The sequence below is a fragment of the Somniosus microcephalus genome, chromosome 17 (assembly GCF_052327205.1).
Source record: "Somniosus microcephalus isolate GS21.2 chromosome 17, FLI_Smic_1.0, whole genome shotgun sequence".
Taxonomy (NCBI): Eukaryota; Metazoa; Chordata; class Chondrichthyes; order Squaliformes; family Somniosidae; genus Somniosus; species Somniosus microcephalus.
Genome location: NC_141003.1, coordinates 20,111,217 through 20,255,395, shown reverse-complemented (window position 1 = coordinate 20,255,395; position 144,179 = coordinate 20,111,217). Strand labels below are relative to the sequence as shown.

Below are 144,179 nucleotides of genomic sequence, written 5' to 3'. Positions count from 1 at the left end.
AAGATGTCGCCCTCATCCAGATTTACCTCTACGTTGCAGAAATGGTGCCACCTGGAGCCCGTGCTTACAGTATATAAATATACATTCCTCAACGATGCAGTTCTCTCGCTCTGAGCTCTTGCTAAACTGACTACCTCCTTAAGAACAACAACTTACATTTATATAGCAACTTCAATGTAGAAAAAAGTCCCAAGGCACCTCACAGAAATCCGACAAAGATCGACTCCGATCCCAAGATGGAGATATTGGGAGGGGTGGCTAAAAGCTTGGTGAAAGAGTTGGGCTTTAAGGAGGGTCTTTCAAGGAAGCGAGGGAGGTGGAGAGGTTTAGGGAGGGAATTGCAGCGCTTGAGGCCTAGGTGGCTGAAGGCACGGCCGCCAGTGGTGGAGCAAAGGGTTTTCGGGATGCACAAGAGGCCAAATTAAAATGAATGGTTCAAATTAAATCATTAATTTGGGACCCAGTACATTTCATCATTGCTCAGAATAATCACAGCAGTTGTAGAGGGCACTTGACATGACCTGTCACTCTACACACGGCTGTAAACCTAATCCATTCAGATAGCCTACACCAGTGGTACTGTACTTACCCTCTGTGCAATTTATGCAGTGGTTGATGACAAATTGAAAAAAAGATAGTTTAAGTTTCTGTTTATATTGAGTCACAGAGTTAAATGTTCATTGCAGCTCCCTGACTCACTGGTTGGCAAAAAATCAAGGAGCTTTAAAGAGTCCATGAATTTCAATTTTGACAAGTGTTCTATTATTAAGGCTGTCCATTGTGCACCCTGATCCTTACACTATTTAAATTCATCGCCTATCAGCTTCTGATGCTCACGATTTAGGTTGTAAGGGGAATTTTGTGAGATTTTGCTCCTCAATCAGATGGATCAGATGGGAGGTCATTAGACCTAGCGCTGTAACACTGTAGAGTCAATTCTGTGACCCATGCTAACAAACCTCCATTATAGGAGCCTTGCTTGGCAAAATTACTCCTCGTGTGATACACGGAGGAAAGTCTAGCATGCATGCTGTGTTTAACTTATTAATTGTAGAATCTCTTTTTTTAAAATAACTGTAGAGTTTTGAACCTTGTACTATCTTCCCTGTCTCCAGTCAATTATATTTTGTGGAGTTTTCTTTTCACAATCAATCTATAGTTTAGCATGGTCATTCACCAATATTGGTTGTCCTCTAAATTAAGCAGAATGCAAGCTCTTTATGATATTGTATAAATAGTGTTCCTGCATTCAACCCACCCATCCTCCGCCCTTGCCCAATATAGTGCTACTGTGAACAGAGTGTTGGTCGGTAAGATACGCTACACTCATATTTCTTTCATGCATTTGCCTCGATATTGACAGCAATGTTTCTCATTGTCATTAGGTGCAATGAGCCGGAGCTGAAATCACTGGCAATAGGTATCCACACCTTGGTAGCAAGAACACTTGGTGAGTCAATTCATTTTCCTTTATTGATAAATTTAAAAAAAAGTTTGTCCCAATAACTGGGGGAAGGGGAAGATCTGGTTGAGGCAATTTCCTCTCTCATCTTGTTTCCAGAAAAATCTTTAATGCCTTCTTAACGATTTTGCTAAAAATGGCAACTGGGGAAATAGGAACATGGGAACGGGAGTGGGCCATTCAGCCCCTCAAGCCTGCTCCACCATTCAATTAAATCACGGCTGATCTGTACCTCAACCCCATTTACCAGCTTTAGCGCCATACCCCTTGATAACGTTACCCAACAAAAATGTATCGATCTCAGTCTTGAAAGCTTCAATTGTCCCAGCACCCACAGCCTTTTGGGGTCCTCGCCATTTACGATGCCACGAATGCAGTACAACCAGTGGAGATACATAGAAACATAGAAGATAGGAGCAGGAGTAGGCCATTCAGTCCCTCGAGCCTGCTCTGCCATTCAATGAGATCATCAAAATCAAATCAAATCAAATCAACTTTTATTGTCATTGTTAGTGCACAAGTGCAGTACAACGAAATGTAGGCTTGCGGCTCCCGAGAGTGTACATTTAGATTAAGACATTTAAACATTCAACATACATTTGGCTTGTAATACATTAACATAAACATAACAGGCCAGAAATTCCAGGCCAGAGGCGTGAGTACGGTCGGCTTACTCACGCTTCTGGCCGTTGGAAATGCCGGCGTTCAGCATGAACAGCGCATGCGGGGAACGCCGGCATTTCCAGACCTCGAGCGCGTGCGACTGCACAGGCAGCGCTTGCGCAGTGAACTTCGTGGATTTCATTCATGAAATCCGTGAGGTTAAGTCCTTAGAAGTTACACTGAAAAAAAGCAAGTGTAAAGTGGTTCATTGGCTGCGGAGGAAGATATATTTTATCGTGGAGCTTTTGAAATGCAATATTTTTGTTTGGGAAAGGGAGGGAAGTTATTTTAAGAAATTTTAAGTAAGTTTTAAAGTTAAAATTTTTTTTTTTTTTTAAAGGGTTTTCAGAACGGTAGGTAGAAGGAGCAATTGTGGCTGTGTGAATGGAATGTGAGAATGAGCTATGTATGTATGTCCACATATATTCCTTTACGTATATGTATGTATGTTTTATATTCCTTTACTATGAATGTATGTTTTTAATTATGATTTTCCAATAAGTTACTTTCTCTGAAATTCATAATTAAATAATACATTCATACACATAAGTAAAGGAATATATACATAACACGCAAAGGAATATATACAGACATACATACTTTCAGAAGCTCCACGATAAGAAATATCTTCCTCCGCAGCCTCTGTAGCAACTGTACCCATGCTTTTTTCATGTGTAAGTTGTAATGACTGGTCCTCACTGAAAGCATTAATGAAAGCAGCGAATTATACTGCGCACGCGCTGCATGTGCAGTCGCACGCGTTCTGCCTCTGAACCCCTTCGTTCAGAGGACAGGAAATGCCGGTTTTCCCCACATGCACTGTGCATGCTGAAAACCGGCATTTCATCCGGCCAGATGCGTAAGTACCCCGACCGTACTAGCGCATTTGGAAGGGAATTATTGGGCCAACATTTTACATGTCAATAAAATAAAAAATTTAACACTTGCACGACTTGCCCCCTCGCATCTGCGACTGAGGGTCCAAGGAGGTGCATTGCGCAAGAGGTCATCATCGGACGTATCCTCACACTGTTCCCTTTGGGGAACTGTATGAAGTGGTGGAAGGATTTATGGCCGTGATTAACGCTCATTCCGTGACCGTAACCATCTTTGAACCAGCCATTACGGTGGTTAGTCCTATGGCGGGAGGGTTTTACGGGCTCCCACAACCCATCTGAGGGGGGGGGGGCCACCAACACCCACGGACGCAAGTATCCCGCTGGATGTCCACCCAGAATTTAAAGTTGGAGCTCCGACTCCACTTGCCGGGACTGTCTGGAGTGGGGTTCAAAACCCTACTCCTTCTGGCCCAGCGGAGGGGATGCTTACTGCTACGCAAAAGGCCCACTCCGCACAAAAGGTGACACCCATACGTTTCCTGCGCCTTTTCCCTCCCCATGACTGGAGCCCTATGCTGCCATTTCACGTTGCTAATCGGATTGGGCGTTTGTCATAGCGGTAGGATCCCCGCCGCTGGGCCAGATCAGGGTAGGGTTTCGAACCCCGCTCCAGACAGTCCCGGCAAGTGGAGTCGGAGCTCCGGCTCTAAATTCTGGGTTGACATCCAGTGGGATATTTGCGTCCGTGGGTGTGGGTGGCCCCCCCTCCTTGTATAGCTTGTGGGAGCCCGTAAAACCCTCCTGCCATAGGACTAACCGCCCTAATGGCTGGTTCAAAGATGGTTACGGTCACGGAATGAGCGTTAATCACGGCCATAAATCCTTCCACCACTTCATACAGTTCCCCAAAGGGAACAGTGTGAAGACACGTATGACGACGACATTGCTAAATAAATAAATGGAATTAAAAAAATTCTTTTAGGGCTTTTAAAAGTCTTTAAATTGCTTTAATTCTCTTTAAAACTACTTCAGATTACTCAAAATAATGTAAACATTTTAAAAATGTTATAAAAGTTACCAAAATCTTGAAAAAACTTCCAAAAACCTATTTAAACTGCTGCTTTGCATGTAAAAAAGCAAAGCAGCTTGACAGAAACATTGGGGGCGTGTCCAGTGAAACTGAGACCTCAAGGGGCGTGTCTCACTTACACTGCACGCTCCTGGGTCCGCGCTGGCTGCACTCCTGGGCGGCGTGACATCATACGCTGCCCGGGATTCTTGTTTCAGTTTCTGGAAGTGCAGGCGTCCCTGGAGCTGATCGGCAGGAGCGCGGGGTAAGTGCAAATACGGGGCTTGCACGCGCTGCAAGCCCCGTTCTGGAATTTCTGGCCCAAGCTTAATAAAGTGCATTGGCAGATGTGCAGGCTTTAGAGTTTATTTGTGGAGTTCAGTAGGATGACAGCCCTGGGAAAGAAGCTGTTCCTAAATCTGGTCGTACGGGTGCGAATGCATCTGTAGCGTCTCCCAGATGGCAGGAGGGCAAACAGACTGTGGCTGGGGTGGGTAGGGTCTTTGATGATGGACCGTGACCTCCGTAAACAGCGTTTCTGGTATATGTGCTCTATGGTCGGTAGCTGGGTGCTGGTAATGCGTTGGGCAGTTTTGACTACCCGCTGCAGGGCTTTCCGGTCATAGTAGCTACAGCTGCCATACCATACTGTGATACAGTTTGTCAGGATGCTCTCTATTGTGCAGCGGTAAAAGTTAGAGAGGATCAGGGGTGACAGGTTACATCCCTTCAGTCTCCTTAGGAAATATAGGCGCTGCTGGGCCTTCTTCACCAGAGAGGAGGTATTGAGGGACCAGGAGAGGCCTTCCGTGATGTGGACTCCGAGGAACTTAAAGCTGTCCACCCTTTCCACCACAGCCCCATTGATGTGGATGTGGGTGTGACTTCCGCCTTTAGACTTCCTGAAGTCCACAATGATTTCTTTGGTTTTCTTGATGTTAAGAGCCAGGTTGTTATCGGCGCACCACTTCACGAGATGCTGGACCTCCTCCCTGTAGGCTGACTCATCATTGTTGGTGACCTGGCCTACTACCGTGGTATCATCCGCAAACTTGATGATGGTGTTGGAACCATGAACAGAACCATGATCATCCAAATTCAGTACCCTGTCCCTGCCTTCTCCCCATATCCCTTGATCCCTTTAGCCTTAAGAAATATATCCAACTCCTTCTTGAATATATTTAATGAACTGGCCTCCACCGCCCTCTGTGGCAGAGAATTCCACAGGTTCACCACTCTGGGTGAAGAAATTCCTCCTCATCTCAGTCCTAAATGGCTTACCCCTTATCCTTAGACTGTGACCCCTGGTTCTGGATTCCCCGGCCATCAGGAACATCCTTCCTGCATCTAGTCTGTCCAGGCCTGACAGAATTTTATAGGTTTCAATGAGATCCCCTCTCAATCTTCTAAACTCCAGTGAGTATAAGCCAATCTCTCCTCATACGTCATTCCTGCCATCCCAGGTATCAGCCTGGTGAATCTTCGCTGCACTCCTTCCATGGCAAGAACATCTTTCCTCAGATAAGGTGACCAAAACTGCACACAATACTCAAGGTGCGGTCTCACCAAGGCCCTGTACAACTGCAGCAAGACATCCTTGTTCCTGTACTCGAACCCTCTTGCTACGAAGGCCAACATACCATTTGCCTTCATCCCAGGATAGCCTAAAGGATACTGCAGCCTAGTTTTCCCAGTTAAACAAACTAATTTAATATAGGTCAAGAATAACTTGCATTTATATAGCATCTTTAACATAGTAAAACATCCCAAGCCATTTCACAGGAGTGTTACCAGACAAAAATTGACACCGAGCCACATAAGGAGATAATAGGAGCTTAGCCAAAGAGGTAGGTTTTAAGGATTGTCCTAAAGGAGGAGGGAGAGGCAGAGAGGTATAGGGAGGGAATTCAAGAGCTTGGAGCCTAGACAGCTGAAGGCACGACCGCCAATGGTGGGGCGAAGGAAATTGGGGATGTACAAAAGACCAAAGTCAGAGGAGTGCAGATTTCTCGGAGGGTTGTAGGGCAGGAGGAGGTTACAGAGATAGAGAGGGGCAAGGCCATGGAGGGATTTAAACACAAGAATGATGATTTAAAATTTGAAGTTAGCTTAGAAGCTATGAGGTAAGGGTGTTGTAAATTTGAAATGTAGCGGCTTGCAAAAGTAATGCTGGATACAGCAAGAGCTAGTTTTTAAAAAAACATCCAAAATGTAATTTAAAGCTGTATTGTTTGAAGGTTGTTGATCACGGTCAGATCCACAGAGCTTCTTGTTAACAGGGAATGAGCAGGAAAGTCCTAAGCCATGCTGTGCCTTGGTGCTATTATTTATTCTTCTCAAAATGGTGACTCTTCAATGCTGTAGAGCCAGTCAACCTTTTGGTCCTGGAAGATCCAAGCTTCAGGGATAGAGGGAGGAGAGACACCAAGCCAAGGACGGACGAAAACAAAGCAAAAGAAAGGTCAAAGACAGAAATAATAGAAAGAGAAGATAAACAAAGAGAGGTAAAAGACCGAGTGAGGGGCCTAAGATGGAAAGGAACAATGAATAGGAAGCGAAACAACTTAATAAAACATTCAGCAAAAAAAGCAGGAAACATGCAGTGGGAGTTTTTCCAGTATCCAAACTAAAACCAAAGTTAAAAGAGAAGGCGAAGATGAAGGTTAAGCGGTTAGACAGGCAGTGTACTGATGTATGTACTCTGCTTCATGCAGTGGACAGATACTGGTTTAAGCTGCTTCCTTACTTCACTGACCATTCAATATCAGCCACAGTACACAGGATGTCCTAGGCACCTGCGAACAGGCAATGAAGAGTGGCATTAGGGGAGGCCCCTTACACCCACCTTTACTGCCCTGGTTGGTCTGTGGCTCCATGAGATCAGAACGAGTGTTACACGCAGTCAATATACCTTGCAATGCCCATGAATGAATTGGTGTGCGAGGTTTATGAACCAGTAATAGTGCAGATTTTTGCAATGGTTCAACCTGAATCTGTAAGGAATCATCAGGGCAACTTGAGAGAATGCAACCCGATTCCATTTGAGAGATGGTGTAAAATCACTCCGAGGTAATCGTGCAATGCACACTTCTGCTTCGTGTTGACCTCAGTACAATTAGATCCAATGCAAGCAACTTTTAAAATGTTCCCAGTGGCCCTTCGGGACCTTTTTTTATCATCTATTTTGTAACTTTAGCAAACTACCGACTCTCCAGTTTGAAAATTGAATGCTGTTGAGCAGAGCTCTGCATACTTGAGTTTACAGGCAGGGGCTGAGCTCTGCCCCCTTTTAATCAGAGTGGTGCGGAGCCAACAGTGTAACTCTGTGCTGCTGCGTAGAAATTACAACACGGAAAGAAGGAGGTCGTTGGGCCCAATCAGCCCGTGTTGGTCTTTATGCTCAGCACAAGCAGTAGTCCTAATCCCATGTGCCCATCCTTTCCCCATGTATAGATTTTAAGACGCTAAAGTCCTGAAGTTTAGCTAACGTTATCTGTAAACAAAATAACGTGCAAGCAGCAAAGGGGATGATTCAATTTGTGGTCTGTACTTTTCAAGATCGTCGGAGTGGGAGGAAAAAAGAGACATTGACTGAAATTGACATGGCTGAATGTTCCCTTTTCCCTCGAGGTGAAAAATAAATCATGTTTAACGGCAAGATATTCTGTTTACATTTTAAATGTGCTTCTAAAAATAACCAATGACTGGACTGAACAGAGCTGTGCACTGGGATAATATGATTCTGTGATTATGAAAATGAAGCAGTTTAACATAATTGTGTAAATGGTTGTAGGATAAGGCTGGAATAACTATTGACAAGAGCTTTCTCTTCCAGCTGGAATTCCCGCTCCTGTTTACTTTGGAGCTTTGATAGACACAACGTGTCTGAAATGGGGAACCAAAAAATGTGGGGGGCGAGGGGCCTGCAGGATGTACGACTCGGGTGCTTTCAGGTAAGATGTGTTTGTTGACTCCGTGCAATGGTTGATGCAAGGAGTGAAATGAACTAGAAGTTTTAAAGTAAGGAATTGAGAGCATGGGGCATGAATTCAATAAGGTGAAATCAGAAGGTATAACCTGCCCTCCAACTGGGTATATTAGATAGAAAGAGAGACTTGTATTTATATATTGTAGGAACGTGGGTCCCTAACAAAAAGACTGAGTTCTACTCAGGCGGTCAAACAAAACAAACTTTAATGAAACAAACAGGTTTTAACAAGAAACTGCAGGATAACATTGAATGTAGGTCTGCTCTCTCCAGAGGCTCCACGAGGACTGCTAGGGTGGTCCCGTGGCTGACGTCATGATGTCATCACATTTTTCCCGCCAGTGGGGGATCATGTGATGAACGGCGTGACGTCATCACGTTTTATCCGCGCTGTTAAAGTAACCACGCTCTGTACAGTTAAACAGTATAAATAAAGATACAGACTCAGGCTGTAGCTAACATGTTGTTAAAGGAATTATATACAAACGATCTGAGTCCTTTGGTGGCTCCGCCACAATATCGCCTTTCATGACCTCAGGACGTCCCAAAGCACTTTACAGCCAATTAAGTACTTTTGGCGTGTAGACACTGTTGTAATGTAGGGAAACACGGCTGCCAATTTGCACACAGCAAGCTCCCACAAACAGCAATGAAATAAAAAATCAGATAATCTGTTTTTTAGTGATGTTGGTTGAGGGATAAATATTGGCCTGGATATCGGGAATAACTCCCCCGCTCTTCAAAATAGTGCCATGGGATCTTTTGCATCCACCTGAGAGGGCAGACGGGGCCTCGGTTACACATCTCTTCTGAAAGACAGTGCGGCACTCCCTCAGCACTGCACTGGAGTGGTGGCCTGGATTATATGCTCAAGTCTCTGGAGTGGGACTTGAACCCAGAGCCTTCTGACTCAGGTGCTACCAACTGAGCCAAGGCTGACACCTAAATTAGCAACTCTTTACCCTCCTCTACAAATAAAGAAATGGCACTTTATTAATACAAAACCTGTCCTATGAAAGTTGGTCCAGTAGCAGATAACTGTATGCAAAACACAGCTGCCTTTCTATCCATTGCAGCGACTTTGACTCATTAGGGTCCATACCACGATCCTGTGCTCCCAGCATGGGTCAACTGGAGTGTGGGGCAGAGAAGTGGTGCTACAGTGTTGTGACCCTCTCTGTGACCTGTGCTTGTCATCTAATGAGGCTCTACACCAGAAGCAGGAGATCTACCCAATCGTATCTGCTCCATTTGCCACAATGGAGATCTTTGGCAATACCCCATGAAGGATAGGTCCTGAAATAAGTGTTGCCCAGGTGCCATTAAATAACATCCTTTATGCCGGGCCTTCTTGCTGTGCGAGACCTTCCATAAACATATGTTAGAAATGATCCAAAGACCTTGCCCTCAATGAGGGGTGACTCCAACGATATGTCCAAATGGCATTCAGCAGAGTTGGGTTTGCAACCCATCTGTTTGGCTGATGCAGCATAGGTCCTTCCTGTCTAAGTAATTAGACATCCCACCTCTTTACCATATTTTTAGTGTTTTTTTAACCCATTAACATTTGCAAACAGCAAAATTGCAACTTTATTTTTTCCCTCCACCAATATTCTTTCCCCAGGACGTTGGTTCCTGTTGGGTTCTGGTTTCAAAAAGCACGGGTTAGCCTTCCGGTGCCTCATCTGAGTGGCCATTCGCCACGTAGACGCCCAGGCGGTGAGCGTTGATGGGCTATGCGACCACGAGGGAGCATCGCGGCTGCATCCATTCCTTTGTTCACTTGGGTGCCTGTAAATGCGTAAACTTCCAGCAGGGGCTGATTGGAGAGCAAGCAGGAGTGGGGAATCTGGGGGACAATTTCTCCCTTCCTAGCTCGCTTGGCGCATGCTAACCCAACTGAGACCAGTTACCTTGGGGCAGTCCGAAGCAGCGAGCTTATTTTCATGGCACGCTGCCCTAACCAGCTGAGCCACTCTAAATGAGAGAGAGAAAGCTAGAGTTTTAATGCATTGTTTTTCTCATTCCATGCAGGCATATCTTCCTGGGATTACAAGCAGGATTGCGTGGAATGGGCTTGCTTCTGTTTCTTGGTGTCGTGATGCTAGTAAAGAAACATTTCCCAGCCAAGGACCACTGCACGGCATCCAATTGTGGTTCTGAAATGATGCCTCATCAGGACAAGGATCATAGGTCTGACAATGGAGACCTTCCGGTCAAAACAACCACCAGTGACCCAGACAGAGAATCGCATGTTTGAAAAAAGGACTTCATTCCCAAGTGTAAAAAAAAATGTAATAATGTCGTCTGTTTTCGAGTCAAACATTTTAGGAAAAGAAACCAAAACGTTTGTTAGAAAGGTTTTATTTTTGTTAATTATAAAATCTAAGTAATCTATATTAATAAAATTCCAAGAATTATATTAAGTATCAAACTAACTGCTTTTAAATAAATGTGTGGGGACAGAGTAAAGTCATCTATTAGATTGATTTTTCATAATGAATTGTTGTGTCTGTGGAACGACAACTGTGAACTGAAAACGATACTTTAATCTGATGCCTGAATGCAGTGGGGGTGAAATTTGGGATCTTCCCTTCGCCAGTAGCGCAAATCGGGCTCTTAGCCAATCAGCTGCCACTTTTACACCGTGCACGATTTTATTTTCCATAGAAAATGGGGCGTGGCGTAAAACGGGCGGCAAATTCACCACAAACCCGTTTTGTGCAACTGCCGAAGATCCCCAATATTTGCCCCGTTGTTTCCCAACCACTGGGTACAGGCTCTTGGGCGGCTCTAAAATGTGCCATTTTAATGCTTTTGCTCACCAATCTTGGACCAATGTAGCATTGTGAAGCCGAGAGATGCCTGTCAAGCAGTCTTGATAATTTGACATATTTTGGGTCAGAACATTTCTGTAGATTGGCTTATTCACTGATCTTATTCATCCAGCTAAAAATGTTTATGATCAATCGGATCGTCGCAGGTTCTCATCGCAGATTATCATTTTACGCCGCCTTATAAATCCAAATTCGTGGTTCACCTAATTGGATAGCCCTACTTCTGACATGTGGCTGCTCTGCAGCCTAATTCCACCCTTCTAACAGCTCTTAGTGGCAGAGCCCAGTAACCGTTTGCCAGACAGAATGAAGAGGGAGGAATGGTGAAGCTGCTTTAGATCTGTTGTTTTAAATATTTATCTTTGCACTGCTCTTAATTCCTAAATAAAAATATTTTCCCTGCAATGGTTTCTGTGCCACCATTTTCAAAAACCGTGGAAGAAAATAAAAGTTATTTTCAGTTTAAAACATGTTTAAAGCATCTCTCCTAAATCGGCTCCTGTAGTTTAGAAACATGGGGCTAAAATTCAGCCCCATAGCGCCCAATTTTTTTTTTTTTGGCGCTACGGGTGCCATCTTGTGCCGTAAATAGTGTCCGTGCGCGCACTTGCAGTGTGGGCCACGCCGGACGCCATTTTGGGGAGGGCGATAGGCCGGGGTTAGGAGCGTGCGCCACAAGTATGTTGAGTGGCCAGATCGTAATGCCAACACTGCCATTTTCATTCTCAATGCTGGCGCTAACACCCTGTCTTAACTTCGCACAGCTGAACATGCTTTCAGCAGCAAGGACCCCCACCAGCAATATTTAAAGGGACCAGCAACCACTCTCGGGTTATTAATAGAAGTTAATAAGGCACCAAACACCTCGAGTCTCTTTGCCGGGAGCAAGCAGAAGCCAAGCGCAAACAGCAGAAGGAGCGCACGTCAACCCAAGCGCCCCACTCACCTGCCCCTTCAACCACCGTCTGCCCCACCTGTGACAGAGACTGTAGGTCCCGCATTGGACTCATCAGTCACCTGAGAACTAATTTTTAGTGTGGAAGCAAGTCATCCTCGGTTCCGAGGGACTGCCTAAGAATTTCTACTGGCTCTGTGTAAGTTTGGAGCTTTCTAGAGCTGTTTAAAGTTGGTGAGGTGACCGAGAGTGGTGCTGCAAGTGGAGAAGGCCTTGGTTCTGACTTCAAGGGTTCCGGTCAGGCCACTTGCTCCCAGTCATCCCCCTTGGCCTGCAGCATGACAGGGAGATGGAGCAGAGGCAACAAAGAAGAGGACAAGCTGCTGGCAGGGGGAAGAGGGGGAGAAGGGCTCTCAGCACGAGGCCTTGCGATCTTCCGAGAGCAATTCTCTTACCTCTGCTTGAGCCAGGAGCATTATGTGAGGTGTCTGCGTTTTATGAAGGAGGTGCTCACAGAACTCTGCCACGTCTTGCAGGCAGACCTGCAGCCTCACACCAGGGCAAGGACAACGCTGCATGCTGAGCTCCTTCCAGACTGGAGCAGGGGACATCTGTAACATCTCACAGTTTGCTGTCCACTGCTGCATAAGAGAGGTGACAGATGCTTTTTATACCAGGAGAGTGGAGTACATCGCCTGCTTCTCTCTGGTTAGAGAGAAGACAGAGTGTACATGTGGCTTTTCCAGGCTTCCCCCATGGTGCAGGACGCCATCGACTGCATGCCTGTGGCTCTGCGGGCGCCGTATATAAATGCTGAGATGTACCGCACTCGCAAAGGTTTCCACTCACTGAATGTGCAGCTGGTGTGTGTCCATGCTCGACACATCATGATGGTGAATGCCTGCTATCCTAGTAGCAGTCATGATGCTTTTCTTTTGTGCCAGTCCGCCGTTCCCTCAGTCTTTGAGGCACCACGACAAACCAGAGAGTGCCTACTGGGCGACAACGGCTGCAAGGCCATCTACAGTCTCCCCACTGAAAGTCAGCAGCCACTGGGGTAGTACTTCGTAGGAGCACTAGGACAGGCAAAGGCACATGAAAGACAGGCACTAAGGGCATATGCAGCTTATAAATCAGAAGCAATTGCGGGATGAGGAAGAAGTGGGATGTGAGAAGGAGGATTGCATATGAGAATACCATCATCTTGTATTCTTTCAACCCTGCCACTGGCCACGGGTTCAACAATGGCCCTCCCAATAATGGCCAGCACCGTCTCCTCCATTGGGGTCAGGTTATGCAGGCGCGCCTGTCCCCTGCTGGTTAGGTCCTGCTGGCGCCAGTTGTGAGCCACCTTGGCCTGCAAGAGAAAGGGAAGTGCGTCAGTGAGTGTGGTGCAATGTGTTTGGGTGATATGCCGGTCATGGTTGAATAGCTGACTGTGTGCAAGCTGTGGTAAGTGTGTGAGGGTGAGGTGAACCTATGAATGGGAGATATGAGTCATGTTTGGTAGAGATTGTTGGTAGGTAAGTGATGGGGATACGGTGCGTTGAGCAGTGTATGAGGCTAGTGGTACAGATGGTGGGCTATGGCATTTGAAGATTAATTCACTGACCTTGACCACTTGTGTGAGGTCATTAAACTTCTTGCTGCACTGCATCCATGTCCTCAGGGCTATACTGCTGGCATTCACCACGACGGCTATCTGCTCCCATTGCCTTTTTTGCATTTGCCTGGATGGTCTCCTGGCACCTGTCAAAAGAGAACCACTCTCCTCCTATTAACCTCCTGCACCAGGGTCTCAAGTGCTGCATCGGAGGACCTTGGAGCATGCTCTTTCCCCTGTTGTGACATCGTTAGTTATTTTTTGTTGCTCTGATTCTCTTCCCCAGCCAGTTGAATGACCTGCTGTAGGCAGAATGCACCTCCCCTTTAAGAGTTGCAGACTGCCTTTAAGTTGTGCAGGCTAGTTTTAAGTGGTGCTAGCCTCACATGAACTTGGGCCCCTGCTGCGTGTTCAGCCACTCAGCAGCGCATTCATAGCTGGGCTGAACGCCGCAATCATGTTAAACAGCAGGCAGCACAAAGTTAGCATGCTGCCTGCATTACTTTGAACGGGCGCAGGTTGATCCCCGTGCTCGTTTTCAGGGGCAAACAAATTTATAGCCCATAGTAATTGGTGTAGGCCATTCAGCCATCAAGCCTGTTCTGCCTTTCAATTAGATTATAGCTGATTTTTACTTAACTCCATTTACCCACCTTTGATCCATATCCCTTGATACCCTTACCTAACAAAAAAATCTATTAATCTCAGTCTTGAAAATTACAATTGACGCAGCATCCTTAGCCTTCTGGGGAAAGTTCTGCATTTCTACTGCACTTTGCATGGAAAATTGCTTCCCGATTTCACTCCTGAATGAACTAACCCTAATTTTAAGTTTGTGCCCCCTTGTTCTGAATTACCCCACCAGAGGAAATAGTTCCTTTGTATCTACCCCATCGAATTCGTATATCACTTTAAACATCTCGATTAGATCACCCTCAACCGATTAAAATCCGTGTTTCCCTTATCGTCTCATCCAAAAGATGGCACCCCTGACAGTGCAGCACTCCCTCAGTACTGCACTGGCGTGTCGGCCTGGATTATGTACTCAGGTCTCTGGAGTGGGACTTGAACCCACGACCTTCTGGCTGAAACAGTGAGAGTGCTGCAATAATTTCTGGTACACCTAAAGCTTTTTATATAGTGAGGCTGATCACCAGATGAAATGGTGGAAATTAAGGTCTCGAGGCAGGTATTCCTCCAGTTGGAAAATATGGGTAATGACCATGTTTTTCAAACATTTTAATGAGATGCTCATGAAATTGTTACATATTACATTGCATAAAATTTACAGCACAGAAACAGGCCATTCGGCCCAACTGGTCTGTGCCGGTGTTTATGCTCCACATGAGCTTCCTCCCACCTTACTTCACCTCACCCTAGCAACGTAACAACAGCAACAACAACTTGCATTTATATAGCGCCTTTAACATAATGAACCATCCCAAGGTGCTTCACAAGAGCCTGGCACTGGTTCAGATCCCTCGAGATGAGTTGCAAATACTAAGTTAATGGGATTTCTGTGTCTTCTGCAGCTCTGTGCTTGGCTATATAGTCATCCTGCTACAAGTTTCCAGTAGTGCGGGGCACTTACTAGTAGGGAACCTGTGCAACTGGCACAGAAAAAGTTCACTGAACAGAAGTTCACCAAAACACAGTAAATACACACATCAATGTGCAATTTGCTTTCTCTTTTGCATTTTGTGCTTTTTTCATTGGGTAACTGATACTTCGCTTTCTGCACAAAGGTTAAATAAACAAAATGTATGCAGTTACTGGCAAACGCTAAACTGGGCCAGCAAATAGCAGGGATGTGATTATAAATATATCCAAAATACAATAATACTGGCTAATTTCAGAGATCAGTTGCAGAGTTGGACGATATTTTTCTATCTCTCGATTATTGCCCATTTGTGTCCTTACCTTTCCCTCTCTACTGACAAATGCCCTAATCTCGGCCTTCACCATGTCAAGGATTGATTTCCTTGCTCATATCCCCTTCTTCACCCTCCAGTTAATTCAACATTCTGTGTCTAAATCCTCTAACACCCGCCCATTCCATTTTACGTGTCCAAGACCGTCACATATCTGGAATACTGTCCCTTTGCCACTGAAGATCTTTTGCCAATCACCTTAAATCTCTGTCCTTTGTTTACTGACCCTTCTGCCATTGGAATCAGTTTCTCCTTATTTACTTTGTCAAAACCCCTCATGATTTTGAACACCTCTATCAAATCCCCCCTTAACCTTCTCTGCTCCAAGGAGAACAACCCCTGCTTCTCCAGTCTCTCCACATAACTGAAGTTCTGCATCCTTGGTACCATTCTAGTAAATCTCTCCTGCACCTTCTCTAACGCCTTGACATCCTTCTAAAGTGTGGTGCCCAGAACTGGACACAATACTTAGACTGGGTATTATGTAATGAGAAAGGATTAATTAGCAATCTTGTTGTACGAGGCCCCTTGGGTCAGAGCGATCATAATATGATAGAATTCTTCATTAAGATGGAGAGTGAAATAGTTGACTCAGCGACTAGGGTCCTGAATTAAATAAAAGAAACTACGATGGTATGAGGCGCGAGTTGGGTAGGATTGATTGGGGAATGTCACTCAAAGGGTTGACGGTGGATAGGCAATGGCAAACATTCAAAGATTGCATGGATGAACTACAGAATTTGTTCATCCCAGTTTGGCATAAAAATAAAACAAAAAAGGTGACTCAACCGTGGCTAACAAGGGAAATTAGGGATAGCATATAAATTGGCCAGAAAAAGCAGTAAACCTGAGGATTGGGAGCAGTTTAGGATTCAACAAAGGAGGACAAAAGGATTAATTAAGAAGGGGAAAATAGAATATGAGAGTAAGCTTGCCGGGAACATGAAAACTGATTGTAAAAGCTTTTATAGATATGTGAAAAGAAAAAGATTGGTGAAGTCAAGCGTAGATCCCTTGCAGTCAGAATCAGGGGATTTTATAATGGGGAACAAAGAAATGGCAGACCAATTAAATACATATTTTGGTTCTGTCTTCACAAAGGAGGACACAAATAGCCTCCTAGAGATGTCGGGGAACATAGGGTCTGATGAAAGGGAGGAACTGAAAGAAATCAGTATTTGTAGGGAAATGGTGTTAGGGAAATTGACGGGATTGAAGGCCGATAAATCCCCAGGGCCTGATAATCTACATCTTAGGGTACTTAAGGAAGTGGCCCTAGAAATAGTAGATGCATTGCTGATCATCTTCCAACATTCGATAGAATCTGGAACAGTGCCCATGGATTGGAGGGTAGCTAATGTAACCCCACTATTCAAAAAAGGTGGTAGAGAGAAAATGGGGAATTACAGACTGGTAAGCCTGACATCGGTAGTGGGGAAAATGCTAGAGTCCATTATAAAAGATGTAATAGCAGAGCACTTGGAAAACAGTGACAGGATCGGACAAAGTCAACATGGATTTACAAAAGGTAAATCGTGCTTGACTAATCTACTGGAATTTTTTGAGGATGTAACTTGTAAAATAGATAAGGGAGAACCAGTGGATGTGGTGTATTTGGACTTTCAAAAGGCTTTCGATAAGGTCCCGCATAAGAGATTAGCATGTAAAGTTAAGGCACATGGGATTGGGGGCAAGGTATTGACTTGGATAGAGAACTGGTTGGCAGACAGAAAGCAAAGAGTTGGAATAAATGGCTCTTTTTCCGAGTGGCAGGCAGTGACTAGTGGGGTACCGCAGGGATCGGTCCTTGGACCCCAGCTATTCACAATATACATTAATGATCTAGACAATGAAGATTCACCAGGCTGATACCTGGGATGGCAGGAATGACATATGAGGAGAGATTGGGTCAATTGGGCTTATACTCGCTGGAGTTTAGAAGAATGAGAGGGGATCTCATTGAAACTTATAAAATTCTGACTGGACTGGACAGACTAGATGCAGGAAGGATGTTCCCGATAGTCGGGGAGTCCAGAACCAGGGGTCACAGTCTAAGGATAAGGAGTAAGCCATTTAGGACAGAAATGAGGAGGAATTTCTTCACCCAGAGAGTGGTGAACCTGTGGAATTCTCTACCACAGAAGGCAGTTGAGGCCAATTCATTAAATATATTCAAGAAGGAGTTGGATATATTTCTTAAGGCTAAAGGGATCAAGGGATATGGGGAGAAAGCAGGGACATGGTACTGAATTTGGATGATCAGCCATGATCGCATTGAATGGCGGAGCAGGCTCGAGGGGCCTAATGGCCTACTCCTGCTCCTATCTTCTAAGTTTCTATGTAACTGTGGCCTAACCAGAGATTTATAAAGATTTAGTATAACTTCCTTGCTTTTGTACTCTATGCCTCTGTCTATAAAGCCAAGGATCCCGTTTGTCTTTTTAACAGTCTTCTCAACTTGTCCTTTCACCTTCAGAGATTTGTGTATGCATACCCCCAGGTCTTTCAGTTCCTGCACCCTCGTTATAATTGTACCCTTTAGTTTATATTGCCTCTCCTCAGTCTTCCTACCAATGTCACGTCACACTTCTCGTGTTAAATTGCTTCTGCCATGTGTCTGCCCATTTCACCAGTTTGTCTATGTCCTCCTGAAGTCTGTTACTATCCCCCTCACTGTTTACTACATTTCCAAGTTTCATATCATTTGCAAACTTTAAAATTATGCCCTGTATACCCAAGTCTAGGTCATTAATATATATCAAAAAGAGCAGTGGTCTTAATACCAACCCCAAGGGACACCACTGTATACTTCCCTCCAATTTGTAAAACAACCATTTACCACTACTCTCTGCTTTCTGACTCTCAGCCAATTCTGTTTCCAAGCAGCCACTGCCCCTTTAATCCAATGGGCTTCAACTTTGCTAAAAAGTCTATTATGTGGTACTTTATCAAACAACTTTTGAAAGTCCATATACACATCAACTATCTCCGTTATTTCATCAAAGAACTCAATCAAGTTTAGCCAAACACAATTTAACTTTAACAAATCCTGGCTGTCATTTATTAACCCATATCATATTTTTCAAAGTGGCAATTAATTTTGCCTCGGATTATTGTCTCTAAAAGTGTCCCCACCACCGCCGTTAGACTAACTGGCCTGGAGTTGTCGGCTTTATCCCTCTTCCCCTATTTTGAGCAGGGTTGTAACATTTGCAGTCCTGCGGTCCTCTGGCACCACTCCCATATCTAAGGAGGATTGGAACATTGTAGCCAGAGCCTTCTGTCTCTCCACCTTTACTTCCCTCAGTAACCTAAGATGTATCCCATCCAGACCGGGTGACTTTTCTACTTTGAGGACTGCCAACCTTTTAAGTGCCTCCTCTTTATCTATTTTTATCCTGTCCAATTTCTCTACTCCCTTTAGTGCTACATTGGCAGCATCCCCCTTCAGTGAAGACAGATGCAAAATACTCATTTAGTACCTCAGACATGCCCTCTGCCTCCACAAGAAGATTTCCTTTTTGGTCCCTACTCAGCCCCACCCTTCCTTTGTGTTGTGTATGTACCTTTAAGGGAATAACTGGTCTTAGACTGCAGTACCGGCAGTGACCACCCCTGTATAAAAGGCCCTAGCAGGCTTCAGTATTTTCAGTCTGACGCTGCCTCCTGTTCAGTAAAGTACCTGTTAAACAGTTCTCCCGAAGTCCGTGTATTATTGAGGCGCGGACTTTACACTTTGACTACCCTTTTATTGAGATAATAAAGTAGTAAGATAGAATACTAATGGAGAGATATGGTAATTATGGGGTTAATCAGGCTCTCTTTCAGCTCCAGTCAGCAAAACCTGTGAAGCTAAGAGATGCTGTTGGTAAAAAACGAGAAAGGAATGTTAAGCGGTGGATGGACACCAAACAATCCGTGGAGAAGTAATAAATGTCGGAGATGAGTGGAGCTTTGAACGTGAAAAATGTCTAGAGAGATAAGAAGGTACAGACTTGCAAGGTTGAAGATTGTGAAATGTCCAGAGGACAATCAACAGAGAAAGTTGCAATGCGCATGTGCGAGGGGGGGGTGGCGGAGAGGTGGTCTGTGTGATCCCATGCGGACTCGTACTAACCCTACATACAGCTAATGTGCACACGTGCTAGGCCTACATGCAGCTAACGTACTTACGTACTAACCACACATAGAGCTAACATACTCACATACTAACCCTATGTACAGCTAACATACTCCACTAATAACCCCGCATATGGCTAATGTACGAATGTACTTACATGCTAAATCTACATACAGCTCACGTACTAACCCCATGTACAGCAAACCTGCTTATGTACTAACCTCAGATACTACAGGCATACTTATATATCAACTGTACATTAACCTTGCATATTGTACAGTATTAGCAAAAGAACCAGAGGCGACATGAGGGAAAAAAATTTAGGCAACGAGTTGTTATGATCTGGAATGCACTGCCTGAAACAATTCAATAATAATTTTCAAACGGGATTTGGATAAATACATGGAGGGGAAAAATTTGCAGGGCTATGGGGAAAGGGCAGGGGAGTGGGACTAATTGGAGAGCTCTTTCAAAGAGCCGGCACAGGCATGATGGGCCGAATGGTCTCCTTCTGTGCTGTATCATTCTATGATTCTATAAAGGTGCGACACTCTAGTCTTGTATAGGGCTACCGTGAGCAGTCAGAGGAATGAGTTCATGAATCCCTGATGAGTTCTTTAACTGTGAGTATTGGTTCCGACCTCCTAACTACTGTGTATGTTGGGTTTGTAGTGTTTGATAAATAAAGGTTATCGATCAAACGTCTCTTTGAGTCTACGAGATTACATTCAAGTAAGAAGAATAAGGATTGTCCTAACAGTCAGACCAATCCAACTTTGGTGAGCTCAAAACTCGCGTCTGGCCGGTTTTCAGCATGCACAGCGCATGCGCTGAAAACCGGCATTTCCTCTCCTCTAACCCAAGAGGTGAAGAGGCTAGTGCGTGCGCTGTGGGGGGCAGCGCGTGCGTCTTGGATTTCCTCTGTTTTGGGGGATTTGCGCATGTGTAAAGGCCTCCGGTGTTTACGCTTGTAAAAAGCACACGTAAGTATTTATTTTCACAGGTAAGTGGTGTTTTAGTGTAATTTAGAATTTGTTTTCCACAGGTTTATTATTTTAAAGAATCTACAATAAGATAAGTTTAGTTTTAGACCCTTTTTATTAAAAAAAAAAATTCAAAAAACAATTGTTTAAATTATTTTTTTAAACTTATTTATACTTAATTTAATGATTGGGATGTTTTTAAATTTTTATTTAAAGTTTAAATAGTGTTTTGGGCCCCCGTAGTTTTCATGAGTTTGACAGTTCTTACTGTCAAACTCATGAATGAGCCTTCCCCTCCCCTGATTGGTTGTACAGTGCTCACCTGATCCCAGCCGGCACATCGCACTAACTACGCCGCTGGATCAGGTAAGCACTGCGCGCTGACATCTGAACCGGGCCTGTGACAGGAAATGCAAGCAGGCCCGGGCTTCAGATGTCAGCGCGCAGGGTGAGTGCAGATCGGGGGCTTGCACGCGCGGCAAGCCCCCGACACCAAGTTCTGGGCTATTAGCAACTCACTCCATGGAGGACCACAGGACGGCTGGAGTGGGAAATGGGAAGTATCGCACTGTAGTAGGAGATTGCAGTCGAAGCTCATCGTTGAAGCAGATAAAGAAAAAAAGAAAGACTTGCATTTATATAACGCCTTTCACAACCTCAATATGCCCCAAAGCGCTTTACAGCCAATGAAGTGCTTGGATGCTCTGCTGTACCTGACCTGGAAATGCAGATGCTGGAAATCTGAAATATAACCAGAAAATGCTGGAAACACTCAGCAGGTCAGGCAGCATCTGTGGAGACAGAATCAGAGTTAATGCTTCAGGTCGATGACCCTTCATAGGAACAGGAACTACTTTGGGCTGGATTTTCCAAGCATCGAGGAGGCGGGACAGCCAGTATACTCGGAGAAAGTGGGGGCAGATGGCAAACCCGCCCCCATCCCGCCTCCGTGACCTTTTGCCAGGAGGCGGGAGGATGTGCAGCTTTGGGTCCCGTCTCCTGGAGGCGGGAAACGCATTTAATAATTTTAACTGCCTGTTAACAGGTAGTTAACAGGCAGAAAAAAGGATTAGTGCCATTTTACCTTCACAGGTGAAGGCTTCCCGACCTCGGAGAACCCCGCCGGGTTGGAGGAGACATGGAGGAGGTCTGCGGTGGTTGGAGGCACCTGGAAGTAAGGTGTAGAGGTGAGTGATGGGTGCAAGTGTGGAGTGGTAAGTATGCAAGGTGAGTGATAAGTTTTAAAAAGTGTTCACTTATCTTGTTTTCTTCCTACAGCCTTAAGCCGCGCTGGATCGGGAGAGCCGACATCCTCCTTGTCAATTTCACAGAATGGCTGTTGGAACCTCCGTTCCTACAGACATGTGAAATTTACAAATTTGAAAGGTTTGTTGAGTCCTCAACACAAGGGCTCATCAAACTAAAGTGAATGTTAGTGTTCGACAGCTTCACAGAACTGTCAAACGCTGTCATTTCTTCTTTCAAGAAGTCTTGACAGATAGCACGTCTGACGTTGACGTGATCTGTCAGTGACTTCCTCCCTAATTGCCTGCTGAGCCCGCAGGGCGGGCTTAACAAGCTCAATCAGGGGAAAATCCCTCTGGTTGGTCAGGCGATGATGGAGGCGGGACATTGACACCACAAGCAGCTGTCCTGCCTCCAACTCGCCTCCATTCACAGAATCCAGCCCTATAGGTTTTAAGCAAGTACACAGGCAGGGAAAGGGGGAAGGGAGGTGTTATATCCGTGTATCTTAATGTTGTGTCCTTCAATAATCAGACAACAGACTGCAGGGAACGATCAACAGGTGTTTACTCAACGTGGTTCAAACTGCAACTGACTGTACAGATCACTACTCAGGGTTTATATACAGGTGTGGTCACTGCCGGTACTACAGGATACAGGAGCTGTAAAAAGTAGTTCTCCCCCTTAAAGGTACATACATTACAGGAGGAAAGATCAAAAGGGTAGGTCTGTGATAGGATGGAAGGCAGGGGAGATTAAAAGACAAAGGGGATGACGGTGCGAGGCGAAAGGAGATGGTAATGGGACAAGTAAAGAAACAAAAGATGGGTCTAGAGGAGGTGTAAATGGCAACAGCAGAATCATTACCAACAGCTGTTGTCTGAAGAAATAGGAGCAGTGGTTATGATCTGAAATGATTAAACTCAGTGTTGAGTCCAGAAGGCTGCAAAGTGCCTAATTGAAAGACAAGGTGCTGTTCCTCAAGCTTCCGTTGAACTTCATTAGAACAGGTTAGGAGGCCAAGGACAGAGAGGTCAGAGAGGGAGTGGGGCATAGAATTAAAATGGCAGCTGACTGGAAGCTCAGAGTCATGCTTGCGGACTGAACAGAGGTGTTCCGCAAAGCGACCAACCAATCTGTGTTTGGTCTCCCCAATGTAGAGGAGACCACATCGTGAGCAGCGAACACAGTATATTAAATTGAAAGAAGTACAAGTAAATCGCTGTTTCACCTGGAAGGTGTGATTGGGGCCCTGGACAGTGGGAAGGGAGGAGGTAAAAGGGCATGTGTTGCGCAATTCGAGGAACAGCACTTCATCTTTCGATTAGAAAAAAACTTGCATTTATATAGCGCCTTTCAAGACCACCAGACGTCCTAAAGTGTTTTACAGCCAATGAAGTACTTTTGAAGTGTAGTCACTGTTGTAATGTAGGAAACACGGCAGCCAATTTGCGCACAGCAAGTTCCCACAAACAGCATAGTGATAAATGACCAGATAATCTGTTTTAGTGATGTTGATTGAGGGATAAATATTGGCCAGGACACCGGGGATAACTCTCTTGCTCTTCTTCGAAATATTGCCGGGGATCTTTTACGTCCACCTGAGAGAGCAGAGGTGGCCTCGGTTTAACATCTCATCTGAAAGACGGCTCCTTCGACAGTGCAGCACTCTCTCAGCACTGCACTGGAGGGTCAGCCTAGTTTTTTGTGCTCAAGTCTCATGAAGCGGGACTATGAACCCACAACCTTCTGACTCAGAGGCGAGTGTGCTACCAACTGAGTCACAGCTGGCACTGTAAATTAGGGACTTTACAGACTTCTGGACTTAACATTGAGTTCAACAATTTCAGATCATAATCACCGCCCCCATTTTTTCAGACAGCAGCTGTTGATAATGATTCTGCTGTTGCCATTTACACCTCCTCTAGACCCATCTTTTGTTTCTTTACTTGTCCCATTACCATCCCCTTTTCGCCTCACACCATCATCACCTCTGTCATTTAATCTCTCCTGCCTTCCACCCTATCACAGACCTCCCCTTTTGTTCTTCCCTCCCCTCCCCTCCTTTCCCTGCCTCTGTACTTGCTTAAAACCTGTTACATCTCTAACTTTTTCTAGTTCTGATGAAAGGCCATCGACCTGAAACATTAACTCTGTTTCTCTCTCCACAGATGCTGCTTGACCTGCTGAGTAGCTCCAGCATTTTCTGTTTTTATATCTGGGAATGCTTGATCCTGACACTGGCTGTCTGAATTGGGAATACGTCCTATTTTCGTTGCATGTCTCTGTGACATTTCCCAATGCAATGGAGTGAAATTTCAGTGTATTTGCTTTTCATTTTCTCCCCTCCCTTCCGGATGTTCTTGCCATGGAGGGAGTGCAGCGAAGATTCACCAGACTGATACCTGGGATGGCAGGAATGACGTATGAGGAGAGATTGGGTCGATTGGGCTTATATTCGCTGGAGTTTAGAAGAATGAGAGGGGATCTCATTGAAACTTATAAAATTCTAACAGGACTAGACAGACTAGATGCAGGAAGGATGTTCCCGATGGCGGGGGAGTCCAGAACCAGGGGTCACAGTCTAAAGATAAGGGGTAAGCCATTTAGGACAGAGATGAGGAGGAATTTCTTCACCCAGAGAGTGGTGAACCTATGGAATTCTCTACCACAAAAGGCAGTTGAGGCCAATTCATTAAATATATTCAAGAAGGAGTTGGATATATTTCTTAAGGCTAAAGGGATCAAGGGATATGGGGAGAAAGCAGGGACAGGGTACTGAATTTGAATGATCAGCAATGATCTCATTAAATGGCGGAGCATGCTTGAAGGGCCGAATGGCCTACTCCTGCTCCTATCTTCTATGTTTCTATGTTTCTAGTCAAGGAGTCTCGCTGGGGAGGGGTTTCACGGGCACCAGCAGTCCTCTGGTATCTCACCCAAGTGGATACTCTCCCTGTGTGACCCTCAACCGTGAAGTCCGGTAGCTTATTCAACCCAACGCTGCTCTCGCTCAGCACCCACATACACTTTTTAGCTGGGACTACTGGATTGTAACCTCCTCACCCTGGGGCTTAGTATCCTTAGCTTAATTTCATTTTCTGGCACATATCCAAACTTGCCAACCATTAAGCTTCAGTATGAATCAAAAACCATTGTCATATTCTCAAACAGTAAGAAGTTTGGCCACTAAAGGTTGGAATTTTTACGATCGCGCAGTAGCTACAATTTGTGCTGAATATTCGTAGGAAACTATGAGGCTTTCCTACGAAGTAAATGTGACATTGTTTAACTTTTATCTTGAGGGGATTACTTTCATGTTTCATGTGGTCTGTGTCCTCACATAGCAAATGATTGCTCTTTGCCCCTGATCTCATGATACTTTAGTGAACTGGAACCCAAGGACAATGGTCATGAGTATGAGTCTGTAAACCAAATATTACTGACATTAATCTGACCTAGAGAGAAAAATAACATTATTCCTGGAAACGTACCTCCTGGTAAATGTTAGGAGAAGCAATTTATTTTTTTGATAAGTCAAAACTGGCAAATAAAATGTATTCCCAATGCAGACTGCCAGTGTCAGGATCCAACATTCCCAGATATAAAAACAGAAAATGCTGGAAACACTCAGCAGGTCAGGCAGCATATGTGGAGAGAGAAACAGAGTTAAAGTTTCAGACAGAGGCTTCCCTCGGCTCCTCCACTGTCTCTAAGTTGTCAGACTGCTTGTCCGACATCCAATACTGGACGAGCAGAAATGTCTTCCAACTAAATTTTGGGAAGACCGAAGCCATTGGCCGGAATTTTCTGGGGTCCGTGCGGGCACGATTGGAGGCGGGTCCGGTGGGAAATTTGAAAAATCTTGCAGTGGGTCGGGAAACCCGCCATCATCCTGCCCTCCACGCGCCTTTCCGTCGGGCAGGTTTGCTGGTATGGCAGCGACCCGACCGGCAGAGGCGGGCGAGCTAATGTAAACCATCATTGTCAGACCCTTAAGCATCTTTTACACCCTACCTTTCAAATTTCCCTGGATGAGCTTGGGAACCACGTCTGTGAACCTGAGGCGGAAATTGAGTGACCATTGAACCACCTTATTAGTGCACAACATGAAAAGTACAATAAAAACTCCAACCTGACAGCTGGTCACTTTCCTAAGGCAGAGGCTGTTGCTGACTGCATTGTCTGCACAGATTTGGGTTTCTAGAGGTTGCAAGTGTTTCCAGCAACATCGTCATCCAGTGTCACCTCATTGGTGGAACCTATCACACCATTGACAGATTGCTTCTGTCATCTCTACTTGACATGCTATCTATTCCATCAGCATGGGTGCCCTTTATACTGTCTCGCCTTGGTCCTCAGAATCTGACCATTATGAGCCCCAACACCAGCAGCACCAGGCACACCAGCAGCACCAACTCCACCACCAACCTTCTCCTCAACCACCTGATGCTGCACAGGACAGAGGGCATCAGTGCAGGGCTGTATCGCGCTGGAGGCGATACCCCCAACACAGGGTATCTTCTTCTTAGGCAGTATACAGACAGAGGATGAGTTTCCTTAACATGACTGAGCAGCAGTGCCAAAGGAGGCTTGGCTATCGTAGCAGGTCATCGCAGACATTTGCAGATTGCTAGAGGAAGACCTGTAGCCCAGAGGAGCGGGTGGACATGCTTTATCAGTGGCTGTCAAAGTCACCAGCACTCTCAACTTCTTTGCCTCAGGCTCCTTCCAGGGATCTGCAGCAGACATTTTCAGCATCTCGCAGTTGGCCGCCCACAAATACATCACACAGGTCACAGATGCCCTCTTTGACAAGTCAGCCAATTATATCAACTTTGCCACTGATGAAACCAGTGTTACTGAGCGGGCGCTCGGCTTTGCCATCTGGCTAGCTTTCCATGGGTGTAGGGGATCATCGACTGTGCACATGTGGCCATCAGGGCACTCCATCATCACCCAGGAGCCTTTGTCAACCACAAGGGCTTCAACTTCCTCAATGTGCAGCTCGTCTGCAACCATAGGAAGATCATCATGCATGTGTGCACAAAAATCCCTGGCAGCTGTCATGACTCTTTCATCCTGTGCCAGCCCACCCTCCCTCAGCTCTTCGGTCATCCAAACAGACTTTCCGGCTGGCTGCTTGGAGACAAGGGCTATCCACTGAAGACGTGGCTCCTGACACCCTTGAGGAGGCCAAGTACTGAGGCCCAGGAGAGATATAATGAAAGCCACATTTCCATCAGATGTGTCATAGAGCAGACAATAGGCATGCTGAAAATGCGCTTCAGATGCCTTGACAGATCTGGAGGAACCCTCCAGTAGGCACCAGCCAGGGGCTCCAGAATCATCTTGGTCTGCTGCGCCCTGCACAACATCAAATCAAAATCAAATCAAATCAACTTTTATTGCCATTGTTAGTGCACAAGTGCAGTACAACGAAATGTAGGCTTGCGGCTCCTGAGAGTGTACATTTAGATTAAGACATTTAAACATTCAACATACATTTGGCTTGTAATACATTAACATAAACATAACCATAATAAAGTGCATTGGCAGATGTGCAGGCTTTAGAGTATATTTGTGGAGTTCAGTAGGATGACAGCCCTGGGAAAGAAGCTGTTCCTAAATCTGGTCGTACGGGTGCGAATGCATCTGTAGCGTCTCCCAGATGGCAGGAGGGCGAACAGACTGTGGCTGGGGTGGGTAGGGTCTTTGATGATGGACCGTGACCTCCGTAAACAGCGTTTCTGGTATATGTGCTCTATGGTCGGTAGCCGGGTGCCGGTAATGCGTTGGGCAGTTTTGACTACCCGCTGCAGGGCTTTCCGGTCATAGTAGCTACAGCTGCCACACCATTCTGTGATACAGTTTGTCAGGATGCTCTCTATTGTGCAGCGGTAAAAGTTAGAGAGGATCAGGGGTGACAAGTTACATCCCTTCAGCCTCCTTAGGAAATATAGGCGCTGCTGGGCCTTCTTCACCAGAGAGGAGGTATTGAGGGACCAGGAGAGGTCTTCCGTGATGTGGACTCCGAGGAACTTAAAGCTGTCCACCCTTTCCACCACAGCCCCATTGATGTGGATGGGGGTGTGACTTCCGCCTTTAGACTTCCTGAAGTCCACAATGATTTCTAGCACAGCATAGCACAGCAGCGAGGATTAGCACTGCAAGAGGAGCAAGGCACTGAGCGCACAGCCTCTTCAGAGGAGGAGGAGCAGGATGAGGAGCAGGAGGATCAATAGCTGGAAGACGAGGAGGAGGAGGAGCAGCAGAAGGAACCTGCGGTCTAGATGCCATGAGCACCCAAGCACATTGTTCCCTGGAAGGCCAGGGATGGGTCATCATGGCCAGATTTACTTAACTTTATGCTGTACACCCATATGGCTGCCACATGATGTGCCAGGTTGGCACCACCCCACAGCAACACCATGAAGCATTCCTACAATGACCAAGCCATTCCTTTCACACTGACCACCATTGCTGGAGGTAACGTTCTGTCTCACCATTCACTTCAACTCACTAAGCCACTACCAAAGGTGCACACAACTTTGTCCATGACCGCAAAGTGGTGAAAAAAAAGATTTTTATCTGTGACATCACAGTAACGGAAACTTTACAGAAACATTTAATAAAACACCCAAGTGGCTACCGTTGTGAATCTACTTGTGTTTCATCTTTCTCTTACACGTGCTTCTACGAGGTGCGATCCCTGTGGCATCAGCAGAGGTAGAGGCTGTTATGTCCGTGTATCTTAATGTTGTGTCCTTCAATAATCAGACAACAGACTGCAGGGAACGATTCAACAGGTGTTTACTGAATGAGGGTTACTCTAGAACTAACTGTACAGATCACTACTCAGGGTTTATATACAGGTGTGGTCACTGCCGGTACTACAGTATACAGGAGCTGTAAAAAGTAGTTCCCCCCCTTAAGGTATATATACATTACATACATTACAATTCCTCCCCTTTTAGATTAACAGTACCATAATACTCATTTAACAATTAACATTTTTAATATACAATGTTATATGAAAATAGTCCATTCATATATTCAGTCTCTGGGGAGGCTTCCTGATTCTTTCTGGATAACGCCTTTCCCGAGTGTCTCGCCCTTGGTGCGGAGGCGATTCTAGCACCCTGTCGTCAGTTGATTCATCAGCTTCCAATGCTATTGTTTCTGAGGTAGATGCGACCTGTACGTCGGGTTCCTCACCAGGTACGTATGGCCGAGACATGGGGTTGACTCATTCCTGTGACTCTAGGATCTGGTCAGCATGGCGTCTCACAATGTTCTCCCCAACATCCACTGTGTACATTAGTGGGCCCTGCCGTGTGCATATCGTTCCTGGTTGCCATTTCTCTGTTCGGTAGTCGCGGGCCAAGACTGGTTGCCCTACATTGAAGCTCCTTGTCGGCTTCTCATTGATGTGCTGGAATTGCTTACTCTCAACATCTCTTCGTACATTTGGTCTGAGCAAATCCAGACGAGATCTCAACCTTCGGTTAAAGAACATCATGGCCGGGGCCTGGTTGGTGACTACATGTGTCACATTTCTGTAGGCTAACAGGAAATTGTCCACCTTATGCTGCAGTGGAATGTCGTCATCGCACATAGCCTTTACTGCTTTTTTAAAGGTTTGTACGAACCTCTCAGCCAATCCATTTGTGGCTGGATGATACGGGGCGGATGTGTAATGCCTTACCCCATTCCTTTTCATAAATCTTCGAAACTCTTCGGACACAAACTGTGGTCCGTTATCAGAGCAAATCTGCTCTGGCAAGCCGTTCCTGGCAAAAATGGTCCGTAGGACTGCAATAGTTTTCTCCGTGGTGGTGGAGGACATTTTGATCACCTCAGGCCGTTTCGAGTGCGCATCCACGGCTATTAAAAACATTGAGTCCATGAATGGACCAGCAAAATCAATATGCACCCGTTGCCATGGAGATGAGGGCCACTCCCATGGGTGTAGAGGGGCATGTGGTGGTGCATTTTGGACCTTCTGGCATCCTGAGCAGCTCTTTGTCAGGTCCTCGATTTGCTGATCGATCCCCGGCCACCACACATAAGCCCTAGCAAGGCTTTTCATTTTCACCCCTCCCAGATGACCTTCGTGAAGCTCATTGAGCACTCTCTCCCTTAACTTGGGCGGAATTACCACTCGGGATCCACACATCAAGGTCCCCTGGCATACTGACAGCTGTTCTCTTCTGGATGAGAATGCTGGCAACAGTGAGTCGCCATGTGCTGGCCATCCCTTCACCGTCAAATCATATACCCGAGACAGTGTCGGGTCATTTCGGGTCTCCTTCTCTATACCAGTGTTAGTTACTGGCAAACATTAAATTATAGTCGAATGAAATATTTCGACAGGATCCACTGCTGGTGCTTCCTCCACAGTAGGCAGTGGCAGGCGTGATAGCCCATCAGAGTTTCCATGCTGTTTCGTGCCCTTATACTCGATTTCATATTGGTGCGCCCCTAGAAAAAGGGACCATCTTTGTAGCCGTTGCGCAGTCATCACCGGAACCCCCTTCTTTGGATTAAAGATGGAGACAAGTGGTTGGTGGTCAGTCAGCAAGGTGAACTTCTGCCCGTGCAGATAGTGATTGAACTTTTTCACTCCCCACACTAGGCTGAGGGCCTCCCTGTCAATCTGGGCGTAGTTACGCTCGGCTGAGGTTAGTGACCGAGACGCAAAGGCTACTGGCCTCTCCGAGCCGTCCGGGAATTTGTGCGACAGCACCACTCCAATGCCATAGGGTGATGCATCACACGCCAACCGAATTGGTAGTGCTGGGTTGAAATGAGCCAACACCTCTTTTGATGTGATCAATGCTTTGCTCTTCTGGAAAGCTCGTTTACATTCGTCACTCCACTTCCATGGTACCCCCGTTTGAAGTAGGATGTTCAGTGGGTGTAGTACGGTAGACAAATTCGGCAAGAACTTATGGTAGAAGTTCACCAGCCCGAGGAACGACCTCAGTTGTGACACATTTTCCGGTGCTGGAGCCTTGACTACTGCCTCAATCTTTTCAGGGGACTTATGTAACCCCTCTTTATCAATAACGTGGCCACAATACGAGATCTGCTTCTGGAAAAACTCGCATTTGTGGCGATTAGCTCGGAACCCATATTCCTTCAATCTAGTGAGCACCTGCTCCAGGTTGGCGAGGTGATCACTGTTATTTTCGCCCGTGACCAGGATGTCGGCCAAATAACACTGGGTCCCTGGAATCCCTTGCAGGACTTGTTCCATTGCCCTTTGCCAAATAGCCGGAGCTGATGCTACCCCGAACACCAGCTGGTTGTATTGGTAGAGACCTTTATGAGTGTTGCTCGTGAGGTACTGTTTCAAGGCTTCTTCTACCTCCATTTGCAGGTACGCCTGGGCCAGATCAATCTTAGTGAAGCGTTTCCCTCCAGATAGCGAGGCGAAAATATCTTCAATCCGCGGAAGCGGATATTGTACAGTATGAAGGACTGGGTTCACTGTCACCTTAAAGTCCCCACAGATGCGAACCTTCTTTGGTTCCCCAGGCGTATTACTCAACGACCTCTTCATTACAGGAACGATGGGTGTAGCCCACTCGCTCCAGTCCACTTTGGACAGTACTCCTGAACGTTCCAAACCTTCCAGCTCTGCTTCGACGGCTGGGCGGATCGCATAAGGTACCGGTCTGGCCTTAAAAAACTTTGGGCTTGCATTTTCCTCTATTTTGATCATCGCTGTTATGCCTTTTAGTGTTCCGAGTCCCTGCTGGAACACTTCTTGTGCATCAGTTAGCATTTTTGACAGTCGTCCAGGTGTGACGTCGTCATCCTTTTTGGCATCTACAGTCAGTGCTTGTATGGAATGCCAATCTAGCTGTATCTTCCAGATCCATTCACGTCCTAGTAGTGGTGGTCCTCCATCTGGCAATACATATAGGTCCATTTTTGGTGTTTCCTTGCCGTTATATATAACGTTCACCCTTATTTTTCCTTTGGGGTAGATGTTTTGCCCCGTGTACATCTTCAAGACAATCTTTGTATCTCTCAAGGGTATATGTGAGAATAGCCGCTTGCAGTCCCTTCGGTTTATGACTGTTAGAGCTGATCCTGTGTCCAATTCCATTTTCACTTGGACTCCTGCTATCTTGAGCGTGACCCAGTTAGTTTGGTGATCCTCCGTTTTGATCACATTATGTAGTTTCAGACAACCTAGCTCCTTGCTTCCGGAGTCTGTATCACTCTTCTGTTCGTCTGAACTACTCTCCGTCACCTTATGTACCTTCTTGTACTTCTCCTGTGGAGATTTCTTGCTGCTGGTTTTCTTTCCCAACCTGCAGACTCTTGCTATGTGTCCTACTTTTCCACATGGTCTGCACACTTTGTCCTTGAACCAGCAATCATGTGTTGTTCTGCCGCAGCGATAGCACTTCACTGTTCCGTATGACATTTCATTTGTGCCATATTCTTGCGGTCTCCGTTGTATCTCTGCAGCGCCCCGTGCTGCTGCTTCGTGTGACACTGCAATGCTGAAAGCCTTGTCCAGCATAAGATCCTTTTCTGATAGAAGCCATTTCTGGGTTCCTTCACTTTGAAGCCCACACACAAACTTGTCCCTTAAAGTATCTGCTAGTCCCGTTCGAAACTGGCAGTGTTTCGATAGCTTGCACAGTTCCGTTAAATACTCAGCATTACTTTCATCTCTATGCTGGTTCCTTTTGTGAAACTTAAATCTTTCTGCTATCAGCAGCGGTGTGGGGTTTAAGTGGTCCTGTAGGATTGACACTATGTTTTCAAAATCCTTTTCTACTGGCTTCTCTGGGGTTACTAGGTTTCGTAGTAAGCCATATGTTTTTGCACCCATTGAATTCAACAATACCAGCGCTTTCTTGTCATCTGGCACTTCATTCGCCTTGCAGTATACTTCTATGCGTTCGACATATGTCGTCCAATCTTCGACTTCATTGTCGAACGCTGTGATACTGCCACTCTTCGGCATTTTTGGGTGTGGTTAGACTGGCTTAAAATGGCATCTCCCACGCTTTCCTTTCTTCCCCGCTGCGGCTTAAAATGGCGTCTCCCGCGCTGCTGCCAACGCCACTCTCTGCGGTCCTCGTGGCAATGGCAGTGCCTCGCGTTTTCCTGCGCGCCTTTCTCCCCCGTTGACGCTGCTCAGCCCTTGACCACCGGCTGTGCTCTGCTCTCTCTCGTCTCTCTCCCCCATTGACGCCGCTCGGTCCTGAACACCGGCTGCACCCTGTGCGCTCTGCCCTCTCTCTCTCCCCCGTCGACGTTGCTCGGCCTTTTTCTGTGCCGCTCGGTCGGGCTCTAGCCCGCCGTTGTCCGGGAAGGGTCTGCGCAGTACCTGTTGCCAGCCCGTTTTGCTGGACCACCATGACTGGAAAGCCAAGCCTGGCTCTCGACAGCCTCCCCTGCGATGCTCAAATCTCTGCTGGATGACTGGGCGGTTGCCCGTGGTCGACGCCCGTGCTTCTTGACTCGACCTTCTTCCACTGTTCTCCAGGAGCGAATCCCTGGGAGGTGATGCAGAGTTGCAGGTAGGTTCGAATCTGCATCATCGCCAATGTATCTTAATGTTGTGTCCTTCAATAATCAGACAACAGACTGCAGGGAACGATTCAACAGGTGTTTACTGAATGAGGGTTACTCTAGAACTAAATGTACAGATCACTACTCAGGGTTTATATACAGGTGTGGTCACTGCCGGTACTACAGTATACAGGAGCTGTAAAAAGTAGTTCTCTCCCTTAAGGTATATATACATTACATACATTACAGAGGCAGCCTGCTCACTTCCTTGCTGCGACTGCACAGACCCTTTTGGCGGACATCCTCTGGGTTTTGGAGACTGTGATGGCCCCACCAAAGTCTGCTACTTCTGCGACTGTGCAGGGGCAGACTCAGCCAGAGTCCCCATATGAGTGACTGCTGTATGCCATGAGGCTGTATGATATGTAATTATGTCACCAGGTTGCTGAGATGTCCCCCTCTCTCTGTCTCCCACCTCCAGCTACTCAACGGCTCTGGAAGACTTCCAAGGCAGCCTCCTCTGCTGATGGTAGGGTGGCCAATGATGGATGCCACCTCCGGTTCTCTCCCACTCCTTCTTATTGTGGGGTCTCTTTTCCTGCAAGGAGGGAAAGAATTGAAGGTTGAGTGTAAGGAATGAATGGGTTGCATCTGTAGAGGGTGACTATGATGGAGTGGGCTGGCAATGCCAAGTGGCCTCCTTGTGTGTTGTTAGTTGGTATGATTGCATTAGGATGAGGGTGATTGTGAGGGATGGCTAGTCTGATGGGGGGTGTGATAATGTAGATAGAGAGAGAGGGATGGGTGGGCGTGCAAGGTATGTTGGTGTGAGTAAGGATGTGCAGGAGCAGGTTTGGGGAGGCAGAGTGATGGGGATGTGATGATAGGTGCAGCAGGCTTTGCACTCACCTTCCCTGATCTAATGAAATAATTGAAACGTTTGCGGCACTGCACCCAGGTCCTCCTCACCACATCCTTGCTGTTCACCTCCTCTGCTATTTGGAGTCGGGCTCGTTTTGCCTACTGGGGAGGTCTCTCCTGCCCATTAGAAGGGAAGAGGACCTCCCTGCGTGCTCCCACTCCCTCCGCAAGCATACGGAGAGAGTCATCGGAGAGCCTGGGTGCAGCCCTCTGTCTCAGTGTAGTCCTGTTTGGCACTCTTTGTAGCAGTTCAATTGTGCAGTGTGTTGCCTGCACACTCCTAGATGAACCTTCAAATGCAATTTGGCCATAGCCCCTTTAAATATCCCAGCTGAAAACGCGTCATCGCTGTCGTCATCGGACCCGTACCATTTAATTGGGCCGGGTAGCGTGCAGGGTGGCCTTAATAGGCCCCATTAACAGAAAGTCGATCTCAGAAGCGGCATGGGATGAAGAACAGGGTCGAGACCCACCGCCTCGACCGCCCGCACCCAACCCGCCAAGGTACAGAAATTCCGGCCATTGTCTTCAGAACCCGCCACAAACTCCGTTCCCTAGCAACTGACTCCATCCCGCTCCCTAACAACTGCCTAAGGCTGAACCAGACTGTTCACAACCTTGGTGTCATATTTGATCCTGAAATGATCTTCAGACCACATATCCGCGCCATATCTACAACCGCCTATTTCTACCTCTGGAACACCGCCCGACTCCGCCCTCTAGACTTGACTATTCCACCGCACTCCTGGCCGGCCTCCCATGTTCTACCCTACATAAACTTGAGGCCATCCAAAACTCTGCTGCCCATGTCCTAACTCGCACCAAGTCCCATTCACCCATCACCCCTGTGCTCACTGACCTACATTGGCTCCTGTTTAAGCAATGCCTCAATTTTAAAATTCTCATCCTTGTTTTCAAATCCCTCCACGGCCTCGCCCCTGTAATCTCCTCCAGCCCTACAACCACCAACCCTCCTCACTCCCAAGATATCTGCGGTCCTCTAATTCTACCCTCTTGGCTCAACCATCGCTCAACCATTGGTAGCCATGCTTTCAGCTGCCAAGGCCCTAAGCTCTGGAATTCCCTTCCTAAACCTCTCCACAGTGATGCAAGAAGAAAAGGAGCCAATTTTCTGGGGTCAGTTTTATGTTCTATCACAGAAGAAGTCTTTTTTTTGACATTTTGCAGAGATTAATAAAATTTGTAATTACTGTAAATTGTAAGGAATTAGCACACGCTAGCGGGGTTGGGGTTATTTGTCTCTGGCCAGTCAGAAGCCTCTGAGCTGCTCCAGGGACCCCCTTGCGGTTTTGAAGCGCTCCCCTATTCCTGAGTTCTGACCGCCAGACTTATTCGGTAGCGATGTAGACAGAAAACAACATGACTCGTGGTTTGGGTGCAAAACAGACCAGTATTTATTGAAAACAAAAGAAAGAAAAATTGAAATGGCTCTTATGCCTGGTACAACACTTTTGCTTAAACGCAGTACACTTAGTGTCCACTAGAGGGCTTCCTGCCCAGTGCAACACTACCTCATTTTAAATACAGTACTTTAATATAGACTTAAAAAAAATAGCTACACAGCGTTCACTACAGCTTGATGCAACACCCCTTTTAATACAGTTTTACATACAGTACTTCAAAACAGCTACTCCTTTTTAATACAGTTTTAAATACCGAATTCAATGTTCACTATAGCACTTCTCTGCTAGGTGCAACACTGTCTTGCTTAAGTAGGGGAGGAGAAACGGACACAACGAAGGAAATCGACAAAATCACAATTCTAATGAAATTCCCACTTTACTCCCACCCCTATACTTATCCTAAGTTGCCTTGTGGAAGGCCAGAAAAATATATGCTCACCACTGGAAATGCCTGCTCCATGTCCTGTGAACTTAGATCTTCACTGCCCCGAAGTGAAAAACACCCCAGTGTTTTAAAAGTAAACTGCTGGTGTTTCGCTTCTACAGACAGACTCCCACGCTGTAGAGGGACACAGAGGCGAGGCCAGAGAGAGAGAGATGCTTCTGGGAAGCTATCTTTTATACCCCCTTTTGGGGCCCGCCCAGATCTGGATGTTTCTGGGCTAAAACAAAAGGGATCCAACTGCCCCATTGTCCAGTAATGGGTTTGAATGTGTTCTCCCATTCATTTAAATGGTTTCTCCTCAGTTTGGATGTGTCCACTTGATATACAAACAAATGCTAATAGCATTCAATTTCTTTGTAAACAAAGCATTGTCCTGTGTTCATCTGGAACCGCAATTGATTGACAGTCTTGAGTGCTTAGCAAACAAAGTTCCTTTGTTCATGCTGGCAGTTTCAAGCACTTGATCTTAGAGTTAACATTGTATAACGTTCTGTAAACAGGCATCGATTGTCCTGCTGCAGGGTGGGGAGGGAAACTCCCCTTTGATTGACAGATTTGACTGCCATTGAACCTTTCTTCACAGACACAGAAAGCTGTTTTCCAAGTCCTTTGTCTTCAGCCATGCAGTCTGATGGCCATTTTTGATCCCTGAAATTTTTAAAGGTGTATCACCCAGGGATTCTTTAACCAAATAAATTAATCTTCGGAGCTGTAAATTATTGCGAATTCTTACAAAATAACAGTTTGTACTATGTAGTGCCCAGGAGTGTGCACTCTTGCCAAATTCTTTGTTAAACACACTAAGGACGCTTGTAGGAAACTCACCTGCTGAGTTCAACTACCGTGGCTACCAGAGCAGGTCAGAGGCTGGGTATTCTGTGGCGAGTGACTCACCTCCTGACTCCGCAAAGCCTTTCCACCATCTACAAGGCACAAATCAGGAATGTGATGAAACACTTGCCTGGATGAGTGCAGCTCCAACAACACTTAAGAAGCTCAACAGCATCCAGGACAAAGCAGCCCACTTGATCAGCACCCCATCCGCCACCTTAAACATTCACTCCCTCCACCACCAGCGGACCGTGGCTGCAGTGTGTACCATCTACAAGATGCACTGCTGCAACTCGCCAAGGCTTCTTCGGCAGCACCTCCCAAACCCGTGGCCTCCACCACCTAGAAGGACAGGGAAGCAGGGGCATGGAAGCACCATCACCTCCAAGCTCCCTTCCGACTCACACACCACCCTGACTTGGACATATATCACCATTTCTTCATCGTTGCTGGGTCAAAACCCTGGAACTCACTCCCTAACAGCACTGCGCAAGTACCTTCACCACAAGGACTGCAGCGGTTCAAGAAGAGTAACTGGGGACGGGCAATAAAATGCTGGTCTTGCCAGTGATACCCACATCCAGAGAATAGTGAAAGAAATAAAAAGAAGAAATCAGGTAAGAAGTTCACACTGTTACTAGATGATACTCGAATAAGTTAGCGCAATTGTACAGGCAGTGGTGGAAATGATTATATAAATGTGCATTGTGCAGCTACATTGATAGGGAAGGAAAGTAGAGTGCAAGGTTATAAGAAAATGCAGAATTGTAGGCAGCTACTGAGGGGTTATAGGAACTTAGGAACATAGGAACAGGAGGAGGCCTTTCAGCCCCTCGAGCCTGTTCTGCCATTCAATTAGATCATGGCTGATCTGTATCTTAACTCCATCTACCTGCCTTGGTTCCATAACCCTTAATACCCTTACCTAACAAAAATCTATCAATCTCAGTTTTGACATTTTCAATTGACCGAGCCTCAACAGCTTTTTGGGGGAGAGAGTTCTCGATTCGATTACCCATCATGTGAAGAAGTGCTTCCTGACATCCCCCCTGAACGGTTGCTAACTCTGCCCATATCTCGAGAGTGTATAACACATAAATGATCAAACCCAGGACCTTCCTGATTGCAATGAGTCAGTAGCACACTTTACCAATGGGCAGAAGCTTAGTCGGACATGTCATTCCCCATAAGTTCAGGAGAAAAGAACAAATCCATGGAAATGCCATCACCTGTAGCTTGCTGGAGTCCAGTAAGATTTTTGACTGTTTCTGCCATTCAGGTGGTCATGTTTTCAAAGGTATGCTCAGCACAAAGCCTCACCCATCAGGAGCCTATATTGGGAAATCATGGTCGCTCTTACTAAACTTAACAGGGCCGAGTTTCCGCAAGTTATATCAGCGCAATCTGGGTGGAATCAGCCGAACCAGCGCAAAAGATCGGGGCATTTTAAACGCAAATGAGTGACGCCCAAATCCACTTGCACATCGTGTTTTCCACGATCTTTTCCGCTGGTTCAAGATTCAGTTCACCCGAACAAGGCCCCACCCACAAAACAATCCATGGCCCCCGGGTCAAAATTGTGCCATTTGTGCTGGTTCGGGGGAAGGCTCTTCAAATTTCGCTCATTTCCGTAGACACGTTTTAAAAGTTCTTACATATCAAAATTTTTTTAATTTACCAAGAAACTGACGCGTGTACCCCAATGAAACTACAGTATGAAATGGTTCAGTATCATTCTATTAAGTCATTCTCAGTCGTTTTTAATCAAGTCACTCACAGGTGGAGGACGGCTTATTTTGTGTGATAAAAAACCCATTTTCAGCTGTACTGATAAAACTGCACCAGGCCCCCGCTCTTAAATACATCAAGAAATACTTTTTAATGGGAAGAAAAAAAGAAGAAACGATTACGATCTATTACGCTGCCCGATTGCGCTGGTTCATGGAAGATTCTACCTTTGTGATTATGCAAATTAATTTCAGCGGCAACTTGAAAAATAACCCAACCAGCGGAATTTCAAGCGCATTTTGGGCACACCATCAGGTAATTGCACCCATAATGCGCTTCAAATTGCACAAATTTCAAGTTTCCACTAAAATTAATTTGCATAATCACAAACGTAAAGCAGAAACTCCACCCTAATGGTTGCAAAATCATACGGTGAGCGCCCTTGGTTTCCCGATGCGCACTCCCAGCAGGCAAGGTCAATAGCGCACATTCATAAAATTCAGCTCCTCTGGTGTTGAAAGGTTGGCGTCACACTGAACAAAGGAGATAACTTCAGGATTGAATAGGCCCCGGCAATCAACACTTGCTGCTGGACAAGCAACTAAATATCCTGGAAGTACACAGTGGGTCCGTCAGTATCTGTAAAGAGAAACAACAGGGCAAGTTTCAGAAGTAAATCCTTTCTCTGAGCTTCCTCCGCTCTAATGTTGAAACAATAACCAGCCTTCTTTTTTCTCTCTGGGTGCTGGGCATTTCCAGCATTTTCTGTTGTGTTTCAGATTTCCGGCATTTGCAGGTTTTGTTTTTTCTCTTTCTTATTTCATTTTGCTACTGTTGTATTTTTGGGATTCAGTCCAAGTATACATGTAGTCCCAAGGAAGCAAATACTGGACTCATTGTTTGTTGTTCGTTAATCAGTAATAATGAAAAAAAAAGAGCAAAGTCTCTACAGACTTTTGCAGTTTTGTGCCTTATAGTGAGAGGTCATCATTCTCTCTCAGGATCACGCAAATTGAGCTGAGGTAGGAGGTCCAGTTTATCTCCTTTTTGAGGTTTCTTACTGTAACACTTTTCTTTTCCAGGACGTACTGTTTTCTATCATTTTGATGTGATATAGTTGTTTTGTTGAGATTTTTTCATTGCAGAGAATGGAAAATGCTCAAAACGAACCATTGGTCACATCACATCATCCTGAACCTTCACTGATGGAGGAGACACCACATCATCCTAAACCTTCACTGATAGAGGAGACACCACATCATCCAGAAATTTCATTGATAGTGGAGACACCACATCATCCTGAACCTTCCCTGATGGAGGAGACACCACATCATCCTGAGCCTTCACTGATAGAGGAGACACCACATCATCCTGAGCCTTCACTGATAGAGGAGACACCACATCATCCTGAGCCTTCACTGATGGAGGAGACACCACATCATCCTGAGCCTTCACTGATAGAGGAGACACCACATCATCCTGAGCCTTCACTGATAGAGGAGACACCACATCATCCTGAGCCTTCACTGATAGAGGAGACACCACATCATCCTGAGCCTTCACTGATGGAGGAGACACCACATCATCCTGAGCCTTCACTGATAGAGGAGACACCACATCATCCTGAGCCTTCACTGATAGAGGAGACACCACATCATCCTGAGCCTTCACTGATGGAGGAGACACCACATCATCCTGAGCCTTCACTGATAGAGGAGACACCACATCATCCTGAAACTTCACTGATAGAGGAGACACCAAATCATCCAGAAGCTTCATTGATGGTGGAGACACCACATCATCCTAATCCTTCACTGATGGTGGAAAGACATTCTTGTTTTAATAATTTAAAGGTAATCGGACATTGATCTAGTGCATCTCTAATTGTGTACAGTCGGGGGTATTTGTTTCAGCTTCTAAATGTCACGGGATAAATGTGAGTGAGACCCATTTTAGTTCAGCCATCCAGAAAGGCCCTGCAGTCCTTCAATTATGATATCCTACTGTTTCTTAAATAACTCCAGGGCTTCTGCCTCTAATACACCAGGTGTTGATCACTGTTTGTGTGAAGAACTTTCTGTTATCAGTCGTAAATTTGCCTTTTACTAGTTTGAATCTGAGTCCCATTGTTCTAATTTCACTCTTTAGTTGAAGTAATGTTCTGAATTTATCTTTTGCATACTGCATTCTACCTTATATCAGATGGCCTCTCAGATCCCCTGTCTTTAGGTTGTGGAAGCCCAAGTCTCCCCAGGCTTTCCTCATACTTGAAGAATGGTAATTAGACATGTTGCGTGTCAAGTCAAGTCTACTAGGACCCCATGATCTTTCTGAAACTAGGGATCAGCCTTGTGAATCTTTTTTGAATTACTCCAGTGTTTGAATATCTCCCTTGTATCTCAGTGACCAGAATGGGATAGAGCAATCAACGTTTGGTTCGACTAAAGGATCACACAGTTTGAGCATAACTTTCTCTGACTTGTACTCTACTGTTTTGGCTATCTAGTTAACCATTCTATTGGCTGTGTGATTGGAGCATCGAGGCCACTGGGATCTGTAGATCTGTTTGAACTTCAGTGGTTCTACAATTCAGATATTCCTGAAGCTGAAGGTACAGATGAAGGCAGACTTTGATCTGAGATCACTAAACATAGCAAGACATTCCCTCCAACTGCTTAGTCCAGAATAAATTAAATGGGCATTCCCTGTTAAACCACCTTCACACATATACCTCCCATTGGATTAAGATAACCCTGTTACATTGAATTGAGGTAAAAAATGTTAATATACTGTATATGCAGGTACATAATGGCATTTAAAGCAATAGGCCCCATTTGTACATGTTATTTTGTTGCCCACTGCTCTATAATGCCAATTCAAGGCTTGTTATTGGCTTCTAATGCCGATTAGTTGGAGTTTTCCATTGGGTGCAATATATGCTCAGATGGCACCTGGTGCTTCTGACCTGAATTGGAGTTAATGAGGGTTTTTTGTTCTGTTTGGAGCACTATTTGGAAAGACGGTGGTTGGGGCTTTTGTGGCAAGTGTCCAGAAGAGGCAGGACCTGATTCATTTCAGTTTGGGGTCCTCATTATAATGTGGCCAGCAAGCTGCCAGTATGAAACATGCTCCCCCAATAGGCAGCTCGCCGATCTGGAGGCGGGCGATCGGCCAGGACGGCTGAATGTTAAAGGGCCTGCAGCAGCAGCACCTTAAAGGGGAGGCGTATAGAATCATCCAGACAGAAAACACACAGCACTTCAGGGCGGCAGGCAGCTTTTTTGCAGAACCTGCAAGAATGTTAAATTTGGAGGCCTTTAAGGCTCAAAACCCACAAGTGACTGCCACGAAAGTGTGTCTCAAACCTCCACCCAGCATTCCCTGATTGCCGGTGAGGATCCCTTTAATTTACGGCAACAATGGCTGCCTCCTGACTTGTACCGCCCATGGTTGGTGGGCAGGAGCAGGAAGTGGCAGTAGCAATGTTGGCAGAGAGGAAAATGGCATTGGTAGTCCAAAGCAGGTTACTAACGTGTGCCATCTACTGAATGATGAGCTCCAGAAGCAGTCTTCAGTCAGCAGTGCCTTTCCTGTGACAGACCAGGCAATGACTACACTCAAGTTTCATATCTAAATTGCAGGCCATTACAGGGATGAGCGCTATTATCTCCACAAAGCCATACAACAGTGGACAGATCTATCAGTGAATCTCAAAAGCAACAGGGCTTCTACCAACACATGGGGCTCCCTCAGGTTTGTTGATTCTATCCATGTGGCTGTTTGGACACCACACAGCAATATCACATGATACAGATGATACTTAACCATTGACTCAAGATTATGTACATCAATGCCCACTTCCTTCGGCCACGTTTCATCCATCTTGTGTCAGTCTGATTTGACTGATTTCCTCCCAGTGGTGGGAAGGCGCTTCATGTACTTAGACCACTCTGGCAGATGCCTCATGTCCCATAAGATGGTTGCCAAAATAATGATGGTGTGCCGCATGCTACATGGCATTACAACTTACAGGGACTTACAGTTCACCAGTTCAAGAGTAGGATGAGAGGGCGCATAGGAACAAGAGTAGGCCATTCAGTTCCTTGAGCCTGCAATTAGATCACAGATGATCTGCACCTCAACTCCATTTACCTGCCTTTGCTCCATATCCTTTGATACCCTTACTTACCAAAGGGTGCCAGAATTTCTCCCCTGCATGAGAACAGCAGTAACAATCTGATTCTGTCCCCTATTGTATACCTTTCTCCCCCCGCATAACTTACGTCAAACCCCTCCACAGTACACCTGTCCTAGGTCACCCCTACTATGTCTCCCACCAAGTCTCCTTGTCCATTCCTTTCCTCCTCTGTGGTGTGTCTGGGGACGTTTCCTTACATTAAAGATGAATACAAGTTGTTGCTGTTAATAATTGTTACCTTCTTCTCCTGATCTAATGCATTGGACATTTGCATTTTAATGGCTGCACCAGTGTCAACCCTGTCTGCCTGTTGGCTGATGCCCTGCATCTAAAGAGTAACTCATCAACATGAGCATGTGCTAATCCCTCTTGGTGTATTTGCAGACATATTTTAACACAATTATCTTCCATAAGCACTGAGTGACTCAGCATGACATTTATTTGAGCTGAACCAGACAGAGCATTGATATAGCCTCAAATCATACATGTCATATATGCATGAAAGAAATTCATTGTTTTTGACGATATAATGCAAAATGTATTTGTGGTTAGTGAACCGATGACCACTTCCTGGTGCAGTTGTCCTCTGGTAACATCCATTTCTAAATGTGTTTTATTTTCAAAGCTATTTCTAGCTGCCTTGTCCTTCGCTTTCTTTGCCAAAGCATTATCTGGGAGTTATATGAAGAGTACAATCACACAGATAGAGAGACGCTTTGATATACCGAGTTCGCTAATTGGTATTATTGATGGAAGCTTCGAAATTGGTAAGTGTTGAATTCTGAAACATAACAGCCTAAGTCCAGGATTAGAAGTCAGTTATGATTAACGTTTGCATTTGTTGCTTTTGGTTAAAGGGAATCTGATGGTGATTGCCTTTGTGAGTTACTTTGGAGCAAAGTTTCATCGACCAAAACTAATTGGAGCTGGTATGATACTCATGGCCATTGGGACATTTATAATAGCTTTGCCCCATTTCATCATGGGACAGTGAGTTTCCAAAACCAAATGTTTATAATTACTCTAGGTTCTATTAAAAAAACATTAAGCATATTACTGAAAGTTCCATTTGATATATCAGCATTAATAAAACTGTTGACATTTGCACAGCTATGAATATGAATCAGCAATTAAACCTTCACATAACTCTACGTCGAATGTGTCCTTGTGCTCAATACATGCTTACGACCGATTGAAGTCAGAATTCATGGATGTGCCGTCACTAATACCTAAACTGGGTAAGTAAAGTTGTCAGATTTTGAAGAGCTTATTGTTGTATTCTACGTTGTTACTTCTTATATCTGTTTTACCTGGATGAAGTATGTATGTTGTTGTCACAGGTTGTAAAAACACAGCCAAATCCTCCCTGTGGATATATGTATTCCTTGGAAATCTCTTGCGTGGAATTGGTGAAACACCAATCGTACCTTTGGGTGTCTCTTATCTTGATGATCATGCCAAACAGGAAAACTTTGCCTTCTATCTGGGTAAGTATGGATTTTCCGAATGAATCGATACAAACAATACATTTAGAAGCAAGGTATAGTAGTGCATTGATTGGCTTCTAACTGAAGAATCCCATTCTATTTTAGGATGTATGTACACAGTCGGACTTTTGGGACCAATATTCGGCTTTGTGCTGGGATCATTTTGTGCCAGGCTGTTTGTGGATATTGGATTTGTTAGCTCAGGTAAGGACTGGGAGACTTTTCTAATGTTTGGTAGCTGACTTGGTTTCTAAATCTAAAAGAGGGACAATTTTCTACATTTAAGGGGAGGCTTGATGCATGCACAAATGAGAGGGGAACAGAGCAATATGGAGGCAGGTTGAGAAGAAGTAATTAAAATGGGAGGAGGCTCGTGTGGAGTATAAACACCAGCACTGACCAGTTGAGTTGAATGGCCTGTTTCTGTGCTGTAGATTCCTGACCATGAAGTCTGGGCCAGCAGCGGTCAGGAAATTGTGCAACAAGGTCGTTCCGTTCCTCATCCAATGCACGACAAGCACAATTTTCTGACTGGACAAGACGTCTGTGCAGCAAAGCTCTTGCACAAAGGCTGGAGTCCTCACAGATTGACTGAATGGCTAAAAACAAAATCTAGCCTGAAATCGGTGAAAGCTTCGGTAAGGGCCACAAAAATACACAAATGTGTTTAAATGACCTGAAGGTGTGAAGCCCCAGGAATGTGCTGTGTGATGCCTCATCACGTATAAAATGGGTGTTGCTGAGCAAGCGTATAATACATGTGTTGGAGTGTTTCTTGCTGGCATTTTGCTTCTTGGAGTTGTGATTCCTGCACTGATATTTCTGCATTTTTATCGCATTCGTTTTTTTTTGGACTTTAGTGTCTTTTCTCTTCATTTTCCATATCTGGATTCCTGGGAGCTTTGTGGGCACAAGCTTACAGATGTAACTGCAACCATGTTTCCAGGTTTCCATGGCAACTACAAAGATTGCCTCACCTCAAGCGTGGCTTGTGTGTGCATTCAGTGCTTTGCATGCAACCTCAGATGAGCTGTGCAAGCCTGAGAGGGAACTCTTTGTGACAGGCATACCTTACTCCTTTATTCCGTGCAGGTAAACGCTGAATTGTCATATCTTGGGAGTTTTCCTGTGGCTACCAAGCTTTTTTCTTCATTTGCTTCCATCTCCTCCTTTGCGCTGTGGGAAGCTCTCTCTCTTAAAGGCCCAGTGCAGCCATTTAAAGGGCAGGTGGTCATCATGTGGGCAGACACAAAATCAGCTGGTACAAATCTTACCCCTTCATTCAACTATATGGAGGAAAGGAAGGGGGTGGAGGAGAGAGGAACTGAACTGCTGTACACCTTCTGCAAACGTCCTTTCCTGCTCCAGCAGTTCAGTTCTCCTGCCATAGAATCATAGAATCATACAACACAGAAGGAGGCCATTCGCCCCATCGCTCCTGCTCTTTCCCATAGCCCATGCAAATTTTTACTATATATCCAATTCTCTTATTGAATCTGCTTCCACCAACCCTTTCCAGTGCATTCCAGGTCATAACAACTCACTGCATAAAAAAAAATCTCCTCTCCACTCTAGTTCTTTTGCTTCCTCTTCCTTTCCTCCATACGGCTGAATGGAATTGCAAGATTTACAGCAACAGATTTTGTGGCTATCTGGCATCATTGGGTCAAAACCCTGGAACTCCCTACCTGACAGCACTGCAGCACCTTCACCACACGGACTGCAACAGTTCAAGAAGGCGGCTCACCTCCACCTTCTCAAGGACAACTAGGGATAGGCAATCAATGCCAGCCTTGCTTGCGATGCCCATACCCCGAGAATATATATTAAAAAAAATGAAGATCATCTGACCCACTAAATGGCAGCAGCAGCCATTTAACAACTGCTGCTGAGGCAGGCAGTGGCGCTCATCCTACATAAGAACATAAGACGTAGGAGCAGGAATGGGTCATTTGGCCCCTCGAGCCTGCTCCGCCATTCAATAAGATCATGGCTGATCTGATCTTGGCCTCAACTCCACTTCCCTGCCCTTCACTCCTTTACCATTCAAAAATCTGTCTATCTCCACTTTAAATATATTCAATGACCCAGCTTCTCTGGGGAAGAGAATTCCAAAGATTCACGACCCTCTGAGAGAAATTCCTCCTCATTTCCATTTTAAATGGGTGCCCCCTTATTCTGAAATTATGCCCCCGAGTTCTAGATTCCCCCATGAGGGGAAACATCCTCTCTGCATCTACCCTGTCAAGCCCCTTCAGAATCTTATATGTTTCAATAAGATCCCCTCTCATTCTTCTAAACTCCAATGAGTATAGGCCCAACCTGCTCAACCTACAGTAGGTGAGCTCCCAGCGCCAGTCCCAACATGGGTCAGAACCTTGCGACTAATAGGCTGGCCTCAGAAGGTTGCAGGAGGTCATCCTTTCTGAAACCCTGTGAACACAATACTTGCTGCAGCAAACTAGAGGTGCCAACCCTACGCAGTTGGATCCAGCCCGTCTGAGGTTCCTCCGAAGCCTGACAGACTGATGGTTTCACAGCCGGCAGCAATGTATGTTTAAGAGCGTTCATTGGCGAGCACATTCTGCTTGAAATTTACCTAAATTCTATATGGTACAACACAAACAAACAAAAGTGGCATCAGAGCTGACCTCTTGGTATAACTGGCCATCGTTTTGCATGGTGCCGTGCCACAGGATAGTAAGAGATAGGCATATGCTTCAAGTGCCCTACCAGTCTCCCATCTCAACTGTGCCATTTGATAAGGCGTTGAGCACAGGCCAAGTTCAACCTCGGACGGAGCAAGAGGAAAATTATGGAACTGAGTCAGCGGTGGGGGGAGGTGGTGGCGGTGGGGGGGAGGGGGGTGGTCCATTCTCTAGTGCCCCAAGTCCAGGCCTCTCTCTGATGCCCAATCATTAGAGGAGGCCTAAGAACAAGTCAAGCACCCATCCTCCAAGCCAGGAATGAGGCAGATCATGGTGGGGGAGGGGGGAAATAATCAAACGGAGATGATGAAAAGCAACCTGCTCTAAGCTCACAAGAGCCCTCAGTTGGGCTCTCCGCGTTTATTTGCTCTGTGGTTGTCTGGCAGGAATATGAAGAGGTGCATTGTACCGAGATTCTAAAGGGTGCTTGCCAACGATAAAATTACTATTTTCAGCATGATTTTTAGCATTTATAAAAATAAGTAAAAGTACGCTACCCCCCCTCCCCCCCCCACCAAATAAAAACAGCAAACTGCGGACAGTATCTGTACACAGAACGATCTTTATAAACGGGAATATGTGGCCAGTTTAAAATATTTGACAGTGGCACACAGAGTGCTTGATGCTGCTGTCAGACAAAGAAAAATGACATGAGTGACTGCAAAATGATTCTATTAATGTGTGTGTAGCGCGTATTCAAATGCCAGCTATTGATGTAATGCTCAAACAAAACAAAGCTAAACCACAACCTTAAATGGCATTTGACATTGGCCCAAGGATGCAGACAAATAACCCAAACGATTTAATTCGAAAGTCCGCTGGATTTAAAGCTGCTGGTGTTCAGAAATAAAAATATGTATTTGTGATTCAAAACCTTGCAGCATGGTGGGGAGCAGAAATTTCTGTGGGAGGCAAGGGACATTGAATAATTTTATTCTTTCTTTGTCTGAGGAAGCTGGCACCTTACCAGAGAGGAACGTTACTGCTTTCTGTGCTTCTGAGCAGAATCTCACCATAAACATGCCTCTGTTTTCCCAGACAGTCTAACAATTACTCCAAAGGATGCTCGATGGGTCGGTGCCTGGTGGCTTGGCTTTTTACTAGCCGGAGTGATATCCATTCTTGCTGCAATACCAATATGCTTCTTTCCAAAAACCATGCCTATAGAGGGAGGAGGAAAGAAAAGACTAAGCGTGTCCAGTAAACAGGCCAGGGAGGAGGATTATGTTGGGTCTGGCCATACATCTCCTCGGTCATCCAATTTTTCAACAATGGCAAAAGGCAAGTCGCTGTTTGTTCATGAAAGGAAACAGCAGGATTAATTACTTGCTCAGGTAATATGTATCTGACGTCTATTGTTGATGAGATAAACTGGTGAACTGCTCTGGCTAATATTGTAAGATAATAATGTCCATTCCTACCATTGAAGTCCAATCACTGTTGTTACGTTTGTCTATATAACAACAGTAACTGTGGTTCAAAAGTAGGCTGTTGATTGTCAAGGACTTTGTGATGTCCTTAAAATGTAACAAGGGGCTTTGTAAATGCAAATCCTTTCTTTCTTCTCCCTACCACCTATCAGATCTCCCATGGCATTGCTCACAGTGAGGCAGAAGATACACTAAAATATGCTTCTAAAGTGTAACGGTTGAAGTGTGACTCGAAATGTGACGCTTGCAGGAAATGCACGAAATATGCAAGATTTTTAATATATTCTAGATGATATGCTAGTTAGGATCCCAGTGAGTGTTAAGGCCATTATTATAATCATAAACTAAAAGAAACTTTATGATAGCTGGAGTTAATAGGGAAGAAGACAGCAAATGATTATTTTGCACTGATGTGATTCAAGTTCTTCCACATTCTGCCAATGAACATGTCTATTTATTTATGTCTTGATGCTAACAATCTACTGTCCTCAGCGATGCAGCCTACTGCCTTGTTCTAGTCAGTGGACAGAATTTAATGCTCTCTAGTTGAGGCCAAGCATAACAGCAATCTTTCTGTTTTAGTGAAAGGTTAATGCTTTAATTTATATTCGTTCATGGGATGTTGGCATTGCTGGCAAAGCCAGCATTTATTGCCCATCCCTAGCTGCCCTTGAGAAGGTGGTGGTGAACCACCTTCTTGAACCGCTGCAGTCTGTGTGGTGAAGATACTCCCACAGTGCTGTTAAGGAGGGAGTTCCAGGATTTTGACCCAGTGACGATGAAGGAACGGCGATATACTTCCAGGTCAGGATGGTGTGTGACTTGGAGGGGAACTTGGAGATGGTGGTGTTCCCATGTGCCTGCTGCCCTTGTCCTTCTAGGTGGTAGAGGTTGCGCGTTTGGGAGGTGCTGATGAAGAAACCTTAGTGAGTTGCTGCAGTGCATCTTGTAGATGGTGCACATTGCAGCCATGGTACGCCAGTGGTGGAGGGAGTGAATGTTTAAGGTGGTGGATGGGGTGCCAATCAAGTGGGCTGCTTTGTCTTGGATGGTGTCGAGCTTCTTGAGTGTTGCTGGAGCTACACTCATCCCGGCAAGTGCAGAGTATTCCATCACACTCCTGACTTGTGCCTTGTAGATGGTAGAAAGGCGTTGGCAAGTCAGGACGCGAGACACTCGCCACAGAATACCTAGCCTCTGAACTGCTCTTGTCGCCACAGTATGTGGCTGGTCCAGTTAAGTTTCTAGTCAATGGTGACCCCCAGGATATTGATGGTGGGGGATTCGGTGATGGTAATGCCGTTGAATGTCAAGGGGGCGGTGGTTAGACGCTCGTTTGATGAAGATAATCATTGCCTGGCACTTGTGTGGCACGAATGTTACCTGCCACTTAACAGCCCAAGCCTGAATGTCGTCCAGGTCTTGCTGCATGCGGACATGGACTGCTTCATTATCTGAGGAGTTGTGAATGGCACTGAACACTGTGCAGTCATCAGCAAACTTCCCCACTTCTGACCTTATGATGGAGGGAAGGTCATTGATGAAGCAGCTGAAGATGGTTGGGTCTAGGACACTGCCCTGAGGAACTCCTGCAGTGAGTGCGAGTCATCAGAGAGTGCTGTGAGTTTGGGTACGTGTGAGAGTTCTTTAATTGTTATTTCTCTTTAAATCATTCTTGATAAGATTACTTAAGCAGTTTATTAAAGGGGAAAAGTTAAATATTTGGGATTCTGTTGGTTTAAAAGAGTAAAACAAGGTTACACTGCAGTAGGAGTAAATTGGCACAGCAGGCAGTGGAAACCAGTTTTCTAACCAATCAGCAGGAGTGACTCATTTGGCTGTAAACAAACAAACAGTATAAAAAGACCAGTCCTAGTGCAAGCAAGCACTGAGTGTGAGTCATCAGAGAGTGCTGTGAGTTTGGGTAAGTGTGAGTTAGGGTAAGTGGGGTGTTAGGTGCTCTTTTCAAACTTTAACTCTGTGGGTTGTCGTTAATAAGGCCTTTCTGGTGCAGAGTGACTGTTGGTAAACCATTTAACTGGTGTAATTAGAGGGATTGATTTAATTTAAATCCAATTAATTAAAGGGGATACGAGCATCTAAAATCAGGCAGAGGGTGTCCATAACTAACAATAAAAAATTTAATTAATTACATAGAATGGAGCAGGTGATGTGTTACTGTTGCGAGATGTGGGAGCCAGTGGACCCCATTGAGGCTCACGGTGATTACATCTGTGACAAGTGTCTGCTGCTACAGGAACTCCAGCTCCATGTTGATGAGCTGGAGTCTGAGCTTCAGACACTGCAACACATCAGGGAGGGGGAGAAGTACCTGGACTCTGTGTATCAGGAGGTGGTCACACCTATGAAGTTAATTAATTCAGATGTAGCCCATGGTCAGGGACAGGACGGTGTGACTACGAGTGAGGAAGGTACGGGGATCCAGGAGGTAGAGCTGGAGGAGCCGCAGCCCTTGCTCTTGTCCAACAGGTTCGAGGTTCTTACTCCCTGTGGGGACAGGAGCAGGGACTGCAGGGAGGATGAGCAACCTGGCCACAGCAACATGGAACGGGGGGCCATTCAAGAGGGGGGAGTAAATAGAAATGTTGTAGTGGTAGGGGATAGTATTATTAGGGGGATAGATAGAGTTCTCTGCAGCCGAGAGCGAGAGTCCCAAAGGCTGTGTTGCCTACCCGGTGCCAGGGTTAAGGACATCTCCTCTGGGCTGGAAAGAAACTTGCAGTGGGAGGGGGTGGATCCAGTTGTCGTGGTCCATGTTGGTCCAAACGACGTACATAGGACTAGGAAGCCGGTTCTGTTAAAGGAGTATGAGCAGCTAGGGGTCAAATTAAAAAACAGAACCTCAAAGGTAAAAATCTCTGGATTATTACCTGAGCCACAAGCGAATTTGGCTAGGACAAATAAAATTAGAGAGTTAAATGCGTGGCTCAAAGACTGGTGTGGGAGAAATGGGTTTTGCTTCCTGGGACACTGGCACCAGTACTGGGGCAGGAGGGAGCTGTTCCGTTGGGACGGGCTTCACTTGGCCAGTGCTGGGACTAGAGTCCTGGCGAATCATATAATTGGGCTGTAGAGAGGGCTTTAAACTAACTAGTGGGGGGGGGGAGGTTCCTACAGAGCAAATAATAAAAATGACAACAGAGAAGGTCATAGACTTAGGTAGCAGTGGGGAAATTAAAAACCAGAGCGTGTCAGGAAGGTGCAGAAGGTATGGAGTAAAAGGTAAAGTAATAAAAAGGGCAAAAGCAGGAACTAAGTGTCACAAAACATATTTGAAAGTTCTCTATCTGAATGCACGTAGCATTCGTAACAAAATAGACAAGTTAACGGCACAAATAACTACATATGGGTATGATCTTGTGGCCATTACAGAAACATGGCTGCAGGGTGACAATGCCTGGGAATTAAACATACCAGGTTATTTAATGATCAGGAAGGACAGGCAGGAAGGAAGGGGAGGTGGGGTGGCTATGTTAATAAAGGAAGGAATCACTGTAATACAGAGAAATGATATTGGGTCAAAAGATCAGGATAATGAAACAGTTTGGGTGGAGATAAGGAATAATAAGGGGAAAAAACACTAGTGGGCGTAGTCTATAGGCCCCCGAACAGTTGCAACTCTGTTGGACGGAGTATCAATCAGGAAATAGTTGAGGCTAGTAATAACGGAACATCTATAATTATGGGGGATTTTAACTATCATATTAATTGGACAAATCAAATTGGGCAGGGCTGCCTTGAGGATGAGTTCATTGAGTGTATTAGGGATGGGTTTCTTGAGCAGTATGTAACTGAATTGACCAGAGGGCAAGCAACCTTAGATCTGGTCCTGTGTAACGAGACAGGATTAATTAAAAATGTCCTAGTAAAGGATCCCCTTGGAATGAGTGACCATAACATGGTTGAATTCCATATTCAATTAGAGGGTGAGAAGGTTGGATCTCAAACAAGCGTGCTAAGCTTGAATAAAGGAGACTATGAAGGTATGAGAGCGGAATTGAGTAGAGTGGTTTGGGAAAATAGATTAAAGGGTAAGACGATCCATGATCAGTGGTGTACATTTAAGGAGTTATTTTACAACTTCCAAAAAATATATATTCCACTGAGAAGAAAAGGGTGTAAAAGAAAAGACAGCCATCCGTGGCTAAGTAAAGAAATTAAGGATAGTATTCGACTAAAAACAAGGGCATATAAGGAATCCAAATCTAGTGGGAGGATAGAGGATTGGGAAAACTTTAAAAGACAGCAAAAAATAACAAAAAGATTGATTAAGAAAGGGAAGATAGAATATGAAAGTAAATTAGCAAAAAATATAAAAACAGATAGTAAGAGTTTTTATAGTTATATAAAAAGAAAAAGGGTGGCTAAAGTAAATGTTGGTCCCTTAGAGGATGAGACCGGGAAATTAATGGTGGGAAATATGGAGATGGCAAAAACACTGAATGAATATTTTATATCAGTCTTTACAGTAGAAGACACTAAGAATATCCCAACACTGGACAAATAGGGGGCTAAAGGGGGGGAGGAGCTAAACACGATCAAAATCACTAAGGCAGTGGTACTCGGTAAAATAATGGGACTCAAGGCGGATAAATCACCTGGACCTGAAGGCTTACATCCTAGGGTCTTGAGGGAAGTGGCGGTAGGGATTGTGGATGCATTGGTAATAATTTTCCAAAACTCCCTGGACTCAGCAAAGGTCCCGGCAGACTGGAAAACTGCTAATGTAACACCCTTATTTAAAAAGGGCAGTAGACAGAAGGCTGGAAACTATAGACCGGTTAGCCTAACATCTGTGGTAGGTAAAATTTTGGAGTCCATTATTAAGGAGACAGTAACAGGACATTTGGATAATCATAATTTAACAGGACAAAGTCAGCATGGTTTTATGAAGGGGAAGTCATGTTTGACAAATTTGCTGGCGTTCTTTGAGGAAATAACATATAGGGTGGATAAAGGGGAACCAGTGGACGTAGTGTATTTAGACTTCCAAAAGGCATTTGACAAGGTGCCACACAAAAGATTATTGCTTAAGATAAAAAATCACGGGATTGGGGGTAATATTCTGGCATGGATAGAGGATTGGCTATCTAACAGAAGGCAGAGAGTTGGGATAAATGGTTCATTCTCAGACTGGCAATCAGTTACTAGTGGTGTTCCGCAGGGGTCAGTGCTGGGTCCCCAACTCTTTACAATCTATATTAACGATTTGGAGGAGGGGACCGAGTGTAACATATCAAAGTTTGCAGATGATACTAAGATGGGAGGGAAAGTAATGAGTGAGGAGGACATAAAAAACCTGCAAGGGGACATAGACAGGCTAAGTAAGTGGGAGATTTGGCAGATGGAATACAATACTGGAAAGTGTGAGGTTATGCACTTTGGCAGGAAAAATCATAGAGCAAGTTATTATCTTAATGGCAAGAAACTGGAAAGTACTGAAGTACAAAGGGATCTGGGGGTCCTGGTGCACGAAACTCAAAAGGTTAGTATGCAGGTGCAGCAAGTGATTAAGAAGGCCAATGGAATGTTGGCTTTCATTGCTAGGGGGATAGAATATAAAAATAGGGAGGTATTGCTTCAGTTGTACAAGGTATTGGTGAGACCACACCTGGAATACTGCATACAGTTTTGGTGTCCATACTTAAGAAAAGACATACTTGCTCTTGAGTCAGTACAAAGAAGGTTCACTCGGTTAATCCCGGGATGAGGGGATGGACATATGAGGAGAGGTTGAGTAGATTGGGACTCTACTCATTGGAGTTCAGAAGAATGAGAGGCGATCTTATTGAAACATATAAGATTGTTAAGGGATTGGATCGGGTGGATGCGGGGAGGATGTTCCCGATGATGGGTGAAACTAGAACTAGGGGGCATAGTCTTAGAATAAGGGGCTGCTCTTTCAAAACTGAGATGAGGAGGAACTACTTAACTCAGAGGGTGGTAGGTCCATGGAATATGCTGCCCCAAAAAGCTGTAGAAGCTCCATCATTACATAAATTTAAAACAGAAATAGACAGTTTCCTAGAAATAAAGGGAATTAAGGGTTACGGGGAGCGGGCAGGAATTTGGACATGAGTCTAGGTTCGGATCGGACATGGCCCTGTGGGTAGCGGAGCGGGCCCAGGGGTCGTGTAGCCTGATCCTGCTCCTATTTCGTGTGTCTAATTCTGTTAGATTCAGGAGATGGTTCTGTGATAGTAGATTGGCGGTTACGATCAGATCAGCCATGATCTTATTCACAGAAATCACGGAAATCACAGAAACCCCACAGTGCAGATAGAGGCCATTTCGGCCCATCGAGCCTGCACCGACACATATCCCACCCGATCCCCGTAACCCCTACACCAACACATATCATACCCTATCCCCGTAACCCCACATATTTAATCCCCCTAATTATTGAATGGCGGAGCAGGCTCGAGGGGCCGATTGGCCTACTCCTGCTCCTATTTCTTATGTTCTTATGTCCTGGGGCTGTGATGATTGACCTCCAACCACCACAACCACCTTCCTTTGTGCTAGGTATGACTCCAGCCAGTGGAGCGTTTTCCCCCCGATTCCCATTGACTTCAGTTTTACTAGGGCTCCTTGATGCCACACTTGGTCAAATGCTGCCTTGATGTTAAGGGCAGTCACTCTCACCTGACCTCTGGAATTCAGCTCTTTTGGCCATGATTGGACCAAGGCTGTAATGAGGTCTGGAGCCGAGTGGTCCTGGCAGAACCCAAACTGGGCATCAGTGAGCAGATTATTGGTGAGTAAGTACTGCTTGATAGCACTGTCGACGACATCTTCCATCACTTTGCTGATGATTGAGAGTAGATTGATGGGGTGGTAATTGGTCGGATTGGTTTTGTCCTGCTTTTTGTGGACAGGACAAATCTGGGCAGTTTTCCACATTGTGAGATACAGGTACAACTCCGGTAATCCAGCAGCATGGTGGCATAGTGGTTAGCACTGTTGCCTCACAGCGCCAGGGACCCGGGTTCGAATCCGGCCTCGGGTGACTGTCTGTGTGGAGTTTGCACATTCTACCCGTGTTTGCGTGGGTTTCCTCCGGGTGCTCCGGTTTCCTCCCACAGTCCAAAGATGTGTGGGTTAGGTTGATTGGCTATGATAAATTGACCCTTAGTATTAGGGGGATTAAATACGTGGGGTTACGGGGATAGGGTGGGATATGTGTTGGTGTAGGGGTTACGGGGATCGGGTGGGATATGTGTCGGTGCAGGCTCGATGGGCCGAAATGGCCTCTATCTGCACTGTGGGTGTTCTGTGATTTCTGTGATTCTGTGAATCCGGCACCCTCAGGACCAGGCCGGTGCCGGACCACTGAAAATTCCGAACCACTGAAGGTGTCGAACCAACACCGCCACCACCTGCTCCTCCTCTTCCTGCTGCTGCCCTCCCTGTGCCGCCGCCGACCCCGCCGCCCACGGGCAGCTCGGGCTCGGGCTCCATCGCTCCGCCGAGCCATCGGTGATGCTGCGTGGTCCAGGCGCTGATCCTGACCCGGCAGCGGTCCCGGGACCCGAGCCGGACCCATCCCAGGGAGGGAATGTGACAGCAGGACCTTCCTCGTGCCGGACCACTGAAGGTGCCGGACCATTGGGTGCCGGATTACCGGTGCACTACCTGTAGATGCCAGTGCTGTAGCTGTACTGGAACAGCTTGGCTAGAGGTGCGGCTGGTTCTGGAGCACAAGTCTTCAACACGACAGCCGGGATGTTGCCTTTGTTGTATTCAGTGTGCTGAGCCATTTCTTGATATGACACTGTCATTCGGGATTCCACAAAAGATCTGAAATGTTCCACAGTTAAAAATTTATCAAGTGGCATTTGACATCATTACAGGGGCACGATTTGATAATCCAAACAGTTTAATTAAAAAATCAGCTGGATTGAAGCATGTTGGAGGCTAATCAATTAGAGTCACTCTGTGTTTATTTTATGAAATTAAGGATCAAAACCTCTTTAAAGGGAGCAACTAACAGAATAATCTCCAAAGGAGATGAATTGCAGCAACAATTTCCCAATATACATACATTTTGGCCTTGAATGTAGACTAGGTAAAAGTGATTTCCAACTTTTCTTCCCACTCACAAACTAAACCCAACAGTAGTGATGACTGTTGGGTATACTGTATATTGGCTTCAATACACTGTAGTGACTGTGGGATATACCTGTGTAACACATACCTTTTGTACAGTGTAGTGACTGTGGGTTATACCTGTGTAACACACACCTTCTAGAGAGAATAGTGACTGTAGGACATAACTGTGTAAAACACACTTTGAATACAATGTAGTGACTGTGGGATATACCAGTGTAACACACACCTTCTACAGAGTGTAGTGACTGTGGTATATACCTGTGTGACACTCACCTTATGTACAGTGTAGTGACTGTGGGATCTACCTTTGTAACACACGAGTTTCCGCACATGTTTTTGTGGCCTTTTCATTCACTTCCAGTACTTTCAAAATCAAAATACTTGAGTTTTCTGTACATTAACTTATGCCTGCTCTCCTGTATTTGATAGGTTTTTTAACAATATTTATATATGCCAATATATTAATAAAAAATAATAAGTGAGGTCTAATGCTTAAGGCTGCCTGTGCAACCTCTCCTGTCGTTGTTTCAGCTTTGCCCTATTCCCTCGACCTCCCTTCCTAAACCCATTTGCCTCATTTACTTTTTCCTGCTTTGCAATGCTTCCTCAAAATCTATTTATTCAACCATGCATTTGGGCATCTCTTCCAACTTCCCCATTTAGAAACATAGAAGATAGGAGTAGGTGTAGGCCATTCGGTCCCTCGAGCCTGCTCCGCCATTCAATGAGATCATGGCTGATCATCCAAATTCAGTACCCTGTCCCTGCTTTCTCCCCATATCCCTTGATCCCTTTAGCCTTAAGAAATATATCTAACTCCTTCTTGAATATATTTAATGAATTGGCCTCTACTGCTTTCTGTGGTAGAGAATTCCACAGGTTCACCACTCTCTGGGTGAAGAAATTCCTCCTCATCTCTGTCCTAAATGGCTTACCCCTTATCCTTAGACTGTGACCCTTGGTTCTGGACTCCCCGACCATCGGGAAAATCCTTCCTGCATCTAGTCTGTCTAGTCCTGTTAGAATTTTATAAGTTTCAATGAGGTCCCCTCTCATTCTTCTAAACTCCAGCGAATATAAGCCCAATCGACCCACTCTCTCCTCATACGTCATTCCTGCCATCCCAGGTATCAGCCTGGTGAATCTTCGCTGCACTCCCTCAATGGCAAGAACATCCTTCCTCAGATAAGGCGACCAAAACTGCACACAATACTCAAGATGTGGTCTCACCAAGGCCCTGTACAACTGCAGCAAGACATCCTTGTTCCTGTACTCGAACCCTCTCTCTACGAAGGCCAACATACCATTTGCCTTCTTAACCGCCTGCTGCACCTGCATGCTTACCTTCAGCAACTGGTGCACAAGGACACCCAGGTCTCGTTGCACTTCCCCTTCTCCCAATCTATTGCCATTCAGATAATAATCTGCCTTCCTGTTTTTGACACCAAAGTAGATAACCTCGCATTTATCCACGTTATATTGCATCTGCCATGATTCTGCCTAATCACCCAACCTGTCCAAATCATACTGGAGTTTCTCAGCATCCTCCTCACAGCACACACGCCCACCCAGCTTTATGTCATCTGCAAACTTAGAGATATTACATCTAGTTCCCTTGTCTAGATCATTAATATATATTGTGAATAGCTGGGGTCCTAGGACCGATCCCTGCGGTACCCCACTAGTCACTGCCTGTCACTCGGAAAAAGAGCCGTTTATTCCAACTCTTTGCTTTCTGTCTGCCAACCCCAAGTCAATACCTTGCCCCCAATCCCATGTGCCTTAACTTTACATGCTAATCTCTTATGCGGGACCTTATCGAAAGCCTTCTGAAAGTCCAAATCCACCACATCCACTGGTTCTCCCTTATCTATTTTACCAGTTACATCCTCAAAAAATTCCAGTAGATTAGTCAAGCACGATTTACCTTTTGTAAATCCATGTTGACTTTGTCCGATCCTGTCACTGTTTTCCAAGTGCTCTGCTATTACATCTTTTATAATGGACTCTAGCATTTTCCCCACTATCGATGTCAGGCTTACCGGTCTATAATTCCCCATTTTCTCTCTACCACCTTTTTTGAATAGTGGGGTAACATTAGCTACCCTCCAATCCATGGGTACTGTTCCAGAATCTATCGAATTTTGGAAGATGACCAGCAATGCATCTACTATTTCTAGGGTCACTTCCTTAAGTACCCTATGATGTAGATTATCAGGCCCTGGGGATTTATCGGCCTTCAATCCCATCAATTTCCCCAACACCATTTCCCTACAAATACTGATTTCTTTCAGTTCCTCCCTCCCATTAGACCCTATGTTCCCCGACATCTCTGGGAGGTTATTTGTGTCCTCCTTGGTGAAGACAGAACCAAAGTATGTATTTAATTGGACTGCCATTTCTTTGTTCCCCATTATAAATTCCCCTGATTCTGACTGGAAGGGACCTACGCTTGACTTCACCAATCTTTTTCTCTTCACTTATCTATAAAAGTTTTTACAGTCAGGTTTTATGTTCCCTGCAAGCTTACTCTCATACTGTATTTTCCCCTTCTTAATTAATCCCTTTGTCCTCCTTTGTTGAATCCTAAACAGCTCCCAATCCTCAGGTTTACTGCTTTTTCTGGCCAATTTATATGTCCTCTCCTTGGAGCTTATGTTATCCCTAATTTCCCTTGTTAGCCATGGTTGAGTCAGCTTTTTTGTTTTATTTTTATGCCAAACTGGGATGAACAAATTCTGTAGTTCATCCATGCAATCTTTGAATGTTTGCCATTGCCTATCCACTGTCAACCCTTTGAGTGACATTCCCCAATCAATCCTACCCAACTCGCGCCTCATACCATCGTAGTTTCCTTTATTTAAATTCAGGACCCTTGGTATTCATTTGACATTCATTTTGCTCCTTTGTAAAGTGCCTTATGATGTTTTTCTACATGACAGATGTGAGTTAATTCTGGTAATCAACGTCAAACATTGTAAACTACGGGGGGGGGGGGCGGGGGTTGGAATTAGGTGGCGCTACTTTTGGGGTTCGAATGTCGCCAACACCCCAAATAAGTTAGTGACCCCCCACCCGAAATTCAGTATTAGCACCCCAAGCCGGAGGTTGATCACTACTGGAAGCTCTCCACTTCCTTGGGGCACTACAACTGAAGATCGTGGTACGACGTGCCACGCGTGGCGGCTCATCGCGCCGCATCATTACAGGCCTCCTCCCCTGATTAACGGGGGCGCTAATGAGAGGCGCAAAGCAACCCAATTTTTCCCCTACACTAGTACTGCTATTACTACCGCTACTCTTTTTACTACTGCGACTAAATCCCCATCCATCAGCCCAGCAGCGATGAAGGGGCCAAATGAATTTACTCCACTGTTGTCGGTTCTGAACTAGCCTGGCCGTCTCAGTCATCTGTATCCCTTCCTGTGACCAGTCACTCTTGACGTTGTCTATCCGGTGCTTCCTTGCTCTTCATCAGATTCTTGCTCCACGTACCTCTGTGTGCAGGGCCATGAAAGGTATTCCAGCTGTTTCCATTCTTGTAACATGCCCAAACCATCACACTTGTCTTTCTTGGATCTTCTGTGTAAGTTGTTTCTTGTCCAAGCCACATTCTTATTTTAAATTATATTAAATTAAACTTTGTATAAAAATTATGAATAAAATAGAGGGAACATTTATATTATTGTTCAAACTTACTGCAGCTCATCAACCACTTACTTCAAAAGATACAAAACATTTAATTTTCCTTAGTTGCTAATATGTCTTTAGCGCAGTCAAGACCATCTACGGCCCAAGCACCCAAGGCCCTTCCCCACTGCGGGCCAAGAACGGAGAGGTACTCATCAAGGACAGAGAGGGAGTCAGTGACCGCTGGAAGGAGCACTTCGAAGATCTCCTTAACCACGACTCTGTCTTCGACGCGAATGTCCTCAACTCCATCCCGCAGCATGCTACCCGCCACCATCTCAGCACAACCCCAGCCTGGCAAGAGGTTGAAAAGGCCATCAGACAACTGAAGAGCAACAAGGCCTCAGGGGCAGATGGAATCCCCGCTGAGGCACTAAAGCATGGCGGAGAAGCAGAATTGGCGTGAATTCATGAACTCATTTCTCTTATCTGGAAGGAGGAGAGCATACCAGGGGATCTCAGAGACGCCGTAATTGTGACCATCTTCAAGAAAGGTGACAAGTCCGATTGCGGTAATTACAGAGGAGTTTCCCTGCTGTCTGCCAGAGGAAAAGTCATCGCAAGAATCCTCCTCAATCGCCTTCTCCCAGTGGCCGAAGAGCTCCTCACAGAGTCGCAATGCGGATTCCGCCCACTAAGGGGCACAATGGACATGATCTTCACTGTACGTCAATTACAAGAGAAATGCAGGGAACAGCACCAACTGCTGTACATGACCTTCTTTGATCTCACAAAGGCCTTCAACACTGTCAACCGTGAGGGATTATGGAGTGTCTTCCTCAAATTCGGCTGCCCTCAAATGTTTGTCACCATCCTCCGCCTGCTTCACGACGACATGCATGCCGTGATCCTGACCAATGGTTCCACCACAGACCCAATTCACGTATGAACCGGGGTCAAGCAAGGCTGTGTCATCGCACCAACACTCTTCTCGATCGTCCTTGCTGCAATGCTCCATCTCACCCTCAGTAAGCTCCCTGCTGGAGTGGAGCTAATTTACAGAACAAACGGGAAACTGTTCAACCTCCGTCACCTCCAGTCCAGGTCCAAGGTCGTCCCATCCTCTGTCATCGAATTACAGTATGCAGATGACGCTTGCATCTGCGCTCACTCGGAGATTGAACTCCAAACCATCGTCAACACCTTCACCGAAGCGTACGGCAGCATGGGCCTTACACTAAACATCCGTAAGACAAAGGTCCTCTACCAACCTGCCCTCGCCACACTGTACTGCCCCCGATTATCAAAATCCACAACAAGGTCTTGGACAACGTGGACCACTTTCCATACCTCGGGAGCCTACTGTCAACAAGGGCAGACGTCGACGACGAAGTCCAACACCGCCTTCATTGTGCCAGTGCAGCCTTCGGTCGCCTGAGGAAGAGAGTGTTTGAAGACCAGGACCTCAAACCCGGCACTAAGCTCATGGTCTACAGAGCTGCAGTGATACACGCCCTGCTGTATGCCTCAGAGACATGGACCATGTACAGCAGGCACCTCCAAGCACTGGAGAGGTACCACCAACGCTGCCTCCGCAAGATCCTGCAAATCCACTGGCAGGATAGACGCACCAACGTCAGTGTTCTTGCTCAGGCCAACATCCCCAGCATCAAAGCTTTGACCACGCTCAATCAGCTCCGATGGACGGGTCACATTGTCCGCATGCCCAATACGAGACTCCCAAAACAAGCGCTCTACTCGGAGCTCCGGCACGGCAAGAGAGCCCCGGGTGGGCAGAGGAAACGCTTCAAGGACACCCTCAAAGCCTCCTTGAAGAAATGTAACATCCCCACCGACACCTGGGAATCCCTGGCCCAAGGCCGCACAAAGTGGAGGAGAAGCATCTGGGAAGGCACCGAACACCTCGAGTCTCTTCGCCGGGAGCAAGCGGAAGCTAAGTACAGGCAGCGCAAGGAGTGCATGTCAACCCAAGCACCCCACCCACCCACCCCTTCAACCACTGTCTGCCCCACCTGTGACAGAGACTGTAGGTTCCGCATTGGACTTATCAGTCACCTGCGAACTCATTATTAATGTGGAAGCAAGTCATCCTCGGTTCCGAGGGACTGCCTAAGAAGAGAAGACTTGGGTAGTAATGAAAATCTAAATTTCAAATACAGCTTTCCAGTTTGACAGGAAACAGAGAGTAGTGGTGAATGGTTGTTTTTCAGACTGGAGGAAGGTATGCAGTGGTGTTCCCCAGGGGTCGGTTCTAGGACCACTGCTTTTCTTGATATACATTAATGACTTGGACTTGGGTGTACAGGGCATAATTTCAAAATTTACAGATGATACAAAACTTGGAAGTATAGTGAACAGTGAGGAGGATAGTGATAGACTTCAAGACAGACAGACAGGCTGGTGGAATGGTCGGACATGTGGCAGATGAAATTTAATGCTGAAAAGTGTGAAGTGATACATTTTGGTAGGAAGAATGAGGAGAGGCAATATAAACTAAAGGGTACAATTCTAAAGGGGGTGCATGAACAGCGAGACCCGGGGGTATATGTGCACAAATCGCTGAAGGTGGCAGGGCAGGTTGAGAAAGCAGCTAAAAAAGCATATGGGATCCTGGGCTTCATAAATAGAGATATAGGCCTAGAAATTCAGTGTAGCCACTTTTGGGGCGGTAAAGTCGGGCGGGCGCTAAAGTTAGCGCCCGCCGGAAAGTGGAGGCCACTTCGCCGATATTCAGTAGCTTTGGCCAAGGAGTTTGGGCGAGCACTGAAACTGGCATTGCACTCCTATCTTTAGGCGCTAAGCCAGCGGTGCAGACTGATAACGCCGAGGCCGGGCGCAGCGCAGGTGTGGTCATGTTTTGATTGACAGCAGACATCTGACGCCGGCCAGCTCTTAAAGGGGGAAGGGTCGACTTTGTCTGCTGCCACGCCCTGGATAGTGGAGCCCTGCAGCTAGGCCTGAACACTGCTGGTGGACCCAAATAGCGCCTGAAGCCATGCAGAAGGCCCGTGAACGAGCGCAGCGCTTCTCAGAGCATGCTTTGAGGGTGCTGCTTAGGGGTTTGGAAAAGAAAAGCGAGATCTTGTGCCCGGACAGTGGCAAGAAGGCTCCCAGGAGGCAGTACAGGAGAGCCTGGAGGGAAATCGCCCAGAGGGTCTCAGCCAACAGCGATGTCCCCAGGACTGGTGACCAATGCCGCAAGAAGTACAACGACCTCACTCGGTTGGTCAGGGTGAGTACCCTTTCCAGTGTCCTCCTCATCCTTGCATGTGCATCTCACATTATGGGCAAAGGGACCTCAAAGGCCTAATGGCCAGCCCTCCTCCCGCAGCTATGGCACTGGCATGATCATCAATAGCACTTTCTGCACTTTACACACTGGCCAAGCTATTCGACCATGGGAGGCAGTGCACACAACAACAGGGCACCACACTGGCCAAGCTATTCGACCATGGGAGGCAGTGCACACAACAACAGGGCACCACACTGTACTTAGAGGCCGTCCTTTCTCTTGCAGGCCAAGCTGGCACAGAATCTGAAGAGCCGGACTGTCACCGGGGGAGGCCGTGTCCAGTTCCAGGAGCTCAGTGACCTGGAGGAGCGCATGGCTCGACTCATGCGTGCCCGGGTGGTTGGCCCCATAGCTATTGGAGATGCCGACCCTGTGCTGGGCCCCAATGGTAAGGACATGACCGTTTGGACCTCTCTCGTTCCCCTTGCGCTTCAGATCTACATCCTTTGCCACTGTCCCACCAATGCGCATAATGCCAACACTCATGCCTCCCTCGCTGACGCCCTGTCCTCACTCTAAAGCTACTCTTGTGCCTTCCTGCTTTCAGCTGGTGAGGAGGAGGTCCCTGAAGCTGAGAGTGCCAGTCCCTTGGAAGAGGAGGACGACGAGGACCAAGAGGAAGGCGGCACATCGGGGGAACCCTCATCCGCGCCAGGGGATGGCAATGGAGGGGACACGTCTTGCCTGGAGGAGAGCCAGGGGGAAGTGTTGCAGGGGGGTGTAGCTCCTGGGCCCAGTGGCGTCCAGGCACGCGGGAAGGGTCGGGCAGCACGGCTGCCTTCTCCCCAGAGGGGGGAAGTGTTGCAGGGGAGGGCAGTTGCTGGGCCCAGTGGCGTCCAGGCACGCGGGAAGGGTCGGGCAGCACGGCTGCCTTCTCCCCAGAGGGGGGAAGTGTTGCAGGGGAGGGCAGTTGCTGGGCCCAGTGGCGTCCAGGCACGCGGGAAGGGTCGGGCAGCTCGGCGGCCTTCTCCCCAGAGGGAGAGTCCGGCCTCCAGTCCGGAGACGGTCCTCGCCCAGGAGGTGCGCCTCCTTGATGAAATGTCCGCGGACTCGGAGCGGCGCCACACCGAGTTCATGGGGGTTGTGGGACAGTTGCCTCAGGCCATTGAGTCCCTGGCTCATAGTGTGGCCGATTACGGGGACTCACAGGCCAGGGGTGTCGACCAACTCGCGGCAGCACAGGACGCGAGTCGAGAGTTCCTGAGTGGTGCCGTGCAGACACTGGCTGGTCTGATGCGGGCACAGACCAGGGCAGTTCGGGCACTCACTTCTGCCACATTCGCTGTGTCACGGACGCATCGCCAGGGCACCCGCCGCCCTGCTGCAGCACAGCGGTCTGGCCTTCACCAGATTGCTGCGCTTGCTGCAGTGCCAGCCCGGCCGAGTGCCAATGTCTCTGGCGACCAGCGAGCGCCTGGCATCAGCCAGCTTGCCCCCATTGCTGCAGCCGCCACTGCCACTCCCCCAGCCAAGCTGCGACGAGCTGCTGGTGAGACTGATGCTGCCCAGCCACAGCTGCAGCAGTCAGCAGCCGGCCCGTCCAGGGCCGGACCTCGTCTAGGCCGACCCCGAAGGGCATCTGCCGTCACATATTGTGCCCCTCAGGAGCCTTCCCCCAGCCTTGCAACACCCACAGGGCCCAGGTTGAGGCGGAGCAACAGGTCGGGCAGGGGCCGGAGAAGCCTGCACAAGGACTCGCCCTCTCGGCACACCAAGTAGAGTGTGTTGCCAACTGTTTTTTTATATGGGGGTGTTTGTGTTCTGTATGGGGGGTTTGTCTTGGTTAGGCCGAGGATGAAGGCCAATTGGATGGACCAGTTTTGTTATTCCTCCCCAGGTTGTGGGAGTGAGATATGTTTTTGACTGTTTTTTGGGGGTCTTGTCTGTTTTTCTGTTTCATGTGGGAAGGGCCCTGAGTTTGTTAAATAAAGCTTTTTATTTATTCAGCTTGTCCAGGTGTCATGTTTCAAGTGGTTGTTGCGTTAACCGGCTGAGGGCTTGCGGAGCGGCTGCATTCAGGTGCGTTCATTGCCACAAGCCATTCCCTGACAGGGGGCCTAGAAGTGTCGTTCAATAAGCCGCCGGTGGACGGCCCTTGGACCTTGTGGCTCCCTCCTGGGCTGGTACTCCTCCTCCTCCTCCTCCTCCTCATGGTCCTCCTGCTCGTCCTCCTGAGGTGGTGGTCCAACATGAGGTGGCAGTGCCTGAGTCCTGCGGATAGCCAGGTTGTGCAGCATGCAGCAAACGACGACGAACTGGGAGACTCTATCTGGCGAATACTGTAGAGATCCGCCGGAACGATCCAGGCAGCGGAACCGTTGCTTGAGGACGCCAATCGTTTGCTCTATGATGTTCCTTGTGGCTTGATGGCTTTCGTTGTATGCCTCCTCAGCAGGGGTCCTGGGCGCGCGGAGCGGGGTCATGAGCCATGTACACAAAGGGTAGCCCTTGTCCCCAATAAGCCATCCCCTTGGTGGAGGCTGTGCCTCGAACATGTCAGCCACAGTAGTCTGGCGCAGGATAAATGCATCGTGGCTGCTTCCTGGAAAGCGGGCATTGACAGCTAGGATGCGCTGCCTATGGTCACACACCAGCTGTACATTGAGGGAATGGTAGCCCTTCCGGTTGCGGTAATCCTCGGCATTGTCGATAGGTGCCCGCATAGCCACATGCGTGCAGTCAATGGCGCCCTGCACCATGGGGAAGTCGGCGATCCTGGCAAATCCGACTGCACGCTGCTCCTGCCTCTCTAGGGTCATGGGGAAGGAGATGAATTGGTGTCTCCTTGCGAAAAGGGCATCGGTGACCTGCCGGATGCAGCGATGCACGGCGAACTGGGAGATGTTCGCTATGTCCCCAGCAGCAGCTTGGAAGGATCCGCTTGCATAAAAGTTCAGAGCCACCGTGACCTTCACTTCCACCGACAGAGACGTCCTGCACATCAGCTGTGGACGCAGATCTCTGTGAAGCAGCTGGCAGATCTCTGCAACCACCTCCCTTCTGAAGCGCATCCTCTTAACACAATGCGCGGCAGTCATGGTGAGATAGGACACCTGCTGCCGGTATTCCCTGAGTGGGTAAGGCCTACGTTGCCGATGCCTGATGGCCCCTCTGCGTCTAGGCATGGCTGGCCCTCTCACACGGCGTCTGCGAGCCCTTCGCACATAATGCTGGAACTGAGGGTTGGAACCCTATGCAGCCCCCATAATAAACTTGCAAACAGTGAAATCACAATGAGTCAAATTTCCAAGCTCTGGCCAGAAGCCAAAAATACCTCTCCTATGTTGTCCCAAATCAGTAAGGTCTGTTCCTTGGTCTCTGTCCAGAAATCCAAAGCACTAAAGTCATTGCAGCAAAATGGCTGGCCTTTATAGTTCAGTCTAAGTGCCCTTTAATTAGCGCTCCCCGAGGCCCGCGGGACCTCTGCTGCATTCCACTTCACAGTTCTTAACAGCGCCACGCCCACATTGGGCGGGCGCCACTGAATTTCCGGTTTGGGGCGCACAAGCAGCGTTGCACGACGAAATGACGTCACAAGCTGCGCGCGCAGCTGAGCGGGCGCAAACACTTTGCGCCGGCGCTAAATGTCAACTGAAGTTGGGCGTAGGCGCAGATCGGCCTGCGCCCGGGCGCTAAGTGCCTAGCTCTCGAAATCTACCCCTCTTATGGCGCTAACGGCTGGCGAACGCAACTGAATTTCTAGGCCATTGAGTACAAAAGCGAGGAAGTAATGATGAATCTTTATAAAACACTGGTTCGGCCTCAACTGGATATTGTGTCCAATTCTGGGCACTGCACTTTAGGAAGAATGTGAAGGCCATTAGAGAGGGTGCAGAAAAGATTTACGAGAATGGTTCCAGGGATGAGGGACTTCAGTTACTTGGATAGACTGGAGAAGCTGGGGTTGTTCTCCTTAAGCAGAGCAGATTGAGAGGAGATTTGATAGAGGTGTTAAAAATCATGAGGGGTCTAGACAGAGTACAGGAAACTTTGGTTTATCTGGAGGTTGTATGTCCGGAATACTCGATCTAACGGCAAAAATCAGGAGCCGTTTTCTGTAAGTTTTTTTAGATCTCGTTCTTTTTTTTTCCCAGTCAGCCACTGCAAGGTCTGTAGCTATAGCAACAGCTTCAGCTACAGACGCTTGCAGCTGCAGCCGACTCTTTAGAAGCTGTTGCTAAGCAACAGTGTTTGTTGTCAGATACAGAGATGAAAACCTCCGTATGCTTCAACATTAACTTTGTATGTCCGGCAGTTTTGATAGATTGGCAACACGCCGGTCCCGTCGGTGCCGGATATCACAAAGTTTCCTGTAGATCGAGAGAAACTGTTCCTATTGGTGGAAGAGTCGAGAACTAGAGGACACAGATTTAAGGTGATTGGCAGAAGAACCACAGGCGACATGAGGAAAAACTTTTTTATGCAGCGAGTGGTTAGGATCTGGAATGCACTGCCTGAAAGGTCAGTGGAGGCAGACACAATCATGGCTTTCAAAAGGGAATTGGGTAAGTACCTGAAGGAAAAAAAATTTGCAGGGCTACGGGGAAAGGGCAGGGGAGTGGGACTAGCTGAAGTGCTCTTGCAGAGAGCCGGCACGGGCTCGACGGGCTGAATGGTCTCCTTCTGTGCTGTAACCATTCTATGATTCTGATTCTATTCCAGTCCTTGACATGCTGTGTTTAAAGTCCTTACTGACTTGTTTTGTCCTGGCCAATATTTATCCCTCAACCAACATTTAAAAAAAACCCAGATTATCTGGTCATTATCACATTGCTGTTTGTGGGACCTTGCTGTGCACAAATTGGCTGCCGCATTTCCCACATGACAACAGTGACTCCACTTCAAAAATACTTCATTGGCTGTAAAGCGCTTTGAGACGTCCGGTGGTCGTGAAAGGCGCTATATAAATGCAAGTCTCTCTTTTGTTTCTTTTTTTTATCTTTCAGCTTCTAATATACAATTTTTTTCCATAAAAAGAGGTATTTTGTTTCCATGATAACTGCACAGAAATAAAAAATATACTGCAATTTTTAAAAAAAGGTGTAAAACTTTTCTTTTTATCTTTCAGATTTCTTGCCATCTGTGAAAAGCCTGATTTGCAACCCAATCTATTTTTTGCTTCTGCTGCAAAGTGCCCTACAAATTAACGGTATGATCGGGATATTAACTTTCAAACCCAAGTTTATTGAGCAGCAGTACGGCCAGACAACGTCAAGGGCCAATCTTTCAGTAGGTTTGTACTTTGTTTTCATTGATTTATTTAGTTCTTTTGAGCTTCACTTGTTAGGAAGCTTGGCATTTGAGAGTGCTGATTAAAAAATGTTCCTTTAAAAAAATGTCATTAGCTTCAAAATCACAAGGGTCAGCTACCGAGGTCTAAGTGTTAAATTTACATCTTTATGACCTCGGTGTTGAGCATCACCAGGGCAGAGAGGAAAATCTGGCATGGAGGATCTAATTGAATGGCGGAACAGGCTGATTGACGTACTCCTGCTCCTAATGTTCCTAACAGAATCCACTGATTTCAATGGAGAGGAAATAGAGGATAGGAGCAGGAGTAGGCCATTCGGCCCTTCGAGCCCACTCCGCCATTTAATGAGATCATGGCTTGTCATCCAAATTCAGTACCCTGTCCCTGATTTCTCCCCATATCCCTTGATCCCTTTAGCCTCAAGAAATATATCCAACTCCTTCTTGAATATATTTAATGAATTGGCCTCAACTGCCTTCTGTGGTAGAGAATTCCACAGGTTCACCACTCTCTGGGTGAAGAAATTCCTCTTCATCTCAGTCCTAAATGGCTTACCCCTTATCCTTAGACTGTGACCCCCTGGTTCTGGACTCCCCCGCCATCGGGAACATCCTTCCTGCATCTAGTCTGTCTAGTCTTGTTAGAATTTTATAAGTTTCAATGAGATCCCCTCTCATTCTTTTAAACTCTAGCGAATATAAGCCCAATCAACCCAATCTCTCCTCATACGTCATTCGAAATCAGGTGGGTTCTGTTTCTGGTACGCCATCCTGCCCAGCAGATGTTCTTTTCTGCGCTCTGTCCAAGCGATGCTTAATGCCCAAGGCCATAAAGACGAAAATCTACTCTTTGCAATCGGCTCGGGGGATTGGGAACAAGACGTCAGTGAACCCGATTTGCGACACTCCTGCTTGAAAACGTTGACGGTCAGGAAATCGGGTTTCACAATGAATAGAAAGATGTATTTATATAGAACCTTCCCTCAGGATGTTCCAAGGCGCTTTGCAGCCAATTAAGTACTTTTGACGTGTAGGTACTGTTGTAAAGTAGGAAACCCAATTTGCGCACGGCAAGGTCCCACAAACAGCAATGTGATAATGACCAGATAATCTGTTTGAGTGATGTTGGTTGAGGGATAAATATTGGCCAAGACCCCGGTGAGAACTTCCCCACTCTTAGATGGTTTAACGTATCATCCAAAAGACGGCACCTCTGACAATGCAACACTCCTTCAGTACTGCACTGAAATGCCAGCCTAGATTATGTGCTAAATTTCCTGGAGTGGGATTGGAACCCACAACCTGCTGACTCAGAGACAAGAGTGCTACCACTGAAAAGCGGCTAACACTGATCCCCACACCCGGTTCTCCAATCTGCTTTCCTGCTGCGCGAGACTCCATGCCAGTTTTTCAAGTAACCACGGTGGCATAGTGGTTAGCACTGTTGCCTCACAGCGCCAGGGACCCGGGTTCGAATCCAGCCTCGGGCGACTGTCTGTGTGGAGTTTGCACATTCTCCCCGTGTTTGCGTGGGTTTCCTCCGGGTGCTCCGGTTTCCTCCCACAGTCCAAAGATGTGCGGGTTAGGTTGATTGACTATGATAAATTGACCCTTAGTGTTAGGGGGATTAAATACGTGGGGTTATGGGGATAGGGTGGGATATGTGTTGGTGTAGGGGTTACGGGGATCGGGTGGGATATGTGTCGGTGCAGGCTCGATGGGCCGAAATGGCCTCTATCTGCACTGTGGGGTTTCTGTGAGTTCTGTGAGTTCTGTGAGGAGTGGAGACTCGCAATTTCAGGATTCTTTGTCCATCGATGAGTGAGGCTTTATCCACATTCCTTATTAAACTGTCGAGTAGTTCAGTATGACTCACAGCAGTGCAATCAGAGAGTGTAAAAAGATTGCTGGCATTGCTATCAGTTGTAATGGCCTGGAGTACGTATGTTCTATGAAGCTGTTAGGCAATCGATAAAAGATTGCCCTCTGATGTTGAATGCGCATTCATATATACATGCAACACGGTGCCACCAGCACTATCTTGTTCTTGTACAGTTGAGTGGTCCTTAAGCAGAAAGTTTAATGAGTGAAGAGTTTTCTTTTTGGAGAGAGGGATTCTCTGATAAGTTCTTCTACACAATCATGGATTAGGTCTGAGGGTTTAAAATTGATGGTGAATTCGCACCACTCTGAATTTTGAATCCTTGGAATTTGAGAGTTTTCAGTCGAGGCAGAACCCCTGTCCGACACCTGCCCTTTTCATCGACAACAGATTTCTTGATGGGGTTCTTCAACAGCTGTTAGGGCCCTGATTTACATATTTAAGGGGCCAAATGCCTGTTTGAGCTGTTCTCCCGGGACACTTAAAAATAGGGCCCCATGAATTTAGCAGTGGGGCCAACGCCTGCGCAGGTTGGGTGTAAACAGGAGTCCCACTGCTAAATTGGTATGCTTTGCACCCATTTTACATCTGAAAACAACATTTCCAGTGGAAACAAAATGCACAAGATTTCTCTCACATGACCTTTCACCACCCCCGCCCCCATCATTTGTTGCTGTTCCATGGCCCTTTCCAACTAACACTGATACTTAAATCAATGAAGTGCCCTAATTCCTACACCAGGCTTCCCTCGCTGACCATTTATGGCACTGTGCACTGTAAATGTGAAAGCCCAACTGGTTTACTATTGTCCTTCAGGGAGGGAAACCTGCCCCGTCTGGCCTATATGAGACTTCAGTCCCACACCAACGTGGTTGACTCTTAACTGCCCTGTGAAGTGGCCTAGCAAGCCACTCAGTTGGATCAAAAACTGTTTTTCAAGAAGGCGGCCCACCACCACCTTCTCAGGGCAACTAGGGATGGGCAATAAATACCGGCCTTGCCAGCGACGTCCACATCCCAAGAATGATTTTTTCTTAAACTCTATTCTGAATGCACACCCAATCCCTTCCCCATTCAGCAGAGAAACAGTTTGGCTTTCAGCTTGGCCTGCTCTTTCCTGTTCCTCTCTTGCCACCTCTCCTAGCTCCTCTTCATTTGTGAGTGGTGCATCACCTAATATTCCTTCTCCAACCTCACTACCTAGATTCCATGGGCTGCAAGGATCTGACGCTGGTGACGGGTGTCATTTTGACACAAGATGCAGTAATTGTTCTACTTTGTCTTCTATCTTTGTGTTGAGAAGAACCTATAGGAAAAGCGAGAAGAATTAAAATAGATCCCTGCAGTAGTCCCTGCAAAGACAAGTTTACAATACATAACAGCAATAACAACAACAACTTGCATTTACATATCAACTTTAATCTTGCGTATTGTGTGCAGTTTTGGTCGCCTTATCTGAGGAAGGATGTTCTTGCCATGGAAGGATTGCAGCGAAGATTCACTAGGCTGATGCCTGGGATGGCAGGAATGACGTATGAGGAGAGATTGGGTCGATTGGGCTTCTACTCACTGGAGTTTAGAAGAATGAGAGGGGATCTCATTGAAACTTATAAAATTCTAACAGGACTGGACAGACTAGATGCAGGAAGGATGTTCCCGATGGTCGGGGAGTCCAGAACCAGGGGTCACAGTCTAAGGATAAGGGGTACGCCATTTAGGACAGAGATGAGGAGGAATTTCTTCACCCAGAAAGTGGTGAACCTGTGGAATTCTCTACCACAGAAGGCAGTAGAGGCCAATTCATTAAATATATTCAAGAAGGAGTTAGATATATTTCTTAAGGCTAAAGGGATCAAGGGATATGGGGAGAAATCAGGGACAGGGTACTGAATATGGATGATCAGCCATGATCACATTGAATGGCGGAGCAGGCTCGAGGGGCCGAATGGCCTACTCCTGCTCCTATCTTCTATGTTTCTATGGGGTCGATTTACAGTGTGCCGTGAGGCAGGCTTTTAGGCGTGCGGGGGGCAAAAATCCCGAATTCGGGGGTCCCGACACCATCCCGCCCAAAACCCGCCTCCACGTAAGTTTCAAAGGAGGCAGGTACCCGCCCCGCACTGGGACCCGCCGACCCGAGGCGAGAAGGAATTAGTGCCAATTAACTGCCTGTTAACACGTAGTTAAGACTGTGACCCCTGGTTCTGGACTCCCCGACCATCGGGAGCATCCTTCCTGCATCTAGTATGTCCAGTCCTGTTAGAATTTTATAAGTTTCAATGAGATCCCGTCTCATTCTTCTAAACTCCAGCGAGTACAAGCCCAATCGACCCAAACCACGCCAGGTTAGAGCAGGCAGGCCGTCGGGTTGAAGGACTTGGAGGGGTCGAGATGTCAGTGTTCAGGTGAGTGATGGGTGCATGAGTGCAAAGGTAAGTGTGTTTGGTGTGTCTAAAGTGTGTAAAGAAGTTTAAATTACCTGTACTTACCTTAACAGCCTTTCTTCCTCGAGGTTTCGGGAGTCCATCACTCAGCCAGCACTGAAAGCAAAATGGCTGCGATCTGTCAAAAGTGACAGCCTTCAGCTTTTATTGCCGGTGAGAGTTCTAACTGAGTCTGTGTAGAAGGACTCAGGTTAGAAGTCGGACTGTCAGTGTTTGACAGCTTCAAACAGCTGTGAAACACTGATATCTCATCTGTCAAGACCTCTTGACAGATGAAATTTCAGTCTGTGATGTCATCTGTTGCCGGGTGGCCCTTAATTGGCCTGCTGAGCCCGCTGGGCGGGCTCAACAAGGTCAATCAAGGGAAAATCGCGTGGATTGGCTGGACGTCGATGTAGGCGGGACTACAACCCGAAAGTTGTAGTCCCGCCTCCGTCCCGACTGCTGAATGAAATTCGACCCCTTTGTTTCTAAATGTAAAGTACTCTCAAAGTGTTTCACCATTAGGCATAAGGATGCTGAGCCAGGTAGGAGGAGGCAAAGCCATTAGTTTTGTGAATGTTTTTAAAGAAGGATAGAGAGGTGAAGAGGCAGTAAGCTTTAGGAAGTGAATTCCACCATTGGTGGGAAAAAGGGATCTAAACCTCCGAACAAAAAAATTACTCCTTGGAGCATAGCATCTAAAATAACACAGCTTTCACTTGAAAATGCAAATTATCAAAATGGGGCGTGCAACTTTAAGAGAAGTTGGCACCACTTTGGAAGCACATATGTGCAAGCGCTGGTTCAGTGGTAGTGCTTTCGTCACTGAGTCAGACGTTTGTGGGTTTAAGCCCCATCCAGAGACTTCAATACATAATCTAGGCTGACGTTTCAGTGCAGAACTCGGGGAGTGCTGCACTGTCGCAGGTGCCATCTTTTGGATGAGATGTTAAATCGAGGCCCCGTCTGCTCTCTCAGGAGAACGTAAAAGATCTCACGGCACTATTCGAAGAAGAGCGTTCTCCTGGTATCCTGGCCAATATTTATCCCTCAACCAACAGCACTAAATCGGATTATCTGGTCCTGTATCTCATTGTTGTCTGTGGGACCTTGCTGTGCGTACATTGGATGCCATTCCTTCCATAGATTATGTACTTTGTAGCTTTCTGTGGATCTATCCTGGGTATTTAATCTCACAAGGACAAGTTCTGCGTAAATACTTCTGTGATGTGTGGGGAGTGAAAAGAAAGGTCAATGTATGATGACTCTTAAAACTTGCTTGAGTCGGCTGGCTGTTGCCTTTGCAGTGGCGAAAATATTAACCTTTCACCTCTGGGGCCTGTGTCTGATATCTAGTAGAAAAAACTCAGAATCATTTGGAAGTTATTGAAAAATAACTTGGCCGGAATTTTCCCATGGCTGTGCGTGTGGGGTTGGAGGTGGGCCAGGAGCAAAAGTTGAAAAAAAGCGAGTGCGTCGGGACCCCGCCATCATACCGCCTCCTCGCGCCTTTTACTCAGGCGCGTTTGCCAGCGGGGCCGCAACCGAAACGGCAGAGGCAGCTGAGCTAATTTAGATCCTTATTAGGAAGTTGACAGACCTTTAATCATCTTTTTAATCCTACCTTTCCAATTTCACTGCATGGGCACAGGAATCACGCAGCTCGGGAACCACGTCTGTGAACCTGAAGCGGAAGTTCAGTGGCCACTGGTGGAACTCATTACTGCACAGCATGGAAAGCACAATAAATACTACCACCTGATACCTGATAACTTTACTAAGGCAGATGCTGTTGCTGAGTGCATTGTCAGCACAGATTTCGCTTTCTCGAGGTCGCAAGTGTTTCCAGCAAATTCTGGAACCACTGTCACCTCATTGGTGTAACCTATCACACCATTGACAGATTGGTCCTCTGATGTCTACTTGACCTGTCATCTATTACCTCAGCATGGGTGCCATTTATACTGTCTCACCTTGGTCCTGACAATCTGACCATGATGAGCCCCAACACCAGCAGCACCAGGCACACCAGCAGCACCAACAACAACACCATCAACCTTCTCCTCAACACCCTCATGCTGCACAGGACAGAGGGTATCAGCGCAGGGCTGCCCGGTGCCAGAGGCAATACCCCCAACACAGGGTTTACAGGCAGAGGGTGAGCTTCCTCAACATGACGGAGCAGCAGGAGGCTCAGGCTATCGTGCCAGGTTGTCGCAGACATTTGCAGCTTGCTGGAACAAGACCTACAGCCCAGAGGACCTGGTGGGCACGTCTTACCATTGGCTGTCAAAGTCACCAGCACCCTCAACTTCTTTGCCTCAGGCTCCTTCCAGGGATCTGCAGCAGTCATTTGCAGCATCTCACAGTTGGCCGCCCACAGATGCATCACACACGTCACAGATGCCCTGTTTGACAAGTCAGCCAATTATATCAACTTTGCCACTGATGACACCAGTGTTACTGAGCGGGCGCTCGGCTTTGCCGCTCTGGCTGCCTTCCCATGGGTGTAGAGCATCATCGACTGCACACATGTGGCCATCAGGGCACCCCATCATCACCCAGGAGTCTGTGTCAACCGCAAGGGTTTCCATTCCCTCAATGGGCAGCTCATCTGCAACCATAGGAAGATCATCATGCATGTGTGCACCAGATTCCCTGGCAGCTGCCATGACTCTTTCATCCTGCGCCAGCCCATCCTCTCTCAGCTCTTCGCTCCTCCAAATACACTTTCCGGCTGACTCCTTGGAGACAAGGGCTATCCACTGAAGACGTGGCTCATGACACCCTTGAGGAGGCCAAGTACTGAGGCCGGGGAGAGATATAATGAAAGCCACATTTCCACCAGATGTGCCATAGAGCAAACAATATACATACTGAAAATGCGCTTCAGATGCCTTGACAGATCTGGAGGAGCCCTTCAGTGGGCACCAGCCAGGGTCTCCAGAATCGTCGTGGTCTGCTGCGCCCTGCACAACATAGCACAGCAGCGAGGATTAGCGCTGCATGAGGAGCAAGGCACTGAGCGCATAGCCTCTTCAGAGGGGGAGGAGGAGCATCAGTTGGAAGACAAGGAAGAGAAGCAGGAGGTACCTGCGGTCCACATCACACCAGCACCTGAGCACATTGCTGCCCGGGAGGCCAGGGATGGGCTCATCATGGCCAGGTTTGCTTAACTTCAGGCATTACACCCATATGGCTGCCACATGCTGTGCCAGATTCCCACCACCCCACAGCAACACCATAAAACATCCCTACAATGACCAATCCATTCATTTCACACTGACCACCATTGCAGGAGGTAACTTTATTGCTCACCATTCACTCCAACTCACTAAGCCACTTCCAACATTGCAGACAAAATTGGCCATGAACGGAAAGTAAAGAAAATAAGACTTTTATATGTGACATCAGAGTAACGGAAGCTTAACACAAATAGTTATTAAAACACCCAAGTGCTTACCCTTGTGCATCTACTTCTGTGTCATCTTTCCCTTATGCATCCTTCTATGAGGTGCAACCCCTGTAGTTTCAACAGAGGTAGTTGCAGGCTGCTCACTTCCTTGCTGCAACTGCATAGACATTTTTTGGCGGACGTTCTCTGGGTCTTTGAGCCTGTGATGGCCCTGCCAAAGTCTGCTCCTCCTGCGTCTGTGCAGGAGCAGACTCGGCCATTGCAATCTCAGAATACATGTGGGGCTCTGACTGAGGGGGATGCAATGGGGGAGAAGTGGGAGCGCTTTGAATGAGCCCCCACTTCCATGTCCCCTCTCACCATCATTCCCCTCATGGGCCACCCGCACTTTCCTGCTAGCAAGAGCTGGAGCGCACCTTGCTGCGCAGCAGCGGGGCCATGAGGACCCAAGTCTACATTGACATCCCTCCTAGACAGGAGGACTCTGAGCCTCAGCCATCTATTCTCCATGGATAGCATGTGCTCCTGTGAGTGGCGCATTAGCTGCTCCATGCAGGTGGCCATCCTATCCATAGAAGTGCCTACAGTCACCATCGCCTGCGACACGGTGGTGCTCATGTTGTTGATGATGGACTTCTCCATTCTCTGCACATTTGCAGACATCGTGGTCGCAAAACCTGTCAGAGCCTCCTGCACTTCTTGCTGCACCTCCAGGATCGCCCTCTTTCAGGATGGCCCCTGAGGCTCAGCGTCTGCATGCAGCTGAGCAAAGCTGGGAGTGTCCTGCGCCCTCTGGCGAGGAGTCTCCACTGCTGTCCCTGTCTCCGCCATCTCCTCTTGCTCACTTGTGACTTGCGAGACACCAGGTGACAACATTACTCTATCTCGCGTGGGACCCACCGAGGTGATACATATCTGCGCTGGTGCTGGGTGCGCTTCTGTCTACTGATGGTGTACTCTCAGAGGCTGGAGGCTCCCCTGAGGAGTCATCTTCCTCTTCCTCTTGGACAGTCGGGGGGGGGGGGGGCGGCTCTTAATGCACCTGTGGGAGAGTAAAGAGTTGAGTTAGAAATGTTAATCAAGAATGGGTAACAATACCATTAAGCACATGATGAACATTCACAAGCTGCTGACATCAGTCCCCATATGAGTGACTGCTGTATGCCATGAGGCTGTATGAGATGTAATTCTGTCACCAGGTTGCTGAGATGTCCCCCTCTCTCCGTCTCCCACCGCCAGCTGCTCGGCAACTCCTAACACTTCCAAGGCAACCTCCTCTGCTGCAGTTAAAGTCTCCAATGATGGAGGGCCACCTGCGGTCCTCTCCCTCTCCCTCTTATTGTGGGCTCTCTTCTCCTGCAAGGAGGGAAAGAAGAGAAATTTGAGTGAGAGTGATGGAATGATTGTACGGAATGGATGGGCTACATCTTTAGATTCTGCGGTTTATATTTTCTTGGGTCTCTGTGGTGTAGTGGGGACAGTTGGTAAATAAGCGCCCTAGAGTATATCTTTAACTGGTGGTATTGAATTAATTTAAATTAATTAAAGGGGTAAGTCATGCCAGGAGAGCCCAGCCCCGTGTTATGCTCCTCTTGCTCTATGTGGGAATTCAGGGACGCTGCCAGTGTCCCTGATGACCACGTGTGCCAGAAATGCATCCAGCTGCAGCTACTAACGGGCCGTATTGAGGCGCTGGAGCTGCGGATGGATGGGTTGTGGAACATTCACGATGCTGAGAGGGTCGTGGATTACACGTTTGATGAGTTGGTCATGCCGCAGGGTAGGGCTGCACAGGCAGGAGGGAAATGGGTGACCACCAGGCGGAGCAGTAGAAGCAGGCAGGTAGTGCAGGAGACCCCTGTGGCCGTCCCCCTTTCAAACAGGTATACCAATTTGGATACTGTTGAGGGGGATGACTCACCAGAGGAAGGCAGCAGCAGCCAACTTCCTGGCACCGGGGGTGTTGCTGCTGCTCAGGAAGGGAGGAAAAAGAGTGGGAGAGCAATAGTGGTTGGGGATTCTATCATAAGTGGAACAGATAGATGGTTCTGTGGCCGTAGACGTGACTCCAGGATGGTTTGTTGCCTCCCTGGTGCCAGGGTCAAGGATGTCACTGAATGGCTGCAGGGCATTCTGAAGGGGGAGGGGGAACAGGCAGAGGTCATGGTTCACATTGGGACCAACGACATAGGTAGGAAGAGGGATGAGGTCCTGCAACAAGAATTTAGGGAGCTAGGTAGCAGATTAAAGAGCAGGACCTCAAAGGCTGTAATCTCTGGATTACTCCCGGTGCCACGTGCTAGTGAGTATAGGAATAGGAGGATAGAACAGATGAATGCGTGGCTAAAGAGTTGGTGCAGGAGGGAGGGCTTTAGTTTCCTGGATCACTGGGCCTGCTTCTGGGAAAGGTGGGACTTGTACAAGTCGGACGGGTTGCACCTGAACCAGAGGGGGACAAAAATCCTTGCGGGGAGGTTTGCTGGCACTGTTCGGGGGGGTTTAAACTAAAATGGCAGGGGGTTGGAAACCTGAGCAGGGAGACAGAGGAAAGGAAAACAGGGATAAAAGCAAAAGATAGGAAGGAGAAAAACAAATGTGGCAGTCAGAGAAATCAACGGTTTAAATCAAACGTGGCCACAGTAAATAATAATTCTAATAGGTCTAAGAGCGTTAAAAAAACAAGCCTGAAGGCTTTGTGTCTTAATGCGAGGAGCATTTGTAATAAGGTGGATGAATTGGCTGCGCAAATAGAGGTAAACGAATACGATTTGGTTGGGATTACAGAAACGTGGCTCAAGGATGGCCAAGACTGGGAACTCAACATCCAGGGGAATTCGATATTCAGGAAAGATAGGCAAAAAGGAAAGGGAGCTGGGGTAGCATTACTGGTTAAAGAAGGGATTAATACAATTGTAATGAAGGATATTAGCTCTGATGATGTGGAATCTGTATGGGTAGAATTGAGAAATACTAAGGGGAAAAAAACATTAGTGGGAGTGGTATATAGACCTCCAAACAGTAAGGTGGAGGTTGGGGATGGCATTAAAAGGGAAATTAAAGAAGCGTGCAATAAGGGCACAGCAGTCATCATGGGTGACTTTAACATAAGAACATAAGAACATAAGAAATAGGAGCAGGAGTAGGCCAATCGGCCCCTCGAGCCTGCTCCGCTATTCAATAAGATCATGGCTGATCTGATCCTAACTGCCAATCCACTATCACAGAACCATCTCCTGCATCTAACAGAATTAGACACACGAAATAGGAGCAGGATCAGGCTACACGGCCCCTGGGCCCGCTCCGCTACCCACAGGGCCATGACCGATCCGAACCTAGTCTCATGTCCAAATTCCTGCCCGCTCCCCGTAACCCTTAGTTCCCTTTACTTCTAGGAAACTGTCTATTTCTGTTTTAAATTTATGTAATGATGTAGCTTCTACAGTTTTTTGGGGCAGCATATTCCATGGACCTACCACCCTCTGAGTGAAGTAGTTTCTCCTCATCTCAGTTTTGAAAGAGCAGCCCCTTATTCTAAGACTATGCCCCCTAGTTCTAGTTTCACCCATCATCGGGAACATCTTCCCTGCATCCACCCGATCCAACCCCTTCACAATCTTATATATCTTATAACATACATATAGATTGGGCCAACCAAATTAGTAACAATACTGTGGAGGAGGAATTCCTGGAGTGTTTACGGGATGGTTTCCTGGACCAATATGTCGAGGAACCAACCAGAGATCAGGCCATCTTAGACTGGGTATTATGCAATGAGAAAGGATTAATTAGCAATCTTGTTGTACGAGGCCCCTTGGGTCGGAGCGATCATAATATGATCGAATTCTTCATTAAGATGGAGAATGAAGTAGTTGACTCAGAGGCAAGGGTCCTCAATTTAAATAAAGGAAACTACGATGGTCTGAGGAGTGAGTTGGGTAGGATTGAGTGGGGAATGGCGCTCAAAGGGTTGACGGTGGATAGGCAATGGCAAACATTCAAAGACTGAATGGATGAGCTACAGAATTTGTTCATCCCAGTTTGGCATAAAAATAAAACAAAAAAGGTGACTCAACCGTGGCTAACAAAGGAAATTAGGGATAGCATAAGATCCAAGGAGAGGACATATAAATTGGCTAGAAAAAGCAATAATCCTGAGGATTGGGAGCAGTTTAGGAGTCAACAAAGGAGGACAAAGGGATTAATTAAGAAAGGGAAAATAGAATATGAGAGTAAGCTAGCAGTGAACATAAAAACTGACTGTAAAAGCTTTTATAGATATGTGAAGAGAAAAAGATTAGTGAAGTCAAGCGTAGGTCCCTTACAGTCAGAATCGGGGGAATTTATAATGGGAAACAAGGAAATGGCAGACCAACTAAATGCATACTTTGGTTCTGTCTTCACAAAGGAGGACACAAATAACCTCCCAGAGATGCCGGGGAACATAGGGTCTGATGATAGCGAGGAACTGAAAGAAATCAGTATTTGTAGGAAAATGGTGTTAAGAAAATTGATGGGACTGAAGGCCGATAAATCCCCAGGGCCTGATGGTCTACATCCCAGGGTACTTAAGGAAGTGGCCCTAGAGATAGTAGATGCACTACTGATCATCTTCCAGAACTTGATAGACTCTGGAACGGTACCCATGGATTGGAGGGTAGCTAATGTTACCCCACTATTCAAAAAAGGTGGTAGAGAAAAAGCGGTAGTGGGGAAAATGCTAGAGTCTATTATAAAAGATGTAATAGCAGAGCACTTGGAAAGCAGTGACAGGATCGGACAAAGTCAACATGGATTTACAAAAGGTAAATCATGCTTGACTAATCTACTGGAATTTTTTGAGGATGTAACTGGTAAAATAGATAAGGGAGAACCAGTGGATGTGGTGTATTTGGACTTTCAGAAGGCTCTCGATAAGGTCCCACACAAGAGATTAGCGTGCAAAATTAAGGCACATGGGATTGGGGGCAAGGTATTGACTTGGATAGAGAACTGGTTGGCGGACAGAAAGCAAAGAGTTGGAATAAACAGGTCGTTTTCCGAGTGGCAGGCAGTGACTAGTGGGGTACCGCAAGGATCGGTCCTAGGACCCCAGCTGTTCACAATATATATTAATGATCTGGACGAGGGAATTGGATGTAATATCTCCAAATTTGCAGACGACACAAAGCTGGGCGGGAGGGTACGCTGCGAGGAGGATGTCGGGAAACTCCAGTACAATTTGGACAGGTTGGGTGATTGGGCAGAAACATGGCAAATGCACTATAATGTGGATAAATGTGAGGTTATCCACTTTGGTGGCAAAAACAGGAAGGCAGATTATTATTTGAATGGCAATAGATTGGGAGAAGGGGAAGTGCAAAGAGACCTGGGTGTCGCTGAAGGTAAGCATGCAGGTGCAGCAGGTGGTTAAGAAGGCAAATGGTATGTTGGCCTTCGTAGCAAGAGGGTTCGAGTACAGGAACAAGGATGTCTTGCTACAGTTGTACAGGGCCTTGGTGAGACCGCACCTTGAGTATTGTGTGCAGTTTTGGTCACCATACCTGAGGAAGGACGTTCTTGCCATGGAGGGAGTGCAGCGAAGATTCACCAGGCTGATACCTGGGATGGCAGGAATGACGTATGAGGAGAGATTGTGTCGATTGGGCTTCTACTCACTGGAGTTTAGAAGATTGAGAGGGGATCTCATCGAAACCTATAAAATTCTGTCAGGTCTGGACAGACTAGATGCAGGAAGGATGTTTCTGATGGCTAGGGAGTCCAGAACCAGGGGTCATAGTCTAAGGATAAGGGGTAAGCCATTTAGGACTGAAATGAGGAGGAATTTCTTCACCCAGAGAGTGGTGAACCTGTGGAATTCTCTGCCACAGAGGGCAGTGGAGGCCAGTTCATTAAATATATTCAAGAAAGAGTTGGATATGTTTCTTGAGGCTGAAGGGATCAAGGGATATGGGGAAAAGGCGGGGACAGGGTACTGAGTTTGGATGATCAGCCATGATCACATTGAATGGCGGAGCAGGCTCGAAGGGCCAAATGGCCTACTCCTACTCCTATCTTCTATGTTTCTATGTGACTATGATGAAGTGAAGTTCCAATGCCAAGTGGCCTCCTTGTGTTAGTAGTTGGTATGATTGTATCAGGATGAGGATCAGTGTGAGGGGCAGTTAGTCAGATGAGAGGGAGGGATGGGTGGAGGTGCCAGGTATGTTGGTGTGAGTAAGGATGTGCAGGAGTAGGCAGAGTGATGGGAATGTGATGAGAGGCGCAGCAGGATGAGGTTGAGTGTGGCTTTGCACTCAACTTTCCTGATCTAATGAGATAATTGAAATGTTTCCGGCACTGCACCCAGGTCCTCCTGACAACATCTCTGCTGTTGACCTCCTCTGCTATTTGGAGCCAGGCTTGTTTTGTCTCCTGGGGAGGTCTCTTCCACCCATCAGAAGGGAAGAGGACCTCCCTGCGGGCTCTCACTCCCTCCACAATCATATGGAGGGAGTCATCTGATAACCTGGGTGCAGCCCTCTGCCTCTGTGCAGTCATGTTTCCAAGGCTTAGCACCACTCAAGTGCTCCAATACAGTGCCTGCACACTCCGAGATAAACCTTCAAATGAAATGTGGCCAAAGCTGCTTTAAATATCCCGGCTGGAAATGAGTCATTGATGATGTCATCAGACCCGCACCATTTAATAGGGCCAGGAAATGCACAGGCCTGCCTTAATAGGTGCCATTAAGGGAAAGTCACTCTGAGGAGCGGCATGAAATGGGGAACGGAGTCACGACCCGCCATGCCAACCGCCCGCAGCCAACCCGGCCAGGTAAACGAAATTCCAGCCTTCGTGTTTTTATTTATTTAATTCCTAATCGTAAGGCAAATTTCTACTGAAACTGAATCATGTGGAGTATAAACACTAGCATGGACCAGTTGGGCTGAATGGTCTGTTTCAGTGCTGTACATTCAATGTACGATATGCTAGCAATGTAACATTTTCGACGTGCTAACACAAGTATTGTATTTCTATATAATCGTTTTTGGGTTCCTCACAAAAGCATGGATAATTGGCCCTGAAATCCTGTGGCGCTTTCGCCACCCACCCCCCAACCCTGTCTCCTCCTGTAGTCCCTGTGGATTCCCCAGAAAAGGGTTGGAGTCCCAGCCTAACGGGTTAACGTAATGTCTCCACCATGTTTAGAGTCCATGTTTGGACCAGGGCTGTAATGAGGTCTGGAGCCGAGTGGTCCTGGCAGAACCCAATTCAGAACTAGGGTTGAAGTTTGCATTGGTGATGTTAACTCGGCATTGCACGCCGATTGACGTCACCATGCCGCCATTTTCTTTCTACGGCGCCGCCAGTTACTGGCAGCACAAAGTGCGAGAGGAATATGGGAGCCGCCACGGGACCTGCCACCAGCTGCCATTTTATTGCCATTTCATGGCGCTACGGAGTGGCAGTAAGTACATGAATTTCTAGCCCCAAATTTTTCAAGGAGTAGTGTAAGGAAGCAAAACTGTGGGAAAGAAAGAATAATGATTGGTAAAATTCGGTACTAACATTGAGCATCTTTTCCCAGGAATTGTCAATGTTCCTCCCATGGCGATTGGGATTTTCTGCGGAGGGTTTGTGATGAAGAAGTTCAAGTTAAGTGTGATTGGGGCTGCTAAGTTGTGCATCGGGACTGCTGTTGCTGCATGGATGTTCCTCGTCTTATTTTTTGCACTGGGTTGCAAGAGAACCCCAGTGGCGGGTTTGACAGTCTCCTATGAAGGGTATGTATTGTTCCAGGAAAGACTTAAAACAACAGCAAGACAATCCCAGTGTGTGTGTGCGTGTACGCATGTGTGTGTGCATGTGTGTGTGTGTGCTGTCTGTGCCACTTGGCACGTCATGTGCATGTGTCTGTATTCAGTGTTCATCGTCCATCTACATCATCATTTATTTAAATTATTCAGTAACCATGCTGAAGGGCCCACCGAGGTCAAATAAAGTAGTAAGAATTCGTAGTAAGATGATCCAAAGCTTGCTTTAAGAAAAATAAGAAAAACTTGCATTTATATAGCGCCTTACATGACCTCAGGGTGTCCCAAAGTGCTTTACAGCCAATGAAGTACATCTGAAGTGTAGTCATTGTTGTAATGTAGGAAACGCGGCAGCCAATTGCATGCAGTAAGTTCCCACAAACATCAATAATCTGTTTCAGTGATGTTGGTTGAGGGATAAATGGTGGCCAGGACACCAAGGAGACGCCCCTGCTCTTCTTCAAAATAGTGCCACGGGATCTTTTACGCCACCTGAAAGGGCAAACGGGGCCTCGGTTTAACTCGGTGGCATAGTGGTTAGCACTGTTGCCTCACAGCGCCAGAGACCCGGGTTCGAATCCGGCCTCGGGCGACTGTCTGTGTGGAGTTTGCACATTCTCCCCGTGTTTGCGTGGGTTTTCTCCGGGAGCTCCGGTTTCCTCCCACAGTCCAAAGATGTGCGGGTTAGGTTGATTGGCTATGATAAATTGACCCTTAGTGTTAGGGGGATTAAATACGTGGGGTTACAAGGATAGGGTGGGATATGTGTTGGTGTAGGGGTTACGGGGATCGGGTGGGATATGTGTCGGTGCAGGCTCGATGGGCCGAAATGGTCTCTATCTGCACTGTGGGGTTTCTGTGATTCTGTGATCTCAGCCAAAAGACGGCACCTCCAACAGTGCAGCATTCGCACAGTACTGCACTGGAGTGTCAGCCTAGATTTTGTGCTCAAGTCTCTGGAATGGGACTTAAACCCACAACCATCAGACTCAGAGCCAAGAGTGCTACCGAATGGCCTCCTTCTGTGCCGTAAGTTTCTATACCACTGAGCCAAGGCTGACACAGAAGAAGGCTGTAGGTTGCAGGAGGAAGTAAGAATGGGAGAAGAAAAGTGTTTTGAAGAGCTGGGAAAGAATGAGGTAGAGTGCAAGACAGTGCAATGGGCTTGATGATAACACTGTGGGGATGCAGGGAAGAAGAAGAGTGTGTTGGGCAGTTGTTTGCAGCTTAGGAGAAACAAGGGAACATATTTACAGATGGATTGGCCAGAGTTAATAAAAAAAGGGTGAACAAGACAGGTTTGACAATCGGAGGAAGAGTGCGGTTGAAGGTTAAAGGTGAAAGAACGATTGCTTATAGGTCACAAGCTTCTTCTTGTATCCTGTACAGGAATACAATAGACATGCATGCATAGTGTGCTCAGATGAATAAGCAATATTGAAGTCATAGAGTCATAGTCATAGAGTTATACAGCACTGAAAGAGGCCCTTCGGCCCATCGTGTCCGCTCCGGCCATCAAGCCCTGTCTATTCAAATCCCATTTTCCAGCACTTGGTCCGTAGCCTTGTATGCTATGGCATTTCAAGTGCTCATCTAAATGCTTCTTGAATGTTGTGAAGGTTCCTGCCTCTACCACCCTTTCAGGCAGTGAGTTCCAGATTCCAACCACCCTCTGGGTGAAAAAGATTTTCCTCAAATCCCCTCTAAACCTCCTTCCCCTTACCTTGAAACTATGCCCCCTGGTTATTGACCCCTCCACCAAGGGAAAAAGTTCCCCTCTATCTACCCTATCTATGCTCCTCATAATTTTGTACACCTCAATCAGGTCCCCCCTCAGCCTTCTCTGCTCTAAGGAAAACAACCCCAGCCTGTCCAGTCTCTCTTCATAGCTGAAGTGCTCCAGCCCAGGTAACATCCTGGTGAATCTCCTCTGCACCCTCTCCAATGCAATCACATCCTTCCTATAGTGTGGCGACCAGAACTGCACACAGTATTCCAGCTGTGGCCTAACTAGCATTTTGTACAGCTCCATCATAACCTCCGTGCTCTTATATTCTATACCTCGGCTAATGAAGGCAAGTATCCCATATGCCTTTTAACCACCTTATCTACCTGTCCTGCTGCCTTCAGGGATCTATGTACATGCACACCAAGGTCCCTCTGATCCTCTGTCATTCTTAGGGTCCTACCATTCATTGTGTATTCCCTTGCCTTGTTAGTCCTCCCAAAATGCATCACCTCGCACTTTTCAGGGTTAAATTCCATTTGCCACTGTTCTGCCCATCTAACCAACCCATCTATATCGTCCTGTAGCCTGAGGCTTCCCTCCTCGCTATTTATCACTCCACCAATTTTCGTGTCATCTGCGAACTTACTGATCATACCTGCTACATTCATATCTAAATTATTAATGTACACTACAAACAGCGAAGGACCCAGCACCGATCCCTGTGGTACACCACTGGACACAGGCTTCCAGTCACAAAAACAACCTTTGACCATCACCCTCTGCCTCCTGCCACTAAGCCAATTTTGGATCCAATGTGCCAAATTGCCCTGTATCCCATGGGCTCTTACCTTCTTGACCAGTCTCCCATGAGGGACTTTGTCAAAAGCCTTACTGAAGTCCATGTAGACTACATCAACTGCACTACCCTCATCCACACATCTAGTCACCCCCTCGAAAAATTCAATCAAACTGGTTAGACATGATCTCCCCCTGACAAAGCCATGCTGACTATCCTTGATTAATCCTTGCCTCTCCAAGTGGGGACTAATTCTGTCCCTCAGAATTTTTTCCAATAATTTCCCTACCACTGATGTTAGGTTCACTGGCTGGATTTGAGCTTTATAGAGAGTAAAGAGATGGTCCTTTCCCACTTTCCGAACATTCCTTTTATATAATCTCTGTGCTTTTCATGGAGTAGGTATCTTTTGTAAGGCTTTGTCATGCTGTTATTATTTACCATTACTCTCAATCTTTTTCATTTTTATTACTAAGCATATTTCACTTTCATACTTTACAACTGACAATATCAGTGATTTAGGTACGTTTTGTGGAAACAACATAAATTGCTGGAAACACTCAGCAGGTTACACAACAACAACAACAACTTCACACAACACAATAGCAAAATACTGCGGATGCTGGAAATCTGAAATAGCAACAGAAAGTGCTGGAAACACTCAGCATGTCAGGCAGCACCCGTGGAGAGAGAAACAGAGTCAACGTTTTGGGTCGAACCCTTCATCAGAACTGGAAAAGGTCAGGGAGGAGAGACTTTTAAGCAGGGGCAGGGAGGAGGGGAGGAAAGAACAAAGGGAAGGTCTGTGATAGGCTGGAAGGCAGGAGAGATGACTGACAAAAGGGATGATGGTGCGAGGCAAAAGGAGAGGTAACGGGACAAGTTAAGAAACAAAAGGTGGCTCTAGATGAAGTGTGGATGATGATGGCAGCAACATTAACAGCTACCATGTGAGGAAACAAGAGAAAAAAGAAGAAAGAAATACAGGGGCCAATTTATAGTCTGAAATTGTTGAACTGAGTGTTGAGTCCAGAAGGCTGTAAAGTGCCTAATAGAAAGATGAGGTGCTGTTCCTCGAGCTTACGTTGAGCTTCGTTGGAACAACTTGTGTCTTTCAGCGCCTTTAATGTAGGAAAACATCCCAAGGAGCTTCACAGGAGCGTAATCAGCCAAACACTGAAGCTGAGCCAAATAAGGAGACATTACGGCAGGCGACCAAAACTTGGTCAAAGAGGTAGGGTTTAAGGAGCATCTTAAATGAGGAGAGAGGTAGAAGAGGCAAAGAGGTTTAGGAAGGGAAGTCCATAACTTAGGGCCTAGACAGCTGAAGGCCAATAGGTCAGAGTTGGAGAATGCCGAGTTCTCGGAGGTTTGTAGGGCTGGAGGAAGTTACAGAGATAGGGAGGTAGGGTGGGATGATGCCATGGAGGGGTTTGAACACAAGAATGAGAATTTTAAAATCGAGACGTTGCCGGACCGGGTGCCAATGTAGGTCAGCGAGCACAGGGGTGTTAGGCGAATGGGACTTGGTGCAAGTTAGGATACGGGCAGCAGAGTTTTGAGCTTAAGTTTATCAGGGGTGGAAGATGGGAAGCTGGCCATAGTCGAGTGTGTGGAGAGAACAAACAAGTTAACATTTCAGGTTGATTTCTATCTTCAGATCGTATTTCATATCATGACTAATGTTCTTCAATTTCTGTGCACTTCTGGCATGCAACAAGGCAACATTACCTCTAAGATCTGCATCATCTGCAAATCGTCAACTGCTTAATGATCCACCCACTCTGACATTTAAACATGTGCCACCATTACATTCTTTAGTAACATATTGAATAATTATGGAGAAGTTTTTCACTATATTTAAAAATGACTTAGAAGTAGAAATAGAGAGCCGTATATCTAAGTTTGCTGATGACACCAAGTTAAGTGCACAGTAAATAGTGTGGATGAAAGCATAAAGTTACAAAGGGACATTGATAGATTAAGTGAGTGGGCAAAACTGGGGCAGGTGGGGTTCAACATGGGGAAGAGTTAGGTCACTTTGGGCCTAAGAAAGATAGATCAGAGTATTTTCCAAATGGTGAGAAGCTAGAAACTGTGGAGGAGCAGAGAGATATAGGGGACCAGGTACAGAAATCACTAAAAGCTTATGGACAGGTACAAAAAATAATTTTAAAATCATTTACAGGAAACTCTTTTTTATCCGGCACCGACGGGACCGGCGTGGTGCCGGTTTATCAAAAAGTCCGGATTACAGAGAGGTATAGTTAAAAGGTACGAGAGCTCCGTACGCAGCAACAAATCCAGGCTTCCCTGTTGATTAGCAACAGCTGCAACAACCCCGGCCACAGACCAAGCGTCCCTGTTGCTTAGCAACAAGTGCAGGAACCCCCGATTACACAGCCAAGAATCAAGAAACGGCTACTAATATGAAGAAAAACTTAACTGAACCTACTCCTGAATTTTGCCGGTTAACCGAGATTTCTGGTTGTTTGGGTGTCGGTAAATCGAGTTTCCTGTAAAATGTTGGCCTTTATTCCAAGGGGGCTGGAATACAAAGGGGTGGAAGTTATGCTACAGTTATATAAAGCTCTGTTTATACCCCAGTTAGAGAACTGTGTTCAGTCCTGGGCACCGCACCACAGGAAGGATATATTAGCCTTGGAGGGGGTGCAGTGTCGATTCACCAGAATAATACCGGGTCTAAAAGGGTTAAATTATGAAGGCAGGTTGCATAGACTAGTCTTGTATTCCCTTGAGTATAGAAGATTAAGGGGTGATCTAAAGTGGTTAATATGATTAAAGGATTTGATAGGGTACATAAGATTGCAAAGGATATACAGCACAGAAACAGACTATGTGGCCCAACCAGTCCATGCCGGCGTCTATGCTCCACTCGAGCCTCCTTCCGTCTTTTTTCATCTAACTCTATCAGCATAACCCTTCTCCCTCATAGGCTTATCTAGCCTCCCCTTAAATGCATCTATACTATTCACTTCAACCACTTCCTGTGGTAGCGAGTTCCACATTCTCACCACTCTCTGGGTAAAGAAGTTTCTTCTGAATTCTCTATTGGATTTCACAGAATCACAGAAACCACACAATGCAGATAGAGGCCATTTCGGCCCATCGAGCCTGCACCGACACATATCCCACCCGATCCCCGTAACCCCTACACCAACACATATCCCACCCTATCCCCGTAACCCCATGTATTTAATCCCGCTAACACTAAGGGTCAATTTATCATAGCCAATCAACCTAACCCGCACATCTTTGGACTGTGGGAGGAAACCGGAGCACCCGGAGTAAACCCACGCAAACACGGGGAGAATGTGCAAACTCCACACAGACAGTCGCCCGAGGCCGGATTCGAACCCGGGTCCCTGGCGCTGTGAGGCAACAGTGCTATCTTGGTGACTATCTTATATTGATGGCCTCTAGTTATGCTCTTCCCCACAAGTGGAAACACTCTCTCTGTATCCACTCTATCAAAACTGTGGTGCATGTAACCGTTCCACCTTTAAGAGAACTATTTTAAGAGTTGCACTACTTTATCTTGGCTGCTGTATACTGTAATACCGGTGGTGACCACACCGATATATAAGTGCTGTGTAATGATTTATTGGGCAGTTCAGCCCGGACCTTCGTATAGTAAAGACCTGTTAAAATTTACTCTTGTGGTCTGTGTAGTAATTCTCATTATAACACACAGACTTAACAGTGGCGACGAGTACGATCTTACCCTGCGGCAGAGATACATCCAAGGCAGTTTGACGGACGTTGAGAGGGGGCATCCGCCCTCATCATCCTGCTGAGAGAAGACGCGGGTTTGAAGAGCAAAGGAAGAATTCTGACACGAAGCCTTCCATCAGCAACAGGCAGTGATCATCCCTTCTATCACGGTGGTGGGTAAGCCGATCAGCGACGAGCAGCAAGTTGGCCACGTTGGCTGTGAAGTAAGGGAGGGAAAAACGGAGGATATAAGGGCGGAGAACTCGACCACGGCCGGGGAAAAGAGCCGGACAGAAGTCGGGGCCAGAGGCGCAGCGACCGGGTCAGCGTAAGGCGCGGGAGAATTTTTTTTTAAAAACCACGGAGAACTCAGCCGCAGCCGGGGGAAAGGACCGGACTGCAAGAGGGGCTGGGAGGCACGATTTGAAAACCGCTGGGGAGGGTGAACGCAGCAATACGGCAATCGCCATTACAGCCAGCGGGGGAGAAAGGCAAACACGGGAAGCCGCCATTTTCGTAGGCGGGGGAAGAAGACAAGCGCGGGAAACCGCCATTTTGAAAAAAAAATAAAAGAAAAATTTCTTTTTGTTTCTCAAGAAGATTGCGAGGATGCCTAAGCGTGGTAACATCAACGATTTCGATCCCGATGTTGAAGATTGGGCCACGTATGTAGAACGCATAGAGATATATTGTAAGGCAAATAAAATATCAGATGAAGACAAAGCACTAACCTTACTAAACTCAATGGGTGCGAAGACATACGGGCTAGTGAAGCATCTTCTATCACCAGCTAAACCGGCGGATCAGACTTTCGCTAAAATTGTTGCTGTCCTGAAAAATCATTTGAACCCCACACCGCTGATGTTAGCGGAACGATTTAAATTTTATGCGAGAACGCAACTGAAAGAGGAAAGCAACGCGGAGTATTTAATTGAACTGCGTAAGCTAGCGAAATACTGTCAGTTTGGGGAAAGTCTGACAGAGGCACTGAGAGACAAATTCGTGTGTGGATTGTCGAAAGAAGGAACACAAAAGCGGCTGCTTGAAGAGAATGATCTTACACTTGATAAGGCTGTCACTATTGCAGCATCGCACGAAGCCGCAGCGAGAGGCACTGCGGAAATGCAGCTGAAGGCAGCGGTACTCAGCGTAGATCAAATGGCTTTGGGTACAACGAAATGTTATCGTTGTGGAAAGACAACACACGATCAGAACCAATGCTGGTTTAAAAACCAGGAATGTAGAAAATGTGGCAAGCTTGGTCACATAGCTAAAGTATGCCGGTCAGGAAAGAAGACCAGCAACAAAAAGTCACCGCAGGAAAAGTGCAGAAAGGTACATAAGGTGGCTGAGAAGAGTTCGGATGAACAGAATTCGGATTCAGACTCCAACAGCAAGGAACTGGGTAGTCTGAGAATTCACAATGTGACTAAGGAAGCTGACCGACAAACTATCTGGGTCACACTGCAGATAGCAGGAGTCCAAGTGAAGATGGAATTGGACACCGGATCGGCGTTGACGGTCATGAATAAGCAAGATTACAAAAGGTTATTCACACATATTCCCCTACGGGATACGGAGATAGTATTGCAGACATACACGGGGCAAAAAGTATACCCCATCGGAAAGATAAAAGTCAAGGTGATACACAAGGGCAAAGAACACCAAGGAATGGACTTATATGTACTACCTGAGGGAGGTCCGCCACTTCTGGGATGGGAGTGGATCAGGAAAATAAATATGGACTGGCACTCCCTAAAAGCAATAACGGTAGATTCCGGAAAGAAAGATGTCAAACCTGAACGATTGTCCAGAATATTGGATGAGGCTAAAGAGGTGTTCCAACAGGGACTGGGAACACTGAGAGGAATTAAGGCAAAAATCAAGATTGCAGAACATGCAAACCCAAAATTTTTCAAAGCCAGACCGGTACCTTATGCGATACGACCTGCTGTGGAAGCTGAGCTGGAAGGGCTTGAACGTTCAGGAGTACTGTCTAAGGTGGACTGGAGTGAGTGGGCCACGCCCATTGTTCCCGTCATGAAGCGTTCATCGAGTAACAAGCCAGGGGAACCGGGGAAGGTCCGCATCTGTGGAGACTTCAAGATCACAGTTAATCCGGTGCTTCACACGGTGCAATATCCGCTTCCACGGATTGAGGATATCTTTGCTTCATTGTCTGGCGGGAAACACTTCACCAAGATAGACCTGGCGCAAGCGTACTTACAGATGGAAGTTGAGGAAGAGTCGCGCCAGTATCTCACAATCAACACGCACAGAGGCTTGTATCAATATAATAGACTGGTTTTTGGAGTGGCTTCGGCTCCAGCAATTTGGCAGAGGGCCATGGAGCAGGTATTACAGGGAATTCCAAGCACTCAATGTTACTTGGACGATATCCTGATTACAGGAGATGACGATGAGGAACACCTTGCAAATTTGAAACTGGTGCTCACCAGGTTGAAGGAATATGGCCTTCGAGTTAATCGCCAGAAATGTGAGTTCTTTCAGAAACGGATCTCGTACTGTGGTCATGTCATTGACCAGGAGGGGCTGCACAAGTCACCTGACAAGATCGAAGCTGTTGTGAAGGCTCCCGCTCCGGAAAATGTATCCCAGTTGAGGTCGTTCCTAGGGTTGATCAACTATTACCATATGTTTCTGCCAAATCTATCCACGGTGCTGCACCCACTGAATGCTCTGTTGCAGAAAGAAGTACCATGGAAGTGGAGCGAGGACTGTAAGAAGGTCTTTCGCAAAAGCAAGGCATTGATCACCTCAGAGGAAGTGTTGGCTCACTTCAACCCAACGCTACCTATTCGTCTAGCTTGTGATGCTTCTCCTTATGGTATTGGAGCAGTACTCTCACACAAGTTGCCAAATGGCTCGGAAAGGCCAGTCGCATTTGCATCCAGATCATTGACCTCCGCTGAGCGCAACTATGCTCAGATAGATAGGGAGGCTCTCAGCCTTGTGTGGGGAGTAAAGAAGTTTAATCATTACCTGCAGGGCAAGAAGTTTACACTGCTAACAGACCACCAGCCGTTGGTATCCATATTCAACCCTAAAAAGGGCGTTTCCATTATGACAGTGCAAAGGCTACAGAGGTGGTCCCTTTTCCTAGGGGCACACCAATATGACATAGAATACAAAGGATCAAAACAGCATGGGAATGCTGACGGTTTATCGCGCCTACCGTTGCCAACGGTAGAAGAGGCGCCTACAGTGGACCCAGTGGAGATGTTCCACTCAACCATAGTGGAATGTCTACCAGTAACAAATTCTACCATCGAAAAGGAAACGAGAAATGACCCGACTCTCTCACGAGTCTACGATTTAACGGTGAAGGGATGGCCAGCACATGGCGAACCACTGTTGCCAGCATTCTCGCAAAGAAGAGAACAGCTGTCAGTGTGCCGAGGAACTTTGATGTGTGGATCCAGAGTGGTGATTCCACCCAAACTCCAGCATAAAGTGCTAAAGGAGCTTCACGAGGGGCATCTGGGTGGAGTGAAAATGAAGAACTTAGCCAGAGCGTTTGTGTGGTGGCCAGGTATCGATGGAGACATCGAAGAAATGACCAAGAGCTGTCTAGGATGTCAGAAGGTCCAAAACGCCCCACCACAAGCCCCTCTACATCCATGGGAGTGGCCCTCATTTCCATGGCAAAGGGTACATATCAACTTTGCTGGTCCATTTATGGACTCAATGTTCTTAATCGCGGTGGATGCACACTCCAAGTGGCCGGAGGTAATAAAGATGTCCTCCACCACCACGGAAAAAACCATCACAGTATTAAGGACCATATTTGCCAGGAATGGGCTGCCTGAAGAGATCTGTTCTGATAATGGACCGCAATTTGTGTCCGAAGAATTCAGGAAGTTCTTAAAAAACAATGGGGTTAAGCACTACACGTCCGCCCCATACCATCCCGCCACCAATGGATTAGCTGAAAGGTTTGTCCAGACCTTCAAGAAGGCCATAAAGGCCATGGGTAATGAAGACATAAATCTACAACATAAGGTAGATAACTTCTTGTTGGCGTACAGGAATGCAACACATGTGGTTACAAACCAAACTCCCGCCATGATGTTTTTCAATAGAAGACTAAGATGCCGGCTGGATTTGATCAAGCCAAACATCAGAAGGGACGTAGAGAACTGGCAATTTCAAGGCATGAATGAAAGGCCAACTAGAACCTTCCAGATAGGTCAACAAGTTTTGGCCCGGGACTACCGTACCGAGAAATGGCAGCCTGGAACTATTTGCACACGACTAGGACCGCTGATGTATACCGTGGACATTGGTGAAAGCATAATAAGGCGCCATGTTGACCAGATCATAGAGTCATCCGAAAAGGGACAACCTACTCCACAACTCTATACGCCTAATGATGAAGCAGAGATACCCATAGTATCTACCTCCGATCCGGTGATACTGGAATCAGATGAACCCGACACTGGCATTCAAGCCCAATCGACCTTGCCAAAAGAACCTACTACACCACCGAAAACTACTACACCACCGAGGCGTTATCCGGACCGAGTCAGGAAGCCTCCAGAGAGACTGAATCTGTGAACTGTTTTTACATGAAGTTGTGTATATATTTTATTATGTTATGTTAATGGGGAATATATACTGTTAAGCTAAAAAGGGAGGATTGTGGTGTATGTAACCGTTCCACCTTTAAGAGAACTATTTTAAGAGTTGCACTACTTTATTTTGGCTGCTCTATACTGTAATACCGGTGGTGACCACACCGATATATAAGTGCTGTGTAATGATTTATTGGGCAGTTCAGCCCGGACCTTCGTATAGTAAAGACCTGTTAAAATTTACTCTTGTGGTCTGTGTAGTAATTCTCATTATAACACACAGACTTAACAAAAACCTTTCATAATTTTAAAGACCTCTATTCGGTCACCCCTCAGCCTTCTTCTTTCAAGAGAAAAGAGACCCAGCCTGTTCATCCTTTCCTGATTGGTATAACCTCGCATTTCTGGTATCATGCTTGTAAATGAAGCTGGGCAGGTGGAAGGGGTATCAGTGGGAGAGCATGTTGGTGGTAGTGACCATAATTCAGTTAGATTTAGCGTAGTTATGGAAAAGGACAAAGGTGGATCAGGAGTAAAAGTTCTCGATTGGGGAAAGGCCAATTTTACTAAGCTGAGATGTGATTTAGCAAAAGTGGACTGGAAGCAGCTACTTGAAGGTAAATCAGTGTCAGAGCAGTGGGAGGCATTCAAAGAGGAGATAGTGAGGGTTCAGGGCAAATATGTTCCCACAAAGAAAAAGGGTGGGACTCCCAAATCTAGAGCCCCCTGGATGTCAAGGGGGGAATACAGGATAGGATAAGGCAAAAAAGGGAAGCTTATGTCAGATACCGAGGGCTAAATACTGCAGAAAGCCTAGAGGAGTATAGAAAGTGCAGGGGTGAAATTAAAAAGGAAATTAGGAAAGCAAAGAGGGCATGAAAAAATATTGGCAAGTAAAATCAAGGAAAACCCAAAGATGTTTTCTAAGTACATAAAGAGCAAGAGGATAACTAAAGAAAGATTAGGGCCTATTAGAGACCTAAAAGGAAGCTTGTGTGTGGAGGCGGAAGACGTGGGTATGGTTCTTAAAGAATACTTTGCGTCTGTCTTCACAAAAGAGAGGGACGATGCAGACATTGTATTTAAGGAGGAGTGTGAAATATTAGATGAGATAAACATAGTGAGAGAGGAAGTATTAAGGGGTTTAGCATCTTTGAAAGCAAATAGGTCGCCAGGCCCAGATGAAATGTATCTCAGGCTGTTACGAGAAGCAAGGGAGAAAATAGCAGAGGCCCTGACCATCATTTTTCAATCCTCTCTGGCTACAAGTGTGGTGCCGGAGGATTGAAGCACTGCTAACATGGTACCATTGTTTAAAAAGGGGAAAGGAATAGACTGAGTAATTACAGGCCAGTCAGCCTAACCTGGATGGTGAGTGTTGAGTCTGTGTGTCCCAGTTATGCTTAGGATCAATCACTGGACACAGACAACAAGAATAACTTTTAACAGGTCTTTACTATTCGGAGGTCAGGGCTGAACTGCCCAGCAAATCCCTACACAACACTTATATACCGGTGTGGTCACCACCGGTATTACAGTATACAGCAGCCAAGAGAAAGTAGTACATCTCTTAAGGTAGTTCTCTTAAGGTGGAACGGGTTACATACACCACAATCCTCCCTTTTTAGCTTAACAGTTATATCCCCATTTAACATAACATAATAACATATATATATATATACAACTTCATGTAAAACAGTTCAAAGATTCAGTCTCTGAGGAGGCCTCCTGATTCGAGTTGGATAACGCCTTTCAGGGGTCTCTGATTCTCGTTGCTGGGGTGACTCATCTAGTTGGTCTCTTATGGATTGGATATCATCATCAGGTACATTCACTTCTGAGGTAGATGCTTCAGGTTCACTAACTTCTTCCACGGTTGTCTCTGCCGTAACCATGGGTTCGACCCTTGTTCTCGATTCTACCAGTTGGTCAGCATGACGCCGTATTACATTTTCACCAATATCTACCGTGTACATCAGGGGTCCTTGTCTGGCCCGAATTGTTCCAGATTTCCATTTCTCGTTTTTATAGTCCCGGGCTAACACTGGTTGTCCTATTTCGAAACTCCGAGTGGTCTTGTTATTTATATGCTGGAACTGTTTGTTTTCAACTTCCCTCCGCACACTTGGTTTTAACAAGTCCAACCTGGACCGCAACCTCCTGTTATAGAAAATCATGGCAGGACTTTGGTTTGTCACTGCATGAGTGGCGTTTCGATATGCCAGTAGGAATTTGTCCAGCTTGTGTTGTAGTGGAATCTGATCTTCGCTCATGGCCTTTATTGCTTTTTTTGAACGTTTGTACAAATCTCTCGGCCAACCCGTTTGTAGCCGGATGATATGGGGCAGAGGTATAATGTTTCACCCCATTCTTCTTCATGAATTTCTGGAATTCTTCTGACACGAACTGCGATCCGTTGTCTGAACATATTTGTTCTGGCAATCCATTTCTTGCAAATATCGTTCTTAGCACCGCGATCGTCTTTTCCGAGGTAGTGGTAGTCATCTTAATCACTTCTGGCCATTTAGAATGTGCGTCCACCGCAATTAAAAACATGGAGTCCATGAATGGACCAGCAAAGTCAATATGTACACGTTGCCATGGGGTTGAAGGCCATTCCCATGGATGCAGCAGTGCAATCGGAGGTGCATTTTGCACTTTTTGGCACCCTGAGCAGCTTTTCATCAGATCCTCTATCTGTTGGTCGATACCCGGCCACCACACATAAGCCCTAGCAAGGCTTTTCATCTTGACTCCCCCCAGATGACCTTCATGCAGTTCCTTTAGAACTCTCTCTCTTAACTTAGGAGGAATAATCACCCTTGTTCCATACATCAATGTTCCTTGACAGACGGACAGCTGTTCTCGTCTTGCTGAGAATGCCGGTAACAGTGGATCACCATGTGCTGGCCATCCCTTCACTGTCACTTCGTAGACCCGGGACAGTGTCGGGTCGTTCCTGGTTTCTCTTTCAATACTTGCATTGGTGACTGGTAAACATTCGATGATGGTCGAGTGAAATAACTCAACAGGGTCAACCGTCGGTGCCTCCTCCTCTGTAGGTAGTGGCAGGCGCGACAGCCCATCAGCATTACCATGCTGCTTTGTACCTTTGAATTCAATCTGATATTGATGTGCCCCTAGGAAAAGGGACCATCTCTGGAGTCTCTGTGCTGTCATCACCGAAACACCCTTCTTAGGGTTAAAAATGGATACCAACGGCTGGTGGTCTGTCAGAAGCGTAAACTTTTGGCCCTGCAGGTAATGATTAAACTTCTTTACTCCCCACACAAGGTTGAGAGCCTCCCTATCTATCTGAGCATAGTTGCGCTCCGCGGAGGTCAATGATCTGGATGCGAACGCGACTGGCCTCTCCAGGCCATTTGGCAACTTGTGTGAGAGTACTGCCCCAATACCATATGGAGAAGCATCACAAGCCAAACGAATAGGCAGCGTTGGGTTGAAGTGAGCCAACACTTCCTCTGAGGTGATCAATGCCTTGCTTTTGCGAAAGGCCCTCTTACAGTCCTCGCTCCACTTCCATGGTACTCCCTTCTGCAAAAGAGCGTTCAGCGGGTGCAGCACCATGGATAAATTTGGCAGAAACTTATGGTAATAGTTAATCAACCCTAGGAACGACCTCAACTGGGATACATTATCCGGAGCGGGAGCCTTCACAACAGCTTCGATCTTGTCAGGAGACTTATGAAGCCCCTCCTGGTCAATGACATGACCACAGTACGAGATCCGCTTCTGAAAGAACTCACATTTCTGGCGATTAACTCGAAGTCCATATTCTTTCAATCTGGTGGGCACCAGTTCCAAATTTGCAAGGTGTTCCTCGTCATCATCTCCTGTAATCAGAATATCGTCCAGGTAACATTGTGTGCCTGGAATTCCCTGTAATACCTGCTCCATGGCCCTCTGCCAAATTGCTGGAGCCGATGCCACTCCAAAAACCAGTCTATTATACCGGTACAAGCCTCTATGCGTGTTGATCGTGAGATACTGGCGTGACTCTTCCTCAACTTCCATCTGTAAGTACGCCTGCGCCAGGTCTATCTTGGTGAAGTGTTTCCCGCCAGACAACGAAGCGAAGATATCCTCAATCCGCGGAAGCGGATACTGCACCGTGTGAAGCACCGGATTAACAGTGATCTTGAAATCTCCACAGATGCGAACCTTCCCCGGTTCCCCCGGCTTGTTGCTCGATGAACGCTTCATGACGGGAACAATGGGCGTAGCCCATTCACTCCAGTCTACCTTAGACAGTACTCCTGAACATTCTAGCCCTTCCAGCTCAGCTTCCACAGCAGGTCGTATCGCATAAGGTACCGGTCTGGCTTTGAAAAATTTCGGGTTTGCATGTTCTTCAACCTTGATGTTTGCCGTAATTCCTCTCGGTGTTCCCAGTCCCTGTTGGAACACCTCTTTAGCATCGTCCAATATTCTGGACAATTGTTTAGGTTTGACATCTTTTTTACCGGAATCTACCGTTAGTGCTTTTAAGGAATGCCAGTCCATATTTATTTTCCTAATCCACTCCCGTCCCAGTAGTGGTGGACCTCCCTCAGGTAGCACATATAAGTCCATTCCTCGGCTTTCTTTGCCCTTGTGGACCACCTTTACCTCTATCTTCCCGATGGGGTATACTCTTTGCCCCGTGTATGTTTTCAATACAATCTCCATATCCCGTAGGGGAATATATGGGAATAACCTTTTGTAATCTTGCTTATTCATGACTGTCAATGCCGATCCAGTGTCCAATTCCATCTTCACTTGGACTCCTGCTATCTGAAGTGTGACCCAAATTGTTTGGAGGTCTGCTTCCTTACCAACATTGTGTACTCTTAGACTACCCAGTTCATTACTGCTGGAGTCTGAAACTGACTTCTGTTCGTTCAAACTGTTCTCTGTCACCTTGTGTACCTTTCTGTACTTTTCCTGCGGTGACTTTTTGTTGCTGGTCTTCTTTCCTGACCGGCATACTTTAGCTATGTGACCAAGCCTGCCACATTTACTGCATTCCTGATTTTTGAACCAGCACTGGTTCTGATCGTGCGTTGTCTTTCCACAATGATAACATTTTACTGTACCCAAGACCATTTGATTGGTGCTGAGTTCCGGTGACCGTAGCTGCATTTCCGCCGTGCCTCTCGCTGCGGCTTCTTGCGATGCTGCAATAGTGACAGCTTTATCAAACGTAAGATCATTCTCCTCAAGCAGTCGCTTTTGTGTTCCTTCTTTTAACAATCCACACACAAATTTATCTCTCAGCGCATCTGCTAGTCCTGTTCCAAACTGACAGTACTTCGATAGCTTACGCAGTTCAATTAAAAATTCAGCGTTGCTTTCGTCTTTCAGCTGTGTTCTTCTGTAAAATTTAAATTGTTCCGCTATCATCAGCGGCGTGGGGTTTAAATGATTTTTCAGGACAGTAACAATATTCGCGAAAGTCTGATCCGCCGGTTTATTTGGTGATAGAAGGTGCTTCAATAGCCCGTATGTCTTCGCACCCATTGAGCTTAATAAGGTTAGTGCTTTCTCATCATCTGGTACCTTATTTGCTTTACAATAAACTTCCATGCGTTCTACATACGTGGTCCAATCTTCGATATCGCTATCAAAGGTATTAATGTTCCCATGTTTAGGCATCCTTGCAAGTTTTAAAATTTTTCTTTTTCTCAAAATGGCGGCTTCCCGCGCTTGTCTTCTTCCCCCGCCTACTAAAATGGCGGCTTCCCGCGCTTGGCGGTCTTTCCCGCGCTCGTCTTCTTCCCCCGCCGACTACAATGGCGGATTCCCGCATTTGCCTTCTTCCCCCGCTGGCTGCAATGGCGATTGCCGTGCTGCTGCCGTTCTTGCCTCCCCAGCGGTTCTCAATTCCCCGACGCTGCTTTGCCTCGCAGCCCCGCTTGCAGCCCGGTCCTTTACACCGGCTGCGTTTGAGTTCTCCGCGGCTCTCGTGCCTTAAGCTGCCCCAGTCGCTGCGCCTCTCGGCCTCGATTGCAGCCCAGCCCTTTTTACCGGCCGTGGTCGAGTTCTCCGCCCTTATTCCTCCGTTTTCCCTCCCCTACTCCACAGCCAACGCGGCCGACTTTCTGCTCGTGTCGCTGATCGGCTTACCCACCACCGTGGTCGAAGGGATGATCACTGCCTGTCGCTGATGGAGGGCTTCATGGTCAGAATTTTTCTTTTTAACCCGGGTTCTCGATGCCTCCCGTGCGATGGTGCTCAGCAGGATGATGAGGGCGGATGCCTCTTCTCGACGCCCGTTCTGAGGACGAAGCTGCCTTGGATGTAAAACTGCCGCAGGGTAAGATCGGACTCGTCGCCACTGTTGAGTCTGTGTGTCCCAGTTATGCTTAGGATCAATCACTGGACACAGACAACAAGAATAACTTTTAACAGGTCTTTACTATTCGGAGGTCAGGGCTGAACTGCCCAGCAAATCCCTACACAACACTTATATACCGGTGTGGTCACCACCGGTATTACAGTATACAGCAGCCAAGAGAAAGTAGTACATCTCTTAAGGTAGTTCTCTTAAGGTGGAACAGGTTACATACACCACAGTGAGCAAATTGTTGGAAAATATTCTGAGCGACAGTATTAATCGTCATTTTGAAAGGCACGGATTAATCAAGGACAGTCAGCATGGATTTGTTAAGGGAAGGTCGTGTCTGACTAATTTGATTGAATTTTTTGAGGAGGTAACAAGGAGGGTTGATGAGGGTAGTGCATTTGATGTAGTCTACATGGATTTTAGCAAGTCTTTTGACAAGGTCCCACATGGCAGACTGGTCAGAAAAGTAAAAGCCCATGTGATCCAAGGGAAAGTGGCAAGTTGGATCCAAAATTGGCTCAGTGGCAGGAAGCAAAGGGTTTTTGTGACTTGTTAAGAAGGCATACGGGTTACTTTCTTTTATTAGCTGAGGCATAGAATATAAGAGCAGGGAGGTTATGCTTGAACTGTATAAAACACTAGTTAGGCCACAGCTAGAGTACTGTGTACAGTTCTGGTCACCGCATTACAAGAAAGATTGGGGATAAAGCAGGGACCGAGTACTGAATTTGGATGATCAGCCATGATCTCATTAAATGGCGGAACAGGCTCGAGGGGTCAAATGGCCTACTCCTGCTCCTATCTTCTATGTTTCTATGTTTCTATGATTGCACTGGAGAGGGTGCAGAGGAGATTTACAAGGATGTTGCCAGGACTGGAGAATTTTAGCTATGAGGAAAGATTGGATAGGCTGGGGGTGTTTTCTTTGGAACAGAGGAGGCTGAGGGGAGACTTGATTGAGGTGTATATAATTATGATGGGCCTAGATAGAGTGGATAGGAAAGACCTATTTCCCCTAGCAGAGACGTCAATAACAAAGAGGCATAGATTTAAAGTAATTGGTAGAAGGATTAGAGGGGAGTTGAGAACTTTTTTCACCCAGAGGGTGGTGGGGGTCTGGAACTCACTGCCTGAAAGGGTGGTAGAGGCAGAAACCCTCATCACATTTAAAAAGTACTTGGATCGGCCCTTGAAGTGCTTTAGCCTGCAAGGCTATGGCCCAAGTGCTGGAAAGTGGGATTAGGCTGGAGAGCTCGTTTACAGCCGGCACAGACACAATGGGGTCGATTTTCCTGGAGCCGTCAGGCGGGGTTTCAGGCGTGTGGGGGGGGAAAATCCCGAATTCGGGGGTCCCGACACCATCCCGCCCAAAACCCTGCTCCACACAAGTTTCAGAGGCGGCGGGTACCCGCCCCGCACTGGGACCCACCGACCCGAGGCGGGAAGGGATTAGTGCCAATTAACTGCCTGTTAACAGGTAGTTAACAGGCAGTTTTTAGCCTAATCCCTATTTTGAGGGGTGTCGTGTGGGATTCCCGACGGCTCCAAACCACGCCAGGTTAGAGCAGGCGGGCCGTCGGGTTGAAGGACTTGGAGGGGTCGCGATGTCGGTGTTCAGGTGAGTGATGGGTGCATGAGTGCAAAGGTAAGTGTGTTTGGTGTGCCTAAAGTGTGTAAAGAACTTTTACTTACCTGTACTTACCTTAACAGCCTTTCTTCCTGTCGGCATCGGGAGCACATCACTCAGCTGGCACTTAAAGCTGAATGCCTGTGATCTGTGAAAAGTGACAGCCTTCAGCTTTGAGTGCTGCTGAGAGTTCTAACTGAGTCTGTGCAGAAGAACTCATGTTAGAACTCAGACTGTCAGTGTTTGGCAGCTTCAAACAGCTGTGAAGCACTGATATTTCATCTGTCAAGAACTCTTGACAGATGAAATTGCATTCTGTGACGTCACCTGTTGCTGGGTGGCCCTTAATTGGCCTGCTGAGCCCGCTGGGCGGGCTCAACAAGGTCAATCAAGGGAAAATCGAGCGGATTGGTCGGACGTCGATGTAGGCGGGTCTAAAACCCGAAAGTTGTAGTCCCGCCTTCTTCCCGACAGCTTCGGGAAAATCGACCCCAATGGGTCGAATGGCATCCTTCTTTGCCGTAAATTGCTATGATTCTATGAAATCTTTTTTGCACCCTCTCCAGTGCCTCGATATTCTTTTTATAATATGGCGACCAGAATTGTACACAGTATTCCAAGTGTGATCTAACCAAGGTACATAGAGGGAAAATATGCCCTCTGGTAGGGAAGTCCAGAACAAGGAGGCATAACTTTAAAATTAGAGCTAGGCTCTACTGGATGAGCAGAAATTTCCTCCAACGAAGTATTGGGAAGACCGAAGTATCTTTGGTCCCCGCCACAAACTCTGTTTCCTAGCCGCCAACTCCATTCCTCTCCCTGGCAACTGTCTGAGGCTGAACCAGACTGTAACCTTGGTGTTGTATTTGACTCTGGGATGAGCTTCCAACCACATGTCCACACCATCACTAGGGCCACCTATTGCCACCTCAACAACATTGCCCGAGTCTGCCCCTGCCTCAGCTCAACTGCTGCTGAAACCCTCACCCATGCCTTTGTTACCTCTAGACTTGACTATTCCAATGCACTCCTGGCCGGCCTCCCATTTTCAGCCCTCCATAAACTTACGATCATCCAAAATACTGCTGCCCATATCCTAACTCGCACCAAGTCCCGTTCAGCCATGACCCCTGTGCTCACTGACCTACATTGGCTCTCGGTTAAGCAACGCCTCCATTTAAAAATTCTCATCCTTATTTTCAAATCCCTCCATGGCCCTCGCCCCCTCCCTATCTCAGTAGCCTCCTCCAGCTCTACAACCCTCTGAGTTATCTGCGCTCCTCCAATTCGGGCCACTAGCGCATCCCCGATTTTAATCGCTCCACCTTTGGCGGCCGTGCCTTCAGCTGCCGAGGCCCTATGCTCTGGATGTCTCTCCCTAAACCTCTCTTTCTTCCTTTAAGATGCTCCTTAAAACCTACCTCTTTGACCAAGCTTTTGGTCATCTACGCTACTATCTCCTTATGTGGCTTGGCGTCAAATTTTGTTTGATAACACTCCTGTGAAGCCTTGGGATGTTTTATTACATTAAAGGTGCTATATAAATGCAAGTTGTTGTTTTTGTTGGTCATACAAAAGGTAGTGGAAATCTGGAACTCTCTCCCCCAAAAAGCTGTCGAAGCTGGGGGTCAAATGGAAATTTCAAAACTGAGATTGGTAGATTTTGTTAGGCAAGGCTATTAAGGTTTAGATGGAGTTAAGATATCGATCAGCCATGACTAATTGAATGGCTGAACAGGCTCGAGGGGCTGAATGGCCCACTCCTCTTCCTATGTAAGATTTTGAGCCTTGCTGTTTTGCTCAGCTCCTAGTCAGTTGGTTTGCTGTATTTCTTTTTCCATTAAGTTCAGAACAAGCTTTGAACATTTTAGCACAATGTAGGATACTTTTTTCCCCCACTGTATTACAGGATAACACAGAGCTCATATGAAGAGCGCAGTTTATTCTCTGAATGTAACACTGGCTGCATGTGCTCGAGTACACAGTGGGAACCTGTTTGCGCTAGAAACGGGATGACATATGTTTCTCCTTGTCTTGCTGGATGCAAATCATCGAATGGAACAGGATTAAAGATGGTAAGGACATATTTTATCCATTTGATAAGATTCATTTCAAGAACTGGTTTGCAACGTAATGGAAACTATCTGTGACTGGATTTTAGAAGGCCGATATGAAAATGCTTAGGTTTAGTTTTCAAAAATAAAATGAAATGTAATCACATCTGGGCCTAGAAATTCACTGGCCTTAGTGCCGCTTTTGAGGCGCTAGAGGGCCTAGCGGCGAAGTTATGGCCAGTTTTGAAATTGACAGGGGCCCTAAATCGGCGTTAGGCCGGTAGCGCTGCGCCGGCACCGATGACGTCATCGGTGTGCGCAGCGTCCCGGTTGCCATGGTAACCCGCCCGAACTCGGAAATTGAGTTGCGGCCGCCTCGCCCGTGGCAGCCGCAAGCAACGTTCTGGCAGAGGTGCCTTACAGAACGTTGCGCCGGCGCATTAAAGGCCCCGCGGCGGCTGGCCGCTTTCCCGCCGCCCGCCTGGCCTCAGCTCCCTCCCCGGACTTCCCCCCCCCCCCCCCCCGGAACAGAAGCAAGCCCGGCACTTGTCCGAGGTGCCGGGCTCATTTTTAAAAAGATTATCGCGGGCCGCGGCCGGGTGCAGGCAGCTCCTCCTTAAGGGAAGGAGGAGGCCTGCACTTCCCGAACCTGCCGCACCGCAGCGGGCGCCGCAGCGCCGGAATAGCGCCGAAATTCAGCGCATAGCGCCAGTTTTCAGGCGCTAACAGCTTTCAGCAGCGCCGGCAGCCGTTTGGGCGCAGAAGTAGTGAATTTTTGGCCCGCCCAGCGCGACTTAGCTCCGGCACTAACTTCCGGCGCTAAAGCCGTCGCTGCGCCAAAACCCAATTTCTAGGCCCTGGTCTTTAAATTTTTTTGATATATTAAGGAAGAGTAGTAACATCAGCATCTGGAAAAACATCAAACCAACTGTGATTGTCAACGTGCTGATTAAAGGAAAGTTAATCCCTGGCTTTATTAAGATAGAATTCAAATGAACACTGCGGGATGTAATTCCATTTAACATGCAGGAGTGCATTAAGTGGAAGTTAATTTTTCTCACACTTGCAAGAATGTGCACCTTCATTTAGTGAGCTTTCCGTAATCAGACTGTGTCTGCTTCTATTGAATTATTTGAACATTCTAAATAGGTATATAACCAGTATAAATAATATTTAGTGGGACAATGCAAACTGGAACTCTCATGAAGTCTGGCTCACTGACAGGCCCCATGGATTATTGTAGACTGTGTGAAGGAATGATGAAACCCCTTCCTCGGAGCTGAAGAGCAACCAACTTCTAAACTGGTCCGGCAGACATGGAGCGATGATTCTGCAAAGGGTGAGTATGGTGTCGACCACCCACTTCCCATGGAAAGATGGATGCAAGAGGCTCTCTGAGTTGAAGAAAAGTGCCACAGTAAACAATGAGGGTTGCTGTCAATTATCTTATATTGCTTTATATGGATATCCAAGGATGGTGTTGTATATCCAAGAAGATATCAAGCATATTTGCATGAATTGCTTCATAAAACCATATTGTATCTGAACTTATCCAGGAACATGGTGGTAATGGAGCACCAAAGAGAAGTAATGAAGATATTTTAGACATATTAAGCCATTTTTACCCTATGATGTGGCTCAATGTTAATTTTTTTTTATGTATTCATTCGCGGGATGTGGGCGTCACTGGCAAGGCCGGCATTTATTGCCCATTCCTAGTTGCCGTTAAGAAGGAATGGTGATATATGTCCAGGTCAGGATGGTGCGTGACTTGAAGGGGAACTTGGAGTTGGTGTGGTTTCCCATGCACCTGCTTCCCTTGTCCTTCCAAGAGGTGGAGGTCAGAATTTTGGAACGTGCTGCCGAAGAAGCCTTGGTGAGTTGCTGCAGTGCATCCTGCAGATAGTATACACTGCAGCCATAGTATGCTGGTGGTGGACGGAATGGATGTTTAAGCTGGTGAATGGGGTGCTAATCAAGCGGACTGTTTGGTCCTTCTTGAGTGATGTTGTAGCTGCACCCATCCAGGCAAGTATTTCATCACACTCCTGACTTGTGCCTTATGGTGGTGGAGAGGCTTTGGGGAGTCAGAAGGTGAGCTATTTGCCATACAATACCCAGCCTCTGACCTGCTCTAGTAGCCATGGCATTTATGTGGCTGGTCCAGTTGTATTACTGGTCAATGGTGATGCCCAGGAAGTTGATGGTGTGGGAATTGACGATGGTAATGCCATTAAATGTCAAGGGGAGGTGGTTAATCTTGTTGGAGATGGTTATTGCCTGGTACTCGTGTGACATGAATGTTACTTGCCGCTTATTAATCCAAGCCTGTATGTTGTCCAGGTCTTGCTGCATGTGGGCATGGACTGCTTCATTATCTGAGGAATTGCAAATGGCGCTGAACACTGTATACCGTTAAGAAATCTTGATCAAAAGTAGTATTATGAATCCAAGTATCAAATGAAAATGTAATCATCATTTCTCATCCGCTCTTTTCTCCCAATAACATCTTGACTTTGGTCCTTTTCTACGTAGGAGTTCCACAACTGCAGCTGTATTTCCCGTTTGACATCAGTCAATTCTTCTGCGATTCTGGGGCAGTGCCCAATAGATGATGACTGCAAAAAAGTCTTTCCATATTACTTGGCGGTAACAGTGATCGAATCTTTCACCTATTCATTCGGAGCCATGGCTGAGTTTGAGATACTGATGAGGTAAAATCTTTATCGGCTAAATGGTTGGAATTTGGCGATTTAAAGGGACCACCCACGCAGTGAGTTAATCCCTGGGCGATTTAAAGAGACCAGCCACGCGGTGGAAACCCTCTTGTAATACAGGATGAAATTACTAAGCACGTGAAGGAACATGAGTTAGTCAAAGCCAGTCAGCACGGTGTCCAAAAGGCAGGTCAAGCTTGACCAATCTGATCAAATTCTTTGAAGAAATAACAGAGGATTGATAAAGGAAATGCCGTGAGTGTGGTTTATATGGATTTCAAGAAGGCATTCGATAAGGTGCCACATAAAAGGTTACTGCATAAGATAATAGCTCACGGGATTGGGGGTAATATATTAGCATGGATAGGGGATTGGCTAACTAACAGAAAACAGAGAGTTGGGATAAATGGGTCATTTTCCAGTTGGCAAACGGTAACTAGTGGGGTGCCACAGGGATTGGTGATGGGGCCTCAACAATTTACAATCTACATTAATGATTTGGATGAAGGGACCGAGTGTAATGTAGCCAAGTTTGCAGATGATACAAAGATGGGTGGGAAAGCTAGTTGTGCAGAGAACTCAATGAATCTGCAAAGGGATATTAGACAGGCTAAGTGAATGGGCAAACATTTGGCAGATGGAGTATAATGTGGGAAAGTGCGAGGTTATCCACTTTGGCAGGAAAAATAAAAAAGCAAATTATTATTTAAATGGAGAGAGATTACAAAATGCTACAGTTCAGAGGGACCTGGGGATCCTTGTGCATGAAACACAAAAAGTTAGCATGCAGATACAGTATGTAATCAAAAAGGCAAATGGAATGTTGGCCTTTATTTCAAGGGGGTTGGAGTATAAAAGCAGGGAAGTCCTGCTACAACTGTACAGGGTATTGGTGAGACCACACCTGGAGTACTGCATACAGTTTTGGTCTCCTTATTTAAGAAAGGATATTCTTGCATTGGAGGCAGTTCAGAGACGATTCACTCGGTTGATTCCTGAGATGAGGGGGTTGACTTATGAAGAAAGGTTGAGCAGGCTGGGCCTATACTCATTGGAATTTAGAAGAATGAGCAGTGATCTTATTGAAACATATAAGATACTGAGGGGGCTCGACAAGGTCAATGCAGAGAGGATGTTTTCCCTCGTGCGGAAATCTAGAACTCAGGGGCATAGTTTCAGAATAAAGGGTCGCCCTTTTAGAACTGAGATGAGGAGGAACTTCTTCTTTCAGAGGGTCGTAAATTTGTGGAATTCTCTGCCCCAGAGAGCCGTGGAGGCTGGGTCATTAAATACATTTAAGGTGGAGATAGACAAATTTTTGCAAGCTAAGGGAGTGAAGGGTTATGGGGAACAGGCAGGGAAGTGGCTTTGAGCCCTAGATCAGCCATGATCTTATTGAATGGTGGAGCAGGCTCGAGGGGCCAAGTGGCCTATTCTTGCTCCTATTTCTTATGTTCTTATGTTTTTCTGAACTCCAATGAACCCATAGTTGGCACTTGGTGGAGTTATGAGTATAAATGTTCTAGATAGTTGACACTTTCATTGCTACACTTAAAGCGAGTGCTAGCCCCAGTGCTAGACTCCATCTGCTTCACTGGCTGCTGGAGATGGTGTATTTCTGACTGACTCACTGCTGAGTCCTGGTCTCCTGCTGCACAGCTCCTTAGAGAAACCCAGGTCATTTTGGCAGGTATTTTAATTATGGTGCAGAGGTACGATTCGGGTCCTTTGCATCTGTCTGTAACAACAGTGAGCGACTGCACTTAAATAGTCTTTAACATAAAGAGTGTCCCAAAAGTGCTTTATAGATAGGCATAAGAGAAACAGATGCAAGTCAGGAGGGGAGTGGTTAGGAGGGGTAACCTAAGGCTTCGTTGAAGAGATGGGTTTTGAGTAGATTTTTAAAGGAGTGGGTAGTGGTTGAGGCCGAGAGGTTTGGGGAGAAAAATCCAGAGATCCACAATAGCCTCTTCACTGTTGGGCCACATTTTTCTGCTTAAGTGTCAGCCGTGGCTCAATGTGGGCACTCTCGCCTGTGAGTCAGAAAGCCATGGGGTCAAGTCCCATTCCACGGCCTTGAGCACATGTTTGTGGGACCTTGCTATGTGCAAATTGGCTGCCACAATTCCTACATTGCAACAGTGACTACACTTAATTGACTGTCAAGTGCTTTGGGACATTCTGAGGTTGTGAAAGGCGCTATAGAATCATAGAGCACAGAAGGAGGCCATTCAGCCCATTGTGCCTGTGCCGGGTCACTGAAACAGCTACCAATTAGTCCCACTCCCCCGCTCTTTCCCTATAGCTCTGCAAACTTTCCCTTTTTAATTATGTGGCCAATTCCCTTTTGAAATTTACTATTGAATCTGCTTCCACCGCCCTTTCAGTAAAAATCATTCTCCTCATCTTCTCCTGCCAATGCAAACAATTTCTCCCTATCTACTTTGTCAAAATCCTCATGATTTTGAACACCTCTATTAAATCTCCCCTTAACCTTCTTTGCTCGAAGGGGAACAATCCCAGCTTCTCCAGTCTCTCCACATAACTGAATTCCCTCAGCCTTGGTACCATTCTGGTAAATCTCCTCTGCACCCTCTCCAAGGCCTTGTCATCCTTCCTAAAGTGTGGTGCCCAGAATTGGACACAATATTCCAGTTGGGACATAACCGGTGATTTATAAAAGTTTACCATAACTTCTTTGATTTTGTACTCTGCTTCTACAAAGTCAAGGATCCCGTATGCTTTTTTAACAGCTATATAAATGCAAATTCTTTCTTACTTTCCCAATCCAGAAACAGCATCAAATTGCGGCTTACAGAGATAACATACTGCAGCAGTTTCAGGAACAAATCCCTGCAATGGCATTCCAGCTCCATTCCCGGGTCACCCTACAAAGACCATAGCTGCTCCATCTTCTATTTTAATTAAAAAGAAAATACTGCAGATAGAAACATAAAAACATAGAAACATAGAAGATAGGAGCAGGAGTAGGCCAGTCGGCCCCTCGAGCCTGCTCCGCCATTCAATGCGATCATGGCTGATCATCCAAACTCAGTACCCCGTTCCTGCCTTTTCCCCATATCCCTTGATCCCTTTAGCCTTCAGAAATATATCCAACTCCTTCTTGAATATATTTAATGAATTGGCCTCCACTGCCTTCTGTGGTAGAGAATTCCACAGGTTCACCACTCTCTGGGTGAAGAAATTCCTCCTCATCTCAGTCCTAAATGGCTTACCCCTGATCTTTAGACTGTGACCCCTGGTTCTGGACTCCCCGACCATCGGGAACATCCTTCCTGTATCTAGTCTGTCCAGTCCTGTCAGAATTTTATAAGTTTCAATGAGATCCCCTCTCAATCGTCTAAACTCCAGTGAGTACAAGCCCAATCGACCCAATCTCTCCTCATATGTCATTCCTGCCGTCCCAGGTATCAGCCTGGTGAATCTTCGCTGAACTCCTTCCATGGCAAGAACATCCTTCCTCAGATAAGGCGACCAAAACTGCACACAATACTCGAGGTGTGGTCTCACCAAGGCCCTGTACAACTGCAGCAAGACATCCTTGTTCCTGTACTCAAACCCTCTCGCTACAAAGGCCAATTAACTAATTAGAGAGTTAAATGCGTGGCTCAAAGACTGGTGTGGGAGAAATGGGTTTTGCTTCCTGGGACACTGGCACCAGTACTGGGGCAGGAGTGAGCTGTTCCGTTGGGACGGGCTTCACTTGGCCAGTGCTGGGACTAGAGTCCTGGCGCATCATATAACTAGGGCTGTAGAGAGGGCTTTAAACTAACTAGTGGGGGGGAGGTTCCTAGAGAGCAAATAATAAAAATGACAACAGAGAAGGTCATAGACTTAGGTAGCAGTGGGGAAATTAAAAACCAGAGCATGTCAGGAAGGGGCAGAAGGTATGGAGTAAAAGGTAAAGTAATAAAAAGGGCAAAAGCAGGAACTAAGTGTCACAAAACATATTTGAAAGTTCTCTATCTGAATGCACGTAGCATTCGTAACAAAATAGACAAGTTAATGGCACAAATAACTACATATGGGTATGATCTTGTGGCCATTACAGAAACATGGCTGCAGGGTGACAATGCCTGGGAATTAAACATATCAGGTTATTTAACGATCAGGAAGGACAGGCAGGAAGGAAGGGGAGGTGGGGTGGCTATGTTAGTAAAGGAAGGAATCACTGTAATACAGAGAAATGATATTGGGTCAAAAGATCAGGATAATGAAACAGTTTGGGTGGAGGTAAGGAATAATAAGGGGGGAAAAACACTAGTGGGTGTAGTTTATAGGCCTTCGAACAGTTGCAACTCTGTTGGACGGAGTATCAGTCAGGAAATGGTTGAGGCTTATAATAAGGGAGCATCTATAATTATGGGGGATTTTAACTATCATATTAATTGGACAAATCAAATTGGGCAGGGCTGCCTTGAGGATGAGTTCATTGAGTGTATTAGGGATGGGTTTCTTGAGCAGTATGTAACTGAACCGACCAGGGGGCAAGCAACCTTAGGTCTGGTCCTGTGTAACGAGACAGGATTAATTTAAAATGTCCTAGTAAAAGATCCCCTTGGAATGAGTGACCATAACATGGTTGAATTCCATATTCAATTAGAGGGTGAGAAGGTTGGATCTCAAACAAGCGTGCTAAGCTTGAATAAAGGAGACTATGAAGGTATGAGAGCGGAATTGAGCAGAGTGGATTGGGAAAATAGATTAAAGGGTAAGACGATACATGATCAGTGGTGTACATTTAAGGAGTTCTTTTGCAACTTCCAAAAAATATATTCCACTGAGAAGAAAAGGGTGTAAAAGAAAAGACAGCCATCCGTAGCTAAGTAAAGAAATTAAGGATAGTATTCGACTAAAAACAAGGGCATATAAGGTAGCCAAATCTAGTGGGAGGATAGAGGATTGGGAAAACTATAAAAGACAGCAAAACATTAAAAAAAATTGATTAAGAAAGGGAAGATAGATTATGAAAGTAAATTAGCAAAAAATATAAAAACAGATAGTAAGAGTTTTTATAGTTATATAAAAAGAAAAAGGGTGGCTAAAGTAAATGTTGGTCCCTTAGAGGATGAGACCGGGAAATTGATGGTGGGAAATATGGAGATGGCAAAAACACTGAATGAATATTTTGTATCAGTCTTTACAGTAGAAGACACTAAGAATATCCCAACACTGGACAAACAGGGGGCTATGGGGGGGAGGAGCTAAACACGATCAAAATCACTAAGGAAGTGGTACTCGGTAAAATAATGGGACTCAAGGCGGATAAATCACCTGGACCTGATGGCTTACAACCTAGGGTCTTGAGGGAAGTGGCGGTATGGATTGTGGATGCATTGAGGTGTTTAAATTATGAGGGGCCTAGATAGAGTGGATAGGAAGGACCTATTTCCTTTAGCAGAGAGGTCAATAACCAGGGGGCATAGATTTAAAGTAATTGGTAGAAGGATTAGAGGGGAGTTGAGGAGATTTTTTTTCACCCATAGGGTGATGGGGGTCTGGAACTCACTGCCTGAGAGGGTGGTAAAGGCAGAAGCCCTCATCACATTTAAAAAGTACTTGGATAGGCACTTGTAGTGTCGTAACCTACAAGGCTATGGACTAAGAGCTGGAAAGTGGGATTAGGCTGTATAGCCCATTTTTGGCTGGCACAGACACAATGGCTCCAATTTTCTTGAATAATGCGGCTTGGGAGTGGGTCAGGTGGCTTCCGGGTTCCAGTCTCACCCTCAACTACATCCGGCCCACAGACATGATTTTATGTCAATTAGCCTTGTTAAGCCCACTCTGCGGGCTTGCCGGGCAATTAAGACGAAGCCGGTCAGATGATGTCATTTGATGACACGTCATCTGCCGGTTTTCTTAAAGGGACCACGCGCAATTTTTTTTGACAGCTGATTTTTCAGTGTTTGACAGCATTGAGGTGCTGCAAACACTGACAATCACGTACAAAGGTGAGCTCTTTAACCCAGGCTCTCCAGTGACTCCCTCCTTAGGCTAGAACAGATGGCAGCTGCAGGTGAGTTTACAGAAGCGATCTGTCATTGGTGAAAGAGGTTCTCCCAATGAGGTGGGACTACGCATACAATTCAAAACTTGTTACCTACAGAAAAGTCTAAATGCATTAAAAATGAATTTCCCAACAATTTCTTACCTCTGAAACTCACCAGTGCACCATTGGATCCTTCACACCACTTCTGCAGCTGTCATCAATGCAGAAACATTACAGCAGACTCACAACACGCCACACTTACCTGGCGTGGTGTCCGGACATCGGGAAGCCCGGAGTAGAAGTCTCAAAATTGGAAAAGAGCCCGTTAACTGCCTGTTAACAACCTTTAACAGGCAGTTATGTGGCTATAATCCTCTTCCAGCCGCTAGGTGTTGGGTACATGCGCAAATCAGGGACGCGACACTTGGGAAGATTGATTGGAGGCGGGTTGACAGCGGGTTGACAGCGGGTTTCCTGCCCACTGTCAATCTTTACGATTTTGCCGGATGTCCTCCCTCCAAACTTGCCCCCCTGAGCGCCGGCAAAATTCCGGCCATAGGGTCGAATGACCTCCTTCTGTGCCATAAATTGCTATGATTCTATGACAAAACCATCAGCTGCAATATAGATCCTTATACAAATAAAGAAAATAAATGTTGTTAAATTGTTATTGGAGTAATTATATAATTAATAGAGTTAAAAAATTGTTCAGGCAATAATGTTTATGTAAATCTGTTTTAATTATATGTGGATTCATCTATCATACAGTTGTAATTGTATTCATTGCATGACTCGTGCTTCTGCACTTACCTGAGTTAACACTCAAAGGCCTAGAAATTGGGTATAGCCCCGCCAGCACGTTTGCGCCGAAAATTTTGCGCCCGCCGCGGAGCCAGTTGTGCCCGCCCCATATTCACTTTCAGCGCCCCAAAGCGGAACCGGGCGCTGGTACAGGGTGTGTCCGCCCCGCTTGGGGCGCTGAAAGTGAATTTCAGCGCTCCCGGTCCCGCTGCGCCACCCGATGCGGTGCGGCAGGCTGCTGTACTGCAGGCCTCCCCCTTCTCTTAAGGGGGAGGTGCCTGCAACGGCCGGAGCCCCAATTGCAAGTGCCGGCAAAAGAGCCCGGCACAACGGAGAAGTGCCGGGCTCCACGGAAACCAGCCGGCAATGCCGCGGGGGGGGGGTGGAGGAGGCCGGGGAAGGAGGTGCGGGCAGGCGGCCGCCGAAAAAGCGGCCGCCCCGCACCTCCACCTTAACTTGCGTCGCAAAGGCTGCAGTAAGGACCCGGTCTCCCGATGTTGTTAGCGCCCGCCACGGACGAGGTGGCCGCTACTGAAGATGGGGATCGGCGTGGTTTCGGGCGGTACCGGGGCACTGCGCACACCGATGACGTCATCGGTGCCGGCGCAGCGCTACCGGCTAACGCCGATGTTAGGGCCCACCTAATTTCAGGCGCGACGCAACTTCCGGTGCAACCCACTCTTTCGCCCCTAATTGGGCGCAAACGCAACTGAATTTCTAGGCTAAAATGATTAAGAATTATACAGCACAAAAATTAATTTAGAAAAATGCTGTTTTGTAATTATGGTAATAGGCTGGTGTGGGACAATTTAAGAACTTTGACGTGTGGTGTTTACAGAAGCCCAACTCTGGGTGTTAGTGAGTGAGTGATGAGGAGCTAAAGTGACTAATTATAGATGAGAATTCATAGCAAATGTGAAGATCGGCCACATTAACATGTTGAAGTGTGTGTGCGGACTGAAAAAGAACAGACCTGGAAGGAAAAATAATTCTACCTGTTTTACCCTTAACAGTAATTCTGTAGAGAAGTATTTTGGCTTTTAAAAACTGTGAATTAAATTGAATAGACATGGGTACACATTTAAGCAGGTATGTCGTTGTAAACGTACAGGGAACTAAAATTAACTTTTGCCCTGCCTGCTTTCCAGAATGCTGTTACAGAAAAAGAAGTTTCTCAATGGAAAATCTAATAAGGAAAGTTGTTTTACATAGAAACATAGAAATATAGAAGATAGGAGCAGGAGTAGGCCATTCAGCCCCTCGAGCCTGCTCCACCATTTAATGAGATCATGGCTGATCATCCAAATTCAGTACCCTGGCCCCACATTCTCCCCATATCCCTCGATCCCTTTAGCCTTAAGAAATATATCCAACTCCTTCTTGAATATATTTAATGAATTTGCCTCCACTGCCTTCTGTGGTAGAGAATTCTACAGGTTCACCACTCTCTGGGCGAAGAAATTTCTCCTCATCTCAGTCCTAAATGGCTTACCCCTTATGCTTAGACTGTGACCCCTGGTTCTGGACTCCCCCGAAATCGGGAACATCCTTCCTGCATCTAGTCTGTCTAGTCCTGTTAGAATTTTATAAGTTTCAATGAGATCCCCTCTCATTCTTCTAAACTTTAGTGAATATAAGCCTAATCGACCCAATCTTTCTTCATACGTCATTCCTGCCATCCCAGGTATCAGTCTGGTGAATCTTCACTGCACTCCCTCCATGGCAAGAACATCCTTCCTCAGATAAGGCGATCAAAACTGCACACAATACTCAAGGTGTGGTCTCACCAAGGCCCTGTACAACTGCAGCAAGACATCCTTGCTCCTGTACTCGAATCCTCTTGCTATGAAGGCCAACATACCATTTGCCTTCTTAACCCCTTGCTGCACCTGCATGCTTACCTTCAGCGACTGGTGCACAAGGACACCCAGGTCTCATTGCACTTCCTCTTTTCCCAATCTATTGCCGTTCAGATAATAATCTGTCTTCCTGTTTCTGCCACCAAAGTGGATAACTTCGCATTTATCCACATTATACTGCATCTGCCATGCATCTGCCCAATCACCCAACCTGTCCAAATCATACTGGAGTTTCTCTGCATCCTCCTCACAGCACACACACCCACCCAGCTTTGTGTTGTCTGCAAACTTGGAGATATTACAACTAGTTCCCTCATCTAGATCATTAATATATATTGTAAATAGCTGGGGTCCTAGCACCGATCCCTGCGGTACCCCACTAGTCACTGCCTGCCACTCGGAAAAAGACCCGTTTATTCCAACTCTTTGCTTCCTGTCTGCCAACCAGTTGTCTATCCAAGTCAGTACCTTACCCCCAATCCTATGTGCTTTAACTTTGCACACCAATCTCTTATGCGGGACCTTATTGAAACCCTCTGAAAGTCCAAATACACCACATCCACTGGTTCTCCCTTATCTATTCTACCAGTTACATCCTCAAAAAATTCCAGTAGATTAGTCAAGCATGATTTACCTTTTGTAAATCCATGTTGACTTTGTCCGATCCTGTCACTGTTTTCCAAGTGCTTTGCTATTACATCTTTTATAATGGACTCTAGCATTTTCCCCACTACCGATGTCAGGCTTACCAATCTATAATTCCCTGTTTTCTCTCTACCACCTTTTTTAAATAGTGGGGTTACATTAGCTACCCTCCAATCCATGGGAACTATTCCAGAGTCTATAGAATTTTGGAAGATGACCAGCAATGCATCTACTATTTCTAGGGCCACTTCCTTAAGTAACCTAGGATGTAGATTATCAGGCCCTGGGGATTTATCGGCCTTCAATCCCGTCAATTTCCCTAATTTCCCTACAAATACTGATTTCATTCAATTCCTCCCTCTCATTAGACCCTATGTTCCCCGACATCTCTGGAAGGTTATTTGTGTCCTCCTTTGTGAAGGCAGAACCAAAGTATGTATTTAATTGGTCCGCCATTTCTTTGTTCCCAATTATAAATTCCCTTGATTCTGACTGCAAGGGACCTACGCTTGACTTCACCAATCTTCTTGTCTTCACATATCTATAGAAGCTTTTACAGTCAGTTTTTATGTTCCATGCAAGCTTACTCTCATATTCTATTTTCCCCCTCTTAATGAATCCCTTTGTCCTCCTTTGCTGAACCCTAAGCTCCCAATCCTCATGTTTGCTGCTTTTTCTGGCTCATTTATTTGTCCTCTCCTTGGATCTTATGCTATCCCTAATTTTGATCAGAATTCCCCAAAGTCTGTCACACTGAATATTTCCACTGTGTTATTATATAAAGAAAAAAAAGACTTGTATTTGTAGAATGCCTTTCACAGCCTCAGGACGTCTCATAGTGCTTTAACAGTCAATGAAGTACGTTTGCAGTGTAGTCACTGTTGTAATGTAGTAAATATGGCAACCAATTTGCACACAGCAAGGCCCCACAAACAGTAATGAGATTAATCAATCTGACGAAGTGTCATCGACCTGAAACGTTAACTCTCTTTCTCTCTTCACAAATGCTGCCTGACCTGCTGAGTATTTCCAGCATTTTCTGTTTTTATTTCAGATTTCCAGCATCCGCAGTATTTTGCTTTTGTATGAGATTAATCATCCGATTTTTAGCTGTTGTTTGAGGGATGAATATTGTCAGGACACCGGGGAGAACTCTCCTGCTCTTCTTCGAATACTGCCATGATCTTTTACATCCACCTGAAAGAACAGACGGAGCCTTGGTTTAACATCTCATTTGAAAGACGGCGCCTCCGACAGTACAGCACTCCCTCAGCACTGCACTGGAGTGTTGCCTAGATTATGTGCTCACGTCGCTGGAGTAGGACTTGAACTCACAACCTTCGGGCTGAGAGACAAGAGTGCTACCACTGATCTACGGCTAATACCTATTATTGCTAATTAGTATTTATTGCAAGTTTTCAAACATAATTCTTTCATCATTAGCAAACTTTCAAGCTAATGGAATGATCCACTGCGCACAAGAGAGACAGAAGAGGTGTCAAAGGACTGATCTTGAGGAGAAAGGAGAGAGCTATGGGATAAAACCTTTGTTGAGTAGTTACCAACTCCTTTGGTTGAGGGAGTTGCTTCTGTATTGAGACCAAGCTCAGAAGGTAAAAATATTAGTGTCCCACATAACCATAATAGTAAAGTTTGTCACTGGTGGAAGGCCAGCAAGACATAGAATTACATATAAAATTACATAGAATTTACAGCACAGACCTTTCGACCTAACTGGCCTGTGCCAGTGTTTATGCTCCACACGAACCTCCTCCCACCTTACCTCATCTACCCTATCAACATATCAAGACTGTAATGTTGCTGGAGAGTTTGGACAGTATTTCATTGTTTTGACACTGATTTAACCGCTCGGTTGTTTCCATCAGGTCCATTGAACCAGAGCTGAAACCACTGGCAATAGGCGTATACAGTCTGATTATAAGGATGCTCGGTGAGTCTCGTCATGTTAACTGTATTTTGAAAGGCATTTTCAGCAGAAATAAAGGCCCCAATTGTAACCTAACCCGCTCGACAAGAACGGGACGAGTTTGGGTCGGAGGCCCAATTTTTACCCCGCCCAATTTTACGCTGTATTGCAGTTAATAGTGTGTGAAACGGGATGGGGTGTAAATCAGGCATCGGACTGGAACCCATTCCATTCACATCAGGCATGTTGGATTAAAATCGGGGCTGAACAATTTCGCATTATGTGTAACAGTAAGTACAACTAAAAAGTAAATTAGTGTTGTATGTAAATGAGTTAATGAAGATTTCCACTGGTATTTTTTGGATAACATTTATTTTTCTTACCTCATGCTTTCACTGGAAATAATGAGCAGTGGAAATATTCGCAAACATTTAAGATGTTTATTGATACATAAGAACATAAGATGTAGGAGCAGGAGTAGGTCATTGGCCCCTCGAGTCTGCTCCGCCATTCAATAAGATCATGGCTGATCTGATCTTGGCCTCAACTCCATTTTCCTGCCTGCTCCCCATAACCCTTGACTCCCTTACCATTCAAAAATCTGTCTATCTCCACCTTAAATATATTCAATGACTCCACCTCCACAGCTCTCTGGGAAAGAGAATTCCAAAGATTCACGACCCTCTGAGAGAAGAAATTCCTCCTCATTTCCGTTTTAAATGGGTGCCCCGTTATACTGAAATTATGCCCCTTATGAATTATGAAAGACTTACAGGCATCTGAAAGCAGTGCTTCAGACGTCTGATCAGACTGTGACAAGGGGAATGAACATAAGAACATAAGAAATAGGAGCAGGAGTAGGCCAATCAGCCCCTCGAGCCTGCTCCACCATTCAATAAGATCATGGCTGATCTGATCCTAACCTCAAATCTTCTATCACTCTCCATCCCACCCGAACCCATGTGATCTCCCGGGAAAGGTGAAAAACCAGATAAAACCCAATGGCCAATTTGGGAGAAAAAATCTGGGAAATTCCTCTCCGACCCATCTAGGCGATCGAAACTCGTCCAGGAGATCACTCTGCCCCTATATTTTCTACAGTACTTACCTTCTGTAAAGGCGATCTCCACCCCAGCCAGGAACAGGAATAAAACCATCTCCTGAAATCTAACACAGAATTAGAACACAAGAAGTAGGAGCAGAACCAGGCTACACGGCCCCTGGGCCCGCTCCACTACCCACAGGGCCATGACCATTCCGAACCTAGACTCATGTCCAATTTCCTGCCCGCTCCCCATAACCCTTAATTCCCTTTACTTCTAGGAAACTATCTATTTCTGTTTTAAATTTATTTAATGATGTAGCTTCCACAGCTTTCTGGGACAGCAAATTCCACAAACCTACCACCCTCTGAGTGAAGAAGTTACTCCTCATCTCAGTTTTGAAAGAGCAGCCCCTTATTCTAAGATTATGCCCCCTAGTTCTAGTTTCACCCATCATTGGGAACATCCTCACCGCATCCACCCGATCAAGCCCCTTCACAATCTTATATGTTTCAATAAGATCGCCTCTCATTCTTCTGAACTCCAATGAGTAGAGTCCCAATCTACTCAACCTCTCCTCATATGACCACCCCCTCATCCCCGGGATTAACCGAGTGAACCTTCTTTGTACTGACTCGAGAGCAAGTATGTCTTTTCTTAAGTATGGACACCAAAACTGTATGCAGTATTCCAGGTGCGGTCTCACCAATACCTTGTACAACTGCAGCAATACCTCCCTGTTTTTATATTCTATCCCCCTAGCAATAAAAGCCAACATTCCATTGGCCTTCTTCATCACTTGCTGCACCTGCATACTAACTTTTTGAGTTTCGTGCACCAGGACCCCCAGATCCCTTTGTACTACAGTACTTTCCAGTTTCTTGCCATTAAGATAATAACTTGCTCTATGATTTTTCCTGCCAAAGTGCATAACCTCACACTTTCCAGTATTGTATGCCATCTGCCAAATCTCTGCCCACTTACTTAGCCTGTCTATGTCACTTTGCAGGTTTTTTATGTCCTCCTCACTCACTACTTTCCCTCCCATCTTTGTAACATCTGCAAACTTTGATATGTTACACTCGGTCCCCTCCTCCAAATCGTTAATATAGATTGTAAAGAGTTGGGGACCCAGCACTGACCCCTGCGGAACACCACTAGTTACTGATTGCCAGTCTGAGAATGAACCATTTATCCCAACTCTCTGCTTTCTGTTAGAGCGCCAATCCGCCACCCACGCCAGAATATTACCCCCAATCCCGTGATTTTTTATCTTGAGCAATAATCTTTTGTGTGGCACCTTGTCAAATGCCTTTTGGAAGTCTAAATACACTACGTCCATTGGTTCCCCTTTATCCACCCTGTATGTTACTTCCTCAAAGAACTCAAGCAAATTTGTCAAACATGACTTCCCCTTCATGAAACCATGCTGACTTTGTCCTATTAAATTATGTTTATCCAAATGTCCCGTTACTGTCTCCTTAATAATGGACTCTAACATTTTACCAACCACAGATGTTAGGCTAACAGGTCTATAGTTTCCAGCCTTCTGCCTACTACCCTTTTTAAATAAGGGTGTTACATTAGCAGTTTTCCAATCTGCCGGGACCTTTGCTGAGTCCAGGGAGTTTTGGAAAATTATTACCAATGCATCCACAATCCCTACTGCCACTTCCCTCAAGACCCTAGGATGTAAGCCATCAGGTCCAGGGGATTTATCCGCCTTGAGTCCCATTATTTTACCAAGTACCACTTCCTTAGTGATTTTAATTGTATTTAGCTCTTCCCCCCCTAGAGCCCCCTGTTTGTCCAGTGTTGGGATATTCTTAGTGTCCTCTACCATAAAGACTGATACAAAATATTTGTTCAGCGTTTTTGCCATCTCCATGTTTCCCACCATTAATTTCCCGGTCTCATCCTCTAAGGGACCAACATTTACTTTAGCCACCCTTTTTCTTTTTATATAACTATAGAAACTTTTCCTATCTGTTTTTATATTTTTTGCTAATTTACTTTCATAATCTATCTTCCCTTTCTTAATCAATCTTTTAGTTATTTTTTGCTGTCTTTTAAAGACTTCCCAATCTTCTATCCTCCCACTAGATTTGGCTACCTTATATGCTCTTGTTTTTAGTCGGATACTATCCTTAATTACTTTACTTAGCCACGGATGGCTATCTTTTCTTTTACACCCTTTTTTCCTCAGTGGAATATATATTTTTTGGAAGTTGTAAAATAACTCCTTAAATGTACACCACTGATCATGTACCGTCTTACCCTTTAATCTATTTCCCCAGTCCACTCTAATCAATTCTGCTCTCATACCTTCATAGTCTGCTTTATTCAAGCTCAGCATGCTTGTTTGAGATCCAACCTTCTCACCCTCTAATTGAATATGGAATTCAACCATGTTATGGTCACTCATTCCAAGGGGATCCTTTACTAGGACATTTTTAATTAATCCTGCCTCATTACACAGGACCACATCTAAGGTTGCTTGCCCCTGGTTGGTTCAGTTACATACTGCTCAAGAAACCCATCCCTAATACACTCAATGAACTCATCCTCAAGGCTGCTCTGCCCAATTTGATTTGTCCAGTTAATATGATAGTTAAAATCCCCCATAATTATAGCTGTTCCCTTATTACAAGCCTCAACTATTTCCTGATTAATACTCCGTCCAACAGAGTTGCAACTGTTCGGAGGCCTATAGACTACGCCCACTAGTGTTTTTTTCCCCTTATTATTCCTTATCTCCACCCAAACTGTTTCACTATCCTGCTCCCTTGACCCAATATCATTTCTCTGTATTATAGTGATTCCTTCCTTTATTAACATAGCCACCCCACCTCCCCTCCCTTCCTGCCTGTCCTTCCTGATTGTTAAATAACCTGGTATGTTTAATTCCCAGTCATGGTCACCCTGCAGCAATGTTTCTGTAATGGCCACAAGATCATACCCATATGTAGTTATTTGTGCCGTTAACTCATTCATTTTGTTATGAATGCTACGTGCATTCAGATAAAGATCTTTCAAATATTTTTTGTGACACTTAGTTCCTGTTTTTTCCCCTTTTACTACTTTACCTTTTACTCCATACCTTCTGTCCCTTCATGACACGTTCTGTTTTTTAATTCCCCCACTGCTACCTAAGTCTATGACCTTCTCCGGTATTCCAAAACCTGAGGGGCACTAGTTATTCTGTTGATGAAACAAAGCATTTGCAGCGATGAAGTATGAATTATTGCAGTTCATGGTTGGAAAAAGGCAACAGAGAATGAAGGAAAACATCAGGTTAAGTTGATTTAAATAAATACTGGTACCCAAGGCAGAAAACGACAAGCCCCACTTGGGCACATAGACTCTCACCTTTGAATTCATATCGTGGTGCTTCATGTCTTGTGCAGTTATGACATCAGGACCGCTGAACTTTAGGTGCATTGCAGCTGTTTTGAGCTCATCCAAAATGCTGCTGCCCGTATCTAAGTCCTGTTCATCCATCAACCCTGTGCTCGCTGAACAACATTGGCTCCCAGTCTGGCAACAGGTCGATTTTAAAAATTCTTGTGCTTGTTTTCAAATCCCTCCATATCCTCGCCCCACCCTATCTCTGTAACCTCCTCCAGCCCTACAACCCTCCGAAAACTGTGAGTTCCTCAAATTCTGACCCCTTGTGCATCCCCCACTTCCTTGGCGTAACAGGCTCGAGCGGCTGAATAACCTACACCTGTTCCGATGTTCCTATGTTTGCTCCTATGCTTGCACCACCATTGGTGACCGTGCCTCCAGCCGTCTCGGCCCTAAGACCTTGCATTCCCTCTCCACCTCTCCCTCCTCCTTTAAAACACTCCTTAAAACCTGCCTCTTTGACCAAGCTTTTGGTCACCTGTCCTAATATCTCCTTCTTTGGCTCGGTGTCAATTTATATCTGAAAACTCTCCTGTGAAGCCTTGGGATGTTTCACTACATTAAAGGTGCTATATAAATGCAAGTTGTTGTTATAGTTTCAAATGTTATTTACAAAAGTCCGTGGCCTAGAAATTCACTATGGCCCCGCCAGCTGGCTAGCGCCCAAAAGTTAGCGCTGGGCGGGAAGCCTATAGCGATCGTCAGATATTCAATTCAATTCAATTCAATTCAAATGCTTTATTGGCATGAAAGTTTACAGAGAACCATATTGCCAAAGCTTACATAGCAAAAAGGTACATTTTCAAACATTCTGTAGGTGTCAATCGATTTGACATTTGTTGGGTACATACAATATTACTTTTAAACAATATTAATTTTAAACAGTCTTTGTACTTCATTTGGTACGTTCAATATTAATTTTAAACAGTCTTAATTTTAAACAGTCCTCAGGTTGTGACATGTTGTTACATATTTGGCCCCAAGGTATGGTCTGTCTCCTTCTCCCAGGACTAATCTCAATTTTGACAGGTCATCCAATTCCTTGAATTCATTGTTAGCGCCCCAATTCGGAACCGGGCGCTATACCAGGGTGTGCCCGCCTCCGCTTGGGGCGCTGACACTGAATATCAGCGCTCTTGGCGCCGCTGCGCCAGCCGCTGCGGAGCGGCAGGCTGTGGTACTGCAGGCCTCCTCCTTCTCTTAAAGAGGAGCTGCCTGCAATTGGGAGATCGCCGCTGGATAGAGGCGGCAAATGAGCCCGGCACCACGGAGAAGTGCCGGGCTCGCGGAAAGCAGCCGGCAATGCTGCGGGGGGTGGGGGGTGGAGGAGGCCAGGGAGGGAGGTGCGGGCAGGCGGCCGCCGAAAAAGCGGCCGGCCGTACCTTCCGCTTTAAAGCGCCCCACTAAGGCAGCAGAACGGCCCCGTTTTCTGGTCGCTGTTTGCGGCCGCTTCGGAGGAGGCGGCTGCAACTAAATATGGGGATCGGGCCGGTTTCGGGGCGGAACCGGGGCACTGCGCACACCGATGACGTCATCGGTGCCGGCGCAGCGCTAATGGCTACCGCCACCAATACCGCTGCGCTGAATATCTGCGCAAACTCATTTCTGGCGCAAAATCACTCTTTAGGCGTTAACTGGGCGCAAAGCTGGCAGCGCCTTAATGAATTTCTAGGCCCACGTCTTTCCAACACTGAGTCCTTTTCCTTCTGTTCCAGCTGGAATTCCTGCTCCTATTTACTTTGGAGCTTTGATAGACACAACGTGTCTGAAATGGGGAACCAAAAGATGTGGGGGGCGAGGGGCCTGCAGGATGTATGACTCGGATGCTTTCAGGTTTGTTGTTACATAGGGTTACATAAGATATACGGCACAGAAACAGGCCATTTGGCCCAACCAGTCCATGCTGGTGTCTATGCTCCACTCGAGCCTCCTCTCCTCCTTCCTCATCTAAATCTATCAGCATAACCCTCTTTTCCCTTTTCCCTCATGTGCTTGCCTAGCCTCCCCTTAAATGCATCGATACTATTCGCTTCAACCACTCCCTGTGGTAACGAGTTCCACATTCTCACCACTCTTTGGGTAAAGAAGTTTCTTTTGAATTCCCTATTGGATTTCTTGGTGACTATCTTATATTGATGGCCTCTAGTTATGCTCTTCCCCACAAGTGGAAACACTCTCTCTGTATCCACTCTATCAAAATCTTTCATAATTTTAAAGACCTCTATTAGGTCACCCCTCAGCCTTCTTTTCTCAAGAGAAAAGAGACCCAGCCTGTTCACCCTTTCCTGATACGTATACCCTCGCATTTTTGGTATCATCCTTGTAAATCTTCTCTGCACCCTCTCCAGTGCCTCTATATCCTTTTTATAATATGGCAATCAGGAATGTGGTCTAACCAAGGTTCGATACAAGTTTAGTATAACTCCCCTACTTCTCAATTCCAACCCTCTAGAAATAAACCCTAGTGCTTGGTTTGCTTTTTTTATGGCCTTGCTAACCTGTGTCGTGACTTTTAGTGATTTGTGTATTTGTACTCTGCGATCCCCTTGTTCCTCTACCCCACCGAGACTCGCACCCTCCAAGTGATAAGTGACCTCCTTATTCTTCCTACCAAAATGTAATACCTCACACTTATCTGTGTTGAATTTAATTTGCCAATTATATGCCCATTCTGCAAGTTTATTAATGTACTCCTGTAATTTGTTGCAGTCCTCCTCAGACTTGACCATCCCCCCCAAATTGGTGTCATCCTCAAATTCAGAAATTGCATTTTTTGTTATTTCCATATGGTTGTTAGGCCTAGTGTAAATGATGGTTACACAGCAGCCAAACATTGCACTGGGCTCTGAGTAGCTGGTACAGCTTTAGCCCATTTAAACTGAGCCTCAAGAATCTAGTAACTGTTTCATGATATTATCAAACTTCTGCAATAGCCACATTCACTGTGGTTGCCATTTTCACTCTGAAAGGAATGAGAGTGGATGAAGTTACTCGGCCGTTCTGGTGAACTCCAGGTGGAATTAGGCGGAGCTGCCGAGATATGGCAGGTCCCGACTTACCCTGGGAGCTCTCGCTCGGGCTGGTAGGGACAGAGCGCCCATCCACCCCTTACAAGGCCAGTGGCACAAAGCGGGAGGGACTGGGCCTTTCTACGCCGGGGATTCCCACTTCCTCGGCCTCTGTGGAGCCTGGCATAAGATTGGAGATTGCCAGCGAGGTGAGGCAAGCTGATCTCCGGAAGTGTGCAAGTGGGCCTGACCAGGGTGAGTGGTTCCATGTCAGGACCCCCCAAAGCTGAGGCACAAAAACTGTTTCTCTGAATTTGGTAGGGGTGGAGGGGGGGGGCAGTGGGGGAGATGGGGAACCGGGCAACCCCCTCCCCGAATGGCAGCCTGGCACCAGTGTTTCTTTCAGCGCGGGGTCGGCGGTTTTCTGAGATGCACCTGTAGTGGCAAAGGTGCTCACCAGCCTCATGTAAATGAGGTACCCTGCTACTGGCCCTGCATAGCCTGGCAGAGTCAACGCAGAAGGGTAACTGCCTTGACCACGGGCTGAAGATTTGGGGCCTATAGTTTCCATAGTAACAGCTGGATGTAAAGAAATGAAGCTGGGGCTGGGGCTGGGGAGTCAATGTTTTTGTCTTCACGGGCCATGTCACATGGAGCCTCAGAGGCTGCAGATGAGGTTTAAATGCATGTTCCCGTAAATTTGCATATATCTCGAGTTACTGACCTAATTTGACAGCGATCCCCCTCTCCTAGCCCTCCGATGCATTTACTTTGCAATGGGGACCGTTCCCTCTGGATCCAGGCGGAGGCCTCCAAACCGTATGATTTTAACTGCCGGGCAGCTACTTCCCATTGACTTCAGGCCAATTTTGGTTGGGAAGTTGGCGAGCGGCAAGCTATTGAGGCCCAATGGTAAAATCGCCCGAACCTCCCTGATACCACTCCCCAAGGAGCCTGCTGCTCACGAGGCCGCGATCCCGCCCGGGAATAAAAATCGATTCTATTCGGAATTTGCGGTTGTAATAATGGCGAAACTGTCTGTCGCTGTGAAACTGAAATCAACTTCTGGCGTACACACATGCGCAGTTAAACGCGGTAATCCAGAAGTTGCTGTCAGTCATTCCCTGCTCCTCCACAAGGCGTGCTGTTGAACTCCCCTGAGTTGGTAATCAACTGAAATCACTGAACTGATGAAAACTTCCCCTTTAACGCTGGAATATCACTGTTAAATTCTCCGAAAAAGTTAAGCCTTGTTAAATGAGGTGTAACTTGGTTTTTAATGGCGTACTGAGTCATAATTACTGCTGAACAATCGTTCTGGCCCTGAAAAACTAATTTTCTATTTGTGGAATGTCAAATTCTTCCATTATGATAAAAAGTCAATGTGTTTTAATAATTTTTTTTAAGTTTGTTTATGATATTTCAGCTTCTATCTTAATCCCATGTGTATGTCCTGATCTTTAATTCGCTCTCTGTAAAATGTTTAAAAAGTGAAGGAAAATCAGTGCATTTTACTTCCTGGTTTGTTGTCTGTGAGAATTCTTCAATATGATTGGCTGCCTAGCCAGTTTGATGCCATAACTGCTGCTGGACCCTGGAGATCCCCTAGACTTGGCATCAGATTCAAATTAACATTGGGAGAGGTGAAATCGGTGCCACGGAGATCGCTAGATCTTTGTGGGCAGCTTTCTTCGAGGTCAGCGGCGAGCGCCGTCACTTCGCCGCTGACTGCAAAATCCGGGCCATTGTGTTATTTGTATAGAATAAGACCTACCATGTCTCGATTTAAAACGTTAATTTGATCCATTTTAAACCTCAAACAACTAGACGAACCATCGAATGAGGTAATATTTTTAAACTCTTTCTGATACCCTTCCATATTTGCAGGCACATCTACCTTGGAGTGGCTGCAGGGATTGAAGCAATCTGCTTTGTTCTGTTTATTCCTTTTTACATGCAACTGAAGAAACGTTTTCTATTAAAAGATAAAAATGCATTGGACAATGAATGTACAGAACTGGCAATTATGAATGAAGATAATGATCGCATCGATTGTGACCTTTCGATGAGTACTGTAGATCATGGTCAATGAGGTGACTTATGAAACAGATGGGAGTGTACAGAGAAAGAGAAGACCTTGAAAAAAGTTCCATATCTGTTTTACATAAGGGCTAATGATTACAATTTAGCACTCTCAGGAAGTGCTCAAGATTAATGGATGGTCATGTTGGTCTTCTCACCCAAATTTGGTTACACACTCCCGTTGTGCCAAGCTCTGCGTTGGGCATGTTAAACACTAAAATTTACCTGATTGAGTTTTTCTGAAGCGCTTTCTATAAGGAAACTTTTCAATTAGTCTGTAAAACTCTTATTTGAAATTAGTACCTACTGTATAAAGCTATATTCGGCTGTCATAGTGGAACGGTACACTGTCTGACTGGCTGGCACAGTGAGTGAACACACACTCTGATTAGCTGGCATATTGGATTAACACATCCTCTGATTGGCTGGCACACTGGATAAAAACACCCTCTGATTGGCTGGCATACTGGATTAACACACCTTCTGATTGGCTGAGACACTGGATTAACACACCCTCTGATTGACTGACACAGTTGATTAACATACCCTCAGACTCTCTGACATAGAGCGTTGCACATCCTCTGATTGGCTGGCATAATTGATTAACACACCCTCTGACTGGCACAGTGAGTTAACACATCCTCTGACTGGCACAGTGCGTTAACACATCCTCTGACTGGCACAGTGAGTTAACACACCCTCTGACTGGTGCAGTGAGTTAACACACCCTCTGACTGACACAGTAAGTTAACACACCCTCTGACTGGCACAGTGCGTTAACACTCCCTCTGACTGGCACAGTGCGTTAACACATCCTCTGACTGGCACAGTGAGTTAACACACCCTCTGACTGGCACAGTGTGTTAACACACCCTCTGACTGGCACAGTGAGTTAACACATCCTCTGACTGGCACAGTGCGTTAACACATCCTCTGACTGGCACAGTGAGTTAACACACCCTCTGACTGGCACAGTGCATTAACACACCCTCTGACTGGCACAGTGCATTAACACACCCTCGGACTGGCACAGTGAGTTAACACACCCTCTGACTGGCACAGTGAGTTAACACACCCTCTGACTGGCACAGTGAGTTAACACACCCTCGGACTGGCACAGTGCGTTAACACACCCTCTGACTGGCACAGTGCGTTAACACATCCTCTGACTGGCGCAGTGCGTTAACACACCCTCTGACTGGCACAGTGAGTTAACACACCCTCTGACTGGCGCAGTGCGTTAACGCATCCTCTGACTGGCGCAGTGCGTTAACACATCCTCTGACTGGCGCAGTGAGTTAACACACCCTCGGACTGGCACAGTGAGTTAACACATCCTCTGACTGACACAGTAAGTTAACACACCCTCTGACTGGCACAGTGCGTTAACACACCCTCTGACTGGCACAGTGTGTTAACACACCCTTGGACTGGCACAGTGCATTAACACACTCTCAGACTGGCACAGTGAGTTAACACACCCTTGGACTGGCACAGTGAGTTAACACATCCTCTGACTGGCACAGTGAGTTAACACACTCTCGGACTGGCACAGTGAGTTAACACACCCTCTGACTGGCACAGTGCGTTAACACACCCTCGGACTGGCACAGTGAGTTAACATCCCCCGGACTGGCACAGTGCGTTAACACACCCTCTGACTGGCACAGTGAGTTAACACACCCTCTGACTGGCACAGTGCATTAACACACCCTCGGACTGGCACAGTGAGTTAACACACCCTCTGACTGGCACAGTGCATTAACACACCCTCGGACTGGCACAGTGCGTTAACACACCCTCTGACTGGCACAGTGTGTTAACACACCCTTGGACTGGCACAGTGCATTAACACACTCTCAGACTGGCACAGTGAGTTAACACACCCTTGGACTGGCACAGTGAGTTAACACATCCTCTGACTGGCACAGTGAGTTAACACACTCTCGGACTGGCACAGTGAGTTAACACACCCTCGGACTGGCACAGTGCGTTAACACACCCTCGGACTGGCACAGTGAGTTAACATCCCCTGGACTGGCACAGTGCGTTAACACACCCTCTGACTGGCACAGTGAGTTAACACACCCTCTGACTGGCACAGTGCATTAACACACCCTCGGACTGGCACAGTGAGTTAACACACCCTCTGACTGGCACAGTGGGTTAACACACCCTCTGACTGGCACAGTGAGTTAACACACCTCTGACTGGCACAGTGCGTTAACACACCCTCTGACTGGCACAGTGAGTTAACACACCCTCTGACTGGCACAGTGAGTTAACACACCCTCTGACTGGCACAGTGCGTTAACACACCCTCGGACTGGCACAGTGAGTTAACACACCCTCTGACTGGCACAGTGCGTTAACACACCCTCTGACTGGCACAGTGCGTTAACACACCCTCGGACTGGCACAGTGCGTTAACACATCCTCGGACTGGCACAGTGAGTTAACACACCCTCTGACTGGCACAGTGCGTTAACACACCCTCTGACTGCCACAGTGAGTTAACACACCCTCGGACTGGCACAGTGCGTTAACACACCCTCTGACTGCCACAGTGAGTTAACGCACCCTCGGACTGGCACAGTGCGTTAACACACCCTCTGACTGGCACTGTGAGTTAACAAACCCTCTGACTGGGTGTCTTTTCACCTCAAATCAGCCCAGACCAGTAGGAAAACAAGGGTTGAATTTGTGCTGTGCAATATTAGCAATGGACACATTGATGTATTTGTACGAAGTTTTTCTGCCTGCTATTTTAACATTTAAAACAAATAGCTTAATATGTTTGTTAAAATATCAGATAAAAGAGAGAGTAGAGACTGCCCAATAGTTCCAAAAGTCTCAATCCTGTAGGATAGTGTGTAACATAACAGCTTGACATATGATCATCTTACATAGGGGGCCACAATGAAAGCACAGAGCAGGACTAACTGAATTCTGCTGTATACACAGAACAGGCTGCTTGAGCAATAATAAATACAAAACAGAATTAAATCAACTAGCATAGATGTAACTAAGCACAGTACTGGCCAAAGCTAATTATGAATAAGTAGGAGGCTTAGCTTCGATGGAATTTGAATCATATAACTATGGTAGTGTAAGGGACAAAGTACTGCCATGGATACGGAATCCAGCAAGTCACAGAAGCATTCCTGGGTTCAGCAGAAGATCAGCAGTGAAACCGATCATGTGAGGGGCTGCAGAACCAGAATGAGCTGGTCTGAAACCATTTCAAACCATGGAAAGAACACCTGGTACTAAAGGTACTGCGGATGAGAACTAGTTCTTTCTTATCTATTACAATGAAGATGAATTCAGACTAGGGGTGGCAGGAGGCTAAGACCAATAGGGGAGGGTTAAGAACATGATAGACAAGATTGAGCCTGAACCTGGAGGCCCAGGATAGGGTTTGCAACTCTGATTGGGCGTATTCCTGGAGATTTCATCACATGACCACCCACCTCGAACCGCCCTGCCCCCACACTCCCGCCATTGGTCCATCCTCCAGGCACACTGCCTTCCCATGACGATTTGGAAGGGAACAAACTCTTTGTTACCCAATTGGAATAATCTTGACTGTTAGTGAAACAGCATTTTTCTCCCATCTCCAATATTTTTATGACTAAATAAACAAGAGCTCAGCTAAAACTCGACTGCCCGTGTCCTAACTCACACCCAAGTCCCGTTCACCCATCACCCCCTGTGCTCGCTGACCTACATTGGCTCCCGGTCCAGCAACGCCTCAATTTAAAAATTCTCATCTTTGTTTTCAAATCCTTCCACAGCCTCGCCCCTCCCTACCTCTGTAACCTCCTCCAGCCCTACAAGCATTTGCGATCTCTGCGCTCCTCCAATTCTGGCCTCTTGCGCATCCCTGCTTTTAATCGCTCCATCATTGGCAGCCGTGCCTTCAGCTGCCGGGGCCCCAAGCTCTGGAAACCCTTCCTTAAACCTCTCTCTCCTACTTTAAGATGCTCCTTAAAACCTACCTCTCACCTGTCCTAATAACTCTTTACGTGGCTCGGTGTCAACCTTTGTCTGATTACACTCCTGTGAAGCACCTTAGGACGTTTTACTAAGTTAAAGGTGGTCTATAAATGCAAGTTGTTGCTGTTGTTGGAAGTGGTTCAAAGAAAAGAAACTAAGACACAATTTTCTTCAATGCCCGTATGATTTTTCTGCTGGGTTGGTCGCAGCAGTGTCCTGGAGATTAAGCTTCAATTCCAGGACAGTCCTGGAGAGTTGGCAACAGGCCCGTAGAACTGGTTTAATAAGGATTCGGCAAAGGAAGAGATCTAATATTCATGAGAAGCAAGGTTATGCAATGAGAATTAATATTAATGAAAAGATTCGTTTTTTTTTATAAGTATGTGAACCCTGTAAGAGGCAGTAGCAAATCCTACTGTGAGGAGCTCTGAAGTAGTTTGTGGGAAATTCACGATAGGTATCCGATTCCTAAGTAACTAGACGTAGTGCTTGCATGTGTGTAAACTGCTTAACTTAATAAAATCATGTAGGAACTCAATTTAGCCTCCGAACCTTATTTGAAATTCCACATTCCAACAAATCCTATTCCTCGTGATTTATTCCAAACCATCGTCAACACCTTCACTGAAGCGTACGAGAGCATGGGCCTTACACTAAACATCCGTAATACAAAGGTCCTCTACCAACCTGCCCTCGCCACACAGTGCTGCCCCCCGATTATCAAAATCCACGACAAGGCCTTGGACAACGTGGACCACTTTCCATACCTCGGGAGCCTACTGTCAACAAGGGCAGACGTCGATGATGAAGTCCAACACCGTCTTCAGTGTGCCAGTGCAGCCTTTGGTCGCCTGAGGAAGAGAGTGTTTGAAGACCAGGACCTCAAACCCGGCACTAAGCTCATGGTCTACAGAGCAGCAGTGATACTCGCCCTGCTGTATGCCTCAGAAACATGGACCATGTACAGCAGGCACCTCAAAGCACTGGAGAGCTACCACCAATGATCCTGCAAATCCATTGTCAGTGTTCTCGCTCAGGCCAACATCCACAGCATCGAAGCTTTGACCACGCTCGATCAGCTCCGATGAACAGGTCACATCGTCCGCATGCCCGATACGAGACTCCCAAAACAAGCGCTCTACTCGGAGCTCCGACACGGCAAGAGAGCCCCAGGTGGGCAGAGGAAACGCTTCAAGGACACCCTCAAAGCCTCCTTGTAAAAGTGCAACATTCCCACTGACACCTGGGAATCCCTGGCCCTAGACTGCACAAAATGGAGGAGAAGCATCCGGGAAGGCGCCGAACACCTCGAGTCTCTTCTCCAGGAGCAAGCGGAAGCCAAACACAAGCAGCGCAAGGAGCGCACGTCAACCCAAGCACCCCACCCACCCGCCCCTTCAACCATCGTCTGCCCCACCTGTGACAGAGACTGTAGGTCCCGCATTGGACTCATCAGTCGCCTGCGAACTCATTTTTAATGTGGAATCAAGTCATCCTCAGTTCTGAGGGACTGCCTAAGAGAGAGAGAGATTCCTGGTGAGTATGGGCCCACATTACAAGCTGTCTGCCTGTTTAACACAAATACGAGCGCCTCATTTAGAAAAGTCACGAGGATATTTGTTATCGGAAGTGGATAAGTTCTCACTTCCAGTAGAAGGTGCTCTTCTGAGTGTGGGACAAAGTCACATGATGAGGCAAGGTGAGAACTTTCCTTTGTAACTGGCTGTGCTGTATCTAACCGACGGTTACTTGATGAAGTACCTGAAATGAGGAAGTATTGTTACCAGTCACCTTGAGCACAAAGGCTTAGCAAAATAGAATTTTTATTAAAAAGACAAGAATTTCTGTTAAACTGTGGGAAAAGTCTATCTTTTGTGGAAAAAGAGCATCAATTTCCTGCTGCACCTGCATGCTTACTTTCAGTGACTGGTGCACAAGGACACCCAGGTCTCGTTGCACTTCTCCTTCTCCCAATCTATAGCCATTGACCAGATAATATTACCCATAATTACTCCTGGGTAACTAAAAAGCTAAGACTTGTTCAAAATGCAGCTGCGAAGGACATTCAAAAGCAGTTTTGACTAAGTTTTGATAATAAACAGCCACAAACTGCGAGTGAAGGTTAAATTGCTAAAAACATATTATGATGCTAAGTAGAAATTAGAATTTGCTTACCAAAACTAATTGCTACTATATTTTAAAAATAATTAGTATAAGGACATAAAAATGAGAGATCATGGAGATAAGGTATGTATCTGGTAGATAGTCTGGATACCTCAAGACTAGTGAAACAGTGTTGATATAGTGTTGGAATTACGGAGACATGGCTCCAGGGTGACCAAGGCTGGGAATTCAACATCCAGGGGTATTCAATATTCAGGAAGGACAGGCAAAAAGGAAAGGGAGGTGGGGTAGCATCTCAAGAGGAGATTAACACAATAATAAGGAAGGATATTAGCTCTGATGATGTGGAATCTGTATGGGTAGAGCTGAGAAATACCAAGGGGCAGAAAACGTTAGTGCGAGTTGTATACAGACCCACAAACAGTAATGCTGAGGTTGGGGATGGCATTAAATGGGAAATCAGAGATGTGTGCAATAAGGGCACAGCAGTTATCATGGGTGACTTTAATCTACATATAGATTGGGCTAACCAAATTAGTAACAATACTGTGAAGGAGGAATTCCTAGAGTGTATATGGGATGGTTTCCTGGACCAATATGTCAAGGAACCAACTAGAGATCAGGCCATCTAAGACTGGGTATTATGTAATGAGAAAGGATTAATTAGCAATGTTGTTGTGCGAGGCCCCTTGGGGAGGAGCGATCATAATATGATCGAATTCTTCATGAAGATGGAGAGTGAAGTAGTTGACTCAGAGACTAGGGTCCTGAATTTAAATAAAGCAAACTACGATTGTATGAGGCACGAGTTGGCTAGGATGGATTGGGGAACGTTACTTAAAGGGTTGATGGTGGATAGGCAATCGCAAACATTTAAAGATGGCATGATTGAACTACAGAATTTGTTCATCCCTGTTTGGCATAAAAATAAAACAAAAAAGGTGACTCAACAGTGGCTACAAGGGAAATTAGGGATAGCATAAGATCCGAGGAGAGAACATATAAATTGGCCAGAACAAGCAGCAAAACTGAGGATTGGGAGCTGTTTAGGATTCAGCAAAGGAGGACAAAGGGATTAATTATAAGGGGGAAAATAGAATATGAGAGTAAGTTTTCAGGGAACATAAAAACTGACTGTAAAAGCTTCTATAGATATGTGAAGAGAAAAAGATTGGTGAAGTCAAGCGTAGGTCCCTTGCAGTCAGAATCAGGGGAATTTATAATGGGGAACAAAGAAATGGTAGACCAATTAAATACATACTTTGGTTCTGTCTTCACAAAGGAGGACACAAATAACCTTCCAGAGATTTCGAGGAACATAGGGTCTAATGAGAGAGAGGAATTGAATGAAATCAGTATTTGTATGGAAATTAGGGAAATTGATGGGATTGAAGGCCGATAAATCCCCAGGGTCTGATCATTTACATCCTAGGTTACTTAAGGAAGTGGCCCTAGAAATAGTAGATGCATTGCTGGTCATCTTCCAAAATTCTATAGACTCTGGAATAGTTCCCATGGATTGGAGGGTAGCTAATGTAACCCCACTATTTAAAAAGGGTGGTAGAGAGAAAACAGGGAATTATAGATCGGTAAGCCTGACATCGGTACTGGGGAAAATGCTAGAATCCATTATAAAAGATGTAATAGCAGAGCACTTGGAAAACAGTGACAGGATCGGACAAAGTCAACATGGATTTACAAATGGTAAATCATGCTTGACTAATCTACTGGAATTTTTTGAGGATGTAACTGGTAGAATAGTTAAGGGAGAACCAGTGGATGTGGTGTATTTGGACTTTCAGAAGGCTTTCGATAAGGTCCCACATAAGAGATTGGCATGCAAAGTTAAGGCACTGACTTGGATAGAGAACTAGTTGGCAGACAGGAAGCAAAGAGTTGGAATAAACGGGTCTTTTTCCGAGTGGCAGGCAGTGACTAGTGGGGTACCGCAGGGATCGGTGCTAGGACCCCAGCTATTCACAATATATATTAATGATCTAGACGAGGGAACTAGATGTAATATCTCCAAGTTTGCAGATGACACAAAGCTGGGTGGGCCTGTGTGTTGTGAGGATGATGCAGAGAAACTCTAGTATGATTTGGACAGGTTGGTGATTGGGCAGATGCAGTATAATGTGGATAAATGCGAGGTTATCCACTTTGGTGGCAATAACAGGAAGACAGATTATTATCTGAATGGCAATTGATTGGAAAAAGGGGAAGTGCAACGAGACCTGGGTATCCTTATGCACCAGTCGCTGAAGGTAAGCATGCAGGTGCAGCAGGCTGTTAAGAAGGCAAATGGTATGTTGGCCTTCATAGCGAGAGGATTCGAGTACAGGAGCAAGGATGTCTTGCTGCAGTTGTACAGGGCCTTGGTGAGACCACACCTTGAATATTGTGTGCAGTTTTGGTCACCTTATCTGAGGAAGGATGTTCTTGCCATGGAGGGCGTGCAGCGAAGATTCACCAGACTGATACCTGGGATGGCAGGAATGACGTACGAATAGAGATTGAGTCGATTAGGCTTATATTCGCTAGAGTTTAGAAGAATGGGAGGGGATCTCATTGAATCTTATAAAATTCTAACAGGACTAGACAGACTAGATGCAGGAAGGATGTTCCCGATGGCAGGAGAATCCAAAACCAGGGGTCACAGTCTAAGGATAAAGGGTAAGCCATTTAGGACTGAGATGAGGAGGAATTTCTTCACCCAGAGAGTGGTGAACCTGTGGAATTCTCTACCACTGAAGCCAGTTGAGTCCAACTTATTAAATATATTCAAGAAGGAATTAGATATATTTCTTAAGGCTAAAGGTATCAAGGGATATGGGGAGAAAGCAGGGACAGGGTACTGAATTTGGATAATCAGCCATGATCTCATTAAATGGCGGAACAGGCTCGAGGGGCCGAATGGCCTACTCCTACCTTCTATGTTTCTATATGGGCCCCTTCTAGTGAAAGTCAGGAAAGTGTAGTTAGAATAGTAAATTGATAGCTTTCTCTTGAAGACATTTGTTTCCCTGCCTATAATGAACTTTTTAAGAAAGCTGAATTTGATAGTCTGGCCACTATCCAAGACATCAGAACCATACGATGGAAGATGAGCAAGGATCTCCAGACAATCTTTTGATAAGATCACCTGAAAGCCCGAGAAAGGCTTGTATCGGATGGCACGTGTGGCATAATATGGAGATACCGATATGAGTGTGCAAATGTGATTTGTTACATATGAAGCAATTACCATCCGGGAATGTATGTTGAATCTGCACTGAAGAATGGATCTCAGACATGCTCAGTTACTTGACAAGAGCAAGACATGAAATGGTTAATGTGGCTCAGGAAAGTGAGACAACCTTTAAAGCATTGACACATACTCCATCGAGAAACTATCCAATTAATGAAACAATCAGAATAGAGTTAAACACACTCGTACCTTTTAGAGGGACTGATATTGAAGTTGAAGTGGAGAGTTATATGGAACCTGAATTGCGACAATTCAGGGCTAAGGAGAAATCATGTAAGAGTTATCCACAAGATGGATACGAGTAAAAGAGAGATCTGTAGAATCTTTTAAGTTCATGATTTGTTGATTAGATGTTAAACTGTAGTGTCGCTTGAAATGATTGTAAGACCGAATTATAACTTGTGACTGTAATAATTGTGTTTTGTAGGTAAAAGAGCATGGGGAAAAACCAGTACGAATCCAGTATGAGGTGATTTTGGTGGTACCTCCTGTGTCACTACTACCACAACTACAATACTTTACGGGTCTAACAGGACCTGTCCCATCAACCAACACGTTTTACTCATATTAAAACCTATGCTCAAGTGAAACTGACAGTAAATGAGATACTTAAATATGAGCTGCACAATTATATGGCACAATTTGGATATAACATTCCCCTATTGTCTAAGGGTTTCAGTGAGCTCATGATGTGACTGAACTCCTCCCTGAAGCATTTTTATGTTTTGGAGAAAGACAACTCGAGAATGGATATTGAAATTGACAGCATAGAGGACAACTCACACTGGTGGGATATTGGGCTTGATATATCAGCACGCCCTTAGGTTCGTATTATTTCACACGCTCTGGTAGTTCTCCAACTTGTAATGATAGTGTATTTGATATATATATATATATATACACTATAAGGCTTTGATGCATAAGCCAATTGTATACTTATGCCTATGACTAACCAGCACTAACAAATTAATTGAGCACACGGAAAGAGAAGATCCGAAGCAACGTAGAGGAGACCCCAGGCGGGGTAACATCAGGAAAGATAGAAGAAACAGAGGTTACTCCAGGCGGGGCAGAATTGGAACACCGGAACAGTGAATTGAATTTGAGTAAGGGGTCAGATCAGGGCCGTTACTGCCAGATCGTATGATGCAGCAATAGGAGCAGAGGGCAGGGGAGAAAGGATAGACTGGGACGCACTGGAAGGCAAGACATACCAGCACGGCTGACATGATGGTTGAGGAGACCCCGGGGTGTCCCTCATCCATGAGGATAGGCGGTCGGCCCCTGTGAGTGTCATAGTTAGCACCCAGACCTATAATGAAAAGGGGGATAAAACCTCATTTGAGAAGTGCTCCATTCCCCTCAATTAGAGGACTCCAATTTGCAGCAACGCTAGTCAGAGAATAGATTGAAGGAGTCGAGGAATCAATGTTTAAAACATTTCATCCTCGAGGTGGGAACTTGTACGAAAGGTTGATATTTAGAGATACTTAGTAGATGAGAATCATATACATATAAATTCAAGTGTAGCCATTGACCAAATAATATTACCCATAATTACTCCTGGGTAACTAAAAAGCTAAGACGTGTTCAAAATGCAGCTGCGAAGACAGTCAAAAGCAGTTTTGACTAAGTTTTGATAACAAACAGCCACAGACTGCGAGTGAAGGTTAAATTGCTAAAAAATCATATTATGGTGCTAAGTAGAAATTAGAATTCGATTACCAAAACTAATTGCAATGATATTTAAAAAATAATTAGTATAAGGACATAAAATGAAAGAGATCATGGAGATAAGGTTTAATCTGCTAGATTAAAGTAAAATAGTCTGGATACCTCAAGACTAGTGAAACAGGGTTGATATGGGCCCGTGGGATAAAGGCCTTGTACCAGGGAGGCTAGAAATGAAAGATATGTTGAATTCCAATGGGGTGAAAAACTATAAACAAGATAACAAGACAGTAGGATTAGGGTTGGTGGAAAAATACTGGAAAGGCGGGATGCTACCTTAGTCTGAGTGACAATGGTATTCTGACCATTAGAACCAATTATAAAAGGTAATTTTGTTAAAGACCATATACGGACACTGGCCAAACCAACTTTTGATAAGAAAAGGGTTAAAACCTCAATACTCAAAGAACAACTTTACACAGACGCACTGCGAGAACAAAGGAACAGACTTAAGATGACGTCATCTGTGTCCGAGAGGTTCCAGAAACCAAGGGCTGCGAGCTACTCATTAAAACTATCGCCTAATATTAAATATATTACGCTGTATGCTTAATAAATCTTGATCTATTGCTCAAACATACTGGCTGCTGCCTATTGGTGTCTTGTCCAAGAACTCAGAGATCATTAAGATCTTACAATGGACAAAAGAGCTGAATTCCAGAAGTGAGGTGAGAGTGACTGCCCTAGACATCAGTGCAGCATTTGACTGAATGTGGCACCAAGGAGCTCTAGTAAAATTGAAGTCAATGGGGATCAGGAGAAAACTCTCCACTGGTTGGAATCATATCTACACAAAGGAAGATGGTTGTGGTGGTTCACAGCCTCAGGACATCACTGCAGGAGTTCCTCAGGGCAGTATCCTAGGCCCAGCCACCTTCAGCTGCTTCATCAATGCCCTTCCCTCCCTCATAAGGTCAGAAGTGGAGATGTTTCCTTCCTTCCGTCCACCCTCCCTCCCTCCCTCAGTGCTGAGGGAGTGCTGCACTGTTGGAGGTGCCGTCTTTTGGATGAGATGTTAAACCAAGGCCCTGTCTGCTCTCTCAGGTGGACGTCAAAGATCCCACTGAAGGGATAAGTACTAGTCCTAGCCCCTTTAGGGCTACCCCGGATTAGGCGTATTCCCCAGACGTTCACTTTCAACTAAAGTTTGAGGTAGCCGAATCCTAAAGACGCTTAATTGGGTCTAAAGGTTCGGACTATCTCTCCCTAAAGGAAAGGAACAACCTGAGAATGTTACCATACTCCAGATAGCACTTTTAATAAGATTAACTAGACTGTAACGTTCCGGATATTATGAGGGTCCGGAAAACTCCCCCAGAATTCTGTAACTCTCCACCAAAGAGTGTACAGAGATTGAGTTTGCGAGTTTTTGATACAGAAATCTTATGTGAGACAATTCTAAAGATATATAGATTTATTAAAGAACCGACATGCAATTTACAGTTGGTGAATCAGTCAATTGCAACATTAACAATTTTAACAAGAGAAAAAATGCTATCTTATTATCAGAGAATCTTACTTTTAAATCTTAACTTCGCTACAGTATTACAGTTCTTAAAGTTCTTAAACAGGCAGGATATCCACCAATATCAAATACCTTTGATCCCTGAGGTACAAAGAGCTGGAGACTTACAGAGCCGCCTCTGAAGCCGAGAATCGCTTTGCCCGATTAAAGCGGGTCTGTTATCCCATTTGACAGTTCAATATTTATACCTTTTTCCAGTGGTAGTTCCTTTAGGTTTTCTGCTGATGCAAGCTAATTATCTCTAGTCATTTTTCTGCCGACCTCTGCAACTCTTACTGCCACCTCAGCCAGACTCGTGTCTCATCTCTAGGTGTTCTAAGTTTATCATATAAAAATGGTGTGATGGCAGGTGTTCCTTACTTTGTCATCTTTACGAGGGCATGTGTTCCTTATCTTATATGCTTCTTTACGAAGTATAAATTAGAACACCTTATCCAGGGTGAACCATTGTTTTGTTCCCAAAGGTCAGCCTGTCAGAGCCCTTCACCTTCTGTTTCAATAAGAAATTGAGCCGAGGGCTCAATTTCTGCCCCACCGCCAGAAACTGATAGCCAAGTTCCGCACTCATGAGGACGGCCTCAACCGGGATCTTGGGTTCATGTCACGCTACATGTAACCCCACCTGACGTAGAGTCATCCAGACTTGAGTCGTCGTTGGCTTGTTCTCTCTACACAGATGCGGCCGGACTGGTTTAAATTTTTTTATTTATTATTGTCTTTTGTTTGTTTTTTGTTTTTCATACAGATCCTAGCATCTGCAACATTTGACCCCTTGTGACCCCACCTCATTGTTCTTTGATGTAATGTTTTCCTGACTGACCTGGTTGGACACCATTCACACCTTTGATTGCTGTGATTATCTCTCTGCCGAGGTGTGATAAAGGGCAGTTAGAAAGATTACCTGTAATCATCTGGCAGTGTTCTCTGACTATATATGCTGTGCCTATATGCATCTCTTCACTTCACCTGACAAAGGAGCAGCGCTCCGAAAGCTTGTGATTTCAAATAAAGCTGTTGGACTATAACCTGGTGTTGTGTGACTTCTCACATCTGTCCACCCCAGTCCACCCGGCATCTCCACATCATGGCTACTATCGACACCACAAACTGCCGGCTCAAAGTGGAGAGGTGCTCCAAGAAGATCGTGCATATCGACACAGACATCAAGTTTCTACAGAGATGCAAAAAAGCAGACAAGATCCCGAAAGGACTACAGATCACGAACCCACTCAAGTCAACATGCAACACAGACTACGCGGAGAGACTCTGCCATTGTACCTCTCGCACACTCCTCAACCATCTCGTACACCAGCTCTACAGCAGACGCCGCAACCTCGAAACCAAGATAGAGTCCATGTTCTCAGCCTGTGCTCAGGACACAGCAGACCAGCTACGAGACACCACCAAACAGACGAGGCAACGGAACTACGCTGTCTACATGCACACCAAGAACAGGAAGCTTGAGAAACTCGGCATCACCATCAGCAGCAACCAAGCCTCCCCTGGTACCACGGTTGAAACCACAGGGAAGTCCATCATCAACTTGTCCAACCACACCCTTCAACCAGACAAAATCGAAGTTCTCAGCCGAGGGCTCAATTTCTGCCCCACCACCAAAATGGACCCCATCGGTCTCGCGGCAGACACAGAGGAATTCATCAGGAGAATGAGGCTCCGGGAATTCTTCCACAAATCCCAAGATGTCAGCAGTGAACCCAATGAGACAATCAAAGATCCGGAACAGCAGACAGAGGGATCCGCAGTGCAGCAACCGAGGAAGAAAGAGTCAAATTGGACCCCTCCGGAGGGTTGCTGCCCTAAGCTTGACATGTATGCTCAAGCTGTCAGGAGATGCATCAATGTCAGGTTCATCAGCCGCACTCACAAGACAGTCCAGAATGTCACCCGAGCACAACGCAATGCCATCCACGCTCTCAAGACCAACCACAACATCATCATCAAACCAGCAGACAAAGGAGGAGCCATTGTCATACAGAACAGAATGGACAATTGCAAAGAAGCATACCGACAACTGGACAACCAGGAACACTACAGACAGTTACCCGCAGATCCGACCAAAGAAGACACCCGCCAACTCAACAGACTGATCAAGACCTTCGATCCAGACCTTCAAAGCATCCTACGCACTCTCATCCCACGTACTCCCCGTGTGGGAGACTTCTACTGCCTCCCAAAGATACACAAAGCCAACACACCCGGACGTCCTATCGTATCAGGCAACGGAACCCTGTGTGAGAACCTCTCTGGATACGTCGAGGGCATCCTGAAACCCATCGTACAGGGAACCCCCAGCTTCTGTCGCGACACTACAGACTTCTTACAGAAACTCAGCACCCACGGACCAGTTGAACCAGGAACACTCCTCGCCACGATGGACATCTCGGCACTCTACACCAGTATCCCCCACAATGACGGCATCGCTGCGACAGCCTCAGTACTCAACACCGACAACAGCCAATCTCCAGACGCCATCCTACAACTCATCCGTTTCATCCTTGACCACAATGTCTTCACCTTCGACAACCAGTTCTTTACCCAAACACACGGAACAGCCATGGGGACCAAATTTGCACCCCAATACGCCAACATCTTCATGCACAAGTTCGAGCCAGACTTCTTCACTGCACAGGACCTCCAACCAACGCTATACACCAGATACATCGATGACATTTTTTTCCTATGAACCCACGGCGAAGAATCACTGAAAAGACTACACGATAACATCAACAAGTTCCATCCCACCATCAAACTCACCATGGACTACTCCTCAGAACCGGTTTCATTCTTGGACACACGAATCTCCATCAAAGACGGACACCTCAGCACTTCACTCTACCGCAAACCCACGGACAACCTCACGATGCTCCACTTCTCCAGCTTCCACCCTAACCACGTTAAAGAAGCCATCCCCTATGGACAAGCCCTGTGAATACACAGGATCTGCTCAGACGAGG

The 144,179-nt window shown here is 46.2% G+C and overlaps 2 protein-coding genes across 3 annotated transcripts in view; both read left to right on the top strand.

Annotated features, from left to right (window-relative positions):
- LOC147105560 (solute carrier organic anion transporter family member 1C1-like) overlaps positions 1-11,263 on the top strand; it is an 85,024-nt gene extending 73,761 nt beyond the window's left edge. Inside the window, exons 12-14 of the mRNA XM_086010921.1 lie at positions 1,386-1,450; positions 7,869-7,986; positions 10,056-11,263. Of these exons, the coding sequence (XP_085867047.1) occupies positions 1,386-1,450; positions 7,869-7,986; positions 10,056-10,281 (409 nt within the window). The 3' untranslated portion in view covers positions 10,282-11,263. The remainder of the gene's footprint in view (positions 1-1,385; positions 1,451-7,868; positions 7,987-10,055) is intronic.
- A 27,728-nt stretch (positions 11,264-38,991) lies between these two features.
- LOC147105559 (solute carrier organic anion transporter family member 1C1-like) lies at positions 38,992-133,115 on the top strand. 2 transcript variants are annotated; one of them, XM_086010029.1, is made up of 14 exons: positions 38,992-40,381; positions 43,352-43,493; positions 43,584-43,716; positions 43,837-43,964; positions 44,067-44,213; positions 44,319-44,417; positions 47,960-48,202; positions 68,496-68,660; positions 83,968-84,163; positions 104,931-105,096; positions 107,611-107,789; positions 118,997-119,061; positions 125,204-125,321; positions 128,384-133,115. In XM_086010029.1, the coding sequence occupies exons 1-14, from the start codon at positions 39,677-39,679 to the stop codon at positions 128,586-128,588; spliced, it is 2,691 nt and encodes an 896-aa protein (XP_085866155.1). In that variant the 5' UTR covers positions 38,992-39,676; the 3' UTR covers positions 128,589-133,115. The 2 variants fall into 2 exon arrangements, 1 of the variants encoding a protein (XP_085866155.1); XR_015081517.1 differs by lacking the exons at positions 125,204-125,321; positions 128,384-133,115 and adding an exon at positions 118,165-118,723 and having other exon boundaries at positions 118,997-119,064.
- The last annotated feature ends 11,064 nt before the right edge of the window (positions 133,116-144,179 follow it).

Bases quoted from the DNA above. Each gene is read 5' to 3' on its own strand.
- LOC147105559 (XM_086010029.1), top strand. From the start codon at position 39,677: ATGGAAAATGCTCAAAACGAACCATTGGTCACATCACATCATCCTGAA. The intron at 43,965-44,066 runs GTAAGTAAAGTT...TTGTTGTCACAG, and splicing joins GTCACTAATACCTAAACTGG to GTTGTAAAAACACAGCCAAA. The intron at 84,164-104,930 runs GTATGTATTGTT...ACTGTATTACAG, and splicing joins TTGACAGTCTCCTATGAAGG to GATAACACAGAGCTCATATG.